Source organism: Oncorhynchus keta, chromosome 5, assembly GCF_023373465.1.
Source record: "Oncorhynchus keta strain PuntledgeMale-10-30-2019 chromosome 5, Oket_V2, whole genome shotgun sequence".
NCBI classification, from domain to species: domain Eukaryota; kingdom Metazoa; phylum Chordata; class Actinopteri; order Salmoniformes; family Salmonidae; genus Oncorhynchus; species Oncorhynchus keta.
Genome location: NC_068425.1, coordinates 10,906,701 through 11,045,887, shown reverse-complemented (window position 1 = coordinate 11,045,887; position 139,187 = coordinate 10,906,701). Strand labels below are relative to the sequence as shown.

At 45.0% G+C, this 139,187-nt stretch overlaps 13 protein-coding genes across 25 annotated transcripts in view; 9 read left to right on the top strand and 4 right to left on the bottom strand.

The window, feature by feature from the left end:
- Positions 1 to 6,698, top strand: part of LOC118370462 (zinc finger protein 385C-like) — a 254,826-nt gene extending 248,128 nt beyond the window's left edge. For all 4 annotated transcript variants that reach the window (XM_052518699.1, XM_052518702.1, XM_052518701.1 and 1 more), the window contains 3 exons: positions 1 to 90; positions 680 to 769; positions 1,203 to 6,698. The exon at positions 1 to 90 is cut by the window's left edge and continues 9 nt beyond it. In XM_052518699.1, coding sequence (XP_052374659.1) covers positions 1 to 90; positions 680 to 769; positions 1,203 to 1,430 — 408 coding nt within the window. In that variant the 3' untranslated portion in view covers positions 1,431 to 6,698. The remainder of the gene's footprint in view (positions 91 to 679; positions 770 to 1,202) is intronic.
- Positions 6,699 to 7,925: 1,227 nt separating this feature from the next.
- On the bottom strand, positions 7,926 to 13,108 carry LOC118370460 (NF-kappa-B inhibitor-interacting Ras-like protein 2). 2 transcript variants are annotated; one of them, XM_035755466.2, is made up of 4 exons: positions 13,084 to 13,108; positions 11,235 to 11,353; positions 10,888 to 11,129; positions 7,926 to 10,548 (listed from the first exon to the last, which is right to left on the bottom strand). In XM_035755466.2, exons 2-4 carry the CDS (start codon positions 11,326 to 11,328, stop codon positions 10,306 to 10,308), a joined length of 579 nt encoding a protein of 192 aa, XP_035611359.1. In that variant the 5' UTR covers positions 11,329 to 11,353; positions 13,084 to 13,108; the 3' UTR covers positions 7,926 to 10,305. The 2 variants fall into 2 exon arrangements, with proteins under 2 accessions (XP_035611359.1, XP_035611358.1); XM_035755465.2 differs by lacking the exon at positions 13,084 to 13,108 and adding an exon at positions 11,616 to 11,714.
- On the top strand, positions 11,837 to 29,047 carry LOC118370458 (dnaJ homolog subfamily C member 7-like). Of its 3 annotated transcripts, none has more exons than XM_035755462.2 (15): positions 11,837 to 12,028; positions 12,519 to 12,629; positions 18,343 to 18,431; positions 18,574 to 18,698; positions 18,922 to 19,035; positions 19,239 to 19,313; positions 19,432 to 19,550; positions 19,660 to 19,813; positions 24,490 to 24,654; positions 25,961 to 26,052; positions 26,185 to 26,258; positions 26,504 to 26,650; positions 26,804 to 26,956; positions 27,309 to 27,386; positions 27,515 to 29,047. In XM_035755462.2, the coding sequence occupies exons 2-15, from the start codon at positions 12,556 to 12,558 to the stop codon at positions 27,550 to 27,552; spliced, it is 1,497 nt and encodes a 498-aa protein (XP_035611355.1). In that variant the 5' UTR covers positions 11,837 to 12,028; positions 12,519 to 12,555; the 3' UTR covers positions 27,553 to 29,047. The 3 variants fall into 3 exon arrangements, with proteins under 3 accessions (XP_035611355.1, XP_035611353.1, XP_035611354.1); XM_035755460.2 differs by having other exon boundaries at positions 27,306 to 27,386; XM_035755461.2 differs by having other exon boundaries at positions 11,865 to 12,028; positions 12,546 to 12,629; positions 27,306 to 27,386.
- A 327-nt stretch (positions 29,048 to 29,374) lies between these two features.
- Positions 29,375 to 49,494, top strand: odad4 (outer dynein arm docking complex subunit 4). Of its 3 annotated transcripts, none has more exons than XM_035755463.2 (11): positions 29,378 to 29,545; positions 44,959 to 45,090; positions 45,374 to 45,527; positions 45,656 to 45,717; positions 45,831 to 45,987; positions 46,240 to 46,464; positions 46,557 to 46,764; positions 47,542 to 47,628; positions 47,790 to 47,986; positions 48,836 to 48,936; positions 49,030 to 49,494. In XM_035755463.2, the coding sequence occupies exons 1-11, from the start codon at positions 29,429 to 29,431 to the stop codon at positions 49,057 to 49,059; spliced, it is 1,470 nt and encodes a 489-aa protein (XP_035611356.1). In that variant the 5' UTR covers positions 29,378 to 29,428; the 3' UTR covers positions 49,060 to 49,494. The 3 variants fall into 3 exon arrangements, with proteins under 3 accessions (XP_035611357.1, XP_035611356.1, XP_052374664.1); XM_052518704.1 differs by lacking the exon at positions 29,378 to 29,545 and adding an exon at positions 41,403 to 41,421; XM_035755464.2 differs by lacking the exon at positions 48,836 to 48,936 and having other exon boundaries at positions 29,375 to 29,545.
- LOC118370457 (heat shock 70 kDa protein-like) lies at positions 36,234 to 39,932 on the top strand. Its single transcript, XM_035755459.2, has 2 exons — positions 36,234 to 36,430; positions 37,213 to 39,932. The coding sequence occupies exon 2, from the start codon at positions 37,236 to 37,238 to the stop codon at positions 39,168 to 39,170; it is 1,935 nt and encodes a 644-aa protein (XP_035611352.1). The 5' UTR covers positions 36,234 to 36,430; positions 37,213 to 37,235; the 3' UTR covers positions 39,171 to 39,932.
- A 900-nt stretch (positions 49,495 to 50,394) lies between the features above and the next one.
- On the top strand, positions 50,395 to 56,476 carry LOC118370456 (translation initiation factor IF-2-like). 2 transcript variants are annotated; one of them, XM_035755456.2, is made up of 4 exons: positions 50,395 to 50,583; positions 51,949 to 53,784; positions 53,892 to 54,019; positions 54,943 to 56,476. In XM_035755456.2, the coding sequence occupies exons 2-4, from the start codon at positions 51,969 to 51,971 to the stop codon at positions 55,405 to 55,407; spliced, it is 2,409 nt and encodes an 802-aa protein (XP_035611349.1). In that variant the 5' UTR covers positions 50,395 to 50,583; positions 51,949 to 51,968; the 3' UTR covers positions 55,408 to 56,476. The 2 variants fall into 2 exon arrangements, with proteins under 2 accessions (XP_035611349.1, XP_035611350.1); XM_035755457.2 differs by having other exon boundaries at positions 50,396 to 50,583; positions 51,936 to 53,784.
- A 4,192-nt stretch (positions 56,477 to 60,668) lies between these two features.
- LOC118370455 (ATP-citrate synthase-like) lies at positions 60,669 to 92,989 on the top strand. 2 transcript variants are annotated; one of them, XM_052518696.1, is made up of 28 exons: positions 60,669 to 60,944; positions 67,113 to 67,292; positions 69,037 to 69,159; positions 71,396 to 71,458; positions 71,844 to 72,034; positions 80,129 to 80,208; positions 81,050 to 81,180; positions 82,479 to 82,597; positions 83,214 to 83,412; positions 83,520 to 83,637; positions 83,803 to 83,957; positions 85,257 to 85,350; positions 85,822 to 85,851; positions 86,555 to 86,696; positions 86,899 to 87,067; positions 87,168 to 87,272; positions 87,384 to 87,580; positions 87,668 to 87,749; positions 87,978 to 88,088; positions 89,791 to 89,918; positions 90,053 to 90,146; positions 90,351 to 90,505; positions 90,661 to 90,811; positions 90,964 to 91,107; positions 91,182 to 91,295; positions 91,386 to 91,468; positions 91,618 to 91,694; positions 91,842 to 92,989. In XM_052518696.1, exons 2-28 carry the CDS (start codon positions 67,134 to 67,136, stop codon positions 91,934 to 91,936), a joined length of 3,309 nt encoding a protein of 1,102 aa, XP_052374656.1. In that variant the 5' UTR covers positions 60,669 to 60,944; positions 67,113 to 67,133; the 3' UTR covers positions 91,937 to 92,989. The 2 variants fall into 2 exon arrangements, with proteins under 2 accessions (XP_052374656.1, XP_052374657.1); XM_052518697.1 differs by lacking the exon at positions 85,822 to 85,851 and having other exon boundaries at positions 60,670 to 60,944.
- Positions 92,990 to 93,490: 501 nt separating this feature from the next.
- On the top strand, positions 93,491 to 98,083 carry LOC118370453 (kelch-like protein 11). The gene is made up of 2 exons (XM_035755455.2): positions 93,491 to 94,087; positions 94,392 to 98,083. The coding sequence occupies exons 1-2, from the start codon at positions 93,567 to 93,569 to the stop codon at positions 95,974 to 95,976; spliced, it is 2,106 nt and encodes a 701-aa protein (XP_035611348.1). The 5' UTR covers positions 93,491 to 93,566; the 3' UTR covers positions 95,977 to 98,083.
- A 1,444-nt stretch (positions 98,084 to 99,527) lies between these two features.
- On the bottom strand, positions 99,528 to 101,476 carry LOC118370461 (kelch-like protein 10). Its single transcript, XM_035755468.2, has 4 exons — positions 100,958 to 101,476; positions 100,226 to 100,843; positions 99,990 to 100,139; positions 99,528 to 99,890 (listed from the first exon to the last, which is right to left on the bottom strand). The coding sequence occupies exons 1-4, from the start codon at positions 101,372 to 101,374 to the stop codon at positions 99,558 to 99,560; spliced, it is 1,518 nt and encodes a 505-aa protein (XP_035611361.2). The 5' UTR covers positions 101,375 to 101,476; the 3' UTR covers positions 99,528 to 99,557.
- Positions 101,477 to 102,392: 916 nt separating this feature from the next.
- Positions 102,393 to 109,290, top strand: LOC118370452 (cytosolic 5'-nucleotidase 3-like). Its single transcript, XM_035755454.2, has 9 exons — positions 102,393 to 102,564; positions 103,368 to 103,466; positions 103,595 to 103,664; positions 103,799 to 103,845; positions 104,036 to 104,121; positions 105,063 to 105,152; positions 105,333 to 105,495; positions 105,703 to 105,903; positions 106,127 to 109,290. The coding sequence occupies exons 1-9, from the start codon at positions 102,562 to 102,564 to the stop codon at positions 106,235 to 106,237; spliced, it is 870 nt and encodes a 289-aa protein (XP_035611347.1). The 5' UTR covers positions 102,393 to 102,561; the 3' UTR covers positions 106,238 to 109,290.
- Positions 109,291 to 109,439: 149 nt separating this feature from the next.
- LOC118370451 (peptidyl-prolyl cis-trans isomerase FKBP10-like) lies at positions 109,440 to 114,311 on the bottom strand. Its single transcript, XM_035755453.2, has 10 exons — positions 114,000 to 114,311; positions 113,123 to 113,268; positions 112,765 to 112,954; positions 112,518 to 112,663; positions 111,993 to 112,182; positions 111,737 to 111,882; positions 111,387 to 111,576; positions 110,887 to 111,029; positions 110,579 to 110,742; positions 109,440 to 110,362 (listed from the first exon to the last, which is right to left on the bottom strand). Exons 1-10 carry the CDS (start codon positions 114,200 to 114,202, stop codon positions 110,174 to 110,176), a joined length of 1,707 nt encoding a protein of 568 aa, XP_035611346.2. The 5' UTR covers positions 114,203 to 114,311; the 3' UTR covers positions 109,440 to 110,173.
- A 929-nt stretch (positions 114,312 to 115,240) lies between these two features.
- On the top strand, positions 115,241 to 129,388 carry LOC118370450 (endoplasmic reticulum protein SC65). Its single transcript, XM_035755452.2, has 7 exons — positions 115,241 to 115,857; positions 125,311 to 125,460; positions 126,011 to 126,182; positions 126,331 to 126,459; positions 126,585 to 126,730; positions 127,688 to 127,771; positions 128,530 to 129,388. Exons 1-7 carry the CDS (start codon positions 115,390 to 115,392, stop codon positions 128,674 to 128,676), a joined length of 1,296 nt encoding a protein of 431 aa, XP_035611345.1. The 5' UTR covers positions 115,241 to 115,389; the 3' UTR covers positions 128,677 to 129,388.
- A 1,499-nt stretch (positions 129,389 to 130,887) lies between these two features.
- LOC118370449 (disintegrin and metalloproteinase domain-containing protein 11-like) overlaps positions 130,888 to 139,187 on the bottom strand; it is a 31,026-nt gene continuing 22,726 nt past the window's right edge. For 2 of the 3 annotated variants that reach the window (XM_052518693.1, XM_052518694.1), the window contains exons 21-25: positions 138,673 to 138,792; positions 138,217 to 138,385; positions 137,939 to 138,050; positions 134,004 to 134,021; positions 130,888 to 133,622 (exon numbers count right to left, since the gene is read on the bottom strand). In XM_052518693.1, coding sequence (XP_052374653.1) covers positions 133,270 to 133,622; positions 134,004 to 134,021; positions 137,939 to 138,050; positions 138,217 to 138,385; positions 138,673 to 138,792 — 772 coding nt within the window. In that variant the 3' untranslated portion in view covers positions 130,888 to 133,269. Of the gene's footprint in view, positions 133,623 to 134,003; positions 134,022 to 136,944; positions 137,036 to 137,938; positions 138,051 to 138,216; positions 138,386 to 138,672; positions 138,793 to 139,187 lie in introns of all 3 variants that reach the window. The other variant, XM_052518695.1, reaches the window with a different exon arrangement.

Genomic DNA, 139,187 nt, shown 5'->3' with positions numbered 1-139,187 from the left:
AGCAGGAGACACAAGGACCGTCTGGCAGGAAAGCCCCCCAAACCCAAGTTCAGTCCCCACAACAAGAGCCAGCCTACCTCCAGCTTATCGGTGAGAAACGGCACACACACACACACACACATCCATTACATGAATGTTCATGTAGACACACACGTGCAGTCGCACGCACGGTTTGAGGTTAATTCAAGTTTAAGACCCACACATTTGGAAAATCCTCTAAGAAAATAATGGCCAATCATGTTTGATCTCTGAATAAAATGTATATTTATCTCCTGAAATGACTGCATTTTAATGTAATTGTCTCCAACCCTGACACACACACACACACACACACACCTCATTGATACTCCCTAGGGGGTTGTCTCTCCTGTGAAGCAGCTTGCCTGCATGTATGCCTGTGCTGTCAGAGAGGTTAAGGACACTGCTTTGTGGTAGTGAATGGGTCCCCTGTACCTGAGACTGGAGGCTGAAATACCCCCAGCACTACCCCTACTGACAAAGCCTGCAGCCTGAATCAGCACTCTGTATTAATCACTTTTGTGCTCCTGTCATGTGCGCACCTCCCCTTGAACCTCTCCTTGTCACCATCTCCTCCGCTCCGCTCCACCCCACCTCCACATCCCTATTTCTCCCTCCTCTGCATCTCCATCTCCTCTACCTCTTCCCATCCTCCCTGCAGACTGTGAGATGGACTGGGTATGCAGGTGGGGCCGTGTCTGCCATGAAGAAAATGTTCAGCCAGTACAACCTCACCTCTTTCTCTACTCAGGTGAGTGGCAGGGCCCAGTGCAGGCAGGGACAGGGGAGAAGTGGGCTGTCAGGGCTACAGCTGGCTTAACCACTGGAACTGGCTAGGTGCAGGGAATTGAACAGCACCAGAAAAGATTGCTCTAATGTAAACTTTGTAAAGGGTTTGGAGTTTAAGCATGTCTGTGTGTCTGTGGTTCAGTCCTTTGTTCTTTTGTCTTGACTGTGTGAGAGTGTTCATAAGTCCCCTAGTTGTGGTGAGGGAACGGATATTAGTATGGAGAAATGTACGAGCATGTTTAGCCAAGGTAACGATGTGTGCTAAAAGAGCAATGTCCCCTGGGAAACGTGTTTGCTGAGCAAATGTGTGCTCTACTTTGAGTAAATGTGTGCGCTTCAAGAAATGACATGCACTCTGTCTCTGCTCTCCTCTGCTCTCTCCTATTCTCTTTCAGACCAAACTGGCATTCCAGAAGCAACTGACCAGGAGCCTGACCACTGGCTTCCTGCCCAGCCCCCTCACCCAGCCCACCTTGTGTACCATGGCAACCAATCCTCTGGCTCTGCGCCACCCGGCGGGCACCACCTTCTTTCAGACGCCCTTCCTGAGCCCCACCCTGTTCCGGCCCGCCCCGGGGCCCCTGAGGGCCACGCACCCCTCCATCATCTTCTCCCCTTATTAATGACACAGTACAGCCCCCCGTCCCTCTGTCCCCCTCTACCAACCCCCTTGCCCTGCCTCCATTACTGTGACCCACATGACGAGGGCCACGCCACGCACAAACTATGCAGACCACAGAAACCAGGATGGAGAGAACGAAGCTAACAACTGCTCATATCATGGAGGACACACCCCCAATGCCAAGGCCCTGCCTCCTCTCCACCACACCCTATCTGTCTGCTCCTTCTTCTGTGGTTGGTGGCCTGAGGAACGGGACACACCTCCACGGACAGACTGGTGCAGCCAGGAGGCCTCTCTCTTACACAGCCATTTCATGGGTCGATTTGGTTTGGATTCTTAATATTATTGTGTAATTTATTAGAGAACAAAAATAGATGTATCTGTTTAGTGTGGTTGCCACAAATAAGGTCCCTTTACGTCATACTACTCCTCAGAACATTGTTTCTATTATTGGTTGGCTTGCTTTTTGTTGTTATGGGTCGATATAGGGGATGCTAGCAGGTGAGCCCAATGCTCTCTGAGCTTGTGACTTTCTTCAGCCATATGTGGCGCTGCAGATCTGCAGTCCTACGGACCCAAGTCTATGAGTGGGATCTGTCAGAACTATATGAACTCATATTTTTCCACCAAGCCCCTATCTCCCAAACTGTTACTGGGCTCTTGTCATTGGAACCCAGAGCTCTCAATTGATGTGTAGAATAGATGATTAAGCCCTTTCTCTCCCTCTTTCTTTTTCTCGTTCTCTCTCTCTCTCTCTCTGAGTCACAGCCCAACATGGCCTTTCATAATTCATTTTTTACCTTGCATCCCCAGAATTAAGCACTCATTAAGGTCCTGAAAAGGTCAGCTTGTCAACTTGATTTTGTCTCAAGTTGCAGATCTGCCTCATTAAATATCTTTGCTCCGTAGCAGTGCTGGTGCATTGGTTCTGACTGTCTCTATTTCTCTCGTTGCGGAACAGGCGGCACAAAATCATTTTTAAAAGCCTAGCTGTCTTATATTATAATCTGCCATGGTTCCCTGTATCCCAGTGATTTTATAGTGCTTGGTCCCCCAATTGTATTCCCTGAGCCATAGTCCTTAATTTTCTCTTGAGCTATCTCAGCAGGAGCTGATGGATAGCAGTGAATGACAATTTCCCCTTGCTCAAAAAAACCACTAAGGGGTAGAAATTACTTGATGGGTTTACAATCCTCGATTAAAGGTTTCCACTGTGCAGAGAAATGTGTGGGTGTGAGAACACATTTCCCAGATCACAGATTGGATCATCAGGAATGGAGGGAAAGAAACAAAGCACAGTGCCATGGCAACCACATTAAAAGCACCTTAAACAGATTTACTTATGAAAGCAATGAAAATATGTTCTCGTTTTTTGTTGTTGTTCCTGGCGTGGTTTTTCATAAACTCACGACAGTTTGATTTAGCATTTTTCAATCACACAAACAATCAACTTATAACAATTCAATTTTATTGTTGTTATTATCCATGCGACAGGTCTGAATCTAAATCTCAGATCTAGTTACATTTTTAAAAGCAATACGTTCAATGTGTCTGTGTTTAGAACGGTTATACAGTAGGAGAATATAGGATGTGGGGAGATGGCTTTATCTGATTCGGAACAATGTAGCTGTACCTCTACAGAGATACTGTACAGCCTACCGTACTGTATTTGAAAGGCCAATTCCAAGAGTAATTTGAACTGATGGGTTGTTGTGATGTGTTTTTCCTTGATGGTCAATCTCATTCTCATGATGCTTCAGCCCTCTCTCTGTGTTGACATTGCTGGGCTTTCACCTTACAGAGGAGCAGGACACGGCGATTATATGGATTACACAGAACAGCCAGTGTTATTGATGTTGCAAGTGCAGTAGAACACATAATCATATTCCCATACCCCTCTCTCCTAAACAAGTAGACCCACCTTTTAAACAAACACTCAATAGCCCCACCAGACCGGCCCCAATACTTGGGTCTCCTGATTTATCCCAACACCAACTCTCTTTGCTGGTTTATTACCAAACCCAACACTTACACCCAACCAGTCTACTTTAGCAACAGCAAAATGGGGGAAATCCTATGCAGTTATGTTGTTCCCTTCAGTTCAGTCAGTGCAATATTATTTCCATGTGTGTGACGCAGCAGCGCCACCTGCAGTGAAGACCATGTTATTGCCCTTCTAGATCAAACCCAGCACTGTTTCTCCTCCATCTTTTTAAATCTCTTTGATTCTGTACATGTTTCTGAGGCCTTTGTCTATGGGAATATTAAACCAAGTCATCAGGTCTCTTTGCCATACCAATGTGATTCTCTCCAGTCACAGTAAGTTACTCAGTGAACCAGCCAGCCTATTGATCTCCAGTGTTCTGTCTGTCTGTCTATCTATCTATCATTACATGGGAACTCTATGGTATTCAGACATTTTAAGGACATTTTTATTAAATAAATACATCTAGAGAAGGCAAATGATCTATGTAGAAAATATAGAGTAAATATAGACATTTTATCAAAGTTGCTATTGTTATCTTTATCTTGATGAAACGCTATCTTAGCTGAGGGTAGACTGTTGATGTAGGCTACAGCAGACACACGCTGTACATGGAAAGGAGAAATACTTTGCTTGTTTTTTCTTGTTTTATTTACATGGTTTTACTGTACTTGTTTTTAACCTACAAAAGAGACAAATGTTGAATCGAAAAATGGTTGAGTGATTTTTTTTCCTTCTTGTTCAAAGTTGAACTGAATTATGGAATTGAATTATTAGCGCCACAACACAATAGATGTGGGGGGGGGGAAATGCCTTTCAGATGTAATTATCCAGTATATCCCAAGAGTGTCAACCACTGGTCAGTTTCTGTCCTTCTGGGCTTACAGTTTCAGCTACATTAATACCATACAATCATCCACACAATCAGAGCCTCTCAAACTTCATCACCGTAGAGATGGGTCGAGCACTGTACTTGTGGATGAAGTGAAATAATAGCCATACAGAACAGGATTGGAGAAGTTTGGATGTAAGATGTTCAGACACGGAATATGACAATCATATAGGAGGACATTGTGGTGTGTCCGTGTCTCTCTTTCACTCCTCCATCCCTGTGCACAGCCAAGGGAACCATGGATAGTAGACCAGCCCAGATACAGAGCTCAGTCCTGGGTATAATAAGGGATGTGTCCCATTTATTACAGAAAGAGACACCATGGATAAAACAAAGCACTATGATCACATTCTCTTCAATTGCAGTGTGATGAAATGTAAATTGTCTACCAGTGACCCATTTATTCCAGTAAAAGAACATGTGCTGTATGTAATGGCAGGCTATGAAACTATAAGGCAGCCATGTTGACTGAGCCTACTGCCTGTGAGGTGGGAGGAGCTGGAGTTTCTCAGAACTGAGTTTCCTGGTATAGGATCTGCATATCACTGATGTCAAAGCACAGCTCTCATTTCCCCCTATTTTATAAGCGAATGGAGAAAGGTGTCGGTCCCCATCTGAGTCCTGCCTCATTAGCCCTGTTTATACCTGGTTCCAACCTGTTTCCTTTGTCCTGATCTTGTTCACATTCTGATTGTGCCCACATTTTAGAGAAGTGTAGACAATTAAAATATGCATTGTGATCTGATTGTGATCAGTTCTTATACGTGTAAACAGACAAGATCAGGTCAAGATCAGGACAAGATCAGGATGATAACAGCAGGTATAAACAGGGCTATTGTCACAGAAAGGAGTGGCATGCTGAGGAACAACAGTCTGGATGATATTCTGGATTATCTGCACAGTATTCACACCCAGGTGGTTTCAGTGGGCAGAACATCATAACATCATACTCTGGAGCGGCTCCAGATAATGGAGAGAGATTAGGTTCTGAACAATATCATGGAACGGTACTGGATTCTGGACCACCACCACAGCTCAGCTCAGCGCTGTTCTTCACAGCTTTTCTCTGTCCTTTGTGTACAGAGCAGGTCCTGTGTCATGTGCTCTTGTTGTCTGAACTGAAGCCAGAGTCAGTCTCCTGCCATAATAGTGGCAATCACCAAAGCCACATCTGTCTGGAGACTCTTCTGGACTGTAATGAACTGTAACAAGCATACCATAATGATGTGAATTTAGTTCAATCAGCTATTCATTTGTTGGCTTCCCATCCATGTCCTTTTTTGGAAGGGGAGCCTGTTCTCTTAATGTAGTTGGACAGCAATGTTGTTCTCACTACCACTGTAGGTCCTTATGCCAGCTCTCCACATGTGTAAACGTTAGGTAAGCACAAACACACCTCTCCCATTGCCAAAACAAGGGAAGGTCAAGTGATCATACCCATGTCTGAAGCCAGTGGGGACAGAAGAAACGTGCCAGACCTCTCCCCAAACCCCTACGATGATATATTGATCTCTACCTGAATACTTTGGAGTGACACCCATTTCTTTTGCTGTGGTGGTCAGTCTGTCAGTCCTTGGGTCCTCCCTCTCTGTATCAACCCCATAGGGACACGGAGTCAGTTCAGTGTGTATGTCAAGATATACAGTACATGTCAATATTTATTTTTGACCTTTTATTTAACTAGGAAAGTCAGTTAAGAACAAATTATTATTTTCAATGGCAGACTAGGAATAGTGAATTAACTGCCTAGTTCAGGGGTAGAACGACATATTTTTACCTTGTCAGCTCGGGGATTCAATCTTGCAACCTTTTGGTTACAAATCCAGCACTCTAACCATTAGGCTACCTGCTGACCCAATATCTGTGGCTGCTTGGCGGGGTTTAGACAGGCAGCCCAGATCTGATATTCTTTTTCACTAATTGGTCTTTTGACCAATCAGATCAGCTCTGAAAAAGCTCTGATGTAAAAATCTGATGTGAATGACCAAAAGACCAATTAGTGGGAGAAAAAAGAAACAGAATTGGGCTGCCTGAGTAAATGCAGCCCTTGTGTTCCATTTAAAACCAGTGGTACATTACAAAACATGTACTACAATGTAGAAGATATTCTATGAGGGGACATGGCCAGTATTTATTGTAACACCTTTGTCACTATGTTCACAGTACATTTGACTACAGTGATCTTTATGATGTGCAATAGGAATTGTAAGGTGGAATAGAGAATAAGATGTTTTAATAAGCTATTGAGTCTTTGCTTAAAATGTTTGTTTTTTTCCCCATCTGTGTAGATAATGCCAGGTTGGATATGAATGACAGAGAAATAAATGGGAGAGAGAGAAATAGACCGAGGGAGAAGGTGGATAGGGAAATAAATCGATTAGATCTTTCACTTCCTCAGCATCACTTTGTATTTTATTGACCTTTAAGTGTCCGGCTATTGACTGGAACCAGACGACTTGTTAACATGTCCCGCTTTCTAATGTCAAAGCTGTTAGATCCACCACACGCACAGCACAGCACAGCGCTTTGCAGCATGATCAAATCATATTTAAAACATTGTTCAAAATGATATGTGTGTTTACATTCATTAGGTATTGTCCTACAGCAGATTATGTAAACTCGCCCTCTGTGTATTCAGGTGGAATGAGCTGCACCAACTGCTTTGGGGCCCGGTTAATGCTGATCTGTCACAGAGCATCAAAATCATTATGTCATAAGAAACATTTGACCTTTCTCTTGCCACCAAATCATGGCCATAAATTCATACCTCTTGTAAAGAGGAAGAAATAATCTCTTCTGTGACAGTTTTATCTTTGCAGCAGGCTACAGTAGCCATAGCATTCTGGAGGGATTTCATATCAAAAAGATCTGGCCTTATAACAGGGAACCTGTTTGGACATACTGACCTTGACTTTGGGTTGTATTGGTCCAGAGGCTGGGGACAAACAGTTAGAATGGCCACATGGGGCACATCATCATGCCAAATCACGAGTCCATTGTTCAACCTGTGTGCTGGCCTATCTCTATCCAACCCCTTAAATCACACACTACCTATTGAAGACATAGTGCTGGGAGGGAAATGCTGCGATTAGAAGGTCACTATAGCAACTGCCAGGGTTGAGATAAATAATCTCCATTGTAAAAAGAAAGGGGGAGAAATCCCATTGGTCCTGCATGTCCCTGGGGGAGCCTAGCTAGATGCTCAGCTGCAGCACTGAAGATGAATCTGGTGTTTTTTGCTATGACAGTAAAACATTATTGGAGTAGAGATAAAAGGACATTGCCTTGGTATTTTTTGTCTTAGTGTCATCCTTGGGGAAATGGTTTTGGCGGTAGTCTAGTTGAAGAGGTGCGTTTATAAATCACAACTGGGACAGGTCACAAGTCTACTGCTCCCCTCGCTCCCACCGCAGCATTCACAGTGTGTATTTCAAGCCGTGTGGTAAATGTCACATTTTAACAGGAGATCAATATAGAGAGTGAGATGTTTTATTGTTCATTGCCCTCTGTTAAACGTAGATAAGAAAATGTATGAGAGTGTGGCAGGTTATATAGGGTGCTGAGGCTGTTTTGTGTTAAAGTTATTGTACCTTATGTACTATGTAAGAAGACAATACATGTGGGTTGTAACACGATGATAGTTTATAATGATCCATACATGTGACTCAGTAGATGCACAATTTCTTAGTGAAGAACATCGTCAGCACACTGGCTCGTCATTAAAAACAACCTGTTTGAACTAAGAAACAACATTCTGCTTGTGCTCTGAAGGTGAGTATAGTATCAATTCAGAAACGTTCCACTTGAGGTTCTCATTAGCTTACATTAACCTTTCCAGTCAGCTGGTCCATGTGGAACTGTTGGCAGCTTCATTTGCTCTACATAAACATGTCTGACCTTGTCTCAGTGTATGTAGGGCAGAATTCTCATCACCACGGGGACCTATCTCTACTACAACACTGTTTCAACATAAAATGGCCACTTAAAATAGGTTTTCTTCTGTGCTTGAAATATTTAGATGTATAGTTCCAACGGTATAAAATAGATGTTTCAGCAATCTATTCCACAGAACCAATGCCATTCATTACTGGGGAGAGGAATCATACCTAACCTGACTGTTGTCAATGTCAGGTTAAATATAGATTACAAAGAAAATAAGTTGAATCGTTGGTAATCGAAGCTGCTTTAAAATGTTGCCCTTTGAAAATGCATGAGCTATTCTGTGACACTACTCTGACTCCACTCTCTCCTTCTCCACATTTCTGACATGTAGGCAGAGTTTGGATGGATTTGAGCAAAGTTTAGAGATCTCTGTAGATCTTTATCCTAGCTCATGGGAATGATCTGTGGCGATGGCACCGCAATCAGCAATGTAGGATTATTTTAATTAAGACATTAAAATGTTTGTATTATGTTTAATTACTTCATAAATTATGCAAATCAAAGATACACAACAGCATCAACTTAATTTTGCACGCCCAATTTTTCAGTTTTTGATATGTTAAAAAAGTTTGAAATATCCAATAAATGTCGTTCCACTTCATGATTGTGTCCCACTTGTTGTTGATTCTTCACAAAAAAATACAGTTTTATATCTTTATGTTTGAAGCCTGAAATGTGGCAAAAGGTCGCAAAGTTCAAGGGGGCCGAATACTTTCGCAAAGCACTGTAAATGCCCCAATATGTATCATGAAAATAATATGCACTTCAATAATACAGACATAAAGACAGAGATGAACAATGTCAAAACAAAACACAAATATAAAGATCTGTGAATAGTCACAAAGCAAAAAACTACTCCAAACTAGGCCAAGGCATCTTTCTTGTTCAGTGACACACACATGAAATGTTGCACAATAACTATGGACCCTGACATGGCATTAAATAGCTTCAGTCAGTTAAATAATTTGAAAATGAAATACATTTGCATTTCGTCTGACTAACATAGCTCAGTAGCAAAGATCAAGAATAACCCATGGTTTTCAAGGACAGTAAGGAGTTTCTGATAAGGTACAGATAATTCAGCGAGCTTAGGCTGTGGTCAAGAGCTCTTCAGGGCCTGTCCAGCAGGCAGGAAGCTCTTCAAACACCCTGTTCACCAAGAGACTAGTCTGTCAGCCACAATTCAAATCTTTAGACAATAATGTCATTCTAAAACTCAAAGCGATCTCAAAAGGCAGTAACATTTCTGACATCGCTAAAATAATTTTTTAATTCTTCAAAATATGGATTTGCGGCCTCCCAGGTGGCGCAGTGGTCTAGGGCACTGCATCGCAGAGCTCGCTGTGCCACCAGAGACGCTGGGTTCGCGCCCAGGCTCTGTCGCAGCCGGCCGTGACTGGGAGGTCCGTGGGGCGACGCACAATTGGCCTAGCGTCGTCCGGGTTAGGGAGGGTTTGGCTGGTAGGGATATCCTTGTCTGTGTTAAGAAGCAGTGCGACTTGGTTGGGTTTCGGAGGACGCATGACTTTCGACCTTCGTCTCTCCTGAGCCCGTACGGGAGTTGTAGCGATGAGACAAGATAGTAACTACTAATAATTGGATACTACGAAATTGTGGGGAAAAGGGGGAGGGATTCAAAAATAAATAAATATGGATTTGTTTCATGTACTCTAACTTAAAATAAAATTCAGATCATCCATGCTAAAATAGTTGCCATATTTCATCTGAGTAGATGGCATGCCAGTAGTGTAACAAATCTCCTGATTAACTAACAGTAATATAATCCCTTATGTATCCTCCATGATACAAACAACCCTCTTGATTATCCATTTGTGTTACTTTTGATGTCAACATTTACTTGTCGTCAAAGATCAGTCTAAATGGTCAAATATGAGTCTAAATATCAGTCAAAATGAAACCATTGGTGTACATTTGTGCAGACATAAAATTGTCTGTATTTGTGATAGGCTAACAATCAGTCTATTGCGTTTCCCCTACTACTCTTTCCCATTCTTCATCAATCCTCACTCCCTCCCCCCTTCCATTCCCCCTAATCCCTCAACTATCGACAGCGCCACTCCCCTTGTTCTTATTGCGGCTGAGGGGGAAGGATGATTTGCTCTGGGGCTGGGTCATCTTGCTGGCCAGGTGGACAAAAGGCTCGATGAGGGTCCTTCGGTCTGCCACAGACACCTCCCACAGACGCACCTTTTCTGTCTTGGCCCAGTACTGGGCCACTTCAGAGTCCACTCTCCTCTGCTCCTGCATGTCTAGCTTGTTGCCCAGCACCACTATGTTCACCTGTGGACAGATCATCTCATCCATTTAGCACAACCTCACATCACCTGTATATCAGCAAGTGGAGTGTGGTGTGTAGATAAGAACTTTAGGACACACCATAACGAATGTCGCCACGCGTAGTACATAACCTGCTGGCTGTTGATGTGCGGTGGTGATTCAACACGTTGGACCATCAGGAAATTAACAAACAATAAAGGTGGCTGACGGTCTGCAGTCAGAGGCGATAGGACGGCCGTTCATCAGCAGGGTCTGTTTTGTCCTGAAGTCTGCCCTGTTATTTAACTCGCCTACATGACACTGTGCTTTACAACTACCATTGAAATTGATGAAAGTCCTTACCTCTTTCTTATCACGGTAGCGGTCAATGTCTTTCTTGAGGGCCTCCATGCGTTTGAAGGACTCCTTACTGTCGATGCTGTAGACCAGGACAAAACCGTCCGCAATGGAGAAGTAGTGGCGAGGGAACTCCAGACCATCACGAAGACCCCGGGTGTCGTAGAAGCGCACTTGCTCTCGAGTGCCACGGTCCGTTTCTATGGAGCCAATATAGATATCCTCCAGGGTCTCCATGGGCTCTGAGCCTAGGAGGGGGGCACTTTGGGATATCAAATGGGACAGATGATCTGTGTAGTCAAAATATCAACATTGTCCTTGATCTAGCGAGGTCTTACGAATTAATTGCTTACCCGCAATATGATTGGCATACAGCAGTTGCTCCAGGACAGCAGTCTTGCCAACAGCAGCCGGACCACACACCACCACTTTACAACTCTTGCCCATGATGATGATCAGTCTCTTGGCAACTCTGTAATTGAATAACAAGTCAGATGACAGATGTCTCTGCCGCTAGCAAAACACACACACACACTTTTTTCTTACAAGTCATAGAGGTAGGACGTTTTCCCTCACGTAGCAGAACATGATATTATTAGGACCCGTAGCTAGCGACATGCTAACGTGTAGCATGCATTTAGTTAGCTAACTATTATATTTAAGTGATATTGTCCATTGTTATGTTCGTACAGATAACTCAATTCAACATTTAATTTCCTTACAATCTTTTTTACCTTTAAAATGTAAATACAGCGCTCCCGTAAATTCCAGACACCACTATCCACAAATACTTCCTGTTTACAATGCTTACGTAACGTCTTCCTCACTACTTTTAGTAACTGAGACCTCTAGCGTCCGATGGTCGTAAGACTTGTTTGAGCCACAGCTGCAGAGGATGGAAGACATTAACATTTTCTATTTTAATAGAGCGAGCTAGTTCAATGTTACTCTATTTTTACCGACAAAATAGCCTGTCCGATCATGCATTGGTTTACCCTGGCTGGGGGCCTGTTTCTGCTTTCTTGCCAATGCCAACTCCTGGTGGGACAAAAACTATTGGGGGAAAACCCATTTTAAAGTGAGACTTTACGGCCACTTTCTGTCTGTAGCTTCCGAAGTGTTTGGCCTATACACTGATATGATGAAGGTGAGTCTCTCACGAACTCATACGTGTCGGTTGTTTTGATTTAGGACGTAAGAGGCACAACACTCGCCTGAAGGTAGCCCGGTACCAGTTAAAACAATTAATGGCAGTATATATGGAAGTAGTTTAGTGTCTAAAAAAAAGGGTTAAATATGTGTGTAAAAAAAATTGAATAAAAAGTTGCCTGATCTTTCTTATATATTAAGGGTAGACAATTCAAAACGTAATTTTGGCCTATGTTTTTCCATGTATAAATCTGTTATCCAATGTGTTTCTATGGGCTAATAGCAGTAAGGCCAAATTCAATATGTTATTTTTGATACATAAATTGGTCCTAAAATTCCAAATCAAATATCTAAATGATCCTTGGTATGACCATCTTAAACAATTAAATATGTTAGCTTAGTAGATGCTGGTGGGACCTAAAAGTTTTTGGGACTGCCAGGTTTCAGTTAAAAATCCAGGACTAACTTTCAGTGATCGTCTTGTCTAGTTGTCAATCACCCCCTCCCCTTCTTAGTCCCAGCAAAATGGCGACGGTTGATGACTGCGATGTGACTATGGATCCTGAAATGGAAATAGTCAGCGACGAGGAATTGGAGAGGTACGTTGCGGGAAAATGTACAACAAATGTTACACTTTAGGTTTGAGTGTTCTCGTGCCATTGTCATGTTATTATAATCTTGGTCTGGCTAGTGTTGGTTTGCTTTGTGTCACACGGGAATTAGGCCTTGCTAACCGGTTAGCCATTTCTCTTTTTGAAAAATCCATACCAACAAATAAAGTTGACTATCTGTTGTGTTAATGTTACCTAACCAAGAAAGTTAGTCACAGTTTGTGACAGTTTGCACCGTCGTGTGTTGTTATGGCTAGCTGACGTTAGCCAACTAGCTAGTACAATATAGCAAGCTAACTAATGTTAGCTAAGTAGCCGTTAGCCATGATGGTCGCAAAGCCTATGGTTAATGTTTTTGTTCTATATGTTTTTTTTTTGACCAAATGTGTTAAGCTAATTATTTACTTAGCGAGCTAACATAACTGTTACTATTGCTATGTACCCACGCACGATCCAGAAAAGTCCCCAAAATCTTGCCCCACTCTGCCCACTCGTCCTCGCTGAGTGACGTTCTTCCAGAACATTCTCAGGTCTTGATGACCTGAACGAGACAGCTATAAGTTAGGCTTTGCATGAGGTAACATACTATTGACTGACATGGTCTTCTTGGTATGCCTGAAAGGTGATTAATTTTTTTAATTTGATTTTTACTGTGATTGTATCCGAGGTTGTCAGCCTAGCCAGATCCATATATTAATGACGCTGGGCCTAGCTAATATATTCCTACCACTAGTAATTCTCTCAACTTTCCTCTTGGAAACAGTGGGGGCCACAAGTTCAACAACCAACCAATCAATGTGTTATGATCAGGTGATATAGGGGTAACCGTCCTGTTTCCTCAAGAACATTTAACAAGGGAAAGGCATTGTCTTGGAAAATTGCATTTATTTTCAGTTTTGCTTCATTGTCAGCTTTCTTGCCCTGATTGTGATTTGAAGTGAAGCATGGTGAAGATGTTGGGGTGGCAGGTAGCCTAGTGGTTAGGTTACTGTCCCAACACTAAGGTTCACTGGTTCGAATCCCTGAGCTGACAAGGTAAAAATCTGCCACTCTTGTAAATAAGAATTTGTTCTTAACTTTTTTGTTCTTAGTTAAATACATAAAGATTCAAAGAAAATGGCAGTGCCCTCTTCCTGGCTTGTCTTGCCATGTGCTCCCTGGTGATCTACCCCTGTATTTCCCACTGAGCTCAGATAGCTGCTCTGTTTGTGAGCTGTGGCCACTACCTCTATTTCCATTAACTGAGACCCCTTACTGCCTGCTGGTATGGCTCTTTCTATGTTTAGATGATTTTCGCAGCTCCTTAACCTTGGTGTGCAGGTGGGAGAGGGGGTAACTCTTCCAGCATACATGTTTGGAAACAGTAGAATATCAGATTGCTTCCTGAACACTACTGGTCTATCATAGACCTAGATTAGCCCTGGTCTACAACCAGAGTGAATTATCATTTAAAGAAGACCTTTCATCCTAGTATTATGTATAATATGCAGTATCATGTAATATCCTACCTCCTTGCAGTCCGCGACACAGGCTGGGATGAAGTCGTTGATTACTCACAAATGCACCTAGAGGTTTTCCTCGAAGTCCTTTTTCACATTTACTTGGTCTATTTTGTCTCTGGATGATACAGTATGACCTGTTAGGGATGGGAATTTGACCTTTTTTTGACCGAGTACTTACATTATATCTGTTTGAGTACACTAATCCTAACTGCTAAATTTGATCATTTATTATTCAGTCAATAAAATAAAGTGGCATTTATGATTTATTTATTGAATAATACCAACTGGTTATATTATATCATGGAACCCAATCTTCAAAAAGGTAGTAACCTCAGCTGTGTGGCACTTGCATGTAGAAGCCTATGGCTGTGCAATGTCATAGCCTTGTTGTGTTTAATTTAGAAGACAAGCCGCTATTATTTCCCGAGCCCTTATCACAGTCGACACCTATTTTATAGTAAAAAAAACAAGATGTAATATAAAAATGGAACAGAATAATGCAAAGTGATTTGCATCTCACGTCTGGACCTGTTGTTCTCAGTGACAATTTGAAACAGGGCTCAATTTGGCTAGTTGAAAAAAAGTATTAATGGTTACAAAACAAAATATGTGTACTTTTAGTTTATTATGCCTGTTCCTTGGAATTTTCTAAATGGATGAACAATTCTACATTGAACATGTGGATGTATTTTGGCCAGGGCATCTGTTTGGTTGAGTAGGCGAAATGATTTAGATTTTTTTTTTTTTAAATGCTCTTTGTCTTACTCAAACTAATGTTTTGGCAGGTTCTACACTGAAAATGTCTATCGACTTCTAATTGCAAAGTAAGGTCAACACTAACGGTAGTTGCCACAAAGTTAAACCCTAACAGTTTCCACAATTTTGCTCTAGAAAATCAGATTTTAAACCTAACCCTTAACCACCGTATTTTTTTTTTAGGGAGTCGGTCAGCTTTAATATTGCATATAGATTGTAACTATCAATGTAATTGTCTGCATCATTTCCAATGCCCCATATATTTTTTCAACTATATTTTATTTTATTTTCTCCTAACCCTACCTCCCCTAATTGGAGTAAACTAATGGATAACAACACACCGACAGTGTTGTTGAATTTTGGTACACCAGAATTGCATTAATTTCCAAAGAAAAGCTGTGTTTGCCTTGCAGCATTGCATTGCAGAGGCTGTTGCAGTGCATTCGGTGTGGTGCATACGTTGGATTTATCTAACGTATGCGTCAAACTGTATGCGCCGACTGCTTGACAGAAATGGTAGCAGAAGGTGAATGTTGATCTTTTGTTCCAGAGGATGCTGCATACTATTTAGCACAATGGGGCTATCGGTGTGTTTGAGGCGTTAGGCTTCTACTTCCAGCTTACACATACTATATACACTGCTCAAAAAAATAAAGGTAACACTAAAATAACACATCCTAGATCTGAAGTAATGAAATATTGTTATTAAATACTTTTTTTCTTTACATAGTTGAATGTCCTGACAACAAATTCACACAAATTATCAATGGAGGTCTGGATTTGGAGTCACACTCAAAATGAAAGTGGAAAACCACGCTACAGGCTGATCCAACTTTGATGTAATGTCCTTAAAACAAGTCAAAATGAGGCTCAGTAGTGTGTGTGGCCTCCACGTGCCTGTATGACCTCCCTACAACGCCTGGGCATGCTCCTGATGAGATGGCGGATGGTCTCCTGAGGGATCTCCTCCCAGACCTGGACTAAAGCATCTGCCAACTCCTGGACAGTCTGTGGCGTTGGTGGATGGAGCGAGACATGATGTCCCAGGGCCAACCGCACCAGCATATGGTCTCACAAGGGGTCTGAGGATCTCATCTCGGTACCTAATGGCAGTCAGGCTACCTCTGGCGAGCACATGGAGGGCTGTGCGGCCCCAAGAAATGCCACCTCACACCATGACTGACCCACTGCCAAACCGGTCATGCTGGAGGATGTTGCAGGCAGCAGAACGTTCTCCACGGCGTCTCCAGACTCTGTCACGTCTTTCACAGTGTGAACCTGCTTTCATCTGTGAAGAGCACAGGGTGCCAGTGGTGAATTTGCCAATCTTTGTGTTCTCTGGCAAATGCCAAACGTCCTGCACGGTGTTGGGCTGTAAGCACAACCCCCACCTGTGGACGTCGGGCCCTCATAGCACCCTCATGGAGTCTATTTCTGGCCGTTTGAGCAGACATATGCACATTTGTGGCCTGCTGAAGGTAATTTTGCAGGGCTCTGGCAGTGCTCCTCCTTGCACAAAGGCGGAGGTAGCGGTCCTGCTGCTGGGTTGTTGCCCTCCTACGGCCTCCTCCACATCTCCTGGTGTACTGGCCTGTCTCCTGGTAGCGCCTCCATGCTCTGGACACTACGCTGACAGACACAGCAAACCTTCTTTCCACAGCTCGCATTGATGTGCCTTCCTGGATGAGCTGCACTACTTGAGCCACTTGTGTGAGTTGTAGACTCCGTCTCATGCTACCACTAGAGTAAAAGCACCGCCAGCATTCAAAAGTGACCAAAACATCAGCCAGGAAACATAGGAACTGAGAAGTGGTCTATGGTCACCACCTGCAGAACCACTCCTTTATTGGGGGTGTCTTGCTAATTGCCTATAATTTCCACCTGTTGTCTATTCCATTTGCACAACAGCATGTGAAATGTATTGTCACTCAGTGTTGCTTCCTAAGTGGACAGTTTGATTTCACAGAAGTGTGATTGATTTGGAGTTACATTGTGTTGTTTAAGTGTTCTCTTTACTTTTTTGAGCAGTGTACATTTTACGGACACATTCTATTTTAGTATTATCTTTTGTTTGTTTTTTAATCACATCCTTCAGCTACCCTCAACCATTCCCATCTATCTCTGAAGACCATCCCCCTTTTCTTGTATTTGCCATATATTTTTCAGCTGTAATGTTTCCCAGAAGTTCTGAACCTTTCTATTATGTTCTACAGAATATAATTCAAATTTAAAAGTTTGCTCAAAGTATTATTGATCGTTTGACTGACTTTTTAAATCACCCAGTAGTGCTATTTGCAGAGTTGGCTCTGGGTAAATGTTGCAATTCTTCAGCCATTCCTGGAATGTGACCAAAAACAATCTACATGTGGACAGTACCAAAACAAATGATCTAATGACTCTCTCTTCAAAGCTAAATTTGCACAGCTGGGATGGTTGTAACCCCTATATGTATGTGTGTGTATTGGTTGCAATACACTTTTATAATTTGAAGTTTTGAATCCAATGCTGTTTTGTGTATCAGTTTTTGCCATGGAATCGGTACATCAAATCTTTCCCTCTTGCAATCTTGGGCCAAAAGACACGTACCTTAATTTTCCCCCTTCTACTTCGCTCTTCTGTTTTTGCGGTAAGGCTGCAATTATTTGGTTGTAGTCTTGGGTTTAGCAGACATTCCATTATTTTTGCTAGCTGCACGTGTGACAACACCACTCCTATTTATGATAGAATTAACAAGAAATGATACATAAAAAAACTGGTTTTGAATTTTTTTTTAATTATCTATTAGTATATTTCAGTTTAACCATATTTGTTCTGTCTTTTCTGGTGGATTAAAAAGAAATTGCAACAACTTTCTAAGGATTGTTTTAAAAATAGCAATATTTTGGAGTTCATTTTCCATTAACCAAAAGTGAGAATAAATGGGAAAAGGCCACTCTGTTCATGGTATGCGTAACCTTAAATTAAGACCAAATATCTAATTTTATTTATGCATTTTTACAATCTAGACAATTTTGGCTGTGGTAACTTGTGACAACCACAAAGTAGCCTAAGTGGAAAGTTATGCAATTATTCCAAAACTCATGTGTAGAGGGAGAGGTCCGAATCCAATTGAGTGAGACACGGAGGGGATAGCGAATTTAGGGAGCAGAACTGTGATTCTTTTTCCTTTGTGCATGTGTGTGTCCCACAAATCGAACACTAGCGTCAAAGCAAATTAATGTTGTCTTCAAGATGAAATTGATAAAATAGTTTTACAGTATTTGGAAGAAAAAAAGTGATCTCTGGTTAAAGATGGAGTTTTGATGTCAGTTTGAGTACCCGATTAGTCATGCCCGTCCCTACATCCTGTCATTATGCAGTTTTACTCAGAACTCTCTCTTGGGTAATGTCAACAAATGGCCTCATTGTCAAGCTCTTTCTGTCTTTCATTTCCTGTCATCCAGGGAAGCAGAGAGCTTCAAGGAGCAAGGTAATGCCTACTACATCAAGAAGGATTACTCTGAAGCATTCAACTATTACACCAAGGCCATAGGTAAGAATTCCATCAGTGATATCAACTGCAAAGAATATCCTCTTTATAGAGGGGTAACATCCTTGTTTTCTGTGGGGGAGAGGATCATCTATTCTTGTTAACGACGGTGAGTGATTTTATTTTTCCAATGTGTTCTCAACAGACATGTGTCCTAAGAATGCCAGTTACTATGGAAACCGGGCGGCCACGCTGATGATGCTGAGCCGGCACAGAGAGGCGCTGGAGGACTCCCAGCAGGCAGTGCGGCTCGACGACACTTTCATGAAGGTAGGGTCCGCCACCAGGCGTAGCGGGCCTTGAATACCCAGCTAGCTCCTAGGCAGACAAGTTAGTCAGACTTTCCGGTTTGTCTCATCTCATAATACGTTTGGCAGTTGGATGAGTACAATGGTAAGGTAATGGAAAGATCTGAGTCATGGTTTGTGGGTGGGTCTCCTCCCTGCCTGTGTCAGTGTTCCTGCCTGTTAACTGTGAGTCAACTTTCCCACAGGGTCATCTACGGGAGGGGAAGTGCCACTTGTCCCTGGGCAACGCTATGGCAGCCAGCCGCTGTTTCTACAGGGTTCTAGAACTGGAGCCTGACAACAGCCAGGCACAGCAGGAGGTGGGTCGGACAGTCTGTCTGGCAGACTAGGTCCTTACAGCATTGCATTGTAAAGAGCTAATTGCTCTACAGTAGTTGAAATCCTTTAACTGTGACAGATATTCCATGAGTTTTGCTTAGATTGAGGAAAACATCATGCCGTGTAGTGGCTGCCTTATATAAAAGCATAAGTTTGATTTCTTCAAGTTTGGATCTATTTTCAGGTAAAGAATGCAGATTCCGTCCTGGAGTATGAAAAGATGGCTGAAATAGGATTTGAAAAGCATGACTTCCGGATGGTAGGCTCTTGGCTGCATGTTGTCTTTTATCAAGCAGATTGTTATCCTTATTTGGGGGAATGGGCAGATTGGTGCTAGATTTGATAGGACCATGTTTCTCTCTCTCTGGACTATGCAGGTTGTGTTCTGCATGGACCGTGCCTTGGAGTCGGCCTCAGCCTGCCATCGGTTCAAGGTGCTGAAAGCAGAGTGTCTGGCCATGCTTGGACGTTACCCAGAGGCCCAGTCGGTAGCCAGGTAAACAAGACATTGTTGAAAACCGTTAAATAAAGGCAATTTCCCTAGCTGATGCACACCATTGGAAATGTGTGTTGTCATGTAAGACTTGTTTCTTTGTCGTCCTCAGTGATATCCTGCGGATGGATGCTACTAATGGCGATGCCCTGTACGTCCGTGGTCTCTGTCTGTACTATGAGGACTGTATTGACAAGGCTGTCCAGTTCTTTGTCCAGGCCTTGCGCATGGCCCCTGACCATGAGAAGGCTCGCCTGGCCTGCAGAGTGAGTCCTCCATCCACCTGCCACCAGGACTCTAGCCCTGCAATTAGGCTCAACTAACCTGCCTAATAATTATGCTAATGTGGACTAATTGCCTCCATCCTTACCTTTTTGTAAGAGGTAGCCACAGAGCACTTTAACCAATTCTGTCTCCACTAGAGGTCGACCAATTTAATAGGAATGGCTGATTTTAATTAGGGCCGATTTTAAAGTTTTCAAAACAATCGGAAATCGGTATATTTGGGCGCCGATTTAAATTTAAAAAAATATTAAAAGTGTATACCTTTTATTTACCAAGGAAAGTCAGTTAAGAACACATTCTTATTTTCATTGACGGCCTAGGAAAGGTGGGTTAACTGTCTCGTTCAGGGGCAGAAAGGCAGATTTTTTTCACCTTGTCAGCTCGGGGGGGATCCAATCTTGCAATCTTACAGTTAACTAGTTGTTGCACTCCACAAGGAGACTGCCTGTTACGTGAATGCATTAAGCTAAGGTAAGTTGCTTGCTAGCATTAAACTTATCTTCTAAAAAACAATCCATCATAATCACTAGTTAACTACACATGGTTGATATTACTAGATATTGTCTTGCGTGTCCTGCGTTGCATATAATCTGACTGAGCATACAAGTATCTGACTGAGCGGTGGTAGGCAGAAGCAGCAGCGTAAACATTCATTCAAACAGCACTTTAGTGCGTTTTGCCAGCAGCTCTTCGTTGTGCGTCAAGCATTGCGCTGTTTATGATTTCAAGCCTATCAACTCCCGAGATGAGGCTGGTGTAACCAAAGTGAAATGGCTAGCTAGTTAGCGTGCGCTAATAGCGTTTCAAATGTCACTCGCTCTGAGCCTTCTAGTACATTTAAGTCATTTAGCAGACGCTCTTATCCAGAGCGACTTACAAATTGGTGCATACACCTTATGACATCCAGTGGAACAGCCATTTTACAATAGTGCATCTAAATCTTTTTAGGGGGGGGGGTGAGAAGGATTACTTACCCTATCCTAGGTATTCCTTGAAGAGGTGGGGTTTCAGGTGTCTCCGGAAGGTGGTGATTGACTCCGCTGTCCTGGCGTCGTGAGGGAGTTTGTTCCACCATTGGGGGTCCAGAGCAGCGAACAGTTTTGACTGGGCTGAGCGGGAACTGTACTTCCTCAGTGGTAGGGAGGCGAGCAGGCCAGAGGTGGATGAACGCAGTGCCCTTGTTTGGGTGTAGGGCCTGATCAGAGCCTGGAGGTACTGAGGTGCCGTTCCCCTCACAGCTCCGTAGGCAAGCACCATGGTCTTGTAGCGGATGCGAGCTTCAACTGGAAGCCAGTGGAGAGAGCGGAGGAGCGGGGTGACGTGAGAGAACTTGGGAAGGTTGAACACCAGACGGGCTGCGGCGTTCTGGATGAGTTGTAGGGGTTTAATGGCACAGGCAGGGAGCCCAGCCAACAGCGAGTTGCAGTAATCAAGACGGGAGATGACAAGTGCCTGGATTAGGACCTGCGCCGCTTCCTGTGTGAGGCAGGGTCGTCCTCTGCGGATGTTGTAGAGCATGAACCTACAGGAACGGGACACCGCCTTGATGTTAGTTGAGAACGACAGGGTGTTGTCCAGGATCACGCCAAGGTTCTTAGCGCTCTGGGAGGAGGACACAATGGAGTTGTCAACCGTGATGGCGAGATCATGGAACGGGCAGTCCTTCCCCGGGAGGAAGAGGAGCTCCGTCTTGCTGAGGTTCAGCTTGAGGTGGTGATCCGTCATCCACACTGATATGTCTGCCAGACATGCAGAGATGCGATTCGCCACCTGGTCATCAGAAGGGGGAAAGGAGAAGATTAATTGTGTGTCGTCTGCATAGCAATGATAGGAGAGACCATGTGAGGTTATGACAGAGCCAAGTGACTTGGTGTATAGCGAGAATAAGAGAGGGCCTAGAACAGAGCCCTGGGGGACACCAGTGGTGAGAGCGCGTGGTGAGGAGACAGATTCTCGCCACGCCACCTGGTAGGAGCGACCTGTCAGGTAGGACGCAATCCAAGCGTGGGCCGCGCCGGAGATGCCCAACTCGGAGAGGAGGATCTGATGGTTCACAGTATCGAAGGCAGCCGATAGGTCTAGAAGGATGAGAGCAGAGGAGAGAGAGTTAGCTTTAGCAGTGCGGAGCGCCTCCGTGATACAGAGAAGAGCAGTCTTAGTTGAATGACTAGTCTTGAAACCTGACTGATTTGGATCAAGAAGGTCATTCTGAGAGAGATAGCGGTAGAGCTGGCCAAGGACGGCACGCTCAAGAGTTTTGGAGAGAAAAGAGAGAAGGGATACTGGTCTGTAGTTGTTGACATCGGAGGGATCGAGTGTAGGTTTTTTCAGAAGGGGTGCAACTCTCGCTCTCTTGAAGACGGGAGGGACGTAGCCAGCGGTCAGGGATGAGTTGATGAGCGAGGTGAGGTAAGGGAGAAGGTCTCCGGAAATGGTCTGGAGAAGAGAGGAGGGGATAGGGTCAAGCGGGCAGGTTGTTGGGCGGCCGGCCGTCACAAGACGCGCGATTTCATCTGGAGAGAGAGGGGAGAAAGAGGTCAGAGCATAGGGTAGGGCAGTGTGAGCAGAACCAGCGGTGTCGTTTGACTTAGCAAACGAGGATCGGATGTCGTCGACCTTCTTTTCAAAATGGTTGACGAAGTCATCTGCAGAGAGGGAGGAGGGGGGGGGGTGGATTCAGGAGGGAGGAGAAGGTGGCAAAGAGCTTCCTAGGGTTAGAGGCAGATGCTTGGAATTTAGAATGGTAGAAAGTGGCTTTAGCAGCAGAGACAGAGGAGGAAAATGTAGAGAGGAGGGAGTGAAAGGATGCCAGGTCCGCAGGGAGGCGAGTTTTCCTCCAATTCCGCTCGGCTGCCCGGAGCCCTGTTCTGTGAGCTCGCAATGAGTCGTCGAGCCACGGAGCGGGAGGGGAGGACCGAGCCGGCCTGGAGGATAGGGGACATAGAGAGTCAAAGGATGCAGAAAGGGAGGAGAGGAGGGTTGAGGAGGCAGAATCAGGAGATAGGTTGGAGAAAGTTTGAGCAGAGGGAAGAGATGATAGGATGGAAGAGGAGAGAGTAGCGGGGGAGAGAGAGCGAAGGTTGGGACGGCGCGATACCATCCGAGTAGGGGCAGTGTGGGAAGTGTTGGATGAGAGCGAGAGGGAAAAGGATACAAGGTAGTGGTCGGAGACTTGGAGGGAGTTGCAATGGGGTTAGTGGAAGAACAGCATCTAGTAAAGATGAGGTCAAGCGTATTGCCTGCCTTGTGAGTAGGGGGGGAAGGTGAGAGGGTGAGGTCAAAAGAGGAGAGGAGTGGAAAGGAGGCAGAGAGGAATGAGTCAAAGGTAGACGTGGGGAGGTTAAAGTCGCCCAGAACTGTGAGAGGTGAGCCGTCCTCAGGAAAGGAGCTTATCAAGGCATCAAGCTCATTGATGAACTCTCCAAGGGAACCTGGAGGGCGATAAATGATAAGGATGTTAAGCTTGAAAGGGCTGGTAACTGTGACAGCATGGAATTCAAAGGAGGCGATAGACAGATGGGTAAGGGGAGAAAGAGAGAAAGACCACTTGGGAGAGATGAGGATCCCGGTGCCACCACCCCGCTGACCAGAAGCTCTCGGGGTGTGCGAGAACACGTGGGCGGACGAGGAGAGAGCAGTAGGAGTAGCAGTGTTATCTGTGGTGATCCATGTTTCCGTCAGTGCCAAGAAGTCGAGGGACTGGAGGGAGGCATAGGCTGAGATGAACTCTGCCTTGTTGGCCGCAGATCGGCAGTTCCAGAGGCTACCGGAGACCTGGAACTCCACGTGGGTCGTACGCGCTGGGACCACCAGATTAGGGTGGCCGCGGCCACGCGGTGTGGAGCGTTTGTATGGTCTGTGCAGAGAGGAGAGAACAGGGATAGACAGACACATAGTTGACAGGCTACAGAAGAGGCTACGCTAATGCAAGGAGATTGGAATGACAAGTGGACTACACGTCTCGAATGTTCAGAAAGTTAAGCTTACGTAGTAGTTGTTCCCCTTGCTCTGCATGGGTAGCGCTGCTTCGATGGTGGCTGTTGTCGTTGTGTTCCTGGTTCGAGCCCAAGGAGGAGCGAGGAGAGGGACGGAAGCTATACTGTTACACTGGCAATATTAAAGTGCCAATAAGAACATCCAATAGTCAAAGGTTAATGAAATACAAATGGTAATGAGGGAAATAATCCTATAATTCCTAGAATAACTACAACCTAAAACTTCTTACCTGGGAATATTGAAGACCCATGTTCTGACCAAGGAACTTAAACGTTAGCTTTCTTACATAGCACATATTGCACTTTTACTTTCTTCTCCAACACTTTGTTTTTGCATTATTTAAACCAAATTGAACATGTTTCATTATTTATTTGAGGCTAAATTGATTTTATTGATGTATTAAGTGTTCATTCAGTATTGTTGTAATTGTCATTATTACCAAAAAACGGCCGATTAATCGGCATCGGCTTTTTTTGTGGGGCATCTGCTTTTTTTTTTTGGTGGGGCATCCAATAATCGATATCGGCTTTTTTTGCTGGGGCATCCAATAATCGGTATCGGCGTTGAAAAATCATAATCGGTCGACCTCTAGTCTCCACTACTGGCTTGCTGACACATTAAGTTTGCAGAGGTTGCTAAGTGCTCTCTCTTTTCCACCCAGAATGCCAAAGCACTCAAAGCCAAGAAGGAAGATGGGAACCAGGCCTTCAAGGATGGGAACTATGATGTGGCCTACGAGCTGTACTCTGAGGCCCTGACTATAGACCCCAACAACATCAAAACCAATGCTAAGCTCTTCTGTAACAGGGGCACTGTGGGATCTAAGGTGAGGCTCAAAAACACAGCACCAGGAGGAGAACCCCTCTCATCTGCCATACCATATTGTTTGTCTTATGCAGCCATGGTGTTTCTGCCATTTTGGTCCCCAGTTCACTTCGGCCTATTATTGGTATTTTAGTCTTCATTGAAAGGCTCTCTGTTGGCTTGCAAAGGAGGTATTGCTGTTTTATATTACACCGTGGTTGTTTTGCCTTTTCAGCCAGGCAGCTGATATTTGATACATTTAGGTCCCTATAAAATGTGTGCATTTTTTTGTTGTTGCCTGATTCCGTTTAGTGTTTTCCCAAATTCAGTTTTGTTTTTCCAGGGTTTGTTTTTTTTCCTTCAGGTTTTCGCTCTCTAAATCACACTTGATATAACATCCAAATGTATTTATTATTGTCCACAACCATGCTTAAACCACATTTGGGTATACTTACCCTTTAATTCAAATGTGCAAAGCTAGTGACCTTTTTGGTCACAATGTTTCTGTAGCGCTCATGGGATTGCAGAGTTTGTAAAACAAATGGCCGCTGGATTGATAATCCATGATATTATTCTGCCAGGTAGGCAGGCGTAGGCTACTTTGTGTGTTTAATATTTTAAATTTATGTTTTTGGGAAAGCCTTTCCATATACCAGAAGATGGTTGTTGTGATATTAGCATAACTAACGACTACACAAAGTGGTAGACCCGCACGCACACAGGGGCATTCCTGAGCCGTTGCCTCTTCAGAGAGTTAAAGGAAAATATGAATCACTGATGCATGTCTTGGACAAATTAATGCATTTTCTAATAAGTTTAATATATTTAGTTGATTTCGTAATGAGTAAAATACATTTGAGTGTTGTTGAATTCTATTTTTAATGTCTGGATTCCGTGATTCCACACAAATTCTTTGCGAAGCAGATTTTTAAAAGGCCTTACACCTGTATAACTCTGCTCAAAATGTGTCCTGGCAGCATGTGTAGCTTGTTAGATTGTAAATCCTCCAGGAAGTCACTCATATGGACCAATGTAGTGCTACAGTACAGGCTGTGAAGGTGGCCTTCTGCATGGGCACCCGCATACTCACTCTCTCGCTCACACGTGCGCACATACTAACAATGCATGCCACAAACTCGCACACACCTCTCATACAGTGAGGCCTCTCTTACTGTGTGTATTTTTAGCAGTGCTCTGCACTTTGCTTCATTTTCTCTATCTAGAACTAGGCCAGCATCTCTTCTTTTTTTGTCTTGTGCTTTTTTGCACATTCCCCAGTCCTCTTACTCTCTTTTATTTCCTTTTTTCCCCACTTTTTTTCCCCAAAGCTGAAAAAAATAGACCAGGCCATTGAAGACTGCACAAAGGCAGTTAAGCTGGATGAGACTTACATCAAGGCCTATTTACGCAGAGCACAGTGGTACGTCAATCTACCTTAGTTTCCTAGCAATATGTCCGTAGTTCTTATTATTAGAGAGCAAGCAAGAATATGGATATTCATTGGATATGGTTATGATCCCTCAAGCTTGTTTCTATACATCTCTGTGTTCAGTTACATGGACAAGGAGGAGTACGATGAGGCTGTGAGGGATTATGAGAAGGTCTACCAGACAGAGAAAACAAAAGGTATGTCTGTCTCATTGGTGTGACTCAACCACCCCTCTCTCCATCCCAGCCACCACGCTACCTCTCTGTCTGGGTCCTGTTGCTTCACACTCCTGTCCCCCCCCACACACCCTGTTATGGCGCAGTGTCTCAGGTGTCGGTCTCTAAGGGGTGGAATTACTGTATAGCTCCTCCTGCTGTTACGGTGCTCTAACTGCTCTTGGTTATTAATACTATTTTTGTCGTCTCTTAACTCCTTTCCTTAGAACACAAGCACCTCCTGAAGAATGCACAGTTGGAGCTGAAGAAGAGCAAGCGAAAAGATTACTACAAGGTGCTAGGCGTGGACAAGAACGCCACAGAGGATGAGATCAAGAAGGCTTACCGTAAACGGGCCCTCATGCACCATCCAGGTAGCTAAGAGAGCCCATTTCTCAGTTCAACTATCCAGTCTATTTTACTAATAACAAAATACGTGTCAGGAGATGTATTTCTATGCAAAGGGGAAATAAAACATTGAACTTTTCCCCTGACTGACGGCCCTGGTTTGTCTGTCTCTCTCTTAGACCGTCACAGCTCGGCCAGTGCTGAGATTCAGAAGGAAGAGGAGAAGAAGTTTAAGGAGGTGGGCGAGGCGTTCACTGTGTTGTCTGACCCCAAGAAGAAATCTCGCTACGACAGTGGTCACGATCTGGAGGACGACACGGGCAACATGGGAGGTGAGGGCTGGAGATCAGCCGGGGGGAAGGGGCTGAAACTGCTAGAATGCAACAAAAAAAAGTTTCACTACAACGCTGGCTGCTCCTCTGCGCTGTTTTGTCAACAATAACAAAGGTGCTGGGGTGAAATGTGGTGCCCCCCCCCCCTCCTATTTCAGCTTTAACAGGGACTAAATTACTATTACTTGATTTAAACATCAACTGGGTTCAGCCATTTGTATTTCAGAGCTGTAAATGGGTGTTTATCATGTTAATTTTACATGGTTAGTTTTGTGAATTTGTGCTGAGATTGTACTGGCTGATTCCCTCAGCTGTGATGTTGATCCTCATAATGTGTTTCTGTCCCCAGCAGATTTTGACGCCAACAACATTTTCAAGGCATTCTTTGGTGGTGGAGGTGGCCAGGGCTATAGTTTTGAAGCTAATCAATGTATGTATACAAACATCTGTAGGAAACAACAGTACTTTTTAAAAACGATTTAACATATAATAAATTCACAATTCAGCCTATTTCAGATTCTGTTGAATAATATACAATTTTTTTGTTTTGTGTTGTAGCATCCGGACCAGGAAATTTTTTCTTCCAGTTTGGTTAATTGGAGGATCCTAGTACTTATACAGTAGCTCAATCATGGACTCTATTCAAATGGATTCACCCCCCCAACTCCACCCTCATTTTTAATTTGTCTGGCTGTTCCTCAGTTGGACTCTGTCATTACCTGAACGAATAATGCTGTCAAATCACATCATGCAACAAACGAATGACGCAAGGATCCATTGAAGACTAATACTATTTTGATATTTGGTTTAATTTTGTCAAACAATAAAAACATTGAAATTCAAATTTGTATAAAAAGAATGTTGGCCCAAACAAGTATGACTCATAATGGAACTATTAAACGGGACTGTGCAGGTATCTGGCCTTCTGAAGGCTCAGGCCAAGATGTGACTTCGAGATGGGGCAATCTGAGAAGAACCTGGGGACCTACAAACCTCCTACATTTGACCTACTGTCCAAGCTGTATTCAAAGCATGCATATATTGCCCAGTATTTAATGGTGCAAAATTCCATGGGAAACTGAACAACTTGCATGTTGTGTGGGCAGCCTACTTTATACCCAACAACCAAAAGATGACTTAGCAGCTGTGGATGATTGCTTAATGAAAGTTGTCTCCATTTCATGTTATATGAACAGTTAATTATTTTCCATAACAGCCTGGGGTAAATAGAGTTAAATCCATAAACTACTGCTTAAGTACAGTCAGAAGATGGCTGTGCTGGTGTACTATGCCAGGCCTGTTGCCATGTTGTGGTCAGCTTCCTCACCACAGGTTTTATGTTTGATGTTGCCATTCACCGGTTGCTACATTGTACATTTTACTGGAATGTAAAGTGTTTATTTGTGTTGATAGTTTTGACTTTTTTTTTTTTTAATGTATATTTATTGTAAATTGGCTGTCTGAGCCACTACCAGGAGATGAGGATGCTCCTCTATTATGGAAAAGACTGAAAAAGGGCACCAACGATCAACATCCTTTTGGCACAAACTCAGGAAATGAATTTGGTTGTGCTTGCCATTTTATAAGATACCTTGTGGACATCTATATATTTAACTGGCTGTGTACCCTAGTATGCTGAACTTGAGCAACCACTCAGTCAACTAATACAGTAAGTATCATCTCACTCACAGCACACACAATGCATACGGTCTGATTGGGGTTATCTAGAACGTGCCTAGGCAAGCTGTCAAATGAGTTAACATCTTATTTTCCCCATGCTGTTTAAAAGTATACCCTAGTATAATGTATAGTTTGTCTCTGGGCTATGACCCTAGCAGTATTAAACTATTCAGGCCTGAGTTCCAATGCCCTGTGTAAATTATGCCGCTAGTATAAAGAGCTCATCATACAATTGCTATGCCATTATGGATGGTAGAGGTTTTGATCTTATTTTTAAGATCTCTTGGTGCACTTTTAAGAGGAAGGCATCCCCATCCTGGACTTGCTCTCATGAAGCCCTCAACAGTCTTGACTATGGAGTCTTTATCAAACAGCCATGTAAATAAAGTAGGCCTCTTGTTCCCCCCTTCACCCTTCAAATGTCCCTTTTGTCAATGTTTGTATTGCGTTTTTATTTGATTTCCTTTGGCTTTATTTTCGAGGTGTACCCCAAGCTCAAAGAAATTGCTAAAAAATTAATATTTTGGGATGCAAGACAGACTTTGTGGCGTTTTGGAGAGATGGCAGGTGGTGAATGAGTAAAAAATCCTATGCATATGTTACTGTTCAAGGTTAGAGTTAGACAAAATATTAACAGTGTGGTTAGGTTTAAAATAAAGTTTTAAGAATATAAATTGTAGAAATAGGCTGGGTTTTACGCATTTGTGGATGTGGTAACTAGTGACGACAAAGAATGACCCATCGAGAGACTTATGTTGGTTGCTAGGATACCACTGGGACTTTGTTGCAAACATGTCTGACAATGAAGGAGACCAAGGACCCAAAAGCACATTTTCTACTTACATGGCCGAGGGGGACCAGTTGTACCAGAAAGGAGAGTATGTCAAAGCCATTGAAAGCTACTCAACGGTATGGCTTTAACTTTACTCTGTGTGTTGTTAACTAGCAGCTACAGTAGCTAGTAAAGTTAGCTAGCTAGCTAACTTTAGTGGGAGAGAGGATTGGCAGAAGTAGGAAGAGGGTGGAAGCAGGAATAGGTACAGTGATGACTATTGTATTGCTTCGTTCGTAACCAAGTGCTAAATGTGGATTTACCACATACGACTAGAAAAAAAATCGCTTGGAACACCCCTCCAACTGGAAGCTAACCATTTTACTAGTGGGAACCTCGTCAATCAGCCTGCGCTCCGGCTCTCACGTCACCTATTAAGGACATTTTCGGCAGTTGAATGCTACAACAAGTCAATTTATAAAAGAAATGTATTAATATGGTTGTTAAACCATATAATGTTTTTACAAGCATGATCGCTGTACTTTTAGTATATGGTTTATGCAGGTTGTTGGTCATTAGCCAATCAGCGTTTCTCAACGAGTTCAAAGCACGTGATCGCATCCGACTACTATTTACAACTTCGCCATAGAGGGCTGCACACATTAGCCTGTTCTCATAGACTAGACGTAACATAGTAAACGTAAATCCGTGACACTCAAAATTGATTTTAGGTTTGGTAAGGTTACTTAAGGGATGGTGGATAGGCTTATAACGGGAACGTCTAGGAACCCAATGGTTGCATGTTCAAACCTCATCATGGACAACTTGAGCATTTTAGCTAATTATGAAATTCAACTATTCACTACTTTTGAGCCACTTTGCAACTATTTAGCATGTTAACTAACCCTCCCCATAACCATTTAACCTAACCATAACCCTAACCTAGCTGACATTAGCCACAACAAAATGGAATTCATAAAAAAAAGGCCAGCTGTGCTTCTAGCCCCTTGGCAGTTTTGCAGTATATATATTTTTTTTACGTGTTATTTCTTGAATTATTAGCCCAGAATGTTTTTGTGTTATTACATACAGCTGGGAAGAGCTTTTGGAGATTAGAGCGGTGGTAACTCACCAGCATTACGACCAGCAATATGGCTTTCCCGAATCGGATCCTTTGTTCGTACCCTCCAGGGCAATTTAACTGATTCCAGAGGTTGATCCAAAACACCACCGGCGGAAAAGAGGCATAACGAGTGGACTTCTAGTCCAACTCAGGAGGTGTGCACACCACCCACTGCTTATGAGTATATTACTCGCTAATGTTCAGTCTCTGGATAATAAAGTTGATGAGCTCAGGGTGCGGATTTCCTTCCAAAGAGACATCAGGGATTGTAACGTACCCTGTTTCACGGAAACATGGCTCTCTCGGGATACACTGTGTGAGTCCATACAGCCAGTTGGGTTCTCAGTTCATCGCACAGACAGGAATACATATCTCTCCGGGGGGAAAAAAGGAGGGCTGGGGTGTATGTTTCATGATTAACTACTCATGGTGTGATTGTGATAACGTACAGGAACTCAAGTCCTTTAGTTCACCTGACCTAGAATACCTCACAATCAAATGCCGACCGTATTACCTCCCTAGCCACATCCTCGGAGCATGCGCAGACCAGCTGGCTGGAGTGTTTACAGACATATTCAATCTCTCCCCATCCCAGTCTGCTATCCCCACGTGCTTCGAGATGGCCACCATTGTTTCTGTACCCAAGCAAGAAAACTGAACTAAATGACTATCGCCCCGTAGCACTCCCTTCTGTCATCATGAAGTGCTTTGAGAGACTAGTCAAGGATCATATCACTTCTACCTTACCTGACACCCTAGGCCCACTTCAATTTGTTTACCGCCCCAATAGATCCACAGACGATGCACAGATGATGCAATCACTATCACACTGCCCTATCCCATCTGGACAAGAGGAATACTTATGTAAGAATGCTGTTCATTGACAATAGCTCAGTATTCAACACCATAGTACCCTTCAAGCTCATTATTAAGCTTGAGGCCCTGGGTCTGAACCCCGCCCTGTGCAACAGGGTCCTGGACTTCCTGACGGGCCGCCCCCAGTTGAAGGTAGGAAACAACACCTCCACTTCGCTGATCCTCAACACTGGGGCCCCACAAGGATGCGTGCTCAGCCCCCTCCTGTACCCCCTGTTCACCCATGACTGCGTGGCCACGCACGCCTCCAATCATCAAGTTTGCAGACGACATAACAGTAGTAGGCCTGATTACCAACAATGACGAGACAGCCTACAGGAAGGAGGTGAGGGCCCTGGGGGTGTGGTGCTGGAAAATAACCTCTCACTCAACATCTACAAAACAAAGGAGCTGATCGTGAACTTCAGGAAACTGCAGAAGGAGCACCCCCTATCCACATCGACGGGACCGCAGTGGAGAAGGTGGAGTTCCTCGGCGTACACATCACTGACAGACTGAAATGGTCCACCCACACAAAGACAGTGTGGTGAAGAAGGAGCAACAGCGCCTCTTCAACCACAGGAGGCTGAAGAAATGTAGCTTGGCACCGAAAACTCTCACAAACTTTTACAGATGCACAATTGAGAGCATCTTGTCAGGCTGTAACATCGCCTGGTATGGCAACTCCACCGCCCGCAACCGCAGGGCTCTCGAGAGGGTGGTGCATTCTACCCAACGCATCACCGGGGGCTAACTACATTCCCTCCGGGACACCTACAGCACCCGATGTCACAGTAAGGCCAAAAAGATCATCAAGGACAACAACAACCCGAGCCACTGCCTGTTCACCCTGCTATCATCCATAAAGCGAGGTCAGTACAAGTGCATCAAAGCTGGGACCAAGAGACTGATAAACAGCTTCTATCTCAAGGCCATCAGACTGCTAAACAGCAATCACTAGCACATTAGAGGCTGCTGCTCTATATACAGACTTCAGATCATTGGCCACTAATGTAACACAAGTCACTTTAATAATGTTTACATATTTTTCATTACTCATCTCGTGTATATATTCTATTCTACTGTATTTTAGTCTATGCCGCTCTGACATTTATATATTCTTAATTCCATTCCTTTACTTTAGATTTGTGTGTATTGTGTATATTGTTGTGAAATTGTTAGATGTTACTTGTTAGATATTACTGCACCGTTGGAGCTAGAAACACAAGCATTTCGCTACACCCGCAATAACAGCTGCAGCAGGCGGGACCAACATCATGTGGTAGTTAGCTAGCACACAGTGTCGCCCCTGTCTGCCGTGTACTGGAGAAAACCATTCCCGACAGGCGGGGGCAAAAGACACTGTCTACCTGTAGTCCCCGCCTCCCACTAGCACAGCTAGCTTGCTAGTTAAGTTCACCACATGCTAGTTAGCTAGCTAGATAGCACACGGTGTCACCCCCGCCTCCCACCTGCTATGTACCGGACTATCTTGCTCAAATAACAGTGTCCTTCGCTCCCAAACACCTGCCCTCACCGTTGTTAACAGAACTGCGAGAAAACAGTGCCCAACAGGCAGGGACGAAGGACACGGTCTACTGGTGTATGGCCAGCTAGCTACCATTGCCGCACCTTCTTCTGCGGGGTTTATCGGCAGCTGGCATCCAACCGTATTGTGCGTCCAACCTACTGTACTGGCCCACCTTCCGTCTCCTAGCTTAAAAGTTGACCAATATAATTATAAAGAGGGGTTTCTGCAGATATGGGAATGTCTACATGCAGGAACGCCACGAATTGGAGGCCGCAATTATCTTGGTCCCAACAGAGATCATTGTCTCCCGGTCAACATTTTTTTTTTAATGTAAAAAAAAATAGCTGCTTCAACTTCAGTGGCCTTCCTCTCCTAGTCGGGCATTGCGAGTTCAAGTGCGCCTAGTATATGTGTGGTCTCATTGAAATAGAGTAGGCTGCCTATTGCATGGGTTGAAAATCACGTGGCAGTTATCTTTCCAAGGAAATGTACTTAAATAGGATTAGACTATAATTTAATACAGTGTGTGTAAATAAATATTGATAGTGGAAAAAAGTGGAGGGCGCTCAACCAATGGCCACTTTAAAATGTGCAGTTTTGTCACACAATACAATGCCACAGATGTATTCAAGTTTTGAGGGAGCGTACAGTTGGCATGCTGACTGCAGGATTGTCCACCAAGCTGCCTCCAACGACGATGTAGAGAATTTGGCAGTACGTCCAACCGGCCTCACAACTGTAAACCACATGTAACCACACCAGCCCAGGACCTCCACATCCAGCTAATTCACCTGTAAGATCGTCTGAGGGGGTGTGGGGAGGGTGCCAATTAGTATTTCTGTCTGTAATAAAGCCCTTTTATGGGGAAAAACTCATTCTGATTGGCTGGACCTGGCTCCCCAGTGGGTGGGCCTATGCCCACCCATGGCTGCACCCCTTCCCAGTCATGTGAAATCCATAGATTAGGTTCTAATTTATTTATTTCAATTGACTGATTTCCTTATATGAACTGTAACTCAGTAAAATCTTTGAAATTGTTGCGATAGCGAGTCAGACAGAAAGCCAGCGGGTGCGGGCAGGTGCTGTATGACTCTACTTCATAATTGGTCAATTCCCATCTCCCACTTGGTTATGAACGGAGTATATATTTGTATCATGTTTCCATGATAGACGGAGGGCCACAAAATATTTTTGAAAGGTTGCAATCACCACCATCTGTGAATTTTGTGAGCAATAAATACCTCTCATATTGATGTATTTATAAATGCAACTAGCTACTGCTACATGGGAATTATGTTTACAATTCGGAAAGTATTCAGACCCCTTGACTTTTTACACATTTTGTTACGTTACAGCCTTATTCTAAAATGGATTCAATTGTTTTTTCCCCTCATCAATCTACACACAGTACCCCATAATGACAAAGCAAAAACTGTTTTTTTTTTATTTAAGCAAATTTATAAAGCTCTGTCAGGTTGGATGGGGAGCATCACTGCAAAGCTATTTTCAATTCTTTCCAGAAATGTTCGATCGGGTTAAAGTCCGGGCTCTGGCTGGGCCACTCAAGGACATTCAGATACTTGTCCCGAAGCCACTCCTGCGCTGTCTTGGCCTTGTACTTAGGGTCGTTGACCTGTTGGAAAGTGAACTGTCACCCCAGTCTGAGGTCCTGAGCGCTCTGGAGCAGGTTTTCATCTCTGTACTTTGCTCCGTTCGTCTTTCCCTCGATCCAGACGAGACGCTTGGCATTCAGGCAAAAAAGTACAATCTTGGTTTCATCAGACCAGACAATCTTGTTTCTCATGGTCTGAGAGTCCATTAGGTGCCTTTTGGCAAACTCCAAGCAGGCTGTAATGTGCCTTATACTGAGGAGTGGCTTCCATCTTGCCACTCTACCATAAAGGCCTGATTGGTGGAATGCTGCAGAGATTGTTGTCCTTCTGGAAGGTTCTCCCATTGCCACTCTGGAGCTCTGTCAGAGTGACCATCAGTTCTTGTCACCTCCTTGACAAAGGCTCTTCTCCCCCGATTGCTCAGTTTGGCCAGGCGGCCAGCTCTAGGAAGAGTCTTGGTGGTTCCAAACTTCTTCCATTTAAGAATGATGGAGGCCACTGTGTTCTAGGGAACCTTCAATGCTGCAGACATTTTTTGCTACCCTTCCCCAGATCTGTGCCTCGACACAATCCTGTCTCGGAGCTCTAAGGACAATTCCTTCGACCTCTTGGCTTGGTTTTTTTCTGACATGCACTGTCAACTGTGGGACCTTATAGAAAAAGGTGTGTGCCTTTCCAAACCATGTCTAATCAATTGAATTTACCACAGGTGGACTCCAACCAAGTTGTAGAAACATCTCAAGGATGATCAATGGAAACAGGATGAACCTGAGCTCAATTTCGAAGTCTGATAAGTATCTGGGTCTGAATTGTTATGTAAATAATGTATTTCTGTTTTTTATTTTTAATAAATATGTGTCAATTTCTAAAAACCTGTTTTCGCTTTGTCATTATGAGGTATTGTGTGTTGATTGATTAAAAAATATAATTTAATCAATTTTATAATAAGGCTGTAACGTGACAAAATGTGGAAAAAGTCAACGGGTCTGAATACTTTCCAAGTGTATTCGCAAATACTTTAGCTACCATTTGTGTTTTTTGTCATTAAAATTCACAGGAGAATGTCACAAGCAGTTCACATTTGCTTAGCATAAGCAAGATATCCCCATAATGGGGATATCTTGTTTGTGGTAAGCAAATGTGAACTAATGGGCCATCAGTAAGGAATAGGCTAGACTAGAATGGTATAGAACAGAATAGCATTGAATAGAATAGAGAAGGATTAGCCGGTGTGTTCATCATTTGTCTTTCATTTAAAAATGAATACTGGATATCTTAAATACTCTGGCTTTAATACAAAAAAAAGGATCTTCCCTGGAGGCACATTAACTTGTGGTGAGTTGCTTGTATGCCTATGGGCACTCAAGTGTCTTACAATACATATCTATTATTCATTAGTGAGACAAAAAAATATAGACTGACATCTCGTGAACTGTTGAGGAGCTGCAGTGTTACCGATAGACTGAAACGTCGACTGAATAAGGTTGAACCGCATGCTATTCCATTTGTGTTGAAATTTGAATCATTAACTGTTTTGATTATTTTAATCAAGACAAATAATGGTTTCATCATTTGTGTGCTGTGTGTGTGCGTTCTAGACAGGTCTCCGCGCCTCTCGAAAGCTCTGGAAAGACGAGAACTTTCTTTTCCTGCGCGTGCAATACATGCGCCTCGCAGGTGCGTCATTGCGCAGGAATGCTGCGCTCTCATTGGGCAATGTAGTCCGAGCGTTCGAGAAATGTCTAGAAATCGTAAGTTATTTCTTTTTAGGCAATGGGGATGGTATATATTCTGGTGAAGTACATTCAGATTCAATCATCGACCCGACGAGAATACTAAAGGGAAAAGAAAGCAAGAAAAGAGAAGAGCCACGTTCGAAAGACCTCTACATTCATAAACTGTAAGTAAAAAGATTAATTCAGTACCCTATTTTCATAATGACCATGACAGTTATAAACTTGATAGAAATAGAAAATGAAGCTATGTTGGTTGTGTCGACATAGCCGATTTAGCTGTAACATTATGCCAGAATATTTGGTTAACTAATAAAGAAATAATATAAAGATATAATAGTCATCCATTGATTATGTTATTTCATTGGACAGACTAGGACAATTTTTGTTTTTTTTGTAGCATATTATAATGAGTTATTTCTTCGTTTTTAAGAAATTCTGCTCTAATTCTGTGAAGATAATACAATATTATTCAGTAGTGTTCATAGAAAAAAATGTAGGCCTGTTGTGAAAATAGTTTTTCTGTAATAGATTAGCAGAAATGATTGTGTCTGCCATTGCCTTTGTTCAACTCCACTGAATATGTGCCTGGCCAGTATTAGTGTATAACACTAATATATAACACAAACATTGACAACAGTGTTGTTATCAGACCTGGGTTCAAATGTGTATTATTGTTTTTCAAGGACTTTCAAATACCAGTACATTTTGAAATGTAAATAGTTGAATATTGGAATGCGTTTGGAAATATATTTGGAAAGAATTGGCATGTATTTGAAAATACACAAATACACAGACAAGTGTATTTTAAAATTAATGTATTTGAACCCAGGTCTGGTTGTTATTCAAGTATATTTAGGATAACATCTCTGTACTTGACATTGACATTACTTGCACCTAGGTTTTCGTAGAATAATATCAATTTCTAAAATATTTCATTATTTTGTAGGCAACTAACTCCAAACCATCAAGATGTCATCAGCTAAAGGCCCGTCTATCGGCATTGACCTGGGCACCACCTACTCCTGTGTAGGGGTGTTCCAGCATGGCAAAGTGGAGATCATCGCCAACGACCAGGGCAACAGGACCACGCCCAGCTATGTGGCCTTCACAGACAATGAGAGACTCATCGGAGACGCAGCAAAGAACCAGGTGGCCATGAACCCCAACAACACCGTTTTCGACGCCAAACGCCTGATTGGCCGAAAGTTCAACGATCAGGTCGTGCAAGCTGACATGAAGCACTGGCCCTTCAAGGTGGTCAGCGACGGAGGAAAGCCTAAAGTTCAGGTCGATTACAAAGGTGAGAACAAATCCTTCAACCCAGAGGAGATCTCCTCCATGGTCCTGGTGAAGATGAGGGAGATCGCTGAGGCTTACCTGGGCCAGAAGGTGTCCAATGCAGTCATCACAGTCCCTGCCTACTTCAACGATTCACAGAGACAGGCCACTAAGGACGCTGGAGTGATCGCTGGGCTGAATGTGCTGAGGATCATCAACGAGCCCACGGCGGCAGCCATCGCTTACGGCATGGACAAAGGCAAGTCCAGGGAACGCAACGTCCTGATTTTTGATCTGGGTGGGGGCACCTTCGACGTGTCCATCCTGACCATCGAGGATGGGATTTTTGAGGTGAAGGCCACAGCTGGAGACACTCACCTGGGCGGGGAGGACTTTGATAACCGCCTGGTCAGTCACTTTGTGGAGGAGTTCAAGAGGAAACACAAGAAGGACATCAGCCAGAACAAGCGGGCTCTGAGGAGACTGAGGACAGCCTGCGAGAGGGCCAAGAGAACGCTGTCCTCCAGCTCCCAGGCCAGCATTGAGATTGACTCCCTCTTTGAGGGCATCGACTTCTACACCTCCATCACCAGGGCTCGTTTTGAGGAGATGTGTTCTGACCTCTTCAGGGGAACACTGGAGCCTGTGGAGAAAGCCCTCAGGGATGCCAAGATGGACAAGGCCCAAATCCACGACATCGTCCTGGTCGGAGGCTCCACCCGGATCCCCAAGGTCCAGAAGCTCCTACAGGACTTTTTCAACGGCCGAGAGCTAAACAAGAGCATCAACCCAGACGAGGCGGTGGCCTATGGCGCTGCCATCCAGGCGGCCATCTTATCTGGCGACAAGTCTGAGAACGTCCAGGACCTGCTGCTGCTGGATGTGGCTCCCCTGTCCCTGGGCATCGAAACCGCCGGAGGTGTCATGACCACCTTGATCAAACGCAACACCACCATCCCATCCAAACAGACCCAGACCTTCACCACTTACTCCGACAACCAGCCCGGGGTCATGATCCAGGTCTACGAGGGAGAGAGAGCCATGACCAAGGACAACAACCTCCTGGGGAAGTTTGAGCTCTCTGGGATCCCCCCTTCCCCACGAGGAGTCCCTCAGATCGAGGTGACCTTTGACATCGACGCCAACGGCATTCTGAACGTAGCAGCGGTGGACAAGAGCACGGGCAAAGAGAACAAGATCACCATCACCAACGACAAGGGCCGGCTCAGCAAAGAGGATATTGAGAGGATGGTGCAGGACGCTGACAAATACAAAGCTGAGGATGACGCACAGAGGGAGAAGATTGCAGCCAAGAACTCCCTGGAGTCATACGCCTTCAATATGAAGAGCAGCGTGGAGGACGACAACATGAAAGGCAAGATCAGCGAGGATGACAAAAAGAAAGTGATAGACAGGTGCGACCAGACCATTTCCTGGTTGGAGAACAACCAGCAAGGCGACAAAGAGGAGTATGAGCATCAGTTAAAGGAGCTGGAAAAAGTATGCCAGCCTATCATTACCAAGCTATACCAGCAGGGAGGGATGCCTACAGGTTGCTGTGGAGATCAGGCACGGACCAGCTCTGGTGTCAGCTCCCAAGGCCCAACCATTGAAGAGATTGACTAAAGTGAGGGACTTGTATAAAGGACTTTTCAAAATGTATAATTATCACTGAATACAATTTGCTATTCAGGAAATACTTTGTACTTGTACTTATTTCTACTGGTTAAAATGTTAATGCATAGCCTCCCGGGTTAATGCATAGCCTCCCGCGAACCAGAGACTGGGTTCGCGCCCAGGCTCTGTCGTAACCGGCCGTGACCGGGAGGTCCGTGGGGCGACGCACAATTGGCCTAGCGTCGTCCGGGTTAGGGAGGGTCTGGCCGGTAGGGAAATCCTTTTCTCATCGCGCACCAGCGACTCCTGTGGCGGGCCGGGCGCAGTGCGTGCTAACCAAGGTTGCCAGGTGCACGGTGTTTCCTCCGACACATTGGTGCGGTTGGCTTCCGGGTTGAATGGCGCTGTGTTAAGAAGCAGTGCGGCCTGGTTGGGTTGTGTATCGGAGGACGCATGACTTTCAACCTTCGTCTCTCCCGAGCCCGTACGGGAGTTGTAGCGATGAGACAAGATAGTAGCTACTAAAACAATTGGATACCATGAAATTGGGGAGAAAACGGGGTAAAATTATAAAAACAAAGAAAATAAAATGTTAATGCATTTTTATGGCTCAGTGCTATTTAGGAAGTGCTTTATATATTTATTGGTTGTACTGTAAAGATGACAATATATAAACATACTGAATGATAAAAGAAAACACACTGATGTAAATCTGTTGTTTCATACCATATTTCATTGCTGGACATTGCAAATAAAATGTATTGAAATAAATTTCTAGGTCTGTTGGCTGTTTCCTTGAATTCCTTCTCATCATAACACATTCAGTATTCACATTTCTATAATATTTCTTACACAAAATTGTAAACAAAACTTTGATAGATGGCTAAACCACCAGAGGTACCCAAATGGCCACAATGTTTAGGCTATCAACTCTTTATTCTCTGATAACATCTGATCCAATCACTACGCTTCTTCTTGGAAAAAGAGGCACAAATATATTTCTGGCACATATTTTAAAAAAATATTACAGGTCACAGTTGTCTTTATTTTGTGCTAAATGGTGTTAAGCTCAGAGAACCAAATACTGTATAATTAATTGATTTTGAAGTATTTAAAGTGGAACTGACAGCATTTTAACTACTTTGCAGATATGAAACAAATGGGCAATCATAATATCAGTAAAACATCAAATTCCCAGTTTATGCTTCAAAACCAACTTTATAAGAGGTTTTAAAATTGGTTCTATTTGACTCAAAATTCCATGAAGTAAAGTAAGGCATTTTTGGGAGAATAGATGGATGCAGTTCAATGCATGATTAATATAATTCACCAAAACATTTCTTGGTAGTCCAAAACATTTTGCTATCAGGTTGTAAATCACAGCTGGCCTGGTACATTGTTTTCTGCTGCCATTAATTCGGGATGCACTGTTTCAGTTTCAATAACTTAATATTTTGAACAAAAACAGACTTAACTAATGCTGGGAATGTCAATGCAATGAAACTATAATGTGTTCACCCATAAAATGTATGTTTCATTCAATGAAAAACATGTTTTAAGTTTACATTTTACAACCTATAGCTAAGGTATTGTTATTTGGAGTTGTTAAATACTTTTTGATTAGGGTCGCAGCATATTATGCACATCTGCAAGCGTAGCAGCAAAGGCTGGACAAATGATTTATCTATTTTGTTTTAAAATGTTAAGATGCTATATACAGCATATGTACATAAGTGGACATTATAAAGGGCCATATTCTTTTCAAATAAACAATGGCCCGTGTGAGTCGCAGTTGCACGTTTTCGTTGGGTAATTCAAAACTTCAATAATTCCAAACCTAGGAGGCTCGTGGTTCTCACCCCATTCCATAGACATTCGCAGTAGTTATGACTACACCTGGAGTACGTCCTCCAACCTATCAGAGCTATTGCAGTATGAACTAACAACTTTTACATCTAATCAAAGGATCCGATAATTGATTTAGTACTGAAAGCATAAGCTACAGTTAGCTAGCACTGCAGTGCATAAAGTGCAGTGAGTAGTTGACTCAGAAAGAAAGGCAATAGTTGAAGCAGCATAGATAGAGAGAGCGAGCTAGCTACATTTCGTTGTATTTTTTTTCTTCTTCTTAGTCTATCTTTCACTTAGCTAATGCAGCTAATTTAGCCTACCCAAATATCCTGACTCAAACAGAGAGGAATGTTTACTATGTTAGCTAGCTGGCTAAGGCTATCTAACACTGCAACTCTTCCAAGTCAATGTAAGCTTTTGGTTTTATAAATGTATTGACACCGGGACCCACCGGTTTAACTGCTAAACTACTTGCTGTACACTGTGATGCATGATTGTGCACTTGGGATTGGATTGTGGATTGTGCACATACAATATAAACTTTCATTTCTAGGCTATAGGTTGTAGCAATCTCTTGATTGGTATTTGGCAAATTTGAGTAACATGTAGTAGCCTACACCTATTGATGTTACATTGAGCTGGGTGAATGGGAATATGAATGAGAGTCATCGAATATGCTATAATAGAAATAAGGCCATGGTCATAAAACAAAATCCTCCATAATCTTCAACGGCACAAACCGGCACTGCTGCGTATATAATGTGAAGTGGGTCCTAATTTAGTAGTTGCATTGTGCTGCAGTGCGGTATGGTAAGGCACCTTTTAAAGTGTGTGAAACCATAGTATTTTACTGTCAGCCATTGTTGCCGTTAATGCTCATTCAGACCACCAGAGGGCATTTTTGAGCACATCTACTCCAGCCTGAAAGAAATACTGCGGACCAACAGTAAGACTTCAAAATAAGGCCACGTTGTCGACCGTTTTATGGGTTTAACTGAATTAACGATTATCTAGAATAAATTAGTCGCCTTCTTTTCTTTCTAATGGGCAGCAAACTGTATTTTTTATAAACTTCAGTTTCACACTGTGGTAAATAAAGATGTTAAGCCATATTTTCATATAAACTCATTTCTATTTGATAGGGTGCCATTGAGGCAGTTTACAATATAGATTATTTTGTTATAAGGTCACTGTTTGTTATGTGGCGTGTGTGTTTCTATACAATCATTCAAATTAGTTTCCAGCACCAATTAGCTGTTATGAGCGTTTCGGCTAGCTATTGTCCAATTTAATTTCTCATCGAGGTGTGAACTGTAACTCACATCCATTACTACTGTAAGCCCAGTATTCTAAAAAATGAAAAACAGCATCTACAGTACTTTTTCATCAACATCTTTGTGTTTTTGTTAATAAAATATATTATAATTCGATTTAAAAAAAGACTGTTTCAAAATGCAGATGTTTATTAGGTTACTGTACAGCAGCTGTTACCAAACTAGGGGTCGGGACCAAAGCTCCCACAGGATACCTGACACCTCCTAACTTGATATTGTCTGGTAAAGACTCTGCATCAAAACTCAGCAGGACAGACAGTATCTTCTCTGTTTCACCACGCTCTCCACCGGGTCTGCGTCACACCAAACGGCAGGTGTCACAGGCACTGGGAATCTTCAATTTCAGTTGTTTCTCAACATTTAACACCACCCCAGTTATCACTCATTTCAACAGCCCTCAGCTCTGGAGAGCATAGAAAATCAAAGTTCTTGTCCCAAGACGTGTGGTGCGCGGTATCTTAAATGTTCCGCCATGTAGCGTCGACTCAAGAAACTCTTAACAGTCGCCATTACACTTCTTCTTCTTCGATATAATATGATGATGGTCCGCAAACAAACGTTTAAAGTGCACCTACTGTGCTGGAATGTACGATCAATCATGATCTGTCCCTATTCTGCACTACCATGAACATAAAATTCAAAACCAAATAAATCCCTAACTTTTACCACACCCCAATCCCATTAAACTTGATCTATATCCTGTTGAAACACTCCACCTTTAGGATTGTTCAGCATGTCAACAACCATTTCAACAGTAACATCTGTTACCCCCAATATCTCTTTTCTGACCTCTCGTCCCTTCGTCCAACATTTTTGCCATGCTTCACTTGCCCCACCGCCATTACACCTCACGGCCATCCTCCCCCATTCACATTTTTTTTATTTGGATGATGGGCAAGGAGGTATGGTAGGGCGACCAGGCCCCCTAAGGCCCGCCCATAATGCTGACCCTGGTTTAAAGTTGAGAGATATCATTCACGCAAAGTAATGACACAGGGTGTGTAAGTATGCCTCCAGGATAATAGGCTAAAGGTGGCCTCATGTAAAAAAAGACCAAGGACATCCAAAATCCATCAGATTAACTGTTTTTAATGAAGCCAGCAATGCAAATTATTAATCTCAGTGAGAGACAGTATACAGGTATTATTGCATGTTGACCTACCAATCGTAGTGAAATTAAATCTACTCATGATCAGTTTCATATATTTCATAGTATATTGTCTTGATAGTGGCATTGACGTTGTTGTTTGGCTAGCAAGCAAAATGTGACGTTAATTTACACACTGTTCACACTGTTACACACTACCACTTGGAAGCTAGCAGTGGAGGCTGGTGGGAGGAGCTATATGAGGACAGTCTCTGAGTAATGGCTGGATTGGAATCAGTGGAACAGAGTCAAATGTGGTTTCCATATGTTTGATATGTTTGATACCGTTTAATTTATTCCATTCCAGCCATTACAATGAGCCCATTCTCCTATAGCTCCTCCCACCAGCCTCCACTGGTAGCTATCGTTAGTTCAAATACAGCGAAATGATGTACTGATATGAAAGTGCAATTGTAAACCCGAGGGTTGCACATTTTGTTTTTTGCCCTAGCACTACATAGCTGATTCAAATAATGAAAGCTTGATGATGAGTTGATTATTTGAATCAGCTGTGTTGTGCTAGGGCAAAAACCAATACGTGCACCCCTTGGGTCCCGAGGGTCGAGTCTGGCTGAAATGTACGAAAGAGGTCCCAGGTGGAGGGTTCCTGGTTGAACGTGGACGCTCATCGGATAGTCTTTGCACTTTGAAACCCACGCCCACCATGATGTATAGCACCGCCCACTGGGAGACATGGTGAAAAGAGTGGGCGTGTTTGAGTGGTAAAGGATAAAGCAACCGACTGGGGAGGTATATCACACAGCCAAAAGTCGGACACATGTGGTTTTCCAACAGCAAGGCTCAGATCAACATGGCAGTGTTGCCATTGTTTATAAAATGCTTTCATTATAATGTTAAAAAAAAAACATGTCTCCTAAACACAAACGGAAATCATACGTGTGTACATTGTACAATCAATTAGTGAGAGAGCGCCTCAAACATCACATTCACATCACGGCACAGTTGGTTCCTGTTTCAGTCATGTCTTTGGTCATGTAAAAAAAACTGAATGATTGGTTGGCAATAGAGCCTCCCACAATGCAAGAGATGGATGAAGTTATGAGAAGAAACTTGCAGTTGACTGCAGTCAAAACATCATGACCTTAGATCACATGATTTTTGTAATGCTAAATCTTGGGTGTCCAGGAAGGGACTAGTAGGAAAGATGATATCTGTGGGGTAGCTCTAATGATAGCTAAACAATAAACATTTAGCCACTTATAGCTAGCTATTTAGCTATGACCATATAATCAATTTGCTGTGGTTGAATGCAATCTCTGTGTATATGCATTTAGACAATTTCTTCTGTTACTCAGCTGTCAATCGAAAACGCATGTGCTGGTTGCCAAGTCGTTTGGGCTGTCTCCTCAGTCGGTGGCTGGTGGCTTTTTTGCTACTCAAGTCTACACTACATGTATGTCAAGTTTGTATGTGTAGCTAATGACAGTTCATACATTTCTTTCAGGCATTGATTCTTCAGCCAGATGACAAAAATTGTCTGGTTGCCAGATCCAAATGTTATGTAAAGATGGGAGATTCTGGTAATGCATTGAGGGATGCAGAGGCCTCTCTCAAGGAGGACAAAGAATTCTTCAAGGTGCAATTTAAACATTGGGCATCATTATTCAGCCCTGTTCTATTTTCAGCCTTTGGCATTATTGTGTAGCTCTCATTGTATTGTCTCTCTGCCAGTGTTATTCAGGGAAGCTTTTTATTGTCTGTTTTGTTTGGAACGGAACAGATCCCACTGTTGGCCAGCTACTGTACTGAATTTTAAAGCTTTTTTATTTTCAATGACCACTAGGGCACACTGTTGTTTCTGATTAGTCATCATTTCCCAAGCAAAATCCATTGATTTATTTGTATTCCTCATTTCCCAGGGTTTGTATCAGAAAGCGGAAGCTTTATACACCATGGGAGACTTTGAGTTTGCCCTGGTGTTTTACCACAGGGGGCACAAACTGAGGCCAGAGCTGCAGGAATTTAGACTGGGAATCCAGAAGGCCCAAGAGGCTATCGACAACTCTGTGGGCAGTAAGTACTGGGTCAAAAAATATTTTTGTAAGAGACCAACAGATTGAGTACCTCATTGTTCTTATTAATGCCGTTTTTGTAAGTTTTCCATCTGGTTTTCTAAATATCTTACCTTTCTACCACCTCAGGCCCCTCATCTGTGAAACTGGAAAACAAGGGCGACCTGTCCTTCTTCCACAAGGCCGATGAGGTGAGTCAATGGTAAAGCCTTGAGACGATAAGCTGCATCTTTTTCATAATTCCTCCCACCTCGACATGTATGTCATCCTCATGATGAATTCTGTGTGTGGGGTTGATTGGCAGGTGAAGAAGGGACGACCGAAGGGGCTGATTCACCCCCTGAGAAGGGAGATGAGGCAGCAGAACCAGAAGACGCCTAAGAGTGAGAAGACAGCCAAGCAGCTTCTGGGAGAGCTCTACAGCGATAAGGAGTACCTAGAGAAGCTACTGAAAGATGAAGGTGGCGCAGCCAAAAATCTTTTACTTAGCATGTTCTTGTATTTTCACTCTTTCCTTTGAGTTTCAGTACACAATCAATACACTGTCACACTTGGGAAGATGCTCATTTATCGCATACCCTATCGGGAGAATTTTCCTCTACGTGTCTTTTGATTTCCCTTACACAATCATTATTATCAGCATGAATTACAGAGCCCAGTGTGTGGTAAAGAGCAAATATTCCATTAAAGTCCAAGTCATAAATGGCCTCCAGACTTGGTGAAAGGTAAGATGCGGGATGGGGAGAGACTGCAGGACCTCATCCTCAACTGCATCACCTATCTGGACACACGCACTGAGTTCTGGCGCCAGCAGAAGCCCATCTACGCACGGGAGAGAGACCGCAAGCTCATGCAGCAGAAGTGGAACAAGACCCGGCAGAACCCTCCCTCTGATCCCACCCGTTTTGTACTCAAGAGCCTGGAAGAGATTGATGCAGGTAAGACAGAACAGACCCAGGGATGAATATGGTAGTTTGATGCTTATCAATACATCCTGGTAAATAGTAAACAGATGTTCCCCCCCTCTAAGCTTTGACTGCAGGCAATGCAGAGAGCAGCCTGAAGAAAGCTCGGGAGGTCCTGAAGTCAGTTCAATGCTGGTCAGAGGAGGTGGTTCCCAATAAGAAAGAGGTGCTGGGGAACCTTCACAGCTGCATTGGAAATGCCCTGATTGACCTGGGGAAAATGGACAGAGCCCTAGACAACCATCTGAAGGACTTGGACCTTGCCAGACAATGGTGAGTGCTGTGGAGTAGACACTTAATTTCAGTCTGAAAGGTACACTCAACTACGCATTTATTTTGATAGTGAGGCTAAAACGTTTAATTTGTCTCTCTACGGCAGGATTTTGGAGATCAAATGCTAACTTCCCCTCTTATGTTGAGAGGTTAGCATGTATTGGGGGCATGATCTTTGTACATCTTTCTCACTCATCATTATTCATGATTATCCTTAATCATGATAGCGTTCACATTAATGTAGAAGTGTTCAGAAACTTTGTTCTTATTTACAATCAAAGTGATTCCAAAATGACACAATACATTATTTACCATTAATTTCTTTTGGGCACAACATAATCCAAAACACAATCAAAACAAACAGCAAATGCATCCAGCAAGTTTGTAGAGTCACAAGCTTGATGTTGTCATTGCATGCTAGGAATATGGGACCAAATACTCAATTTTTGACTCCATTTAATACACTAAGTGAATTTGTCCAAATACTTGACACCATCAAATGAGGGGACTAGATACATAAAGTGCTTTCATTTCTAAACGCTAAAACAGATATGTATGAAAATAATCTCAAATAAAAGGTGACATTCTGTACTGTCTCCTCATATAAAACATTTGATCTCAAGTCCAAAATGCTGGCGTATAGAGTCAAAATACATAATAAATACGTAGGGGAGAGTATATGATTGTCTAACAACCCACATTTCAAATCAAGTGCTTTTCACACACTGCATCTTGTTTTTTGAACAGTGTTCTTTCACTTTCTTTGTTGTCCAACAGCAAACTCCCAGAGGCAAAGTCGAGGGCACTTGATAATGTTGGCCGAGTGTACGCCAGAATAGGAAAGTTCCCACAGGCTATCGATGCGTAAGTGGAAACTCAAAGTATATGGCATCACATCTGTGTTTTTATATGTTTTGATTGTGTGATGAAGCAAATAGTTTTCTTTAATACAAAGGACTCCTAATGTATGGATTCACTGTGTCATTCTATTCACGGTGTTCGTGTATTTGCTTCTCCATTCTCAGCTGGGAGGAAAAGATCCCCCTGGCCAGTGGCGGTTTGGAGAGGACCTGGCTGTTCCATGAGATAGGCCGCTGCTACCTGGAGCTGAAGCGTCACACCGAGGCCCGGGACTACGGCGTTCGCTCACTCGCTGTGGCCGATGAAATCGCTGATGAGAAGTGGCAACTGAACGCCTGTGTGTTGGTAGCACAGTCCGAGAGTAAGTGCAGGTAGAAGTGTGGAGGAACCCTTCCCTTGTATGAGTCGTTGATAAGTTGTAATGTGTATAGCAATGGCTCCCTGGCATGTATTTTATGTTAATCTTTACAGATTCTTAAAGAAAATAGCATTATCTCATGTAAGAGCTTGATCAAATGAATAAAATGTATTTTTGATGTACTGTGGTTCCATTGAGGGGCGGCAGGTAGCCTAGAGGTTAGAGTGTTGGTACAGTGTTGTTTGGAATCCCCGAACCAGCATGGTGGAAAAATCTGCCGTTCTGCCCTTGAGCAAGGCAGTAAAACCCCACAACTGCTCCCCTGGCGTCGATGCCGTGGATGTCGATTAAGGCAGCCCCCCGCACCTCTCTGATTCAGAAGGGTTGGGTTACATGTGGAAGACACATTTCGGTTGAATGCTTTCAGTTGTGCAACTGACTAGGTATCCCCTTTCCCTTGACCTTTTTGGGATTGAATGGGAAAATGTCCGTACAATTCTGATCAATGCTGATTCTTTTGAATTACAACCTGGGGACATGAACTTTGATTTCATAGAAACTTTGGACTCGAGTGTTGATTTCATAGAAACTTTGGACTCGAGTGTTGATTTCATAGAAACTTTGGACTCGAGTGCTGATTTCATAGAAACTTTGGACTCGAGTGTTGATTTCATAGAAACTTTGGACTCGAGTGTTGATTTCATAGAAACTTTGGACTCGAGTGCTGATTTCATAGAAACTTTGGACACGAGTGTTGATTTCATGGAGACTGTGATTCGTCTTGGTCTACTTGATCTTGGTCATAGCATTAAACTGGTCCTAACAGTCATTTCCTTATGTGTCCCCTCCTAGTGAAGCTTGGCAACTTTAAATCTGGTGTTGCCCACTTTGAAAGAGCTTTGGACAGGGCTAAGGTTCTCCAGGATGACCCTGCTAGGGATGCCATCCAGAAGGTTTACCTGATCATCCTTGTCAATTCAAGTCACTTCTTTACTATTGTCAAATCACAATGGCTCACTGATACAATATTTTATGCCCTTATTTAGGCTCTCCGTGAGGCAAGGCAACATTTATGAGCGCTCATTAGAAGATGACTGAAGAGGAGCCACAGACAGATTTTCAAAGACAATGTAATAAAAATGGTCTTTTAAACATGCTTCTCTGACCTCCACTTGAGTTTTTTTGCATACTTTTATTTTATTTTTTGATTTACGTATTTAGAAATAGAAACATTGCACACATACAAAATGTACATACCCTTTACAGAATAAACTTAGGAGATACAGCTGAGGAAAGGACTTCACTTGGGTGGGAACAAAATCAAATTATCCTATGATGTATTACTTTGAAAATCTATTATTCATCTACACAGGGATTCAATCATTACAGCTATGTAGTATAATTTGAAGTCTTCCTCTTCATTTATGTGTTTCCTGTAGTATTGCAATGAATGCACGTTTCCAATGTAAAGTTTTGTAGTGTCTCATTAATAAAGCGTGCCTTGCCCCGTGTTTTGGAGTCATTTTTGTTTGCAGTGTAACGTGCCACTGACTAATGATCCAGAAAGCAATTACTGTGTGTTGAGTCGTTGGCACTTGGCACACATGGTATTGTTAATCTAATTAAAACTATCTGAGAGAGCGAGAGAGAGAATGACCCAGAAGCTTTATACGAGGAAATATAGGTTAGGAAGATGGTTAAGATGTGTTTCGATTGCCTTATGAAACTCATGAACTTTTGCTGATCTGGCACATTTTTCCAGCTGAGCCTGTTAGCAGGTGTTGGGTAACTTGGGTTTAATTGCCTGTGCCAATGTGCATATAAGCAGGCCATTGGAGACAAAAACAACAGACATGTACTGACTGGCACAATTCTCCCAGTCAAAAGCCATCTTACAGTTCTTTAGAACTGTGTACACGTTTCGCTGTGGTGTTTTTCTATCTGATTACAAGACTCGTTCGCTTTACTTCTGCACTCTGATATCATTGTTTCAGACTGGCATGCTGACAATGCTGTTATTCACTAGGTAGCTGGTTCCCTTAATATGGGTATTAAGAAATCCTGCCATGTTATCGGATCAGAAATTGAGTAGACTCATCTAATCTCATGAAGTCCCCAAACTGTTGAGCAAATTTCCTGTACGGAACATGCGTTTCTGGAAACATTTTTATACAGAGCTTTATTTTTCAAGGAGTATGTGTTGTGGAAGTGGACCTAAAATCATTAACTGCCAAAATATAACATAACTAATTGTTGTCACTTATGCCATGAATTATCAGACTTTAGGCATTATTGCCATGGCTTGTGGAATTTCAATTCAACTAAACTCATATTTAATTTTCTTCTCAGCCAGGAGCCAGGTCTACATTGTCATTGCTGGGCCGTTCGCTTTGATAAGAGCGGGGGCGCGCAAACGATAGGAAGCACCCCACCCTCAAGAGCACGAAGCCTTGCGCGTGCTCAAGAGACAGTCGTTTCCGTTTTGTTTCCTGCGTGTTGTGGGCAGATTTCTGCGCGGAGCGCCTACTCTCCACTGCTTGCCAGCTTTGAAAACGCTTAAATTGCAGAGTCAGCGGCATACTCCTGACACAACAGGCACGGTAAGAAACCTCCGTCGGCAATCTCGTCCCATTCATAGCAATATGGTAGTTATCCTAAATCGCCCGATTAGAAACTGCTGTCATATAGTACGATCTTGGAACTTGACTGACGTGATCAACATTTTCGGAAATAGTCGCATTTCAGACATACCATTTATTTAGCTTTGAAATAGGCTACCGTTATTGTTCAAATGTGGGATCTAAATCTGGACATGACATTGCCACGCTGAATTTGTTTTATCTGTAGGGTGGTAATTGCATTGCAGCCACTCCCCGTTTCACCATTTCATTGTTAGATGATCGTAGCCGCGTTTACACCGTTGCACTTTAAACATTATTCTCATCTGACTTTTTTAAAACTAAATATTCACTTCCTATAAATATTGGCATTTGAGCTGATTCGAATGTCGCTTTGTTTCTTGGGCAACTTTTCTAGCCTGTAACGGGATGACCATGATTTTTTTTGTCTAATTTCATCAACCAATAGTCCATAGTGCTATTGAACGTCTGTTACTCAATGATATTTTCTGCGTACTTTTCTTGGCGTTACTTGCGATTTTTATTCAAGTGCGTTTTAAAGAGCCCTTGTCCGCACAAAAGGTTGGTTTAATCAGTCGCAGGTGTTCATTTCTCACCCCGGCCTAGTCGTCAGAGGCTGAGCACGCCTCTACTTTTTATTCGCCAATTTTGCGTAGACTATATCTGAATCTTTTTCATTAATCAATCTAATTCCGTACTGAATTGGTGATGCATATTTGATCGGTTTCATGGATTAATGTTCATGCATTCTAATTGACGTTTGTTTCTTCCCCACCTAACGTTACACGTATAATGCAGCCGGTTATGTGGGTCTTTTGAGAATTGAGCTATGAAGGCATACTTACACACATCCCCGTCTCACACACCACTCCAAATATGCCAGCTGTGCTTAAACCATTTATTAATCAGGTCGATAGAGCCAAGCCAACCACCCAATGCCTTTGTCAAACCTGGCAGAGGCCTTGCCCACGATGAGCTCTGAGTCGGCAGGACTCGAGGGGCGAAACCGCTGCAGTGCAGTAATTAAATAAGGAATCTGCTGCTCCCTATAACGCTTAATAGAAATACCAAAGTATATCAGTTGACTCCCTCACTAAGATAAGTGTGGTATCCCAAATATTTTCACAAGGGAAGAGTTGTCAAATTTCGTCCTTTTTTTTAACAGCTTGAAGTTTAAATGAATTCCAGCGCCATTGCATTGTTTGTATACTGTACAGTTTTATTTTGATAAAGTTACTGTTTTCCCTAAGTATTGAATTTGTTTGAGTTTCATTGCATGTATTTTCATGTTGAAAATCTTTTGCCTAAACCAGTGTTTATCATTAGGTCCATTGAGGAACCCAGATATGGATGCTGAGCAGAACCAGGTGTTGGACACTGCATCAGAGACTCGAGATAAACAGGAGACGGGAGCAGGAGGCTGTCCCCAGTCACAACTCGACTCTCCAATAGAGCCTGCAGAATCACCAGTGAATAGGCAAGAAATGGAGCATTTGCAAGATGTGGTTACAGAATCAGGACCGTCAGAAGAAATGCAAGAGACGGCGCCTAAAGCAGAAAAATCCCCAATGAAAATGGTTGTATCTCCTGAGAAGGTTCCAGAGACTTCTACGGAAGTTTTGACTAAAGCAGAGAAGTACCCAAAAAAACAACCAGAACTAGAGAGCTCAACAGAGGTTTCTGAGCCAGCTACAGCAATGTACGTAGAACGCAAAAACATCCAGACCGCAGAGCCTAAAAAGCAGCCAATGCCAGAGAGAACACCAGAGCCTCTAGCAGAGAATAACATTGAAACTGCGCCAGAGAAAATAGCAGAACCCGTCCCAGAGGCTGTTAAACTGTCTGAGCAGGCAGCGCCCGAGCCTGTCACACAGCCAAAATCTGAGGACGTCAAACTGCTCGAACCAGAAGAGAAAGGGCCTGAGGAATCTGAGAAGCAGGTAGAATCTGGTATTGTGTTGGAGGTGATGCCAGCAGAGCCTGAAACTGTAAAGGAAGTGGAGGCAGACAGACCGACCGAAGCTGACATTGTACCGGAACCAGAGCCAAAGAAATCAGTAGCGGCTGAGACTGTGAAGAAAGTGGAAGCAGAGAAACCGGTAGCGGCTGAGACTGTGAAGATGGTGGAAGCAGAGAAACCGGTAGCAGCTGAGACTGTGAAGATGGTGGCAGCAGAGAAACCGGTAGCAGCTGAGACTGTGAAGATGGTGGCAGCAGAGAAACCGGTAGCAGCTGAGACTGTGAAGATGGTGGAAGCAGAGAAACCGGTAGCAGCTGAGACTGTGAAGATGGTGGAAGCAGAGAAACTGGTAGCAGCTGAGACTGTGAAGATGGTGGAAGCAGAGAAACCGGTAGCAGCTGAGACTGTGAAGATGGTGGAAGCAGAGAAGCCAGTAGCAGCTGAGACTGTGAAGATGGTGGAAGCAGAGAAGCCAGTAGCAGCTGAGACTGTGATGGAAAAGAAACTGGTAGAAGCTGAAATTGTGAAAGAAGTCGAGTCGGAGAAACCGGCAGAAGGTGATGCAGCGGCGCAGCAGAAGGCAGAAGTTGTCGAGCAGGTCCCTGCTCCTGGCACTTTGTCTTTCGCTTTCCTGGAGCATGAGCAGACCAAAGCCACCCTTCGCACCTCTCGCACTCTAATCATCCTCAGAGGCCTCCCCGGCAGCGGCAAGAGCCTCTTGGCACGTGCCATTGCAGATAGCTACCAGGGTCTCTGCACTGTCTGCTGTGCTGATGACCATGGTGTGAAACCGGAGAGTCCAGAAGCATCGGCAGATGGGTACAAGGCTTTTGACGATGCTGTGGTAGCCTGCTGCAGTGTAGGAACATCTGCTCAAGTGATTGTGGTGGATGACACCAACCATACCCATGATCGGCTGGCCCGTCTGGGGGAGGTAGCAGAGCAGCACCGGTTGGTGGCCATGTTTCTGGAGCCCCGCACTGAGTGGAGCAGAGACTTGCCACAGTTGGCCAAGAGAACTCTGCGGGGGCTAGAGGAATCCCAGATCCAGGCCATGAAAGTTCCTCTTGAGGAGACGTCCCTACCCCTTTTCTTTGGCTGGTTCCTTCTCCCTGGCATCCAGGACAAGGTCAGGTGCACGTCCATGGATTTCCTGAAGACGCTGGACACACTTGAGGCCTTCAAGAAGCACTTGCCTGACTGTGAGTACAGCACAAGTGTCTTGTGATACAAACAATATAATTGTATATCTAAATCAGATTTTAGTCTCTTGAGCTTGACTGACAACTGAGCTTGTTTTTTTTTTCAGTCACTGTTGAGGCTGAGAAAGAGGTGGACCTGGAGCAGTATTTCCAAGCCAATGGAGCTCTTCATTGCACTACCAAATTCTGTGACTATGGCAAGGCTGAGGGAGCCAAGGAATATGCAGACAAACCAGTAAGTCTGTAAGAATATTGAACAAAAATAAAATGCAACAATTTCAACGATTTTTACCGAGTTATAGCTCATATAAAGAAATCACTCAATTTAAATATATTAATTTAAGCCCTAATCTATGGATTTCATATGACTGGGCAGGGGTGCAGCGGTGGGCCACCCACTTGGGAGCCGGGCCCAGCCGATCAGAATGTTTTCCTCCATAAAATGGGTTTGTTACAGACAAACACTAATCTGTTTCATCAGCAGTCCAGGTGGCTGGTCTCATACAATCTCACAGGTGAAAAACCTGGATGTGGAGGTCCTGGGCTGCCATAGTTACATGTGGTCAGCGGTTGTGAGGCCGGTTGGACGTACTGCCAAATTCTCTAAAATTGTTGGAGGCAGCTTATGCTAGAGAAATTAACATACAATTCTCTGGCAACCGCTCTGGTGGACATTCCTGCAGTCAACATGCCAATTGCATGCTCCCTCAACTTCTTTGGCATTGTTGTAACACAACTGCAAATTAGTGGCCTTTTGTCTCCAGCACAAGGTGCACCTGTGTAATGATCATGCTGTTTAATCAGCTTCTTGAAATCCATGGATTATCTTGGTAAAGGAGACATGCTCACAAACAGGGATATAATATAAACAGATGTGTGCGCAAAATAAGCCTTTTGTTTGTCTGGATATTTTCTTATTTCAACTCATGAAACATGAGGCAAACTTGACATGTTGCTTTTATATTCTTGTTTAGTGTATATTGGGAATGGAAAATATTTGTAAAATGCAACCTCATCCTATTAACCCATTTACTACACAGCTCAAATTGGCTTTTTTATGTTTTATGAATTTAAAATCTGACCTGTGCATTGTTTATATGCATTTTCACTTTTCAGGTGACCATTTTGAAATAACCTCTTTTTCTTTTCCCACTCTAGATTGTTAAAGAGTTGTATGGCTCTGCATTCGAGCTATCCCTTAGTGCCCTCTTCGTCACACCTCGCACTGTTGGTGCCCGGGTTTCTCTCTCTGAGGATCAGTTAACCCTGTGGCCTGCCGACGCTGAGAAGGAGGCAGTCCCTCTAGTCCCGGCTGCCGCCACCCTGCCCGCAGGCAGCCGTGCCCACATCACCCTGGGCTGTGCGGAGGGGGTTGAGCCACAGCAGACTGGCTTTGACCTGCTGGAGATCCTAGCGCTGCAGCAAGAGGGTCAGGAGGGAGAGCTGGTGGAGGAGATGGAGCTCGGCTCCCTGGCCTACTACGGCAAGGGGAGGTGGCTGCTCAGTCTGAGGGAGCCCGTCTCTGCCCAGGCCTGCTTCTCCAGCCTCTATGGGCCCAAGAAGGCCGACTCGACCAAGAAAGACGGGGACAAGAAGAAAAAGCAAAAGTGCACCATACTGTAAAGGAGAGGGGGAAGGTGGTGGTAATGGATGGCTCGGGATGAGTGGCGTACTAGTGTTCTGATTTGTCTGTGGGGAGGTTTGTGTTTGTGCTACTTTTGGGGTTTGGGAGGCGTCTTGGATATCCACCCCAAATCCACAAGCTGTGTGCCTTTCTCTGTTGCTTTGCTGCACAACCCAAGAGGCCTTTAAACCACAGTTTAGGTCAAGCTTAGCATCTTGTTCAGTGTCTTGTCATGCGTTTTAGTGCCATAGTTGCAATTGGATAGGATTTCTGTAGACAAGGCCTGATTTCATGGCTCAGATGTAGTACTGCTGTACCTAGTACCGCTTCTCCCCGTTTGTGACCACTATTTTTCCCTACTTAATTCACGTCTAACACTATATACAACCCCTTCCGCACATGTCAGTGTTAAGCATTTAGATGTGTTTTCATGTTTGGTGTGAGTGGCTCAAATAGTATTTTCATTGCATGCCAGGTTTTTCAGTTTAGCTGATGTAGTTCTAGTCATGATTAGCTTCTTTGCAAAAAGTTGCACATCTCTTTCAGAAATTTCTCGTGACACTGGTAATTTCCTGTGATTTAGTCAGTCGGCCCTGTCATTGTGTTTGCATTTGTATGTGTGTGTTTAGTACGAAGGAAAGAGCTGGGTAATTTCATAAGTAGCTCATGGGCCAAAAGGGTGTCTCTCTGCTTGATTTGCTGAACTGTGAATGTCATTCATCAAGGCCATTCCTAATTAACTCTTTTTGCACGATGCAACAGAAATCAAAGGGAGAATGCTGATGAATGTGCAGTTTGTTTGATTAGCTGGCACTTACTTGGTACTTATCAAATGCTGTGAAACCAAGGCCACAATTTGCAATATTCTGTAGTATAGGTGACTGCAGCCTGGGATCATCCCTCTTTCTGTCAACCATAGTCTTCGCATGTCAAGTTGTATGTATTCACTGTTTTTTCATGACTGTGTAGGTCTCTTAGGGCAAAGCCATGCTTGTGTGTTTCTTCCTATGAGTCACTATTTTTGCACATGTTTTGTACACTTAATAAAGGAATTTGTTTTGCGGCAAATATTGTCTAATGCAATTTATACTGTTACACACTGTTCAAGACTGTTTCTTCGTCTCTACACCAGTGGTGAATTAAGCATATAAATCTCAGTGAGACATAAGTGGGATGCCAGCAAAGCCACAACACTATAAATCAAATGTATTTATATAGCCCTTTGTACATCAGCTGATATCTCAGTGCTGTACAGAAACTCAGCCTAAAACCCCAAACAGCAAGCAATGCAGGTGTTGAATCATGTTTGCTAGGAAAGGCCAAAACCTAGGAAGAAACCGAGAGGAACCAGGCTGTGAGGGGTGGCCAGTCCTCTTCTGACTGTGCCTGGTGGAGATAATAACAACCTGGCCAAGATGTTCATAAATGACCAGCATGGTCAAATAATAGGTCTGGGACAGGTAGCACGTCCGGTGAACAGGTCAGGATTGCATAGCCGCAAGCAGAATGTATACAATACATTAATTGCGCCTATACCACTGCTACAACTGGCTATCAGCGGAGCCTTGTCTGGCAGTGACACAGTAAATTCGGCCTCATTTACTGCCTTTAAATTTAACAAAAAAAATGGCCCATGGCTGACTTGCTTAAAGAAATGTGGTTTCTACTGAAAATTGAGATGTACAAACAATGGCATAAGGATGACAAGCAGATTAGAGGCAGTCCGTAATTTCAATTAAGACAGCAAGCTAGGATGGACGTAAAAACTTTGCTCAGCACTTTTGAAATGTACAGCGACAGAATTCAGAACATGGGCTGTTCTTACTGTGCCCTCCCTGTACACCAAGTCAGAACTGTAGGATAAAGGGGGCATATAAGCAGACAATGAAAGCTCTTACAAAATTTAATTACATTTCTCAACCAGTTATGGACTACATGTGCACCACACATTACTTTCTTAGCTACAGTATACATATCTCCCTGGCATATTTAATTTATGCAGAAGAATACAAGACATTTTTGGACTCACCTTGTACTGTGCTCACTTGAATTTTTTTTGTCATCAAAGTCTGGCATTCTCTAGATTTATGGTGCATTCAAGACAACTGGGAACTCAGGGTGGGGGGGTGGGGGGGTTGTATCATGATGACGTCAGTGATCTTCAGGTCGTAGCTCTAGAAAGAGGGCCGAGTTCCCGATTTACAATTCCAAGTTGGATGAAATTTTAAACCGTATTTTCCCAGTCGTAGCTCGTTTTCCCAGAGTTCCCAGTTGTATTGAACTCACTAAAGTCAGATTTTGCAGTTTTGAGTGCGGCACAAATCATGCTTCATTGACAGCATGGCCAATATGGAATGTTTATCATTTTAAACTAGGAAAAGAGACCCATAATCTTAGACTTGGGACCACACAGCCACTCCACTGAATAGCAGGCTAATGATTGCTTTGCAATGCTAGCAGTTAGCCACTGATTCCTTCCAAACTACTCATTGTTGAATTTGCGATTTCCAACTTGTTGTGTAATGTTTATGTCCAATGGCCGATAAGCACCAATACGTTGTATCTATAATTTCTCTTCGTTATTTCTCTTTGTATGACAAGGATTAAAAAAGATTTGCCAGTAGATTTTTGACTTGATTCACGATGATGACGGCTAGCTAAGATTTTGAAAGTATGATGTTGAAATCATCAGTCCAATCAAAGGTACTGTAGATATAACATGATGTGACATAATTGTATCTGTGGCCAATGAGCTTGAGCCTTCTTGGATGGGCACTTCTAATGTAACTCTATGGCAGCACCCAAGGGGCTAGAATTTTAGAGCTCTACCCTTAGACTTGGTGGTGACGTAGTGTCCCCATGAGTGACAGAACACTGAGCCAATCATGGCGTATTTTCTGCTGGCTTGGCCCACCACCACAGAAAGCACTGAACTAGGCTGAAACGCCTGCATTTTGGAGCTGCCTTACTCAAGAAAACAAAAAAGAGACCATGTTTGTATGCAGCTTTTTTAACTCAATGATATATATATTTTTTTACATTGTTTGCAAACATATGTGACATGAATTAATGCCAAAATAGCATGCAAAACAGCCCCCCCCCCCCCACACACACACACACACACAAAAAAATCTATATATTTTGGTGCTAAAAATGTGGGGCTGCCCTGAATGACTGGGTCGCCACTGCTGCGTACCCATTTCAACAGTTAGGAAGCTATAGACTCTTGACAAGGTACAGTGAGACTCAGGCATTTTGTTTGTAGATGGAGAAGTTGACCAGCAGATGGCACTCAGCCTCTGGATATTATTATAAGTGCAATGTATGAAGAGAACATTATCTAAAGGATATTTCTCATCAGGCCAGTCAATGTTTGAATCTCCCAAAACTGAAGTGACATTGTTTCATCCACTTTTGTGGAAGTGTATCCTAGGCCACAGGCTCTCGCACACCCACAATCCTACCTTCATTACATTTTATTTTGGAGAGGCTCTGAGTTGAATGACCCAATTGTCAGACTGTCTAGTGGTGTGCCATCACCTCCCATTGCACCATATTTCACCACAACTATTGATATTAATCATTTACACACCGGTGTGTATGAGAGAAAGAATTGCAACTCTTACCAAGGTCTGTATTGCCAGCTGCACTAGACTGAGGATTACACACACTGACTGTACAGGGCACTTGGCTCATCTGACTAATATGATGCAAAAGAGTCTTGCTCCTACCAAATGAAATTTTTCCATCTTGAAATGGTCTGATTTTATTACACATTTTAATGTATTACCCTGGTCCTGTTCGTCATACCGTAATGAGCTATCTATACTAGAAAAAATATTGCATTGGTTAGACAGCTGGTGTTGACATAATTTTTGTTAGCGTTATTTTATTTGGAATTTGTTGATTTGTGCACAAGGCAATACAAAACAATGTGATGAAAGGCAAGGCAAGCGATAACTGCATGTGCAGGATAGGTCCTTCTGTAGCTCAGTTGGTAGAGCATGGCGCTTGTAACGCCAGGGTAGTGGGTTCGATCCCCGGGACCACCCATACGTAGAATGTATGCACACATGACTGTAAGTCGCTTTGGATAAAAGCGTCTGCTAAATGGCATATATTATATTATTATTAGGGAAACAATTATTACGATCTGGAATTTTTCAGACTTTCCTACCCTAAACCCTAACATTAACCCCCTACCCTAACCATAACCCTTACCTAACCTTAACCCTTAACCATTTTCAAATTCAACTAAAATCGAGATTATGTATACACTAGATGATTAATAGGGGCGTTGTGTTGAAGCCTCCTTGCCTCCATCTTGGCACTCCCCCACCTTTGTCAAATATATTTTGGAAGCTATAAAATGCATGTATTAATGTCTACACTCGTTTTGCCACAGTTATTCCATTAAAGACACTTTAATGCATACTTTTAAATAATATTATGTGAGCTAAACATAAAAATAAAAACATATATAAAAACACTTCCTTAAAGTATACATATTTTTTGATTGCTAATGTTACTGTCCCCACTACAACTAAAAAAGTACTTAAATACATGCTATTTTCTTCCTTGAAACATTTAATTGAAATAGAATTCAATGTATTCCTATGGAGTACTGCTCCTACTGGTGAGTGCCAAAATGGCCGACCGGCGGCTTCAAAGCCTTCTCAATGACCAAAGACAGAGCATCACAAACCATGGTGTGCATTTTTGGACGTCTCAAGAATCTCGGATTGCATGGAGCCCCAAAAACCCCTGAGGCGCATAAGGCACCCCCCTTTCAAATATTACTAGAACAAAAAAAACGGTATCCTGTTTAATCAAACAAAGAAACAAAGAGTTTGGGATTCACACAAACAAGAATAAAAATACCAGGGGTAAAAAAGCACAATACTGCAGTTTGTACAATTTACTTCAAGGCCACTGAATGAAAATGCCTTTGGTGAATCATTGGCTACATGTTTATGTATTTATCTACATATGGTCAAGGCCAAGAGCAACGGGAAAATATAAATAGCCTTAATGTAGATGGACTTCAGTTCACTGGTGCCAGAATGTACTCAGATTATTAACTATTAGTATAATTGAAAAAGGGAGACAATTTTACTATCTTTTATACATGATCATGTGATTCCATTCTGATTGGCTACAATACTAAACAGACAATGCCAGCCAATCGGTGTCCTACAGTTGAATAGCGAAGTCGGTTCTTTCAACGAGAGATGGGTGTGAGCGTTATGAAGCAACAGCCATGGGGTGGTGTGACCCAATCGGAGAGCAGGAATATATCAGCCAAGTCTATCATCAGATAGGAAGAGGGGAGAAAACTGAGGAGAACCCAGAAGTGTAGTCAGTGGTCCACCCCGACAGCTAAACCACAGATACAAGAAGGAGCAGTTAGCAGTATCTTTAGCCAAACTGTCCCTTTCCTAGAATTGCCGGCTGAAATCTTTTCACATCCGAAACGATCCAAATCTTCTCAACACTTAACCTGGGAGATCTTTTCCACAACTCTCAAGATATAAAGGTGAGACAAATCTATATCTAGATTTATTTCGATGTTTACAGATTGCAAAGAGTAATTGAAAGCTGACTTGGAAGTTACATAAAGTAGTGTAACATGCGCAGTAAAAAAAAAAAGCTAACACAAAGTGTGTGTGTTGAGTAAGGGAAAGAAAGAGACAGGACGAGTTGAACTGGTCAATCAACAGTACCAGTCTTGAATTCATAAAGAATGAAGACATTATGAAACAATTATTGTGGCCACGGCATAGCTTACTATAGTTTATTTTAAAATGTGTCTCTTCATGGGCTGTGGCTGGTCTAATGCCATAAAAGCATGTTTATTTGTTTAGAAATTGCCGTATTACCCTTAATGTAGTTATTTATTGCCATTTTTAATCATTTTCACCTATTTCATTCTGGTAAAATGTAAACCATAATGAATGAATCATTTATTTATGTCTATTTAATGTCTTTATGTCTATGGCATGTATTTGACTAAATCAAATCAAATTTTATTGGTCACATACACATGGTCAGCAGATGTTCTTGCGAGTGTAGTGAAATGCTTGTGCTTCTAGTTACGACAGTGCAGCAATATCTAACAAGTAATTAATCACTTCCACAACAACTACCTAATACACACATCTAAGTAAAGGAATGGAATAAGAATATATATACATATATGGATGAGCAATGACCGAGCGGCATAGGCAAGATGGTATAAAATACAGTATATACATATGAGATGAGTAATGCAAGATATGTAAACATGATTAAAGTCCCATTATTAAAGTGACTAGTGATCCATTTTATTAAAGTGGACAATGATTTCAAGTGTGTATGGAGGCAGCAGCCTCACTGTGTTCGTGATGGCTGTTTAACAGTCTGATGGTCTTGAGATATAGCTTCTGTCTCTCAGTCCCAGCTTTGATGCACCTGTACTGACCTCACCTTCTGGATGGTAGCGGGTTGAACAGGAAGTGGCTTGTGTGGTTGTTGTCCTTGATGATCTTTTTGGCCTTCCTGTGACAATTGGGTGCTGTAGGTGTCCTAGAGAGCAGGTAGTTTGCCCCCGGTGATGCGTTGTGCAGAACGTACCACCCTCTAGAGAGCTCTGCGGTTATGGGCGGTGCAGTTGTCTTACCAGGCGGTGATGCAGCCTGACAGGATTCTCTCAATTGCCCATCTGTAAAAGTTTGAGGGTTTTAGGTGACAAGCCATATTTCTTCAGCCTCCTGAGGCTGAAGAGGCGCTGTTGCGCCTTCTTCACCACGCCGCCCAAACAGATCCACAGATGATGCAATCTCTATTGCACTCCACACTGCCCTTTACCACCTGGACAAAAGGAACACTTATAGGAGAATGCTATTCATTGACTACAGCTCAGCATTCAACACCATAGTACCCTCCAAAGCTCATCACTAAGCTAAGGATCCTGGGACTCAACACCTCCCTCTGCAACTGGATCCTGGACTTCCTGACGGGCCGCCCCCAGGTGGTGAGGGTGGGTAGCAACACATCTGCCACGCTGATCCTCAACACCCATTGGTGCGTGCTCAGTCCCTTCCTGTACTCCCTGTTCACCCATGACTGCATGGCCAGGCACTACTCCAACACCATCATTAAGTTTGCAGACAACATTACAGTGGTAGGCCTGGTCACCGACAACGACGAGACAGCCTATAGGGAGGAGGTCAGAGACCTGGCCGGGTGTTGCCAGAATAACAACATATCACTCAATGTAACCAAGACTAAGGAGAGGATTGTGGATTACAGGAAAAGGTGGACTGAGTACGCCCCCATTCTCATCAACGGGGCTGTAGTGGAGCAGGTTGAGAGCTTCAAGTTCCTTGGTGTCCACATCCTACCAACAAACTAGACTGGTCTAAACACATCAAGACAGTTGTGAAGAGGGCACATCAAAGCCTCTTCCCCCTCAGGAAACTAAAGATTTGGCATGGGTCCTGAGATCCTCAAAAGGTTCTACAGCTACACCATTGAGAGCCTGACTGGTTGCATCACTGCCTGGTACTGCAATTGCTCGGCCTCCAACTACAAGGCACTACAGAGGGTAGTGCGTACAGTCCAGTACATCACTGGGACTAAGCTGCCTGCCATCCAGGACCTCTACACCAGGCGGTGTCAGAGGAAGGCCCTAAAAATGGTCAGACCCCAGTCATAGACTGTTCTCTCTACTACCGCACGGCAAGTGGTACTGGAGTGCCAAGTCTAGGACATAAAGGCGTCTCAACAGTTTTTACCCCCAAGCCATAAGACTCCTGAACAGGTAATCAAATGGCTACCTGGACTATTTGCATTGTGTGGCCCTCTTTTACGCTGCTGCTACTCTCTGTTTATCATATATGCACAGTCACTTTAACTATACATTTATGTACATACTACCTCAATTGGCCCGACCAACCAGTGTTCCCGCACATTGGCTAACCAGGTTATCTGCATTGTGTCCCGCAACACACCACCTGCCAACCCCTCTACGCTACTGCTGCTCTCTGTTCATCATATATGCATAGTCACTTTAACCATATCTACATGTACATACTACCTCAATCAGCCTGACTAACCGGTGTCTGTATGTAGCCCCGCTACTGTATATAGACCCGCTACTGTTTTTCACTGTCTTTTTACTGTTGTTTTATTTCTTTACTTACCTATTGTTCACCTAATACCTTTTTTGCACTATTGGTTAGAGCCTGTAAGTAAGCATTTCACTGTAAGGTCTACCTACACCTGTTGTATTCGGCACACGTGACAAACAAACTTTGATTTGTCATGTCTGTGGATAAGGGGGTGCTCTCTCTGTTTCCTGAAGTCTACAGTCATCTCCTTTTATTTTGTTGAGTGAGAGGTTGTTCTCCTGACACCACACTCTGAGTGCCCTCACCCCCTCCCTATAGGCTGTCTTGCCATTGTTGGAAATCAAGCCTACTACTGTTGTGTCGTCGGCAAACTTGATGATTGAGTTGGAGGCGTGCCTGGCTACGCAGTCATGTGTGAACAGGGAGTACAGGAGGGGGCTGAGCACGCACCCATGTGGGGCCCCAGTGTTGAGAATCAGTGAAGTGGAGGTGTTGTTTCCTACCTTCACCACCTGGGGGTGGCCCGTCAGGAAGTCCAGGACCCAATTGCACAGGGCAGGGTTCAGACCCAGGGCCTCAAGATTAATGATGAGCTTGGAGGGTGCTATGGTGTTGAATGCTGAGCTGTAGAATGAACAGCATTCTTACATAGGTATTCCTCTTGTCCGGATGGGAGAGGGCAGTGTGATGGTGATTGCATCGTCTATGGACCTATTGGGGCGGTAAGCAAATTGAAGTGGGTCTAGGGTGACGGGTAAGGTGGAGGTGATATGATCCTTGACTAGTCTCTTTAAGCACATCATGATGACAGAAGTGAGTGATACGGGGCAATCGTCATTTAGTTCAGTTACCTTTGCCTTAGGTTTTCTTTTTAAATCAGAATGTTCAAGTGATCATGCATTTTAATAAACATTGGAATACGATTATTTGAAAATCTTAATTGACACAAATCATGCATTTTTAGTCCACTCTCAAAACACAGCTCTTGCTTTTTTGAAACCACTTCCTTGCTTTTCCCAAGTACATTGTCCAGACAGATATCTTCTCTAGCAGGCAGACAGATGCTTCTTTAAATCTTTGAAGCACTGAGGTATTTTTGTAATTTCTACCTGTCAGAGCCAGGTGCAGATGTTTTGGTATTGTTGTTGTATAAGGGAAGATAATCCGGAGGTGTAGGGGACCAGGCCAGGTTAAGGTTAATTGCATTCTGACTTCAGTACTGTGAAAGACAAATTCTGTTTCTGTGAAAAGCGCGATCAGATTTTCTGATGAGAAGAAGCCTGTGTTTCTGCTGTAGGTGTCTGTGGTTTTGATAAGTGTGTGTGATATGCATATTTTCTGGTGTGTGTGCCTTCATTCATGTGCGTTTTGTGTGCCTCATATAGCAGTCTACAAGCGTTGCGCTTCAACCGCTCTTGACCAATGTTATCCGTGTTGGATATTTCATAGCGCTGACAAGCTGCTAGCAGAGGGGAAATAGACAGATATACTTTAGTGAGTCTGTCTCCTCCCCTCCTGTGTTCTATTGGCCTCGGACCAGAGCTATAGTGACTCAGGAAAAAGAGAAGAGGGATCAATGCTGAAGATGCTCCAACACCACCTCCATTCATTTATCTAATCAAGGGCTAGCAGGGCAGCAGCCCAGAGCAATGCCTTATCTGGTAGATACCAGGGCTCTTTATCTAAAAAAAAAAAAAAGAAATTTGACTCCCTTTTCCATGACATCCGAATGTTATCCAATTACGATCTTGTTTCATTGCTGCAACTCCCGAACGGGCTCTGGAGAGGCGAAGGTTGAGTCATGCATCCTCCCGAAAACAAGACCTGCCAAGCTGCGCTTCTTAACACCCGCCTGGGATCAAACCTCAGGCTGTAGTGACGCCGCAGCACTGTGATGCAGTGCATTAGACCACTGCACCACTCGGGAGGCCACAGGGCTCTTTATCTGATGAAGGACACCAAGAGCAAGTTGACTGGATGCTCCATCACTGCAAGAATACTTAAGACCAACTTGTTGTTTTACTGTCAATGCCTTAGTAGTGATATTACAGAGACTACTGACTGAGTGGGTTTGTGTCAGCACAGTAACGGGACACATCATTGATATCCATCTGGTCTCTGGTGAAAGAAATGATAACGCTCTGTCTAAGTGAGTGTAGCAGGAAACCAAGGCCAGATCAATAACAAAAGAATTGCAACATTCTGCTGTCGGAAGGAAAGGGAGGGGGGTTGGGGGATAAAGAGGGGGCAGGTGGTGTGGTGGAGGCTGGAGGTTGGTCACGTTTGGTACTGTGAGTCTGGACATCCAAGTACCAAATTCTTCTGTATCATATCCAGAATGATTTCTTCCTGATTAATGAACATTTACTTTTCAAATTCAAACATATTGAATGTTCTGTTGCAGAGGCAACATGGGGAGTGATTAAGGCCTTTCTAGGTTGACGGACTGACGTGGTCCCAGTAGACTAGTCATTCGAAACTGAGTTTGTCCCATTTAGCATATGGCCTCATTTAAGCTAGCAGGAGGATGCCATTAAGGGTCACGACCCTTGTCTTTGCCATGAAAGGAAAACAAAATTTGATTTACACATCCTGTTGGGTTTTGGTGTTTTTGTTTAATTCAATGTGCAAATGTCCCCCTCAAACTTTAGCGTTGTTAAATTAACATTTAATTATTGCAAAAATGATCAAATCCTTTGTCCTGACCCTCTCCAAATATCTCATTTATAATTTTTTTATACATGTGTGCTGACAGCCAGCTGCCTTTTGATTTAGTCCCTTGGGAATATCCCTAGTATGGACTTCCAGGTCACTACGTCATACCAGGACGACCCTTCACCCATTACAGGGTTTATACACGTGACCATGACATCATAGTAGTCTGACAATCGGGCCGTCAGGCTCATCTTGTTTGTGTATGAGACTGCACGTCTGACACTGGCACGTCTCATAATGTAGAGTCCTCTCCTTCTGGTGTGATGTCCTTTACCAACTGTTTATCCCTAGCTCTACAAACAGTGACTACACCCTTTTATTTAATAGCAGTAGGTTCAAGGTGTGTCTGTGTGGGTGATTATTTCTGTTTGTTTGAGACAGCAATGCATCAGCCTCTCTGAAGGTTGTTTAGTCGTGTGTGTGTGTGTGTGTCTGGGTATTGTCCTCTACACAAACTCCAGGCCCCCTCTATGTGCTGTCTGGTGATGTAAAGCTGTGCGTCTGTCTCAGGGTTCACCTGTTTTTATTTTTTGGGGAGGCAGCCAGATGAGGGTCCATTATTCCATTAGAGTGAAGATCCTAGACCTGGGCTAATCAACTTAGCCTCAGCATTACTGGCTGCCTGGACAAGGGAGATGACTGGGCAGATCCTACAACGTAGATAGAGACCTCTGATCTGCAGTTTGTGTAAATGAATAGCTCAGTATATACCATTATCATGTAAGAGGCTGGCTGTTGTTAAAGGTAGGCCTATCCTCTCTGATGTGTCATATTTGGGAACATAACTAGAATATCTTATACTTAAGCTAGTCACCCTGTACTGGTATGCACTTGTGGTTATAAACGGGTTTACCTAATCTCTCTCTCTCTCCTCTCAGACCACTGTTCTCTGATCTACCATGTCAGCCAAAGCCATCTCGGAGCAGACGGGGAAGGAGTTCCTCTATAAGTATATCTGTACATCTGCAGCTGTCCAGAACCGGTTCCGCTATGCCAACGTGACGACTGAGACAGACTTTGACCGGCTGGCACAGGACCACCCCTGGCTGCTCACTGAGGTAAGGAATAACTGACCCATCGAAGGCCCTTTTTTTTTTTTTTTTTTTTTTTTTTTTTTTTTTGGGGGGGGGGACCAAATATCAACCTAATACCTATATCTTAACAGCAGCTCTTATGTCATTCAAACACCAATGGTCAATGGCACGACTGTCTTTTCAGACATCAACTATTTCTTCATAATGATGACTGATCCACGCAAGGTTCAATGTTTGCTCAAAACAAGGATTACATTGCGGGCAGTAGATTCAGTTTGGCCACATCGACGTCATAAATTTGACTCCATAATTATCACAATTGCTACCTTCCCTGACTGCAGCCTGCGTGAAATGCTAAAAAAAATGTTTGCAGACACAATCCCTTAGCAGGCCCATGTTCACTCCAGCCACTCTTCTGTCTGTAAAATGTAAACAAAGCAAAGTCAATGTAGAGGAGAATGAACGTCGTCATCGGAATGAATCACAAGGAATAAAAGGGACATCCACAATGGGAAGAGACACTCTTTTAAGAGCAGTCATAATTACCTCAGAGATAGACCCCTCTTTCTCCCAGACTCCTAATATAATTACAGTATGACTCATCTCCGAGGGGAAAATCTCACTCTCTCTGTCTCACTCACCTGGAAGGCTGTTTTAGTGCTTTATCAAGTTGGATGCAGTGAGGTATGGAAGGGAGGAGAAGGATGGAGGAGGGCAGGATTAGGCCTAGATACACGTGACATGATTGATTAGGGAATGACATTAACTTTTGCCCTTGGCCCTCTGCCTGGTTTTACTGGCAGCACTCCAGATGATAATGGCTCGAATCTCACAAGTCCCTTCTCTCTCCATCTCTGATTGATCCGAGAGAGGTAGCAGCCAGGGGGGGGGGGGGACAGAGGAATGGAAGGAGGGACCGAGAGACTGATGAACAGCTTCTATTTCCAGGCCAACAGACTGTTGAACAGTCACCACTACCTTAGTCACTGTTACTAGCTGGCTACCACCCGGTACTCTACCCTGCACCTTAGTGGCTGCTGCCCTATATACATAGATTGATTGAACTCTTGTCAGTTTAATAATGTTTACATATTGTTTTACCCATTTCATATGTATACATTGTATTCTCGTCAAGGCTCAGCTTATATAACTACTGCTGTACACACCTTTTCGATTCATATACTGTCTATATAGTGGGCTCCCGTTTGGCCCAGCAGTCTAAGGCACTGCATCTCAATGCTAGAGGCGTCACTACAGACCCTGATTCGATTCCAGGCTGTGTCACAACGGGCCATGATTGGGAGTCCCATATTATATATAATATTCCAGACTCCTTCTGATATTTCTTTTTTACTTTTTTTGCATTATGTGTGTATTACTGCACTGCTGGAGCTAGAAACACAAGCATTTTCGCCGCACCTGCGACATTGCAAATCTGTGTACCCTACCAACAAACTTTGATTTGAGGGAGGACCCGGACACCTACCTCCTGATCTACAGATGTGGTTCTCTTCAAGATGGGCTTCAAATGCTGAAGTGTGTAATGGTACCTGAAGTGTACTCGCCCGTTTGTGCCACACCTAAACGTCATCGTCGGCATATAGCCTGTTATCATAAACAACAAATTAGCAAGTGTTAATGTGAGGCTAACTATGTTATCCTGTCATGGGTAGTCTAGTCTAAGTATGATCACTAAATCACAGTCACTTTATGTCCATTATCCTGGTGTTGTGATGCTAACAGTTTGACTGTGTTGTCTGGTCCCTAGCGGCTGGTAGTGAAGCCAGACCAGCTGATCAAGCGGCGGGGGAAGCTGGGACTGGTAGGTGTCAACCTGGATCTGAAAGGTGTCCAAGAGTGGCTGAAGACCCACCTCATGAGAGAGACTATGGTAAGTCATTACACACACACCAAGTCATCCTGAAGTGGATCCTCCTAAATACAGTACCTACAGCTAGGTTCTGACCCATTCCTGCTAGGCTCTTCAGTCTGCACTGTAGTGAACTCTCACTCTGCTCACTGTTTACACTGTCTCCTGCAGAGCATTTGGTTCTACTCAGCCCTCTCTTTTCTCTTATTTCTCTCTTCATCCCCTCTTTCCCATGCCCACTAGTACTACCCATCCAAGTTAAGTGTGTTTTGTTTTGATGTATGTTTAACTCTGCCTCCAGAGCTGTACAGATTGCTAATCAGCTCTCGGTCTGGTGCTTGTCAATCAGGCCAGTCAGCCGAAACGGAGAGTCCTGCCTGTGAGTAAACAGGTTTCGGTGTAAACCGAGCACGCTACAGTAGGTCCATCACTCTGTGTGCCACATAGATGTATGTGTGCTTCATAAACCATGGGCTAAGAGAGGGAGTGTGTGTGTGTTGGATAGATCACTGGCCAGACATTTTAGAAGAGAACATCAGTCGCTGCTGGAGACAATAAATAAGAGATGAATGAATTCACAGGTTTTAAAATGGTGTCTATCTGGACGGATTATTTTATTCTGACTGGCTTGGACAGCTGTTGTTAATTTAGAATCTGGCTGACTTGTTATAGAACATGTTTCACAATATGTTGTGTGTTTTCATTGCTTAGATGTGTTTATGGATAGCTGTATATGGGATAGTTAGTGTATTTGTATTTACTATGGTTCCCCCTTAGCAGGAGCTACTCTTCCTGGGGTCCAACGAAATGAAGGCGGTTAACGAAATGAAGGCAGTTTACCATTTAAAAAAACATTACAATACATTCACAACAGATTTCACAACACATTTAGGTGTGTTCCCCCTACTCTACTATCACATCTAAAACACAGAATCCATGTGTACGTGTGTTTTGTATAGTGCGTATATTATTGTGTGTGCATGTGTCTGGGAAGGGTGGTACTGGGTTTTACACTACAGTATGTGTTAGTTATTGTGTTAGTTATTTATGTGAATGACATCCTGTAATGTGTGTGTCTGAGAGAGACTGGTTGTGTCTGGACTAGAGAGAAGAGGTGGGGTAGATTTCAGTCACTGTGAACAATTTAGTCTGTCAGCTCGACTTTTTGTTCTCGCTCTCTTCTCACAACCCATCACTCTTTCTCCCCAGCTTACCAAATCACTATTCCGAGAGGTTGAGATGACTCCATCCCTGGCTATTTCCCCCAGTCTTTGACTCCATAGCTTCCCTCCAGTGATGGGGTGTGACCAGGATAGTTTGTGTTTCCAGGCAAATGGGTGTGAAAATGTCCGTGGTTATTATGCATCATATCAGTTGAATTTGACCCCTTTCTTTGATCACAACTTTTAAAGTTTGTGTAAAACTTCAATCATGTTTCACCTTCCTACTTTTAGTTGTTGTTGAGCTTCTTAATCAATATATTCCTCCAACCTTTTTGTCCCTCTCTTCCGCCGCCTCCTCCCTCTGTCTCCTCCCTCATTCTCTAGGGAGCAGCGAGAGAACAGTATGGAGATTATATCAGTCTAAATTGGCCTCAGCCCGTCTTTAATCAGATGGACGACGACGAGAGAAAAGAGGCCGTCCTTTTTATTCCGTCTCTCGGAAATGTCAACCTTCTCTTATTCTCCCTTTTTTTCCCTCTGTCGGCTGACTGCTCTCCCGGGCAGTCCCTGGTTGTTTTATGCCTGGGGACTTTTTAACACAGGCAGTGTGACAGCCAGCTAAATGAGCTCTCATTTCCATGTTGAATTCACCTAGGACTACACTAGACTGCTGCTCTGTGTGGACGTCATCCTCTGTCAGTTTGAGCTTCCTTTTTTCAGACTTTATTCAACGGCACTTTCTTGTCGCATGGCCTGATTATTTAGTTTGTGTCTGCTCTGTGGCCACTTTGTGTTCACTTTGGGGCCTTGAGGTGTGTTCATTCATATTGCTTTTTATAGCCCCTCGCTCTCTCTCCTGAGGGCGTACCTGTAAACAAGTGCATTGTTGCGTTATGATGGATCCTCCAGACTTGCTACAGCTGGCTCACTTCAACTGCTCAGAGAAATAGTCATTATAGCATTGCAGTCTCCTGTGGGAATTAATGATGGTTTTGACAAATTTAAATGTAGCCTTTTTGCTTCAGAAGTTCTATATTTCTCCTCAACACAATGTCTGTTTGAGCTACTAAATAAGTGCTGTATGTGTTTCTCAGGTGGGAAAAGCAAAGGGGATCCTGAAGAACTTCCTCATCGAGCCATTCGTAGCCCACAAGCAGGTAAAACTATCTACGTGATGCGATTTCTCTAGTCTAGCTTCTTCTCAGAGGACTGCAGCCAAACAGGTTTTCCAACTTACTTTAATTTTATTCATGAGCTGTGTGAGGTACTGCGCCTTCACTAAACAGCATGTCAAATCTCAAGGAATGGCTTTAAAGGGATAGTTCACCAAAAAAATGATACTGAAGTATTTTGTTCATTAGTCCATTGTTAATGTCATCCCAAACAGTGATGCATGTCAGCAAGTCAAGTTTTCATGATTGAGTACTTTTAAGTACTGAAAAACCTGAAGATAGCTTGAGTGAATTATCCCTTGAACAAAATGGCTTCTATGGCGTACACGTCTCTGGTTGTCTATAACTGACCTGTGTGTGTCTCCCTCAGGAAGAGGAGTTCTACGTGTGTATCTATGCCACGCGGGAGGGAGACTACGTGTTGTTCCACCATGAAGGAGGGGTAGACGTGGGGGATGTGGATGCTAAGGCCAGTAAGCTTCTGGTAGGAGTGGACGAGAAGCTGACTGAAGACGCAGTGAGGAAACAGCTCCTGACCCATGTCGCTGCAGACATAAAAGAGTGAGTGGTGCGAGACAGTGCGTTCATTTAGAAACAGAATTCTACTTTGCACACTAAAATAACAGGATACTAGATTAATGGAAGGTATATTTCTGGTACATTCATTCTGAGGTAGAGAAGTGGAGGGTTAGAGAAGTAACCTGTTGCGTTAAACTAAAGCTGGCTGGCAAGCAATGGCAGCACCACTCACTACAAAACAGAGAGGGGAAAGCGATGGCAGCACCACTCACTACAAAACAGAGAGGGCAAAGCGATGGCAGCACCACTCACTACAAAACAGAGAGGGGAAAGCGATGGCAGCACCACTCACTACAAAACAGAGAGGGGAAAGCAATGGCAGCACCACTCACTACAAAACAGAGAGGGGAAAGCGATGGCAGCACCACTCACTACAAAACAGAGAGGGGAAAGCGATGGCAGCACCACTCACTACAAAACAGAGAGGGGAAAGCGATGGCAGCACCACTCACTACAAAACAGAGAGGGGAAAGCGATGGCAGCACCACTCACTACAAAACAGAGAGGGGAAAGCGATGGCAGCACCACTCACTACAAAACAGAGAGGGGAAAGCGATGGCAGCACCACTCACTACAAAACAGAGAGGGGAAAGCGATGGCAGCACCACTCACTACAAAACAGAGAGGGGAAAGCGATGGCAGCACCACTCACTACAAAACAGAGAGGGAAAGCGATGGCAGCACCACTCACTACAAAACAGAGAGGGGAAAGCGATGGCAGCACCACTCACTACAAAACAGAGAGGGGAAAGCGATGGCAGCACCACTCACTACAAAACAGAGAGGGGAAAGCGATGGCAGCACCACTCACTACAAAACAGAGAGGGGAAAGCGATGGCAGCACCACTCACTACAAAACAGAGAGGGAAAGCGATGGCAGCACCACTCACTACAAAACAGAGAGGGGAAAGCGATGGCAGCACCACTCACTACAAAACAGAGAGGGGAAAGCGATGGCAGCACCACTCACTACAAAACAGAGAGGGGAAAGCGATGGCAGCACCACTCACTACAAAACAGAGAGGGGAAAGCGATGGCAGCACCACTCACTACAAAACAGAGAGGGGAAAGCGATGGCAGCACCACTCACTACAAAACAGAGAGGGGAAAGCGATGGCAGCACCACTCACTACAAAACAGAGAGGGGAAAGCGATGGCAGCACCACTCACTACAAAACAGAGAGGGGAAAGCGATGGCAGCACCACTCAACAAAACAGAGAGGGGAAAGCGATGGCAGCACCACTCACTACAAAACAGAGAGGGGAAAGCGATGGCAGCACCACTCACTACAAAACAGAGAGGGGAAAGCGATGGCAGCACCACTCACTACAAAACAGAGAGGGGAAAGCGATGGCAGCACCACTCACTACAAAACAGAGAGGGGAAAGCGATGGCAGCACCACTCACTACAAAACAGAGAGGGGAAAGCGATGGCAGCACCACTCACTACAAAACAGAGAGGGGAAAGCGATGGCAGCACCACTCACTACAAAACAGAGAGGGGAAAGCGATGGCAGCACCACTCACTACAAAACAGAGAGGGGAAAGCGATGGCAGCACCACTCACTACAAAACAGAGGGGAAAGCGATGGCAGCACCACTCACTACAAAACAGAGAGGGGAAAGCGATGGCAGCACCACTCACTACAAAACAGAGAGGGAAAGCGATGGCAGCACCACTCACTACAAAACAGAGAGAGGGGAAAGCGATGGCAGCACCACTCACTACAAAACAGAGAGGGGAAAGCGATGGCAGCACCACTCACTACAAAACAGAGAGGGGAAAGCGATGGCAGCACCACTCACTACAAAACAGAGAGGGGAAAGCGATGGCAGCACCACTCACTACAAAACAGAGAGGGCAAAGCGATGGCAGCACCACTCACTACAAAACAGAGAGGGGAAAGCGATGGCAGCACCACTCACTACAAAACAGAGAGGGGAAAGCGATGGCAGCACCACTCACTACAAAACAGAGAGGGCAAAGCGATGGCAGCACCACTCACTACAAAACAGAGAGGGGAAAGCGATGGCAGCACCACTCACTACAAAACAGAGAGGGGAAAGCGATGGCAGCACCACTCACTACAAAACAGAGAGGGCAAAGCGATGGCAGCACCACTCACTACAAAACAGAGAGGGCAAAGCGATGGCAGCACCACTCACTACAAAACAGAGAGGGCAAAGCGATGGCAGCACCACTCACTACAAAACAGAGAGGGCAAAGCGATGGCAGCACCACTCACTACAAAACAGAGAGGGCAAAGCGATGGCAGCACCACTCACTACAAAACAGAGAGGGCAAAGCGATGGCAGCACCACTCACTACAAAACAGAGAGGGGAAAGCGATGGCAGCACCACTCACTACAAAACAGAGAGGGGAAAGCGATGGCAGCACCACTCACTACAAAACAGAGAGGGGAAAGCGATGGCAGCACCACTCACTACAAAACAGAGAGGGGAAAGCGATGGCAGCACCACTCACTACAAAACAGAGAGGGGAAAGCGATGGCAGCACCACTCACTACAAAACAGAGAGGGGAAAGCGATGGCAGCACCACTCACTACAAAACAGAGAGGGGAAAGCGATGGCAGCACCACTCACTACAAAACAGAGAGGGGAAAGCGATGGCAGCACCACTCACTACAAAACAGAGAGGGGAAAGCGATGGCAGCACCACTCACTACAAAACAGAGAGGGGAAAGCGATGGCAGCACCACTCACTACAAAACAGAGAGGGGAAAGCGATGGCAGCACCACTCACTACAAAACAGAGAGGGGAAAGCGATGGCAGCACCACTCACTACAAAACAGAGAGGGGAAAGCGATGGCAGCACCACTCACTACAAAACAGAGAGGGGAAAGCGATGGCAGCACCACTCACTACAAAACAGAGAGGGAAAGCGATGGCAGCACCACTCACTACAAAACAGAGAGGGGAAAGCGATGGCAGCACCACTCACTACAAAACAGAGAGGGGAAAGCGATGGCAGCACCACTCACTACAAAACAGAGAGGGAAAGCGATGGCAGCACCACTCACTACAAAACAGAGAGGGGAAAGCGATGGCAGCACCACTCACTACAAAACAGAGAGGGGAAAGCGATGGCAGCACCACTCACTACAAAACAGAGAGGGGAAAGCGATGGCAGCACCACTCACTACAAAACAGAGAGGGGAAAGCGATGGCAGCACCACTCACTACAAAACAGAGAGGGGAAAGCGATGGCAGCACCACTCACTACAAAACAGAGAGGGGAAAGCGATGGCAGCACCACTCACTACAAAACAGAGAGGGAAAGCGATGGCAGCACCACTCACTACAAAACAGAGAGGGAAAGCGATGGCAGCACCACTCACTACAAAACAGAGAGGGGAAAGCGATGGCAGCACCACTCACTACAAAACAGAGAGGGGAAAGCGATGGCAGCACCACTCACTACAAAACAGAGAGGGGAAAGCGATGGCAGCACCACTCACTACAAAACAGAGAGGGGAAAGCGATGGCAGCACCACTCACTACAAAACAGAGAGGGGAAAGCGATGGCAGCACCACTCACTACAAAACAGAGAGGGGAAAGCGATGGCAGCACCACTCACTACAAAACAGAGAGGGGAAAGCGATGGCAGCACCACTCACTACAAAACAGAGAGGGGAAAGCGATGGCAGCACCACTCACTACAAAACAGAGAGGGGAAAGCGATGGCAGCACCACTCACTACAAAACAGAGAGGGGAAAGCGATGGCAGCACCACTCACTACAAAACAGAGAGGGGAAAGCGATGGCAGCACCACTCACTACAAAACAGAGAGGGGAAAGCGATGGCAGCACCACTCACTACAAAACAGAGAGGGAAAGCGATGGCAGCACCACTCACTACAAAACAGAGAGGGGAAAGCGATGGCAGCACCACTCACTACAAAACCGAGAGGGGAAAGCGATGGCAGCACCACTCACTACAAAACCGAGAGGGGAAAGCGATGGCAGCACCACTCACTACAAAACCGAGAGGGGAAAGCGATGGCAGCACCACTCACTACAAAACCGAGAGGGGAAAGCGATGGCAGCACCACTCACTACAAAACCGAGAGGGGAAAGCGATGGCAGCACCACTCACTACAAAACCGAGAGGGGAAAGCGATGGCAGCACCACTCACTACAAAACCGAGAGGGGAAAGCGATGGCAGCACCACTCACTACAAAACCGAGAGGGGAAAGCGATGGCAGCACCACTCACTACAAAACCGAGAGGGGAAAGCGATGGCAGCACCACTCACTACAAAACCGAGAGGGGAAAGCGATGGCAGCACCACTCACTACAAAACCGAGAGGGGAAAGCGATGGCAGCACCACTCACTACAAAACCGAGAGGGGAAAGCGATGGCAGCACCACTCACTACAAAACAGAGAGGGGAAAGCGATGGCAGCACCACTCACTACAAAACAGAGAGGGGAAAGCGATGGCAGCACCACTCACTACAAAACAGAGAGGGGAAAGCGATGGCAGCACCACTCACTACAAAACAGAGAGGGGAAAGCGATGGCAGCACCACTCACTACAAAACAGAGAGGGGAAAGCGATGGCAGCACCACTCACTACAAAACAGAGAGGGGAAAGCGATGGCAGCACCACTCACTACAAAACAGAGAGCGGGAAAGCGATGGCAGCACCACTCACTACAAAACAGAGAGGGGAAAGCGATGGCAGCACCACTCACTACAAAACAGAGAGGGGAAAGCGATGGCAGCACCACTCACTACAAAACAGAGAGGGGAAAGCGATGGCAGCACCACTCACTACAAAACAGAGAGGGGAAAGCGATGGCAGCACCACTCACTACAAAACAGAGAGGGGAAAGCGATGGCAGCACCACTCACTACAAAACAGAGAGGGAAAGCGATGGCAGCACCACTCACTACAAAACAGAGAGGGGAAAGCGATGGCAGCACCACTCACTACAAAACAGAGAGGGGAAAGCGATGGCAGCACCACTCACTACAAAACAGAGAGGGGAAAGCGATGGCAGCACCACTCACTACAAAACAGAGAGGGGAAAGCGATGGCAGCACCACTCACTACAAAACAGAGAGGGGAAAGCGATGGCAGCACCACTCACTACAAAACAGAGAGGGGAAAGCGATGGCAGCACCACTCACTACAAAACAGAGAGGGGAAAGCGATGGCAGCACCACTCACTACAAAACAGAGAGGGGAAAGCGATGGCAGCACCACTCACTACAAAACAGAGAGGGAAAGCGATGGCAGCACCACTCACTACAAAACAGAGAGGGGAAAGCGATGGCAGCACCACTCACTACAAAACAGAGAGGGGAAAGCGATGGCAGCACCACTCACTACAAAACAGAGAGGGAAAGCGATGGCAGCACCACTCACTACAAAACAGAGAGGGGAAAGCGATGGCAGCACCACTCACTACAAAACAGAGAGGGGAAAGCGATGGCAGCACCACTCACTACAAAACAGAGAGGGGAAAGCGATGGCAGCACCACTCACTACAAAACAGAGAGGGGAAAGCGATGGCAGCACCACTCACTACAAAACAGAGGGGGAAAGCGATGGCAGCACCACTCACTACAAAACAGAGGGGAAAGCGATTGCAGCACCACTCACTACAAAACAGAGAGGGGAAAGCGATGGCAGCACCACTCACTACAAAACAGAGAGGGGAAAGCGATGGCAGCACCACTCACTACAAAACAGAGAGGGGAAAGCGATGGCAGCACCACTCACTACAAAACAGAGAGGGGAAAGCGATGGCAGCACCACTCACTACAAAACAGAGAGGGGAAAGCGATGGCAGCACCACTCACTACAAAACAGAGAGGGGAAAGCGATGGCAGCACCACTCACTACAAAACAGAGAGGGAAAGCGATGGCAGCACCACTCACTACAAAACAGAGAGGGGAAAGCGATGGCAGCACCACTCACTACAAAACAGAGAGGGGAAAGCGATGGCAGCACCACTCACTACAAAACAGAGAGGGGAAAGCGATGGCAGCACCACTCACTACAAAACAGAGAGGGGAAAGCGATGGCAGCACCACTCACTACAAAACAGAGAGGGGAAAGCGATGGCAGCACCACTCACTACAAAACAGAGAGGGGAAAGCGATGGCAGCACCACTCACTACAAAACAGAGAGGGGAAAGCGATGGCAGCACCACTCACTACAAAACAGAGAGGGGAAAGCGATGGCAGCACCACTCACTACAAAACAGAGAGGGGAAAGCGATGGCAGCACCACTCACTACAAAACAGAGAGGGGAAAGCGATGGCAGCACCACTCACTACAAAACAGAGAGGGGAAAGCGATGGCAGCACCACTCACTACAAAACAGAGAGGGGAAAGCGATGGCAGCACCACACTACAAAACAGAGAGGGGAAAGCGATGGCAGCACCACTCACTACAAAACAGAGAGGGGAAAGCGATGGCAGCACCACACTACAAAACAGAGAGGGGAAAGCGATGGCAGCACCACACTACAAAACAGAGAGGGGAAAGCGATGGCAGCACCACACTACAAAACAGAGAGGGGAAAGCGATGGCAGCACCACTCACTACAAAACAGAGAGGGGAAAGCGATGGCAGCACCACTCACTACAAAACAGAGAGGGGAAAGCGATGGCAGCACCACTCACTACAAAACAGAGGGGAAAGCGATGGCAGCACCACTCACTACAAAACAGAGAGGGGAAAGCGATGGCAGCACCACTCACTACAAAACAGAGAGGGGAAAGCGATGGCAGCACCACACTACAAAACAGAGAGGGGAAAGCGATGGCAGCACCACTCACTACAAAACAGAGAGGGGAAAGCGATGGCAGCACCACTCACTACAAAACAGAGAGGGGAAAGCGATGGCAGCACCACTCACTACAAAACAGAGAGGGGAAAGCAATGGCAGCACCACTCACTACAAAACAGAGAGGGGAAAGCGATGGCAGCACCACTCACTACAAAACAGAGAGGGGAAAGCGATGGCAGCACCACTCACTACAAAACAGAGAGGGGAAAGCAATGGCAGCACCACACTACAAAACAGAGAGGGGAAAGCGATGGCGAGGTACTCTAATAATGCTGGAGGGAGGAGGAGGAGGAGGAGGAGGAGGGGGGAGTTCCATTAGAGAAATGACATACTCCCTCTATGAGCTCGCCTTTCTTCGATCACCCCCTCCTTTCCCCTTAGCCTTATTCTGAGCACGTTCCTGGAGCCTGACGTTTATTTTGATGGGTGTGATACAGTGACCCACCTCCCTTTGCTCGAAACAGCTCTCTGTGAAGGCAGGCAGGGCCTGGCTGGGCTCCCCACGGTCTTGGCTGACATTGAGGGAGGCGGATCTGCACTGTTCACCCCCCCCCTCCCTCACCCTCTTGTCTCCTTTTGGATCCAGGACAGGAGCGGTGGCCCTAGCCCCATCAGAACCTGTCAGTAGGAGAGGAGCTTCGTCACTGTGGGTGTGATGCGTCGTGCCTGACCCCCCTCCTTGAGGCCAATGTTCTCCTGGCAGCTAGAGTAGCCCCCCTGACAGACAGGAGACCGATGTGGTCACAAGGCCAGAGAGCTGCCTGCACAGCTGACAGACAGGCAGGCACAGAGAGAGGAAGAAATACTGCCCCCACCACAGCCCTTCACCCATCTGTTTTGACAGGAGGAGGAGGCGGGAGTAATGTAGATGTTTCCTTCGTTGTAGCGAGGCTCACCAGCTAATTTACAGGTGCAGTGGAAAAGAGCTGGCTCCTCCTCCACAACTGCCTCCATCCCTCCCTCTTTCCCTCACTTCTTCCTTATTAATGTTGGCTCATGTTTTTATGGATTTAGTGCTATATAAAGGGTGTGACTCACTGATTGAAAGGAAAGTGCTATCACTAAGGGAAATGAGTTAGATTGAACAGTCAGTTAGTTGACAGATCTTCCACTGAATCATATTTATTACTCTGCACATAATAAGGAAGAGAAAGGGGCTGTCTGTATTTTAGGGAAAGGTAAACGATTAAGGTGTGGCTATTAAACAGTTGAACTTGTTGGCTGGTTATTTCTTCCTGCAGGGTTCTGGCCAGCTTCATCGTTGGACTGTTCAACCTGTATCAAGACCTATACTTCACCTACCTTGAGATCAACCCACTGGGTAGGTCCTGTCATACAATCCTACCACATCCAACTCTCCTACCAACCTCCTACCACAGCCTAAACATGATGCTCTGAACGACTCCCTCATCCAGACATACACTCTCAGTCTTGTCATTTTGTCATAGAATTAAGAGGTTTGAGGGGGGGAATAATGATCTGACGGAATCTAAAAACATCTCCTTGTCGGAAAACGTATAGAGGAGCAGAAGTTCATTACAACATTCTAACTCTGAGGGGAGAAACTGGTTCAATAATTCATGTTCCTGCTGTTTGGTGACTGCAGTGTGTTTTATCAGGGTGTAGTTGGTCATCAGTACCAGGTTATGTGCCCTGTGGCAGCTGTTCCTGTGGAGGGGAGAGGACTCGGGATGCTGAGACCTCCCCTCCTGCTTTGATGTCTCCCCCACACCCCCTGCCTCTCCAATCTCCCCTTTCTGCAGAGTGAGTAGGGACTGGGGAGGTTAGGACTCCCCCTGGGGGTGGACATGGTCCTCTCTCATTTTCCCGGTGTTCTATTTTAGAGATCACCCCCACAGTGGCTCCGCTGGAGACCTGCAGGTCTCTGTGGAAACGACACAAACGAACACACCGTGTCAGTGTTTGTCTAAACAAAACCGTGCCATTTCCAACCATCCCTGACCCCAGAACAAATCCACTTAGGTAGGATGGAAGCAGTGAGGTACAGATGGAGAGCTGTACTCTGATTCAATCACAGTGGAAGAAGCCAAATCAATATCAAAAAGAGGATCTTTTGCCTTCTGCATTTAACCTGTTCAATACCCTGGGCTAACATGCTACTCTTTGCCTGTCGTGTCTCTCTCTCCGTTTCCTTCTCCCAGTGGTCACGAAGGATGGCGTGTTTGTGCTGGACATGGCGGCTAAGATCGATGCCACGGCGGACTACCTCTGTAAGGCCAAGTGGGGCGACGTAGAGTTCCCTCCACCCTTTGGCAGGGAGGCCTACCCTGAGGTGAGGACAATCACCTGACTGCTAGCCAGAGGCTGCTATGTCCATTTTGTTACTTCGAAGGAACTAGAAGGATAAGGGCAGTTCCAAGGAAGTCCTAAAATATTATACAATCGCTTTACAAGTAATTGTGTGTCATGTAGACCAGGGTTAAGGTCAATTCAGAAAGTAAATCCAATTAAACCTTTTCCCCATTGAAAAGAATTTGAATTTCAGTGTACTTCTGGAATTGACCCCAACCCTGATAAAGACTTGACATATATTTTCAAACAAGCCTCCACCTAAATTAATCTGCATAAAAATCCCAGATGTACATACTATATCTGGTTCCTCATTAGTTATTTTTTGCTGACTAGATGCACACCCGACCCGTAGTGATAAAGGTTTTAGTTCCTTCCCGTTTATTGACGACGACATGACTATTTTATGAGTCCTCTGGCTGGCCCAGCTATTGAGAGAGATGTTGATCAGGAAAGGGACTAGGGGAGTGACTCTGAGCCTTGACTCATACTGAGTTAGTACCATATCTCCGTGACGATACCATAACACACCCCAGTAGCGATGGTCGTCGGGGTGTAGGGCTACTTGGACAACAGGGATGTTGTGACCTCATTAGATGTTGTTATTATTCTACACATAGATATTCTGTCTTCCATTTTGATGGCTCAGTCTAGATTTAAAATGTTTGACCAGGGTTTTTGTCTTCTATTGTTGATTTAATTAGCTTGTGTTTTGATAGTTGTTTTTGGTATTATGGTTAATAGTTCTCTGTGTGTGTGTGACTCTGGCTGGTCTGAGCTGCTTTGAGACAGAGGGTCTGTCTGGGTGCTGTAGGCACCAGACAGGCCCGTTTAATTGGGCTGCTGTCAGTCTCTGGTGTAGCCGCGGGACCAGCGGGGGCCTTTGATTGGGTGTGTCTCCAGCTGTGTCCCTCGCTGTCACAAGCAACCAGCTCTGATTGGCAGCAGGCTGTTTTTTTACCGCCTGGACATTCCGTCTTCAATAGTGTCAGAAATGCGTGTTTCACCACACAGGAACATCCACATGAACAGGTGCACATACTAAAAAAAGAATCTGAGGAGAAACACTGATATTTGAAAGTGTGGACCTGGGCTACCAGAGATGTTTTATCCTCTGTCGTTGAAGCAGGATAAAAATGAGTTTGAAAAGGAAACAACATGAGTGGATTATTACAGCCTCATGAAGTGGTGCTCAAACTGATTTACTGCTGCCCTCAGAAAACCTTGCGTTCCCACTACCCCCACAGGACCTTCAGCTAACCTCCCCTTTGGCTCTTGCAGGAGGCCTATATTGCTGACCTGGATGCCAAGAGTGGTGCCAGTCTCAAACTCACCCTGCTCAACCCCCGTGGCAGAATCTGGACCATGGTGGCAGGAGGAGGGGCTTCCGTCGTCTACAGGTAGAGTCACCAATCACACGGTCTCAATCTGAGCCATGCGTCTTCACCTCAGCATGCCAAACAATGTTACTAATAACATGTTTGGAGTTTCTCTACACACTCCCATGTTCTTTCATTGTGGTGTTGCTGATGGCCCTGTTAGCTTAGTTTCTGGCTGCCTCCTAGGCTACCTCGGCTGTAATTGGGTTTAGCATTAGGAGTGTGCACCAGCTGGTGATGGAACAGCTGGTGATGGAACAATCAGATTGATGGCGCAGCCGAGGTCAGACGCTGCTGCTTGTTCAGCAGAGAGCTGAATGAGATCATCTAGCGACCCGATCTTAACGAGAGTCTGGAGGAATGAGGAGCCTTCCGTCTGTCAGGGGCATGAGGCGTAACGTACACAGACACGCCGACTGCGACTGAATGCTTCTGTGGATTGGAGTAGTGTCTGTATAGATTGTTTTAACACTGTTGACAGACTTTGAGAGAGAGACTTGGTTGATCTGGTTAAACTTTCACAATGCACTACTATACTGAATGTACAGTAGACTGTAGATGCTTTCTTCAGGTGATTGTGTATATTGTCCCTGCACCCCTGTGTTTGTTTTTATCCAATGGGATCCATCCCACACAGTGACACTATCTGTGACCTGGGTGGGGTTGACGAGCTGGCCAATTACGGGGAGTATTCAGGAGCGCCCAGCGAACAGCAGACCTATGATTATGCCAAGACCATCCTGTCCCTGATGACCCGGGAGAAACACCCCGACGGAAAAGTCCTGATCATCGGAGGAAGCATTGCAAACTTCACTAACGTTGCAGCCACATTTAAGGTAGATCTAAAAATGCATCCACAGAGTTGAACACTATCTGAAGCAGTTGTGATTTAGATTCCCATAGGGTTAGGCTACTCTGAGATCCTCGCTTGTCTCTGTTCCAGGGCATTGTCAGGGCCATCAGGGACTACCAGGGCCCCATAAAGGAGCATGAGATCACCATATTTGTCCGCCGTGGGGGCCCCAACTATCAGGAAGGCCTCAGGGTCATGGGCGAAGTGGGTGAGTAGCTCCACAATAGATAAAGGTTCCTTTTGCAAGAGATGTTCATGGTCTTGTATTTCTCCTAATTTCCTCTGTGTCGGGCCAATGCTATTTTTAGCTTTGATTGACATACTCGACCTTCTGAAGACATTCACTGTGTGTGTGTGCGTCATGTTTCCACAGGTAAGACTACTGGCATCCCCATCCATGTCTTCGGCACAGAGACTCACATGACTGCCATTGTCGGCATGGCGCTGGGCCACCGACCAATACCCAAAGAGCCTCCCGTCGCCGCCCACACCGCCAACTTCCTGCTCAACTCCAGTGCCAGTTCATCAGTAGGTTACACTGGGCCTATAATTGGTTACGGGGCAATTCTACCACTTTTCAATCCAGTCAAAAATGTGATGTTGATGATATTTCCACACTGAGCTCAAAATAGCACTTTGAAATTGTGAAAATTATGATAATGCCTTTTTTAATGTAAGAGATTTTGGAGAGAGAAAATGCCTGGAATTCCAGCCTGTTCAGGTAGAATAATCTGATTATTCTGATCAATGACCAATCACCACTTATTTCCATATGCATCCTCCTACTTTGAAGGGGTATGCGGGGTGGGCTCTTGAGTCTAGGTGATCCTATCTGCTGATCAGTGTAGGTAGTAAATATATTAGCATTTGTATCAGCCCACCCGCACCGTCAGACCGAGCATTTCAATGGCATAAGGAGGCTCAGGGAAATAAATAATTTCCAATGATAGCTATTTTCATGAAATATAAACACACGGTGGTTTTATTAGACCTACAGTGATGATATAGAAATAAGACTGCATGGGGGCTTTAATAAGATATACCCGATGACATCATCAAAAATATGAACATTTTAAAAAGTGATTAATTTTTTTCAAACACTGAGATTCACGGTGATGTGTCTCCAATGCAGGCACAGTGAGGTCATCTGAGGTGCGTCTTTTTGTGTGTAGGGCAATTCCTGGCTTTGTATGCTGCTCTGCTTTTAAATAGCAGCCAGGAGACAAAACACTAGGCCTGTGCTGTAGCCTGCAGGGCTCCATTAATGATGTGCTGCACCAGGGGCTTTCAGAGATGCGTCCGTGGTCATGAGTGTGATATGGGAATGGGGCCCACGTCCATTTGATGATGGGCAAAAATATGAAAGCAGCAAATGCACAGGTTTGCAAAGGTGCCGATTGGGCTTCCTGGGGAATGCACCCATCTCACTCTAAACACAGCTCAACAGAATGTCGTTTTAATGAATTTGAATGAATTTAAACTGTGTGGGCCCAGCATGTAGATTTGTTTGTTTCTAAAGCAGGTTCAACACATGAGTCTGCTGTGCCATAGACATAGTGTGTACATAGGGCCCTACTGTACAGCTGGCATCACTGCAGGTTTATCACACAAGGCTTCATTGTAAAGCTTGCACCGTGCTACTCTCCCCTCTATGCAGGTAATGTGGCACTGTCACAAATAAAACCATTACCGTTTTTTAGGCAAGTCATTCAAATCGAGCCTGTTCTAGGAAGGCATGTGTGCATCAGGGCTGGTGTTAACCTGATTAGCTCTTCAACAGAACGTAACCCTTCTTCTCCTGTCTCTTCTCTCCTCTGTCCTCTCCAGACCCCAGCCTCCAGCAGGACAGCCTCCTTTTCTGAGAACAAGGCTGGCCCCGGCGCCTCTGCTGCCAAGAAGTCCAAGTCAGGGGCCCCTCCAGGTGAGCTCCTCGATGAGACCACACACACACGGGAAACATAAGAATGATGCTTCTCAGGTATTTATGTAAAAGTAATGGAATGCAGTTTTACAAGCCGGGTTGGGGTCAATTCCATTTAAATTCCAGTCAATTTCAGATAATACATTGACATTTCAATTCTCTAAAAATGCTTTTTAATTAGGAAAATTCCAATTCCACATTTTTATTTTCTTAATGGACTAGAATTTAAATGGAATTGACCCCAACCCTGGTAGCAAGAGGCTTCCTTGAGAACCACTGCTCTCATAAAATGTGAGCTTGTGTCCCAGCTCCCCCTGGTGGCCATTAGGGTTTTCACAGCCCACATCAGCCCAGGATCTGTTGTGAAAAACCTTCCCTTTTAGAGGGCATGATCGACACATGTTCTGAATGTAATAACATTGAGTATATTGTTTCTGATTTTTGTTTTGTTTTATTGTTGTGGCACCACAGAGCGACAGGCGTCGTCAGACAGTCCAGGAGGTAGGACACTCCCCTGTCAGACAGACTGACTAGGGTGGGCCTGGGACATGGCTCTCCCCCTAGCCCCCCTGTGAAGCCCTCGAGCTGTGTCATGTTCTCCTGTCCTCTCCTCTCATGTGTCGGGCTTTTATTTCTATGTGGTTCTAATGGTTCATCCATGGGAACAACCCTGGACATTATTGATGTATAGGCGACTACATTTCTGATCACATTTGTAGTTCTTAAAGGGGAATTTCTGACATCCAGAAATATACAGTTATAACATGTTTTGTATGGTTGCGGGTTCAGCTTCTGTCTCACTAACCCCTGTAGTTTCCTGTCGGTTGTGATGTCTCAGTCAGCGGCTGGCTGTCAGTGTTTGGTTCCTTCACGGTCTAAAAATTGTTTGCCCTGCCATGTGTCTTCTGTTGATGTTGTGTGCCCTGGTCTATCACACCTCTTAGCAGAGCAGGATATGACTTATTTAAAGCTCGTACCTCTCTGTAGCGCGTTAAAAGCTATTTTCTCTCCTGGTGCGGTAATAAGGAGATCAAGCTATTTTTCTCCCTCTGATTAAGTGTGTGTGCACGCCAAACCTCTGTTCATTGTTTGAGTGACTTTGCATTTTGTAGTTAACCTTTCCCTCTTTTTCCTCCTCCATCTTTCCTCCTTTCCCTCCCTCCCTCTCCTTTCCTTGTCCCCTGTGTGTTCCTTGTCCCTGCAGTCAAGGCGTCAACCCTCTTCAGCAAGCAGACCAAGTCCATCGTGTGGGGCATGCAGACTCGGGCCGTGCAGGGCATGCTGGACTTTGACTACACCTGTTCCAGGGATGAGCCCTCTGTGTCTGCCATGGTCTACCCATTCACGTAGGTGTCTCTTTCTTTACATCCTGTCTCTCTACTTCCTGTATACCACTCTTAACTGTCGTGTCCCGAGACCACAGAGAGGTGTTGAAAATAACAAGCATTTTTATGGTCGATTTTGTGTGTGTGTGCGTTCACACGTGCATATCTTATTTGTCTGGTTCATCGTTCGATACTCAATGTTGTGACTGTCTGTGTGTTCCAGTGGGGACCACAAGCAGAAGTTCTACTGGGGCCATAAGGAGATCCTGTTGCCTGTCTATAAGAACATGGGCGACGCCATGAAGAAACACCCGGAGGTGGACGTGCTCATCAGCTTCGCCTCGCTCCGCTCTGCCTTCGACAGCACCATGGAGACCATGCAGTACCCGCAGGTTGGTAGCGCCTCCATGCCATCCAGAAGGTGTCATCTAATGGTGAGAGAGCCGTAGGTCTGACCGATTATAATTCTTCATATTCCCCCCCCCCCTTCAGATTCACACCATCGCCATCATAGCAGAGGGCATCCCTGAAGCCCAGACCAGGAAGATCATTAAGCGGGCGGACGAGAAGGGTATCACTATCATCGGCCCGGCAACGGTAGGCCCCTCCTACTTTATACCCCTCACTTACAGTGTGTGAGGCCTGCTTTTTAAGGGTGTAGAGAAGAGTATCATATCTAACTCTGTGTGTGTGCGTGCGCTTGGCCAGGTTGGAGGGATCAAGCCTGGCTGTTTTAAGATTGGGAACACAGGGGGCATGCTGGATAACATCCTGGCCTCTAAGCTGTACCGTCCAGGCAGTGTGGCCTACGTGTCCCGCTCTGGAGGCATGTCCAACGAGCTCAACAATATAATCTCCCGCACCACCGACGGAGTCTACGAGGGTGTGGCCATTGGAGGAGACCGGTAAGAGAATGGCTGTGTGTGAATGGGGTGGATAAGATTACTGATGTATGTCTCTGTGTGTATAATTAATGCTTATTTCTTCATTAGATACCCAGGCTCAATCTACACAGACCATGTGCTGAGGTACCAGGACACCCCAGGGGTAGAGATGATCGTAATGCTGGGAGAGGTGAGGTTTTGAAAGACACGTCCACATCATTGCTGCTAATGTGCCCCCTCCACTGAGTAAACTAACCATCGAAAAATAAACCTTATCCTTTTAACGCAATCAGTTTATTTTCATCAAGTGTAGCTAATTAACATCGACATTTATGACCAGACTAATTCCATGATTGGATGTCACCTCTGCAAGTGTGTGTGGACTTCCTTTTTAAAGCACTGTTGGTCTCCCTTCTAGATTGGCGGCACAGAGGAGTATACGATCTGCCAGGGCATCAAGTCAGGCAGGATCACCAAGCCTGTGGTGAGCTGGTGCATCGGGACCTGTGCCACCATGTTCTCCTCAGAGGTGAGTGTGATGGGAAGAGTTGGGGGGGAGGGGTTGAAGTCATTGGATTGATATCAGAGACTTGCAGGGCAGGCATACTGGAAGAAGGGGTCTGGTTTAGAGGTCGACCAATTATGATTTTTCAACGCCGATACCAATTATTGGATGACCAAAAAAAGCCGATCCCAATTAATTGGCTGTTTAAAAAATATATATGTGTGTGTGTGTGTATACATGTAATAATGACAATTACAACAATAATGAATGAACACTTATTTCAACTTTAATGTAATACATCAATAAAATCAATTTAGTCTCAATTTAAATAATGAAACATGTTCCATTTGGTTTAAATAATGCAAAGTGTTGGAGAAGAAAGTAAAAGTGCAATATTTGCCATGTAAAAAAGCTAATGTTTAAGTTCCTTGCTCAGAACATGAGAACATAGAAAGCTGGTGGTTCCTTTTAACATGAGACTTCAATATTCCCAGTTAAAAGGTTTTAGGTTGTAGGGCAGCATCTGGCCACAGTGTATTTCCTAATAGTTGTAAATGTTTATCTTCTGTTTGCTTGAACTACTGTATTTTAATAATGAATTGTTATGACTATTTCTCTCTATACCATTTGTATTTCATATACCTTTGACTATTGGATGTTCTAATAGGCACTATAGTATTGCCAGTCTAATCTCAGGAGTTGATAGGCTTGAAGTCATGAACAGTGCAATGCTTGAAGCAAAGCGAAGAGCTGCTGGCAAATGCAGGAAAGTGCTGTTTGAATGAATGCTTACGAGCCTGCTGCTGCCTACCATCGCTCAGTCAGACTGATATATTAAATCATAGACTTAATGATAATATAATAACACACAGAAATATGAGCCTTAGTTTCCGGATTTGACCATATTAATGACCTATCGTTTCGAAAAAACAAAATGTTTATTCTTTCAGTGAAATACGGAACTGTTCTGTATTTATCTAACGGGTGGCATCCCTAAGTCTAAATATTGCTGTTACATTGCACAACCTTCAATGCTATGTCATAATTATGTACAATTATGGCAAATGAATTGCTGTCTTTGTTAGAAAGAATTGGTTTTCACACAGTTCGCAACGAGCCAGGTGGCCCAAACTGCTGCATACACCCTGACTCTGTTTACACTGAACGCAAGGGAAGTGACACAATTTCCCTAGTAGAAAAGAAATTCATGTTTGCAGGCAATATTAACCAAATATGCAGGTTTAAAAATATATATTTGTGTATTGATATTAAAGAAAGGCATTAATGTTTATGGTACATTGGTGCAACGACTGCTTTTTTTTGCGAATACGCTTGTTAAATCATCACCCGTTTGTCGAAGTAGGCTGTGATTCGATAAATTAACAGGCACCGCATTGATTTATATGCAACGCAGGACAAGCTAGATAAACTAGTAATATCATCAACCATGTGTAGTTAACTAGTGATTATGTTAAAATTGATAAGTTCAATGCTAGCTAGCAACTTACCTTGGCCCCTTGCTACGCTCGCGTAACAGGTAGTCAGCCTGCCACGCAGTCTTCTCGTACAGTGCAATTTAATCGGCCATAATCGGTGTCCAAAAATGCTGATAACTTGAAATCGGTCCTAATTACTCGGCCATTCCCATTAATCGGTCGACCTCTAGTCTGGTTGTGGGGTTGGTGACTGTCTGCTATGATATGCTGACCCGGTCTGTCACCTGTAGGTCCAGTTTGGTCATGCTGGAGCGTGTGCCAACCAGGCCTCAGAGACAGCCGTGGCCAAGAACCTGGCTCTGAAGGAGGCCGGAGCCTTCGTACCCAAGAGCTTTGACGAGCTGGGAGATGTCATCAAGTCAGTGCAGAAAATCACACACTGATATGATTTAGAAAAACATACATCCAAGCCACAACATAAGATTGACAGTTTTTTAATAAATGTACAAAAGCACCGATGTGATTTTTGAAGTTTCCCATCCTCATGTACAGATCAGTGTATGACGACCTCGTTGGCACAGGAGTCATCGTTCCAGCTATGGAGGTGCCCCCTCCCACGGTGCCAATGGACTACTCCTGGGCCCGGGTGAGTAATGACGACCAGTCAGTGCCACGCTAGCTCATGTCCCCTGTGAGTTAAGAGGTGAATCAGGATCTCTTATTGGCTCTGGACAATGCTATTGACTCATATACGGCAAACTTCACTGAACCGCATCAGACTGTGTTAAACTGAAACAGATGGAGCGCAATGGGAGGGTGTGGTGACTCTCTCTATCCCTCTATGCTGTAGGAGCTGGGTCTGATCCGTAAGCCAGCCTCCTTTATGACCAGTATCTGTGATGAGCGGGGCCAGGAGCTCATCTACGCTGGAATGCCCATCACTGAGGTGTTCAAGTCGGAGATGGGCCTGGGAGGAACCTTGGGACTCCTCTGGTTCCAGAGGAGGTACACGTCTGTCCCCCAAAACATGAAACCGTGACACAGTCAATAATAATAATAATAATAATGCCATTGTTCACATAAAACATAACATACACTATTGTAATTTAATTTGAATACAATTCTATGTCTCTGTGTTCCTTCCTCCTCCTTGCCCCAAGGCTGCCCAGTTATGCTGCCAAGTTCATTGAGATGTGTCTGATGGTGACGGCTGACCATGGTCCTGCCGTCTCCGGTGCCCACAACACCATTGTGTGTGCCCGTGCTGGCAAAGACCTCATCTCTAGCCTCACCTCTGGCCTGCTCACCATCGTAAGAACATAGTCAAGTCAACCTCGACATTCTTAGGCCCACTCCAACCAGCAGAGTATTCTCTTCTGAAGATAATGCCTCTAATTAATTGAGCTTTGGTAGTTGACATGTGTCTCTATTTGAGTGTTTCTTTCTGTATGTGTGATTTCCAGGGGGACCGGTTCGGAGGGGCCCTGGATGCTGCAGCCAAGCAGTTCAGCAAGGCGTTTGACAGTGGCATGTTGCCCATGGAGTTTGTCAATAAGATGAAGAAGGAGGGCAACCTGATCATGGGCATCGGACACAGAGTCAAGTCGGTGAGCACCGTCCCTGTGTCTGTTTGGAGACCATGTCTTTCATATTTTTTACTGTGTGTGTGTGTGTGCTTCAGATCAACAACCCAGACATGCGAGTGCAGATCCTGAAGGACTTTGTGAAGAAGAACTTCCCCTCCACCCAGCTGTTGGACTACGCCATGGATGTAGAGAAGATCACCACCGCCAAGGTACTCTAACCCTGTCATCCTCTCCTGCACCACCCCACTGGGATCATCTGTTCTAAACCATGTCTTCTCCTCTCTCTGCTGCGGTTTCAGAAACCCAACCTGATCCTGAATGTGGACGGTTTCATCGGAGTAGCCTTTGTGGACCTGCTCAGGAACTGTGGTGGATTTACAAGGTAAATCCTATGCTATTTAACTCCAGTCAATGACATTCTATACAATGCAACTGTGTCTGGGTCATCCGGCTGTCCTTTTGTTGGCCTTTGCCTACATTCAGTGTTGCATCAACTCACCATTGTCCCCCGGTGTTTGTCTTCTCCCTCAGGGACGAGGCTGATGAGTTTGTGGAGATCGGAGCGCTGAATGGAATCTTTGTCCTGGGGCGAAGCATGGGCTTCATCGGTGAGTTTGGGGTCAGTGGTCATGACCCTGATGAGTTTGACCCCTAGAAATGGTAATGGGTAAGGGGCTGTGATGTAAGGAGCGGAGGATACGCAATATGATATTGCTCAAATTGGAAACTTACCTATGCTTCTACTTCTCCCTCAGGACACTACCTGGATCAGAAGAGGCTGAAACAGGGTCTGTACCGTCACCCTTGGGACGACATCTCCTACGTTCTCCCCGAACACATGTCCATGTAACCATGGAAACTAGGCCATGGACCCCCCCCCCCCGTTACCCCACCATCGCACCCTAACCTCCACCCTCACCTTTACTGTGTTCTGTCAGCCCCAAGTGGTGGGAGAACAACAATGAGGACTGATATTATTATAGATGTGTCTTTACAACAGTAATAAGGACAACCCTTTTTTTTTTTATTAATACAGTTTCAGTTTTTTTAATCTAATAGAAAGGCCTGCAAAACTGTGAAGGCGCACTCAGATGTGTATGAGTCTGCTAGAGAGAATGAGAAAAGAGGCACATTCATTAGTTGACCCTTAACCCTATAGTGTGTGTGAGTGCAGTTAATGCAATTCTCTTCCCAAGATTACCAGTAGGGATACAGATGATTGTCTTCCTATTTACTGCTATTACTACAACTACATATTCTATACTACACCTATGCCTACAGTGAAGTATGTTGATGAGACTATCTCCCACTATCATCTCTCTCCATAAACCAAGCATGTGTCTGTGTATCACAGACTTCCTGTGTGTCGCTGTGCAGTTCTCTTTCTTGTGTGTTGGTGCCATATTAAAATCATACGCTTTTTATCAGGGGTGAACCGTAGTGCAACAATACTAGCTACTGTTTTACAGTTATATAGCTTTATTTATGTATAGATGTTTTAACAGCCGAGTAAATAAATGTAATGGAAAGTATTAGCATTTTGATGTATTGTAAATGCCCATGAAACAGTTGTGTTTTAAACCATAAGATATGTCGCTGACCAATCGCATTGGGCTGTAAATACCGTGAAAAGCTCATCCTCTGTCCCAAACAGGACGGTGCCCAGGATGGCAAAGGTACCATAGAATGCAGCATTATTTAACTGAATGTTACTAGCTAAACCAGCTCCATTGTGACCGGCTATTTCTCGTAAGCTGTATCTGTCCGTACCACTTGTGTTGTCATGTCAACACAATTTGTTTGACCTAATGTAATGTGAACTGAGCGTGCCCCTGTAGAGATGTGTCGTAATATATTTTCAGAACGGTGTGACTGCGTATATTAAAGATGACCCATTGGAACAGCTCTGTCTGGTTCTTCCATAAAATACATGTGGTATATCATTTTAATAGTTTCACTGTATCGTACTCCATCCATCAGTTTATTAAACCATTGGTTCAAACCCGATACATTAATATCATATCCAATAACAACAGAGGACGTAGTGGCCTATCTTCGTTTACTCAAACAGTGCAGATGAGGGTCTACTAGACGACTATAGAGCTTATTCTTCAGACCTCTGTCCTGTTTTATGTGCTCTGGGGGTGTCATTTCTGTACATTCATGGCAAAGTGATTCTACTCCCTTATGTAACAGAGCGGGACTATGTATTGGCCTTGCCCTTTTATATGAAAGAACATCCATCACATTAAATGAATGGAAACATCCATGTGTAGCTTCCATTCTGGTCATTCAGACACCCACTCAGAGAAGGCGAATTGATGATACCCTAATTTGGCAGAGAAAGCTGAGGTTGAAGAAGCACAAAAGCTTCTCCTGTCAGCCACAAGTGAGTGGGAGGGGCTTTACGACACGCCGAGCAGTAACGCCTTGCATCCACTGCGCATGTCAGTAATTCTGTCTGTGTTTTGAGTTTATGTATGTGTGTCTGCGTGTGTGTCCTTTCCCACACGAGTTTACTGCAATTCCGAATTTTTACAACCACCGCCAGAATGGCAGCTGCACCCCCGAAACCAGACGACTCTAGCCGGGGTAGCAGCACGCCCAGCGTCCTTGTCGGGGACGGGGACACTGAAGAGGCCGAGGATTTCACCTCCTCTTCCCACTGCACAGAGCTGTCTCGGCGGCAGAACGAACAGAGGAAACAGGGATTGTTCTGCGACGTGACGCTGGCCTTCAGCAGTGGGGCGGCAACCGGGAATGTTCAGAGCTGTGAGCTTTCCGCTCACCGTTCTGTACTGGCCGCGGCTACGGACTATTTCACGCCGTTGCTGGGAGGACAGTTCTCCGAGTCGCTGTCGGGTCGTGTTGAGTTGAAGGAATGGAGCGCTGAATTGGGACCAGACCCGGAGACGGTGGAGAGTGTCATTCAGTACATGTACATCGGAGAAATACGTGTGAGCACCTGCAATGTGCATGAAGTGTTAGAGCTTGCTGACAGGTTTGTTTACAATTTACATTAGTGTTCATTTTAATGTGCATAATCCATTTAATTGCCACATGCTAGTACTTGATTATGTGTATGTAGTTCAGCGACATAATGATGTTGTTTTGGCTTCCTGGAGGTGTCACAAGCATATTGGTTAGGGTTTAGGGTCGGGACGTCCCATGCATCCCGGATAGCACTGACCATCCTGTAACCTGTCAACCCTGAATTTGAGTGTGCTGAGTTCATGGGTGTCATAAATGGCCTTGCCAATGTTTGTTTCTCATTTTCTGTTATTGATTGTGTGTTTTGGCTGCAGGTTCCTGCTGCTGCACCTGAAGGAGTTCTGTGGGGAGTTCTTGAAGAAGAAGCTGAGCCTGGCCAACTGTGTGGCGGTGCACAGTCTGGCCCACATGTACACCCTGGACCAGCTGGCTCTGCGGGCCGCAGACATGATCCGACGCAATTTCCACAAGGTCATCCAGGACGAGGAGTTCTACACCCTGCCCTTCCACCTGGTGAGGGACTGGCTGTCTGACGCAGAGATCACCGTGGACGAGGAAGAGGTGCTGTTTGAGGCTGTGGTGAAGTGGGTCCAGAGGAACACAGAACAGCGGGGGAGGTACTTTGAGGAGTTGTTCCGTCTCCTCCGGCTACCCCAGATTAAGCCCACATGTCTGACGCGTGTGGTGAAGAATGAGGCACTGGTGGCTGCCAACCAGGCCTGTCTCCGCCTGGTGTCCGATGCCGTGGAGGGCCACGCCATCCGCTGTGAGAACCTCAAGTCAGCTGACCTGGAGTTCTGGTCATCCTACATGGCCTCCTTCCAGCCGCGCTTCGGCCAGAACATGGACGTGATCATGGTGGTGGGCGGGGTGTCGGAGGGGGGTGACTACCTGAGTGAATGTGTGGGTTACTTCATCTACGAGGACCGCTGGGTTAACCTGCCCCACATCCACAACCACCTGGATGGCCACGCCATCGCCACCACAGAGTCCCACATCTACGTAGCGGGATCCATGGAACCGGGCTTCGCCAAGACCGTGGAGCGCTATAACCCCAACCGCAACACCTGGGAACAGGTGAGCAACCTGACCACACGTAAACACTCCTTTGGTCTCACCTGTATCAAAGATATCCTGTATAGCATCGGTGGCCACGGCAACTTCAGCCCCGGCTTCAAGGACGTGAGCGTGTACGAGCCTGAGCCGGACAAGTGGCACAACCTGGAGTCGGCGCCCAAGATCCTGCGGGACGTGAAGGCGGTGAGCGTGGAGGACCGCTACGTATATGTGACGGCGCGCACGCCGGTGGACACAGACAACGAGGACGGACTGAAGACGGTCACCACGCGTTACGACACAGAGAGCCGCCAGTGGCAGGACGTGGACTCCCTGCCGCTCATAGACAACTACTGTGTGTTCCAGATGGCCGTAGCCTCCACCAACTTCTACCACACAGCCTCCTGCTGCCCTAAGAGCTACACGGTGCGGAACGAGGCCGCCAAGCAGAAGATCAGCTCCCACATATCAGACGAGATCCTGGAGAGCTTGCCGCCCGAGGTCACCAGCGTCGAGGGCGCCGCCATCTGCCACTTCGACGAGGACGTGTTTGTGATCGGCGGCTGGAAGAACAGCGATGATGTGGACAAACAGTACCGCAAAGAGGCCTACCGCTACTCTGCCGAAAGGAAGCGCTGGATGCTGCTGCCGCCCATGCCCCAGCCACGCTGCCGCGCCACCGCCTGCCACGTGCGAATCCCCTACCGCTTCCTGTACGGCTGCCAGCGCTACCCCATGCCCCAGAACCTGGCCCGCCAGCGGGACCGTATGCAGCAGATGCAGCAGCTACACCGGCGCACCCTCACCCTGCGCAGGCAGCTGCAGTCTCAGATCGAGTGCTGAGCTATCGCAACCCCTGTCTGTCCATCACATCCACCCCAGTGGGGGAGCAGCCCAGTCCAGCTCCAAGCCCCAAACATCCCCTGGAAGCCATCGTCATCAACCCCCACCCATAACCTGCTGGAGCAGCGGCTCCTATGTTGCTCTCATGTTGGTTCTCTTTCAAGAGAACTCTGTGCCAGATCATCAGGTTGAGACTATGGTGTTCAAGGCTGGGAGATGTGGGAGGGATGTGACTCTGTGCTGGCCAGGTGTTTGTCTATGTGGGGAGGACAGGCTGAATGTTATAAATGTGAATAGAGTGTTGTACAGTGACCAACATCGGACTACACTACGTATGTACGTCAGGCACAGGTGATGTTTATCTTTTTATACATGCATATAGTATATAGTTGTATATGTATACATTTGTTATATATAAATATTTTCTGTCCCCCTTTTATGCTTATATGATGTAGGCAATGTGACCCTTCAATATGGCAGAATCTATATTCCTCCAATCCAATGTGTTTAGTGAAGTCAGTCGCTCTCTATGACATTCCATCAGGACACTGACAGTCTCTCCATGCAAATATCATTCATACATACATACATACATACATACATACATACATACATACATACATACACACACACACACACACACTGTCCAGCTGTCGGGACAGTACCAGTATTGCGATACTCGTTAGTGTCGTGGCAAGTGAACGTAACACGAAGCAGATTTAACTTCGTTAGTAAAACAAACATTTTATGTCATCCAGAGTCACATTTCTTTTTCCAAGCTATAGCACACAATATGTTACATACAGCAGGTTATTAAAGGACCTACGGGTTCGGTCTGTTTCGTTTGCCATGGAAAAATGATTGCCATACTGGTGTCTTCCTGGCCCTACCAGTCAGTCGGACCAAACCCTTACCAATGCCTGATGGCTTTTCTGTGCTTTATACCAGCCTCATCTGAATGGCTCCGCTTGTTATTATAGCTTTGATACAGTAGCTCAACATGAATGAAAGGAGAATTGTCTTATATTTATTATCAGATCTACGGTCCAATCAAGAGTGGACAACTTAATTAGTGATTTACCATCACTATCTATGTGGGCTGTGGTTTTCCCCTGTTTCCTTAATGGAGCGCAGTAAATTAGACTTCTCTCCTCCCCTGGTTGCTTATTACTGACGATCGATAGTGTATTTCTTTGAGAAGTCAGTGCAGAGAGGGGTAGTCGAGAGAGAAATCTCCCATGTGGCATCAGTTAGAAAGATAAGAAGTTGGAAAAGAGATGGTGGGAGTCTGAGACAGATGGAGAGAGTTTATTCATCCATCCCCATTCTGTTAATTAGACTCGTGTGCACCCATCCGTCTGCAAGAGTGATGGTCATCATTCTGTTTATGTCTGCGTCTTGTGGAAAATTCTCATTGTCAGTGTTTTCTGACAGGTATCTTAATTAAAATATTTGTAATTACTTTTTTTTTTTACCCAATTGGTAGTTCCAGTCTTGTCTCATCTCTGCAACTCCCATACAGACTCGGGAGAGGCGATAGTCGAGAGCCGTGCGTCCTCCGAAACACAACACAATGACCACTTAACCCGGATGCCAGCCGCACCAATGTGTTGGAGGAAACACCGTACACCTGGCGACTGTGTCAGCGTGCACTGCACCTGTCCCGCCACAGGAGTCGCTAGTGCGCGATGAGACAAGCCAAATCCTCTCCTAGCACTACGATGCAGTGTCTTAGACCGCTTTTGCCACTCGGACGGCCCCTTAATGAAACAATCTTAACTTGGTAACATTCCATTGATAATTTGAAATTCCAGCAACCATTCTGTTGAATTATTCTTCAGTCTTCTGCTCGTCACATTCCTGTTGGTAGGAAACATTGTGTAGAAGGACCTAGGTGGGAGTTTATGAATGTTTCTCTTCTTATTTTGTCTGCATTGGTTTTATTGAGTTTAATGGCTGGAGGGTGTAGTTCCGATGGGGGACTTGATTACGTGTGTGTCTGCGTATGGTAAAGAATGCTGGACTAAGCTGGTGAAAAGCATGCTTCGTAGTGCACTTGTCTACCCCTTAATCAGTTTGTAATATTTAAGTCAGAGTGGGTTTACCTGTCATATTTGTCTTCAGATATGGCCGATTTGCATTTTTTTAAATTTTAATTAATCATTGAATCCAACACCAGCCGATAATCTATTCTGTTCCCATGTGAGAAAATATGTACACTACAGTGATTTGCATAGTAATCCAAAATGAATGTGATGTGAAGTGTGAGGGAAACCTGTTGCTGTACCTCAGGCTTATTCAGGGGTTCATCTGAGAGATCCGGCCATATTGGTGTATGTTCTCCTCACCCTCCAAAGACGGTCAGATGAGCTGTATAGACCAGTGGTTCCCAACCAGGGGTACTTGGCCTATCCACAGGGGGTACTTGGAAAAGACTGAGGGGGGATTCCGGGCAGAGCAAAATTCAGTTGGTGGTAACCAAAAAAGATTGTGAACCACTGGTATAGACTAGAGGATATCCTTATGTTTCTGAGCGGAATGACCATATCAAGGTGAATGTGTTGCCATTGAGTTCAAGAGTTCAGTGATTGTTATAAGCACTATCCCTGAAGCTAATTTATAACGTAAAGCACTATAATTTTGAGAATGCAATGAAAGTGTATTTCCTCAGTTTTGTTCCTCTTGCATAGCATTTGAAAGAATATTATTGACATATGTAGGCAATCTATATTTTGCTTTGCATGTGGCAGTCTGGCATTGTGTCAATATATTGGATGTAAAAAAAAAAATGCTGATGTCATCACTTGCAATTAAAATGGCGATTTTTTTTTTATACAACCTTGGTTTCCCATCTATCTTGTGTAAGGGGTTATCTAAATTCTGAAAGTCATTTTGGTCAATATTATCGGGCAGTTTTCAAGACTAGGTTTATATACATCTGTCTTTTCCTTGGGTGGAATGTTCTCCTCCAATGTGACAACCTCCTTTTTTAAATCTTTTTATTTTTTTTTACAAAGCATAGAGAATGATAGAGAAAGCATCCCAATATAGCATCTGTGAGAGCATGGGCAGTGTCATTGAGGCCTTCTCCATGTTTAAGTAGTCAATTTTCTTCTTCACAATTGGCTGATCCCTCCTGATGACCATGAGGGATCAGCCAATAATGTTGGAAGTCCCACCAGGTTGACAACATTAAAATGTTGGAAGCCCTTGATGGTGCTGCCAATTCTAAAACAGCCTTTTGACCACTAGAGGCCTCTACATGGACATTAAACAGTGCTATGTACTATGCACAGAGTCATTGGGCATGAGCCAAGCACAGTTACAAATTCAGTACAGTCAATCTTCCCTTCTACTAACACAGTAGAAAAAGAATAGTACAATCACCCTTGCAGATGCAATAAGAAATATAGACATTTATATATGTATATGGGATTTCCTCTGGGACATGCAGTAGTGGATTTATTTGCGCATGATAAATGCCAGTGGTAAGTGGGATACGGTGGGCAGGAAGGGGTCAGGGTGGGGGAGAGGGGCGAGGGGGCGTCACACAGACAGGATGCTGTTGGAAGCGGAGAGCTTCAGCTCTTCCCAGGGGACTGGAGGGAGTCCCGGGGGGCTGCGTACTGGGCCACGTTGGGCAGCCCGTGCACCACGCAGCAGCTGAGGGCACTGCGGAAGATGCCCATGTCGTGGGCGTCGTACCACTCCTCTGTTTTCTCGTCATAGCACTCCACGTTGAAGGTAGTGGTGAAGCCATTGAAGCCCCCCACCACGAACAGGAGGTCGTCCACCACCTCAATGCCAAAGTTGCTGCGCGGGTTGAACATGGTGGGCACCGTGCGCCATGTGTTGGTCAGCGGGTTGTAGGCCTCAGCGTTACGCAGGCGGTTAGCCCCATCGAAGCCGCCCACCTGGGAGAGGACAGGAAACTTGAGTCAAATATTGCTTAACTTTCAGCTCTTACTGAATAAGGTGCTGAAATGCATTGTGCATGTGAATGTTCTGCTCACCGCATAGACCTGCTCCGCATAGGCGATGACCCCCACACCACTGCGCCTGCTTCTCATGGGGGCGGTCAGAGTCCACTGGTTGGTCTGGGGGCTGTAACTCTCTGCTGTGAACAAACACTCATTCCCATTGAAGCCACCGCAGATGTACACCTAGAGAAAAGATCATGCCAACATTTTATTAGCAAAAGTCATTATCCATCATGAAGTTCTCTCCCAGGTCCCTCTGTTCCGCTCACCTTGCCATGTAGTGTGGTAGCACTGGCATCACTCCTCTGCTCATGCATGGGTGCAATCAGGGTCCACTGATTAGTCTCAGGCTCATAGCACTCGGCGGTGTTCAGTCGTACGTAACCATCAAAGCCACCCATGGCATAGATACAGCCATCCAGCACCGCCACACTAACGTAGCAGCGCCGAGAGTGCATGGGGGCCACCTGGTGCCAGGTCCGTGTGACAGGGTTGAACTTACGTACACTGTTAAAGTAGTCAACACTGTCAAAGCCACCCACACAGTAGACAAAGCCATTGAGGTAAGCAGCTCCATGGTAGGCTCGAGGGCTCTCCTCCTCCCGGGTCACATTCACCCACCGGTCAGCCCGCGCATCATACGCCTCAATGCCATTGGTGGGGCTGCCACCGCTCCAGCCACCGATGGCCAATAGAATGGCATAAGGCAGACGTGGGCGGGTCAGAGGGTTGCGGAAGTCAGTGTTGGAGGGCCCGTTCATGTTCAGGTCGTACATGGCCTTCAGGGCACTGATGATGATAGGCTTGCAGTCATCATTGTCCTTCACCAGGGTATTGTTCTTCACGTTGTTCATGAAGTAGTCGGCTGTCATCAAGGACATGCGGACCTAAGCACACAGACACAGACAGACAGACGTGTGGTTAGCAGTTGACTAGCCCGACACCCAAACTTACAAAAGTTATCCAACAGTAAAACATTGACACGATTGTTCACCTCTCACCTTGGGAAGCAGCACAGAGACGTGGGCCTTGCGGTCCTGAGGCGAGTGGTTGATCCAGCGTAGGACCGCCTCAAACACAACATCCTCCTGCTTCACATTCAGGTCGTCCTTCTCGATGATGTCACAGAGCTGTGCCAGAGAGAGCTCCATGAACTCCTCCGAGAAACGCACCATCTCAAAGTGGTGCAGGATGAAGAGGTAGGCCCGGCGGCGCAGATCAGGGCAGGAGTAGAAGTCTGCAAACTTGCAGATGCCGATGCAGTTCTGCAGACAGAGCTGGGCCTCCAGATAGTCGCAGCAGGCCCTCACGATCCCCAGGATGCAGAACTGGTCTGCAGCCGCCAGGAGTGGTTCTACATTCTCTGCAGTCACAGGCACGGAACGTGTGTAGGCATACTCAATGATCAGGCGCATCATGTCTGGGTTCACACCAGGAATGCTGTAGACCCGCTTCTCGACGTTGTTCCAGCCGCTTGTGAAGAGCGCACTGTTGGTCAAGGGTCAGGGGTTATAATAATACAGGGAGATAGAAACATCATCAAGGACTCAATATTCTTCTCACTACAGCATTGCAATTGAACAAAGTTCCTCAGGACTCCCCAAAAGTAACTAATAATTACAGAGAGTTGGACCAAGGCAGAGATACCATAAATCAACAAAGTTCTCGCATTCTCATTCAAAGCCAGAATGGGAATGTCGTCTGGCCAGCACATCCCAACCCAACCTATCCCAACCAGGGTTAGCTACTCACCGGAAGTATGAGCTGCATCCACAAAGGATGTTCTTGTGGGCATTGAACTCCATGCCATTGACTTTGATGACCACATCACAGAGTTTTCCCTCGAGACGTAGCTCGTTAAAGATTGTACAGGTCATAGCACTCATTTTCCTCTCCATGTTGCATCTTTGAAATTTGATGGAGGTGGCCGTCTCTTCGAGTTCATTCATTCCTTTCGTAATAAATCTGTTATAAACTATATTTAATGGGGTTTTCTAGCTCTTCGGCTTAGACATTTAGCTGGTTTACTACGGCAGCTGTGTTCATCTAAGGATTGTGAATTGTGAACGTTCCGCTTATATTATGTTACAAAGTTGTTCATTATTACATCACAGCGATGAGCAAATGGAATCAGAGCATCAGCCTCACTTGTCATAAAAAGTTTGTGTTTCATTTGATCTATCGGATTTATATGCCTACTGATCATACAGTGAATGTGTAACAGTCATTTAACACTAATATTTGACACTACATAATACATGTTATTAAATACAGTCCATTTCAGATTTAGTGAGAGAGAAAACGTGAATTAAGAATACATAGAAGCACACAATTTGCCATAATATTTTCTTAATCTGCTCTATCAGAACATAAATTATATTAGGAACATGTAATACTGCTTTTGTGGTACTGGGGAAGATGTTCAACGCACACATTTACTTCCTCAATTTATGCCAGCAAATGCGAGCCCTCGGTGTAGACTGGTTATTGCAGCATAGCTAAATGCTCGCTAGCTAGTTATATAACTCATTGATTGCATTTCTAGCTAGATCCATCGTTTGGATCTTTGAACTTTTGTTGAATTAAACAACATCTCTCTAGAAAAATGGTATGTGTACTTTATTTTCCTGATTGCCACTGAGTGAATGAGTGAAATGGCTAGCTAGCTATTTAAACGTAGCTTTAGTTATTACAAACTACCTGCCTACTTTCTATTGCTAGTTATGTGACAGTGACATAACATTACAATCCCAAAACGTAAAATCACACAGAGTACTTGTTCATGCTTGTTAAGTATGTGATTGGGGTATTAGTTTACCCTAGTGTAAGAACCCATTCATTCAAGTCCTAGCTGTGACAACAGCTGCAAATGAGGGGATGTCATGCGATAGATATGTGAAGAGTTGTCTAGGCTACAGCTCCTCAGTACAGTATTCTAACAATGTATCAGCTGGATGCATACGATGTAATCCGCAGCAGGACTGCTGTTAGGTTTGGGACACAACATCAGGAGTCTGTGATGTGACGTTATTGATCCAACCAATACACGGGCTCCCGATGTTGTGTCCCAAAGCGAGGCTGCTGTGAAATCACTTTAATCTGTGCTCTGTATATGGTAAATGCTGTAAACAGCAGCAAGCACAGTGACCTTCAGTGAATATGAGGGTTTATCATCACATAAGTGTTTAGGGGCGGCAGGTAGCCTATTGGTTATGAGTGTTGGGTAAGTAATCGAAAGGTTGCTGGTTTGAATCTCTGAGCCAACTAGGTGGGAAATCTGTTAATGTGCCCTTGATTGCTCCTGCATGTCACTCTGGATAAGAGTGTCTGGTAAATGATAACAATGTAGTGGAGAAATATTTATCTCTTCTGTTTCTCTCTCTCCTCACTCCTTGTCTCCCTCCTCCATAGATCCCGGAGCTGTCCAGTCCCTCAGTGTGTATGAGGGACCCTCAGAGGGTGGAGGAGATCATCAAGGCCATGCAGAAGGCTGGCACCAGCACGATTCAGGTACCACCACAGAGATCCTATTCAATTAGGATTGTATATATAATGCTATGGGTACCACACCCACGTGTTCTGATTTATTCTGAGAGGTTTGCTTGATAATATGTTGACAATGTCTCTTGCTTTTTCAGGTGATTTCAGACTTCGACATGACCCTCACATGGTTTGCCTACAATGGGAAGCGGTGCCCTACCAGTCACAGTAAGTACAAATTCTGGGATAGATTGTACGGAGAAGATACTAATGTGTACGTAGAGTTATGGGGTCCATATCTTGTCACTGGTGTTTTTTTCGACAAGCCCATGAGAATGATTGCATCTGTATTATTTTTATAGATATCCTGGACAACAGCAAGCTCATCAGTGAGGAGTGCAAAGCACAGGTATATTTAATCAGAAGAACAACTAGAGCACATGACAGAACTTCCTGTGATTTGGCAGATAAAGTTGTGTAGATTAGAAAAACGACGACACAAGATTCACTGCTTAAATGAGTGGAAAATAACTGTATTTTCTAGATGCGTACTAGCCCGTTTATCCTTTCTGAGTGTTGTCCATTCTCCCACGGTTCAGCTGAAGGACCTGCTCAACACATATTACCCCATAGAGATCGATTCCAAACGGACAGCGGAGGAGAAGCTACCACTCATGGTGGAGTGGTGAGTCACAGCTCTCTGAGCCAATCACTGCCCTTCTAGACCAGTAACACATCACTTTGCTGTCAAACTGACCAATACCCTCTGTTCTACATCAAACATAGGCGCTTCCCTGCAGTCTCATTTAACCAATGAGTCCCACTGTTATACTGACACATTTTTTAAAACTTCTAACCCGTTTTAAACATTGTATGTTTAAGCTACAGACTTCTGGGTGGTACCATCGGATTCGTCTTATTCTTCTGCGTCCAAACATTCGTCTGTGTGAAAAGCTATCTATGAAAAGCTGAGACGCTCACGAACTGACACGCTTTGCTCTATGACGCTTACAAGCTACAGAAGAGTCATAAGAATGAAAGGGGTTCTTCTACATAGAATATCGTAGGAAATTCTTGGACAAAGTGTCTATAATACTGTAATAAGCTCACGTAGCTCACAATTCCAAACGGTTGACATTGACTAGTTGGATATTCATTTGCCACTGAGTAAACAATTTCTCTACTGCATTCATATCAATTCATTTTTATGATTGTTTTGCTTCAGCAGACTTCCTTTTCTTATTGACATTTGTCAATAAAACTCATGAATGCCACTGTTTATGTCAAATTGTTCTGTGTTCTACTTGTAGCCCTGGTCTGTAGCTCAGTTGGTAGAGCATGGCGCTTGTAACGCCAGGGAAGTGGGTTCAATCCCCGGGACCACCCATACGTAGAATGTATGCACACATGACTGTAAGTCGCTTTGGATAAAAGCGTCTGCTAAATGGCATATATTATTATTATATTATTGTCCTGAAAATAAAATGGTAAAACACTTCATTGTGATGCTAAATATAAGGGCTGGACATGCAGATAAATGAAAGTCAGATAAATGAAAAGGCGAGTTTTGCTGGGGTCTCGGGACTGATGGGGTTAACCAATCCCCTTGTTTCATGCATCCCATAGGTGGACTAAAGCCCATACTCTTCTGGTGCAGCAGCGCATCAGGAAAGACCTGCTGAAGGATATGGTGAAGGAGTCCGATGCTATGCTCAGGTGAGAAGACGCCGCTACTGTTGCCAAACCACAATTATGGCTGTTTAGTAGCGTAAAGTCATCGATAGGATAGATTGTACCAAATTATGAAGCCATATCAAGTCAATAATGTTAATGACGACCAGGATGATGACTATAATGGTAGTGATTACAGCGCTATCTATGCTGCTGTCTCCCCAGGGAGGGCTACCAGCTGTTCTTTGACCACCTGCAGGAGCACAGCATCCCTCTGCTCATCTTCTCTGCTGGGCTAGGAGACGTGCTGGAGGAGGTGATCCGCCAGGCCGGGGTCTTTCACCCCAACGTCAAGGTCTTCTCCAACTACATGGACTTTGATGAGACTGTGAGTAGGCTATCGCTGACACACAAACCACAGTATATACAATACAGGTAGCCTCTATGGAGTTGAGTAGGGAGAGGGGGTTGCCATGAAAACACTTAGTTTCATTGCATTAAATGCGCTCTTCCTATGCTGGTGACGACGCAAAAACTGGGTAAAAGGTTAGTGGTTTGAATGAGGATTCAACCCATTGGTGTCCCTCATTCTCAGGGAGTGCTGAAGGCCTTCAAAGGGGAGCTGATCCACATCTATAACAAGAGGGAGGGAGCTCTGCTGAACACGGGCCACTTCCAGGAGCTCAAGTCACGCCACAACGTCCTGCTGTTGGGAGACTCTCTGGGGGACCTGACCATGGCTGATGGGGTGCACAGCATGGAGAACATCCTCAAGATCGGCTTCCTCAACGACAAGGTAGTAGTACTGGCTACACATACACCAAAGATCTCTCTCTCACACCCTAATAAACCCTCAACCATGCAAGAAGTCATGTTTTTACCTACTGTTTTTACTCCGAAGTTGTATTTTAAGGCAATTGACTTGTTTTAATGCACAGTCAGCTTGTTCAAGCACTGTTTAAATGTCTTTGGACATTGACTCCTTGTTAACCGTTCCCTCTCTGCATGATCTTTCTCAGGTGGAGGAGAGGAAGACGTCCTACCTGAATGCTTATGACATCGTGCTGGTGAAGGATGAGACCATGGATGTGCCGAACGCCCTACTGCTCCACCTCACCGGCACCAAGTGACCTGACCATGAACTTCATCTCACTGGCCAATCAGTAACGAGCGTTCCGACGCTACAGGAAATATGTCGTGCTGGTTTAGAAAGCTCTTGCTCAGGAAGTGCCAGTAGTCAAATACCATGAGCCAAGTCAGAATGGTATTGTTTTTGGTCTTTTACTAAAGCTCCAATGGCTGTTTGTGTGGGTCACTGGGATGGATTCCAGACTGTGTCGCCCTTCCACGCTCCTCCAGTTGAATCCTTGTTGAACACTTACAACTTGAGAGCAACATCCTTTATAGTCCTACAATTTGATTTGATTTACTCTACTCAGCAACCCTACGGTCACATTCTCAATTGTTTATGAACCATCAATAGTCCAACTGAAATGGAACAGGGAAACTAGGTGACTTCCCCGTCTGGTAAATGTGTATTGGGTTTGTGGGGAGAGAAACTTTACTGGTGATATGTATGCTCTGTCTACATATGAGGAATGTACAGCACCAGTAAAACATTTGGACACACCTACACATTCAAGGGTTTTTCTTTATTTTTACAATTTTCTACATTTTAGAATAATAGTGAAGACATCAAAACTATGAAATAACACATTTGGAATCATGTAGTAACTAAAAAAAAGTGTTAAACAAATCAAAATATAGTTTATATTTCAGATTCTTTAAAGTAGCCACCCTTTGCCTTGATGACAGATTTGCACACTCTTGATATTCTCTCAACCAGCTTCACCTGGAATGCTTTTCCAACGGTCTTGAAGGAGTTCCCACATATGCTGAGCAGTTCTTGGCTGCTTTTCCTTTATTCTGTGGTCCAACTCATCCCAAACCATCTCAATTGGGTTGAGGTCGGGTGTTTGTGGAGGCCAGGTCATCTGATGCAGCCTGGAGGTGTGTTGGGTCATTGTCCTGTTGAAAGACAAGTGATAGCCCAGCAGAGTGTAAACCAGATGGGATGGCGTATCGCTGCAAAATCCTGTGGTAGCCATGCTGGTTAAGTGTGCCTTGAATTTTAAATAAATCACAGACAGTGTCACCAGCAAAACACCCCCACATCATCACACCTTCTCCGTACTTCACGGTGGGAACCACACATGCAGAGATCATCCCGTTCACCTAATCTCAACTTTTAACTCATCAAACCTAAGGACGGATTTCCTCCAGTCTAATGTCTATTGCTTGTGTTTTTTGGCCAAAGCAAATCTCTTCTTATTGGTGTCCTTTAGTAGTTTATCTTTGCAGCAATTCGACCATGAAGGACTGATTCATGCTGTCTCTTCTGAACAGTTGATGTTGAGATGTGTATGTTTCTTGAACTCTGTGAAGTATTTATTTGGGCTGCCATTTCTGAGGCTGGTAACTCTAAAGAACTTAGAGGGGGTTTTCCTTTGGTCCTCATGAGAGCCAGTTTAATCATAGCTCTTGATGTTTTTTTGCGACTCCACTTGAAGAAACGTTAACATTTCTTGAAATGTTCTGCATTGACTGACTTTCATGTTTGAAAGTAATAATGGATTGGAATTTCTCTTTGCTTATTTGAGCTGTTCTTGTCATAATATGGACTTATCTTTTGTATACCACCCCTACCTTGTCACAACACAACTGATTGGCTCAAATGCATTAAGAAGGAAATAAATTCCACAAATTAATTTTTAACAAGGCACACCTGTTAATTGAAATGCATTCCAGGTGACTACCTCATGAAGCTGGTTGAGAGAATGCCATGAGTGTGCAAAGCTGTCGTCAAGGCAAAGGGTGGCTACTTTGAAGAATCTCAAATATAAAATATATTTTGATTTGTTCAACACTTTTTTTTGTGTGTTATTTCATTGTTTTGATGCCTTCACTATTATTCTACAATGTAGAAAATAGTACAAATAAAGAAACACCCTGGAATGAGTAGGTGTGTCCAAACTTTTGACTGGTACTGTATGCATGTGGGTGCTGTTGTTTAGATCTAGATGTTGTTGTCTTCTCTGTACAGATGAAAGTTGAATGAGTTATGGTTTGTTTGTCATGTGGGACCTATATTTGTCATATAAAGGGAAAGAAGACAGGATAGAGGGCAATCTAACTTGACTTTTGCCGTATCAGTTTGAAACGCCAGTGTTTTATCTTAGTGTTCTATACGCCATCTTTTTTGTTTCGTGAGACTTTGTTCTCGCCCTTTTTTTTGAGAAGTGTCTATTCAATGAGAATGATTACAGTAAATGAGGTTCATGTTAGGCACTTATTTATTTTCATCTCTTAATAGACTACTGTTTTATGTGGATATCATCAGTATGGAATCTGATGATACTGTGTCACACGGCATTATGGCATAGGGTTGTGTGCGTGGCTTCGTTTTACAATGGACTTTTTTGGGCGCCACAGTGCCACCATGTGGTCAAATTAATAGTAATTCGAGCCATGTGTATATATTGACATTTACAGTATCACTCCATGCTAGTCTCAAAAATCCATCCACCTTTAGCCTTGATACATCGAAATTACATGACAAAGGTAATAGAATTTTGAATATTTGCCATGTTTATATTTTCTCTGAAATGCCATCACTTTCTGTAAAACAGCAGAGTTTTGATTATGTTGTATCTTTTAGAGTCCAATTGTTGCCTTTTAGAGTCCTGTAAAAGTAATGGTTGACCTATTCGGTTTATGGTGAAGAACATCTGAATATTTAGTACTTTTCATTTTTTGTATGACGGCAAAACATTTAATTGCCACATAATGGAGGTTTTTAGTTATTGGTACAGCCAAGGCATCGGATTCTATTGCTATTATTAGTATGTTTTGCCAAATTATAGTATAACATTACATGTTTAAAGATTTGAAGTGGAAATCCATTCATATTAAATGGCGATGTCACAGGTACAGTACGCAAGAATCCGGTCATACATTTCCCTTGAGACGTGTGTGGGGACAGTGTGTTCGCTGCATTGTATTTTGAGGGGACAGTGTGTTTGCTACATTGTATTTTTCACCTGTATGAGATACGTAGGCAGAACAGGATAATCTCTCCACAACTGTAAATAAAATGTGGCCACTGAACCCTTGTTTCACTTCATCTAGGTCTATTTCCTTTTTGTAAAATATGCCAAAATCCAATTTTGTAATCACCAATGATGCCATTCCCAGGGAACTATATATTAATGTTATTCCCAGCCTACACAATCCCTAGACAATGGACATGGATCCAAAACATGGGAAACAATGCATTTTTTATAGGTTTTTATTAGAAAAACAGATGTTGTTTATTATGTGATGTATATTCTACAATGCAAGGCACTTAAAAAAATCTTGTATTGTACAAAATAGCCACTCTTAAAATATACAACCTACAGTCTTAACATCATTTTCATGTCTGGGAAGAAGGGGAGGGGTGGGAGACAGCCATTTATTCCTATCAGCCATTTTGAAGCCAACTGCATTGCATCCTGGGAAGAAGGACCACCCCAAATGGCTGACAAGGTAGTTCAATGAAAGTGCTTTTAGCTAAATGTGTCTGAGTCAAACATTTTTTGAAAACATAATGATGCAAGACTGCAGAATAAGTTATTTATAAAAAGTATAGATGAACCACATTTTCATAAGGCAATTTACAACACATGGAAGCAGTCCTTCATTTAAATAAGTATGGACCATTTTGGGTTATTTTCAACCAGTGGAAGCTGCTCAGGGGAGAACGGCTCATAATAATGGCTGGAACAGAGCAAATGGAATGGCATCAAACCATGTGTTTGATACCATTCAACTTCGTCCGTTCCAGCCATTACCACGAGCCTGTCCTCCCCAATTAAGATGCCACCAACCTTCTGTGTTTTCTACATAATAAAATGTATTTAAGAGCTCCACTAGTTGGTAACCCCCTAATTGCATAGATTCTGTCTGTCAGTCTGTTGTGTCTCTCTCCGTCCCCGCACCCCTCTGCCCGGCTCGACTGTACCCCCTCACAGCTCCTCATGTCTGGCCTTGTCAGAATCCTCCTCCACCTTCAGTTTGAGCTCCTCAGCCACTATCTTGCCATCACTGTTGCGGTCCTGGTTGTTGAACATGTCCTTGATGATGCCGTCAGCATCCATCCCTGGCCTCAGGCGACCTGTGCCCTCTGCCACCTGGATGTTTATGAAGGCTGTGAACTAGAGAGAGGGAGAGCAGAGAGAAATATGAGAGTTGTCCTTTCAAGAGCTACATCGTTTAAAGAATAATTGCAGTTTTAGATGATCACCTGACTTGTTGTCCTGACCTACACAAGGATGTTACCAGTGCCTTACCAAGCAAAGGGCAGAATTTATTGGGTGAATCCTGACTTTGATTGATGGATCATGCTAAATGTCTGGCGTGTGTTATCTTACCTCCTCGAGAGGGACAGATAGATCTTTGTTGAGGTCCATGGCAGGGAACAGGGGATCTGGGCTGTCCCCCAGCCACACAAACATGTAGCCGTCAGGTACTCCCTTCTGCAGGTCCAACAGCTCCAGCTCAAAGTGCAGCACGGCACTGCTGGGAACGCCCTTGGCTGCAGGGACATAGAGGGGAGAGCATGATGAGAGACATAGAAACAGTGTCGGAATAATGGAATGTCCAAACCCAAGATATCGCCACGCAGGATTTGGTTCTGGATTTCAAGATGAAAGTGATCATGACTAGTTCATTCCCTCACCTCCATTTTCTCCATGTCCCAGGTGGGGTGGGACGATCACCACTCTCTTCTCTCCCACACACATGCCCCTCAGGCCCTCGTCTAGACCCTCAATCACTTTGTTGGCTCCCAGGGTGGTGATGGGGGCATTCTCATAGTGGTCCCTGGAAGAGGAGGGAGATATTGATCAAGGCCCCGCCAAAGCTCCAACGTGCTATCAGTCAGTAGGAATTAAGTATGTAGCCCTATACTTTCTACGTTGTAAGATGTATATAATATGTCAGATACATTATATAGTTATAGATATGGCTGGTTTCTATGTCTTGGTTATATTCTGTATCATATATTTTCCTTTCTACACAACATAAGTAGCTGACAAGTCTTCCAGTCTGTTGGCGTGGAGTCCTAGTGATATCAGTCAGACAAGTAGCCAGGGGTGATTAGATTACATGACTGGATCAGGCGTTGCGGTGTGGCGTTGCAGTATGGCGGTGCGATGGACAGGAGGCGCTCCTACTCACGAGGAGTAGAGCAGGGTGCCGTCCATCAGGGAGCAGTTGTAACGGTACTGGATCAGGTCGTCCACCTCACTGGTCAGGTTGCACTTCTCGGGCTTGCTGGTCACCTTGATCTCAACGAGGTCCTTAGGGTTGTGGAAGTCGATAACGTGGATGTCGAAGACCAGCACGGCCGAGCCAGGGATGAGGTCTCCTAGAGTGGGGGAGGAGGAGAGAAAAAAAGAGAAGAAGGGAATTTGAATAGGAGCAGGGACAAGACTCGGCGTGGCCATTGGACAGTAAGACATGTAAATGCTACTCTGACTCCTCCCACCCCAAAACCTTTGGCCAATGCCACAGAGCCACATACTCACCAGTTCCCTTCTCCCCATAGGCCATGTGAGGAGGAAGGATGACACGCCTCTTCTCTCCAATACACAACCCCTGGAGGGCCTTGTCCATGCCCTGGATCACATAGCCCATGCCAATGTAGGTGTTGTATGTGCTGTTGCGCTGGTAGCTGCAGAAAGAGGAAACATAGCAAATGCAAATTAGAGTCAGTCTTTACAATGCGCCCTTTCACTCACCCAAGTCTTGGTTTGACAGTAGATGTATTAAACCCGTTCCTACCTCGTGTCAAAGCCAGAGCCGTCCTGGAAGGTGCCGTTGTAGTGGTAACGAATGTAGTCTCCCACCACTGTTTTACGGGTGCAGCTCTTAGGCACCTCCTTGACCACCACGGCGATGTCATCCTTAGGGTTGAACAGGTCAATCATGAAGACCTCAAACACCAGGGTGGCCTGGGATGGAATCACAGTGCCTGGAAGAGAAGGATGGGTGCTTAGAGTCAATTATATTATCTGTACACAGCCCAATGCAAATCTTACTTCCTCTGAGGGGGTGGTCCACAACATTGTTTTTAATCTGTAATATATATTTCACCTGCATTTAACTAGGCAAGTCAGTTAAGAACAAATTCTTATTTTCATTGGCGGCCTAGGAACAGTGGGTTAACTGCCTTGTTCAGGGGCAGAACAAGAGATTTTTGCCTTGTCAGCTCGGGGATTCGATCTTGCAACCTTTCGGTTACTAGTAGTTACCATGTCCCTTCTCTTCATAGGCCAGGGATTATAAACAGTGGTTACTAGTACTTACCATATCCCTTCTCCTCATAGGCCAGGAAGGGTGGGATGATGATGGTACGTGTCTCTCCCACACACATGCCGATTAGACCCTCATCCATGCCCTTAATGAGGTAGCCCATGCCCACGTACGTGTCATAGGTGCCGTTCCTAGAGTGGCTGAAAGAGACATGGACGGAACGGGTTAACACACACACACACACACACACACACACACACACACACACACACACACGACTGAGAGTAGATATGGACCCCACCTGGAGTCGAAGGGCACGCCGTTCAGCAGTGTGCCGTTGTAGTGATAACGGATGAAGTCAGTAGCCTCCACGAGGCGCTTGCAGCTCTCAGGTTTGCTGAGGCTGCGTGTCTGGACCTTGTCTTCTGTGTTCCAGATGTCGAGCAGAACCACGTCAAACACCAACACAGTGTCAGCAGGGATCACATCACCTAGGAGAGAGAGAGACAGGTTGGGAAATCGTTGTGTGACACTGGAATATACGACTGGGGCCAGCATCAGAGGATAACTATTTGTGGAATTTGTACAGGGCACACCATCTGGCGCCAGGCCCTATGTAAACTGTAAAGGTCATATAAGAGAGTGAATTGAGTTGTTACCTGCTCCTATGCTTCCATAGGCAAGGTGTGGGGGGACGGTAACTTTTCTGCGCTCATTGACACACATGCCCTGAACTCCCCTGTCCAGACCAGTGATGAGACGCCCCAGTCCCACCTGCCCACTGAAGGGTGCACCACGTTCATGACTGAAAGGGGGGATGGGTAGAAGAGAGGTTAGATGGAGAGAATAGAAGAGACATTCCTCAAGATTACAAAGATTATATTTCTTTCAATGGTAGGCGGTGTCTAGTCAAGTTATTCTGTTCAATTCCTATTATTATATTAGACTATTTATATTCATTTTAACTGGTTGTAAACCATGTATCTAACCATATCTGAATGGGTTGTGTGCAAATAATAAAATAAGTAATTAACAAAACACAAAAGTAGGCCATCGTAAAATAACTAAACAGGCATTTTAAGAAAAAGCCTCACCCAGCCTATCAACCAACTGAATTCAGCTGTTCGTCTTTGCATTGAGTGTGCGTGGCATGTCGTAGTAGTAAACACCATTGAACGATATTGTGCTGAGCGCTACATAGGCCTCGTTCGAGGATGCGCATGACACGCACCAACGCACACGGCAGTTACAAAGTATCTGTGCAAAAATGCACAGCGCAGGGACAAAGTTACAATGTATCTATGAAGCGCAGGATCTTCGATACAAAGTTTCAAAATGGTTGCTTAGAGGGGCTGTAAATTTAGAGGTAGGACACGTCTGCAACAGGCCAACTGCGCGAGACCATAGTTAAACGAAAATGTCCTCCAGCCAGCACAGAATGTATTTGCACAGGAATCAGATAGGCTTGCCCTGCTTTGATGCTCTTCTGCACTATGTCAATAGACCTATACAAGCGAGTCGTGCGTAGTAGCTTACCTTGAATCGAACTTTTTGCCGTCGGTGAAGGTACCGTTGTAATGATAACGAACGAAATCTCCCGTTTGCACTTCTCTGGGACAAACTCTTGGAATGTCATACCGATCAATAACCACATCTTCTAACGGGCCCGGGCTACTGCTTACATGGGTTCCCGTTACACAGAGCAATATTAACGCAAATATTGACTCCATTATAAACATATTCCCTGGTGTTTTGTTAAAGTATGAAAAACAGACGGATGATTTCGCCGTGACTTCTCCGTTGGCTACCGTCTATAGATGCAGAAAGAGAGAAGTGCGGACGTAGCTTCTGCTCGTTCAGAAGGGGGAGGTGTGTGGCATCCAATTCACCCCCTCCTCTTTAGAGGAATTCTGTAAACGTGTAAAGTAGCCCTCGGCCACATATAATAGGCCTAGGTATCTGACTCGAGCGCAAACCAGAGGAAGCCGACCTAAAGCACAGTCTACTATGTAATAACGTCAGTGCTATACTATTTACAAAGCATTATTATTTGAATGCCCATCGAACATAGACAGTGATTGGAAGTTATTTGCACTGTGTGGGAATACCCTACCCGCTTCTATAGAGAAGCTCATTTAACGGTGAGGCGCCCATCCGGAAAGAAAGGCCCATAATTATGTTCTCGCAGGTCCTACATTCCAACCTTTGGTCTACTTCTCTATTTAAATATTAATTGTTATGTATCTAACATTTACAATGGCCTATGTTAATTTTCTGCTCATATTTTCACTGTTAATTCTTTTTTAAAGCACGTCCCTCTCATGACCATCTCATCTGGCATGCGATGTTCCAACATGCTTGCTGGAATGTTCGTAGATCCAACAAACCTACCCATGCAGAAAACAACAACGAAGAGGTGTCGAATCTGTGAAAATGTATTTGCTTTAGATGTTTAAATATGGAAATAATAGCATATTCCTTATTAGACCACCACGCAGTCATACATACATATGCTATATTTACATATTTTACAGTGTGTTCAATTCCTCCACATATGTATTTCCTCCATGTATATATATATATAATGTTTATTTTTTAAATAATGTAGGGGCTATCATCGGCCCATCAAAATGCAAAACAAAAGTTTTGTTGTATTTTCCAGTAACTTGGTCAATGTCATTTAACCAAAATCATGAGGGCGTTATGACCCAGGGGCTAATCTAAGCCCGAAATCACTGCCTCCGACTGACTCCCTGTGAAACTATTGCAGAGGAACCCTGACTTTTCTTTCCCCTCCTCTCCGTCTCTCCGAGCCCGGCCAAGGCTCTGTACGTGCAAACAGACATGACCATTCACTGGTGAAGAAAACCCTGGGGAAATTCGTGTTTGGTTGGAGAAACGGAGGGCATAATATAGAATAAACATAATGGCCCCTACAAACGTTAAAGAAACCCGGTTTTCATTTTGTTTCTGTGTAGTTTTGGTCGCTCCGCTTCTGGTCGAAGCCCAGTATGAGAAATATAGCTTCAAGAGTTTCCCACATAACGATCTAATGCCACTTGAATCTGCTTATGGACATGCTCTAGACCAGTATGGAGCGCAGAACTGGAGGGACAGCATCAAGTACATGGAATTGAGTTTGCGTCTTCACCGGCTCCTGAAAGACAGCGAAGCGTTTTGCAGCCAGAACTGTAGCACTGTCAGTCGGGACAATGATACCCTCTTCGCGGACTGCAGTCTCCGCATCATGCAGCATTTCTTACTCCGAGCTTCGTGCCTTAAAAAGTGCAAAACAACATTTCCAGTGTTTACAGTAGCCTACCCAAAGAGGGATGTTCTGGAAGCCTTTGAGAAGAGGGTACCCTACCGGTACATACAATATGCTTACTACCAGGTGAGATCAAAGAGTTATTCTGCTGAATGGGTGGACATGAAATACATTTAGGGTAAGATATCCAAATAACGGTTTACAAATAACGGTCGACATGGTCACAGTGGTTTTTCCCTTTAGTAGATAATAGGCCTATTTGTAAGAATCTTACCATATGTGGAATAAATTCTTAATTCTAATATTATCATATAATTGTAACAACCTGTCCTGGCACACCTATTACACGATATGAGTAACTCATGTTTAATAGGACGATATTTACATAGGCCACTGTCATAGCCTGATACTTCGAATGAAATATCAGATAGTAGCTTGTTTTCCATGAGCAAGACTGTGACACAAGCGTGAAACAATAAAGTTTTTCCCAGACTTTCCTCAGCCCACCTGTTGAGAATGCTACAAACTCAGTAGTTGAACACACATGCCACGTCTCTCTAACAGCGCCCCGTTAAACGGTCCCCCAATAAGAACAGTCGTCTTATTATTTTCTACCAAAGCGAACACCACACGTAGGCCTATGATGCAGAATACCAAGCAGGCAAATCAACAGTGTTCCCCGTGGAAAAATAAAGAGGATTTACTTTTGAAGTGAAAGTAAGCCAAACACTCGTGCCATTGGAATGTGCATAAAATATATGTGTGCAACAATTTCTGCGGCCTGTGCGCACACGTGAGTGTTATAATTGGAATCTTTCCTCAGGCAAGCCCACTCCTCCATTGGAAAGCATCTTTTCAGGTCATCACCTCTGGATGCTTGCAGCATCTGTCTCGATTTTTTATTTTATTTTTTATTTCACCTTTATTTAACCAGGTAGGCCAGTTGAGAACAAATTCTAATTTACAACTGCGACCTGGTCAAGATAAAGCAAAAGCAGTAGGACAGAAACAACAGCACAGAATTACACATGGGATAAACAAACATACAGTCAATAACACAGTAGAAAAATGTGCAGATCAAAAGAAAGATGTGCAAGTAGAAATACTGGTGTGCAAAAGAGCAGAAAAACAAAAACAAATATGGGATGAGGTAGGTAGTTGGTTGGATGGGCTATTTACAGATGGGCTGTGTACAGCTGCAGCCGGTAAGCTGCTCTGACAGCTGATGCTGTAATGCGTGTATATGGGAGGCAAAGTCAAGTGCAGGAGAGCAGAGTAAAATAAACAGGCGCACTTTAATACCGGTTACCAAATCACAGCACATAACACACACAAGAGCCAAAAACACGGTCTAAATCAAAAGTGCAACGCCTGACAAATAATCCACGTAACAAATAACAATCACTCACAAATACAACATGGGGAACAGAGGGTTAAATAATAAACACGTGATTGGTGAGTGAAGCCAGGTGTGATAAGACAAAGACTGAACAATTGGAAATTGAAAAGTGGATCGGCGGTGACTAGAAAGCCGGTGACGTTGACCGCCAAACGCCGCCCAAACAAGGAGAGCCTCGAGTCCAGGATGGCTCGAACAGCATACGCTGGGGCCCCCTAGATGTCCAGTGGAGGCGGAGGAACCTCCCGCACCTCAGCTTCCTGGAGCGGACCAGCCACCACCGGCCTGAGGAGAGACACATGGAACGAGGGATTAATACGGTAATCTGGGGGAAACTGTCATCTATAACATTCCTTGTTCAGTCTCCTCCGGAATTTAAATGGCCCCACAAACCGCGGACCCAGCTTCCGACAGGGTAGGCGGAGGGGCAGGTTTTGGGTCGAGAGTCAGACCCTGTCCCCTGGTGCGAACACCGGGGCCTCGCTGCGGTGATGGACGGCGCTTGCTTTTTGTTTTTGCCGACCCACGGCCCGTTGTAGGTGCACATGGGCGGCGTCCCAGGTCTTCTCCGAGCACTTTAACAATTCGTCCACCACAGGAGCCTCGATCTGGCTCTGATGCCACAGTGCCAGAACCGGCTGATAGCCCAGTACACACTGGAAAGGAGAGAGGTTAGTGGAGGAGTGGCGGAGTAAGTTTTGGGCCATCTCTGCCCAGGGGATGAACGTCACCCACTCACCCGGTCCTGGCAATATGCCCACAGAAACCTACCCACATCGTGATTTACTCTCTCCACCTGGCCGTTACTCTCAGGGTGAAAACCTGAGGTAAGGCTGACCAAGACCCCCAGACGTTCCTTGAATGCTCTCCAGGCCCTGGACGTGAACTGGGGACCCCGATCAGAGACTATGTCCTCAGGCATCCCGTAGTGCCGGATGACGTGTGTGAACAGGGCCTCCGCAGTCTATAGGGCCGTAGGGGAGACCGGGCAAAGGGAGGAGACGGCAGGACTTAGAAAACCGATCCACAATGACCAGGATCATGATGTTGCCCTGTGAGGGAGATAGTCCACCGACAAGTCCACCGACAACAGCCGTTGTGGGTAGGGGTTGTAATTTCCCTCTGGGCAGGTGCCTGGGAGCCTTGCACTGGGCGCACACCGAGCAGGAGGAAACATAAACCCTCATGTCCTTGGCCAAGGTGGGCCACCAGTACTTCCCACTAAGGCAACGCACCGTCCGACCGATGCCAGGATGACCAGAGGAGGGTGACGTGTGGGCCCAATAGATCAGACGGTCGCGGACAGCAGACGGAACGTACAGGCGCCCAGCTGGACACTGGGGGTGAGTGGGCTCTGTGCGTAACGACCGCTCGATGTCCGCGTCCAGCTCCCACACCACCGGTGCCACCAGGCAAGAGGCCGGAAGTATGGGAGTGTGATCCCATACTGTGTGTCATACATCCGGGACAGTGCGTCTGCCTTAGCGTTCTGGGAACCTGGTCTGTAGGATAGAGTGAAAACAAAACGGGTAAAGAACATAGCCCACCTTGCCTGGCGAGGGTTCAGTCTCCTCGCCACCCTGATGTACTCCAGAATGCGGTGGAGAGTCCAGATGAGAAAAGGGTTTTTATCCCCCTCAAGCCAATGTCTCCATGCCTTCAGAGCCTTGACAACAGCCAACAGCTCCCGGTCCCCCACATCATAGTTTCGCTCCGCCAGGCTGAGCTACTTCGAAAAGAAAGCACAGGGGCGGAGCTTTGGTGGCGTCCACCTCCACTATGAACGCCAAAGAGGGATCCGGATGAGCCAGCACGGGAGCCGAGGTAAACAGAGCCTTCAGGTGACCAAAAGCCCTGTTCGCCTCAGCCGACCACTGTAGCCACACCGGTCCCCCTTTCAGCAGTGAGGTAATGGGAGCTGCTACCTGACCAAAACCCCGGATAAACCTCCGGTAGTAGTTGGCAAACCCCAGAAACTGCTGCACTTCCTTTACCGTGGTGGGAGTCGACCAATTACGCACGGCTGAAATGCAGTCGCTCTCCATCTCCACCCCTGACATGGAAATGTGGTACCCTAAGAAGGAGTCGAACTGTTGGAAGAACAGACATTTCTCAGCCTTGACGTACAGGTCATGCTCCAATAGTCGACCAAGCACTCTGCGCACCAGGGACACATGCTCGGCGAGTGTAGCGGAGTATATCAGAATGTCGTCAATATACACCAATAGACCCTGCTCGTGCAGGTCACGGAAAATCTCTTCAACAAAGGCCTGGAAGACTGATGGAGCATTCATCAACCCGTACGGCATGACGAGGTACTCATAGTGCCCTGAGGTGGTACTAAATGCCGTCTTCCACTCATCCCCCTCCTGGATACACACCAGGTTGTAAGCGCTCCTGAGATCCAATTTTGTAAAGAAGTGCGCCCCGTGCATTGATCTGATTGATCTGATTGATCCCTCAAAAGTCAATAGATGGCCGCAGACCCCCATTCATCTTCACAAAAAAGAAACTCGAGGAAGCAGGTAAAGTGTAGGGCCGAATGTATCACTGCTCCAGGGATTCGGAGACATATGTTTCCATTTCCTCCTGTGACAGAGGATACATGTGACTCCTGGGAAGTGCTGCGTCTACCAGGAGATTTATCGCACAATCGCCCCGTCGATGAGGTGGTAATTTAGTCGCCCTCTTCTTACAGAAGGCGAGAGCCAAATCGGCATATTCTGAGGGAATGCACAGGGTGGAGACCTGGTCTGGACTTTTCACCGTTATCGCACCGATGGAAACCCTCACACACCTCCCTGAGCACTCTCGTGACCACCCCTTGAAAGCCGTCTGTTGCCACGAAATAGTGGGGTCATGACAGGTCAACCAGGGTAAGCCCAGCACCACAGGAGAATCAATAAGGAAGAGACTGATTCTCTCCTCATGACCCTCCTCTGTAACCATGTCAAGTGGAGCGGTGGCCTCCCTAATCAGCCCTCACCCTAATGGTCGACTATCTAGGGCGTGCACAGGGAATGGCATATCCACAGGAACAAGGGGAATCCCTAAACTATGAGCAAATAAACGGTCAAAAATAATTCCCAGCTGCGCCTGAATCTACTAGAGCCTTATGCTGGGAATGTGGGGAAAACTCAGGAAATGAAATAAACACATACATGGGAGCAACAGGGGGCTCTGGGTGAGCCGGGTGCCGACTCACCTGGGGTGACACTATAGTGCCCTGCCTGCTGCCTCGACTCCCTGAGGAACCCCCCCAGCACCGACCAGCATTATTCCCTCTGCGGCCACAGATGGTGCAGGGAATGGCTCCTCCTCCGGTCGCCCTAAGTGCAGCACCTCCCAGCTCCATGGGCGTCGGAGCGGAGGTGCTGGGGGATGGAACTGACAGGTCCCAATCCGGATGTCCGCGGGCAGTCAGCAGCTTGTCCAGCTGGATGGATAGGTCCACCAGCTCGTCCAATGTGAGGGTGGTGTCTCGGCAGGCCAACTCCCGACGCACGTCCTCGCACAGACCTGTAGTGATCGATCAGGGCCCTGTCGTTCCATCCCCGCGCTGGCGGCCAGAGTCCGTAAGTCCAAGGCGAAATCCTGCGCACTCCTCGTCCCCTGCCTTAGGTGGAACAGACGTTCACCCACCGCTTGACCCTCAGGCGTGTGGTCGAACACTGCCCGAAAGTGGTGGGTGAACTCTGCGTAACGGTCCATACAGCGTTGGCACACTCCAGGGCTTTGCCTGAGAGGCAGGAGACGAGGGCAGACACACTCTCATGCTCCGAAGGAGCCGGGTGGACGGTAGCCAGGTAGAGCTCCAGCTGTTGTAGAAATCTCTGTTATCCGGCAGCCGTCATTATACTCCCTCGGGAGCGCGAGTCGAATACCGCTGGGACCAGGTGAAAGAGGGGTGGACAATGGGACCTGTTGTAGTGGAGCAGGTGGAAGCACTGAAAAACCTCCTCCTCTCTCCCAACGATCCATAGTCTGCAGCATGCGATCCATGGCTGTGCCTAGACATTGCAACATGCTTGTGTGCTGCTGAACGCACTCCTCCACTGCAACTGGGATGGCGTCTGCTCCTGCTGACTCCATTCTTGAGGTGAGTGATTATGTAATATGGGAGGCGAAGTCAAGTGCAGGAGAGCGGAGTATAATAAACAGGCGCACTTTAATACCGGTTACCAAATCACAGCACATAACACATACAAGAGCCAAAAACACGGTCTAAATCAAAATTGCAACACCTGACAATAATCCACGTAACAAATAACAATCACTCACAAATAAAACATGGGGAACAGAGGGTTAAATAATAAACACGTGATTGGTGAGTGAAGCCAGGTGTGATAAGACAAAGACAGAACAAATGGAAAATGAAAAGTGGATTGGTGGTGGCTAGAAAGCCGGTGACGTCGACCGCCGAACGCCGCCCGAACAAGGAGAGGGACTGACTTCGGTGGACGTCGTGACAGATGCTTGAAGTAAGTTTCCAACTTCAGTGATTTTTGCAATTCATTGGCAGCAGAGAACTGGAAGGAAAGGCGGCCAAAGAAGATGTTGGCTTTGGTGATAACCAGTGAAATATACCTGCTGGAGCGTGTGCAAAGGGTGGGCATTGCTATGGTTACCAGTGAGCTGAGACAAGACAAAGCTTTACCAAGCAAAGACTTATGATCTGGAGCCAGTGGGTTTGGAGGTGAATATGTAGCGAGGACCAGCCAACGAGAGCATACAGGTCGCAGTGGTGGGTGGTATATGGGGCTTTGGTGACATAAAGGATGACACTGTGATAGACTGCATCCAATTTGCTGAGTAGAGTGTTGGAGGCTATTTTGTAATTGACATTGCAGAAGTCAAGGATGGGTAGGATAGTCAGTTTTACGAGGGTATGTTTGGCAGCATGAGTGAGGGAGGCTTTGTTGCGAAATAGGAAGCCAATTCTAGATTTAATTTTGGATTGGAGATGCTTAATATGAGTCTGGAAGGAGAGTTTACAGTCTCGCCAGACACCTAGGTATTTATAGTTGTCCACATATTCTAAGTCCGAACCGTCCAGAGTAGTGATGCTTGTCAGGCAGGCGGGTGCGGTCAGCGATCGGTTGAAGAGCATGCATTTTGTTTTACTAGCATTAAAGGGCAGTTGGAGGTCACGGAAGGAGTGTTGTATGGCATTGAAGCGTGTTTGGAGGTTTGTTATCACAGTGTTCAAAGAAGGGCCAGATGTATACAGAATGTTGTTGTCTGTGTAGAGGTGGATCAAAGAATCACCTGCAGCAAGAGCGACATTATTGATATATACAGAGAAAAGAGTCGGCCCGAGAATTGAACCCTGTGGCACCCCCATAGAGACTGCCAGAGGTCCGGACAACAGGCCCTCCCATTTGACACATTGAATTCTATCTGAGAATTAGTTAGTGAGGCATGCGAGGCTGTCATTAGAGAAACCAAGGCTGTTGAGTCTGCCGATAAGAATACAATGATTGGCAGAGTCGAAAGCCTTGGTCAGGTCGATGAAGACATCTGCACAGTAGTGTATTTTAATCGATGATGGTTATGATATCGTTGAAGACCTTGAGCGTGGCTGAGGTGCATCTGTGACCAGCTCGGAAACCGGATTGCATAGCGGAGAAGGTACGGTGGGATTCTAAATGGTCGGTGATCTGTTTGTTCACTTGGCTTTCAAAGAGTTTAGAAAGGCAGGGCAGGATGGATATACAGTTGAAGTCAGAAGTCTACATACACTTAGGTTGGAGTCATTCAAACTCGTTTTTCAACCACTCCACAAATTTCTTGTTAACAAACTATAGCTTTGGCAAGTCGGTTAGGACATCAACTTTGTGCATGACACAAGTAATTTTTCCAACAATTGTTTACAGACAGATTATTTCACTTATCATTCACTGTATCACAATTCCAGTGGGTCAGAAGTTTACATATTGACTGAGCCTTTAAACAGCTTGGAAAATTCCAGAAAATGATGTCATGGTTTTAGAAGCTTTTTATGGGCTAATTGACATCATTTGAGTCAAATGGAGGTGTAAAGGTACAACTCTCATCTATACAAACAATAGTATGCAAGTATAAACACCATAGGACCACCCAGCCATCATACCGCTCAAGAAGCGTTCTGTCTCTTAGAGATGAACGTACTTTGGTGCGAAAAGTGCTAATCAATCCCAGAACAACAGCAAAGGACCTTGTGAAGATGTTGGGGGAAACAGGTACAAAAGTATCCATATCCACAGTAAAATGAGTGCTATATCGACATAACCTGTAAGGCCGCTCAGCAAGGAAGAAGCCACTGCTCCAAAACCGCCATAAAAAAGCCAGATTACGGCTTGAAACTGCACATGGGGACAAAGATAGTACTTTTTGGAGAAATGTCCTCTGGCCCGATGAGATAAAAGTAGAACAGTTTGGCCATAATGACCATCGTTATGTTTGGAGGAAAAAGGGGGAGGCTTGCAAGACAAAGAACACCATCCCAAACGTGAAGCACGGGGGTGGCAGCATCATGTTGTGGGGGTGCTTTGCTGCAGCAGGGTCTGGTGCACTTCAGACGGCATCATGAGGAAGCAGAATTATGTGGATATATTGAAGCAATATCTCAAGACATCAGTCGGGAAGTTAAATCTGGGTCCCAAATGGGTCTTCCAAATGGACAATGTCCCCAAGCATACTTCCAAAGTTATTGCAAAATGGCTTAAGGACAACAAAGTCAAGGTATAGGAGTGGCCATCACAAAGCCCTGATCTCAATCCTATAGAAAATGTGTGGGGAGAACTGAAAAAGCGTGTGCAAGCAAGGAGGCCTACAAACCTGACTCAGTTACACCAGCTCTGTCAGGAGGAATGGGCCAAGATTCACCCAGCTTATTGTGGGAAGCTTGTGGAAGGCTACCCAAAACGTTTGTCCCAAGCTAAACTATTTAAAGGTAATGCTACCAACTACTAATTGAGTGTATGTAAACTTCTGACCCACTGGGAATGTGATGAAAGAAATCAAAGCTGAAAAAGCTGACATTTCACATTCTTAATGCGGTGATCCTGACTGACCTAAGACAGGGAATTTTTACTCGGCTTAAATGTCAGGAATTGTGAAAAACAGAGTTTAAATGTATTTGGCTAAGGTGTATGTAAACTTCCGACTTCAACTGTAGGTCCGTAACAGTTTGGGTCCCCCTTTGAAGAGGGGGATGACCGCGGCCGCTTTCCAATCTTTAGGAATCTCAGACGATACGATAGAGAGGTTGAACAGACTAGTAATAGGGGTTGCAACCATGGCGGCGGATAATTTTAGGGAGAGGGGGGGTGGGGGAAGCATGGCCAGCCATAGAGAAATGCTTATTAAAATTCTCGATTATCGTGGATTTATCGGTGATGACAGTGTTTCCCAGCCTCAGTGCAGTGGGAACCTGGGAGGAGGTGCTCTTTTTCTCCATGGACTTTACAGTGTCCCAAAACCTTTTGGAATTAGTGCTGCAAGATGCACATTTCTGTTTGAAAAAGCTAGCTAGCCTATTGCTTTCCTAACTGAGTGTGTATATTGGTTCCTGACTTTCCCGAAAAGTTGCATATTGCGGGGACTATTCGATGCTATTCACATCCAGACGTTCTCATAGGTGTTCCAGGCGTGTGTGTCAGCCAAACGGTGATCTCATGGCTCTGTTAAGAGCATTCTTCCATTTCTTCACTTGTTCAGATATACAGCAGTATTCCAAAAACCCTCCTCCATAAGACAGACCAAGGTCGCAGTTTGAATCTATACACCATGGGTTCTTGACAATTGCCAGGCTTAGCTACCACATAGTAATCTTTGAATATAAGCATACAGTATTCTTCTTACCGACAAAAGTGTTGATTGGCAGTTAATCCTTTCAGCACATGCCTTAGAGCCATATTGAGACAGTGGCTGAAGCACACCTCTTAGCAGTTGGTGAGGTCATTTGAGGTTAGAAGCCATGCTATTCTAAGGACTAACTAGTGTTAGCAAGACCTGCTGCATGTAGAGAACCCCTTGCTTCAGCTAGGCATTCGTTAGAACGGGAGAGAGTGTCTTTAGAAGTCATCCAACGATGACACTAAGCATCAGAGAGCCAAGAGCAACCAATCAAGACTACTGGACCCTATATGACCCATAACAATAATGATGATACATTCTGTATCTCCTCTCTCCCACAGTTAAACAACATAGAGAGGGCCGTGTCAGCGGCCCACACGTTCCTCCAGAAGAACCCAGAAGACCCCTTTATCTCCAAGAACATGAACTACTACAAGACCCTGTTTGAGCTGGACGAGTACCTCATCGACCACGAGGAGCGTCCCTACGAGGTCAGTGTGAGGTCAGCTCACAACCAGCCCCCATACACATCACAACTAGCTCTGATACCCGTCACCTGGCACAATACTAGAACTAATGAGAATGGCTGTCCAAGAAAAACCTCCAAAAGGACTAACTCGACATAAAAAGGATTGAGAGCACTGGAAGTTTTTCTTGGTAAGCCATTCTCATGATTTTTTTCAATGTTGTTGCACACCCCTCATTTCCTTTGTTTGCTGAAGAGCCCATCTGTCCCATCTGAACATAGTACTAGAACTATTCATTGAAAATATGTGTTGGTTAGTATGTTATCGATGGCTTTCTCAATCTAAACATGAATGTACTTTTTCACAACTCTGTTAGAAAAAAGTCTCAGAATAGAATGTAGGTTTGAATTCTATTCAAATGTTGGTTGGTGTTCTGCAACTGTGTGCTATGTCCTGTCCCTTCAGCACATATCTAGTGTCTCTAACTGTGCTGTCCTTTCTGACCCCTGGCTGTTGTTCTTTCAGCCCATGTCTAGTGTCTCTAACACCTTGATTGGTCCTTTCTGTACTCCAGCCTGTGTTCCTGAAGGCTGTGAAACTGTATAACTCTGGAGATTTCAGTGCCAGTGCTCGGGACATGGAGCAGGCCACTACGGAGTACCTCAAAATGTACGACCTCTGCCTGGCAGGCTGCGAAGGGTCATATGAGGTCACAGAGTACAAAGACTTCTACCCTACACTGGCAGGTGAGTGTCTGACAAACCCCCATCTATTCATGGTCCCTATTGAGAGGGCAGTGACTCTGGTCATAGCAGTATAATCTCTCTCTCTCTCTCTCTCTCTCTCTCTCTCTCCCTCTCCCTCTCTTTCTCTTTCTCTTTCTCTTTCTCTCAGATCTCTACACAGAAGTTCTGAAGTGTAAAGTGAAGTGTGAGGAGAACCTGATGCCCAACGTCGGTGGTTTCTTCGTGGAAAAGTTTGTGGCTACCATGTACCACTACCTCCAGTTTGCCTACTATAAACGTAAGGACATGAAAGTGTCACACCTCGATAGAGCTCCAAACTCTACTGCACTTGCATTTCATGACCAGAATTGTACAGCAACTATTCAGGTTGTTATGCAGTTGACCCACCCTCCCTCTGTGCAGTGAACGACGTGCGTAACGCAGCTCCGTGTGCGGCCAGCTACATGCTGTTTGACGCTAACGACCAGGTGATGCAGCAGAACATAGTGTACTACCGCTTCTACCGAGAACAGTGGGGCCTGGAGGAGACGCACTTCCTGCCTCGCCCGGTGAGTAAACCAGATTACTTTATATAACCTTGACGCACAACTCAGCATCCCGATGTGCCCTGTCAAGACTTGACATGTCATTTCTGATTAATATGAACCATCGTCTAGTACAGTGTATTCAAAGTCAGGGTCGCGACCCTGGGAACTGCAGTGGGATGGCCAATTTTTGTGGTTGTTGTATGGGACAATATACAAACGTTTTGGAAAAAGATAATGGAGAAAGGGGAAAAAAATATTGAGTAAATGTATTTATTGGTTTCTTTTCATTTTGCTAAGAGATGAAAATTAAATGAATTAATGGTTATTTGTTGATGTAAAAATCAAAATGGACAGATTTTGGGGTGGGATCCCCGTAAATGTTGGCTGAAAAAATGGGGCTCTGGCTGAAGAAGTTTGAATACCACTGATCTAGAATTATGGTAATAAACCTTACCCAGTTTAACCTCATTCCTGAACCTGATTCCAAACAAGATGTGTAATAGTTTCAGATTTTGGGTATGACCTAGCTGTTGTTTCCTTACTAATATATGCTATGGAGCACCACAGCTCTACACAAAAAAACAAGAAAAGGAAAGCTGTAACATATATAGCACCAATTCCCTACAAAGGTGGTTAATTAAAAAGGATTAATGAATTGAAAAGGATTAGGTCCTATAGGTTCTTGGTTATGCTCTACCAGTACAGCACTTACAGCAGCTGCAACGCCATCAATGAAATAAAACCAACAAAGCTCCCTGACACATATAGGCCTTTTTGAAACTGTGATAATTTCAAATGAAGTTAGTGGTGCTGTAGATACTCCATGATATGCTGACTGGAGGGGAAATGAGCATTAAAACAAAGGAAACAGCATCAAATATTTAGTTTTCTAGCGCTAAAAACAATTTTGAACTGTAGCTTTGTGTTCTTGCACCTTGAGTCAAACAATGATATTTACGCACCATGTTTGTTGCGCAGGAGGCACTGAGGTACTTTAACCAAACGACCAAGCAGAGGGAAATGCTGGAGTTTGCACTGAACTACCTACAGACAGATGATGAGGTAAGGCTTGCCTGCAAAGGGGTGGAGATGGAAGTAACAGAGGAAACCAGTTTTTATGTGCAGGACAAATTCTGGACAGAAGCACCAAACTCAGAAGTAACAAACTGTAATAAATTGGCTGGTTTGCTTCAAATCTGGCGAGAATTTGGTTCTGGGCTGCTGAGAATATTTCCAATGTGCAAAACAATTTTGGGGTACAGTAGCTGGTATGCTATTTTGTTTTGTGGGAGGTGACTGAAAAATGAGCGGGGGGAGGTGGGGGGAAGGGACCAGTCAATCACAGTGTTTACTTTGATTCTGATTCGGACTACAGGGGATGTACGAGGGAGACTACTGTAGAGAGAGTGGGATGGATAGAGGTTGAAAGAGGGTCAGTAGCTGGAAGAGAGAGAAATGGAGAAAGGGATTGAGATTGATAGGGAGGGGTGTTGTGTTTTCCGACAGTGGAGTGTGGTATGTAGCTGGGAAGTGTCGGCCTCTGAGGCCCTGCCACATGCGTTTTTTCTCTGGTCATCCCCTCCCAGCTAACCACACAGCCTCAGCTTAGACCTGAGAGGGGGGAGGAGGACAGAGAAGGAGAAAGGGAGGGAGAGAAACACAGGGAAAGAAAATAAGAACCAAGAGAAAGGCAAAGAAAGTGTGAGAACGATGACAACATTTGCTAGAAATATATCCCTGAGCCAAGTGAAATCAAGCCTCATCTTGAAGTGTAGATGTGTTGTTGTATGTCTGTAACTCAGCGTTGTGCTCCTTGGCAGGGTGTGGTGAGTCCAGAGGAGGTGGCTGCTCCCTCGGCCCCCCCTGACGCTGAGTTTGAGGGGATAGGAGATTACGAGGAGTCCTTCGTAGCAGACTGGTGGCAGGAACCCAAAACCAAGGGGGACGCTGGGGAACCTGCAGCCTGACCCCAAACACCAACTCCACCATGAACACCACCCCTCCCCCAAGCAGAACACTTCTCAAATCCCCTCTCAAAGAATATGGACAGCCCTGCAGAGCCAGACACCGTCCAGAAATGCCAGGATACGATATTTAGTACACCCCACACATTAAATTGTTCCATGGTGTATATATACAAACACACACAGACACATCATTTCAGAGCTTAAGGAACACAAAAGGGAGAATTTACATTGCCAGTTGCACACAGTTCCACCATTAGCAAGATCACACAAACACCCACACAGGACTTATTGAAGGTCAGAGCTTGTCCATGTCTGAACTGAAAGCTAAATTGTGCATCTGTTTTGGCATATGGAGAGGGAAAAGAAAGGGAAAGGGGGATACCTAGTCAGTTGTACAACTGAATGCCTTCAACTGAAATGTGTCTTCCGCATTTAACCCAACCCCTCGAAAGGTGTATTGTAATTGTTAATACTGTATGACTGTTATTGTTGTTGTTACATTTCTTATTTCATGAAATGATTTGCCTTTGTGCCATAGCCCTGGTAGTATGGCACTGATCTGTGTCTTCTGTCAATATCTAGGATGTTTGATGTTGAATTCTGACCTATTGGAGGTGTATTTTGTCTGTCCAGCGGTAAGATAAAAATCCACACAAAATGCTAAGTGAACAACAGCAGAAAGTGTGGAATAAAGTGACTTATTATTTTAGTACATCTCTGTTCTTGTCTCTTTCAGCACCTCCATTGCAGTACAGACATAAGGTATAATGGAAACGTACTTATAACATCCTTAGGATGTGTTTACACAGGCAGCCCAATGTTGATCTTATGCCCAATTATTGGTGGGATTATCTGAGATACTCTAAGGAGGTAGAGTTTGAGACGTTGTGTTCAGACCTCAACTCGGTTTGGGGTGTAGGGTTTGAGCGTAGCCTGACGGTAGGGAGGGGCAGTTCCTCTTGCTGCTCCGTAGGCAAGTACCATGGTCTTGCAGTGGATGCGACCTTTGACTGGAAGCCAGTGGAGTGTGCGGAGGAGCGGGTTACATGGGAGGATTTGGGAAGGTTGAACACCAGGTGAGGTGCAGCGTTCTGGATGAGTTGCAGGGGTTTGATGGCACAAGCTGTGAGCTGTCAACCGTGATGGTGTCACGTTCTGACCTTAGTTCTGTTTAGGTTGTTTCCCTGACAGAACTGTGCACTTTCGTTTTCTCCGTTTGACGTTTGTCTGGTCTCCCCAGCCTGGTGGGTCCTGTGGCAGCCCCACGCACCAGGCTGTCCCTCCGTCTCCTCCCTCCAGGACCGCCCGTCTGTTCCTGAGCTGCCAGAGTCGCCCGTCTATCCTGAGCTGCCAGAGCCGCCCGTCTGTCCTGAGCTGCCAGAGCCTCCCGTCAGTCAGGAGCTGCCAGAGCCACCCGTCAGTCAGGAGCTGCCAGAGCCGCCCGTCAGTCAGGAGCTGCCGGAGCCGCCCGTCAGTCAGGAGCTGCCAGAGCCGCCCGTCAGTCAGGAGCTGCCAGAGCCGCCCGTCAGTCAGGAGCCGCCCTTCACTCCGGCGCTGCCGGAATCGCCCTTCACTCCGGTGCTGCCGGAATCTCCCGTCCATTCAGGACCCGCGGCAGGGGTCCCCAGTCCTGAGGTCGGCGGCGAGGAGTTGGGTCCACGTCCCGCGCCAGACAATGGTGGAGTGGGGTCCACGTCCCGCGCCAGATCCGCCACCGCAGACAGACGCCCACCCAGACCCTCCCCTATAGGTTCAGGTTTTGCGGCCGGAGTCCGCACCTTCTGACCTTAGTTCCTTTATTTATGTCTTTGTGTTAGTTTGGTCAGGGCGTGAGTTGGGGTGGGTTGTCTATGTCTTTTTTCTATGTTGTGTTTATGTGTTTATGCCTGGTATGGTTCTCAATCAGAGGCAGGTGTCGTTCGTTGTCTCTGATTGAGAATCATACTTAGGCAGCCTTTTCCCACCTGTGTTTTGTGGGTGATTGTTTTCTGTTTAGTTGTTTCCCTGACAGAACTGTGCGCTTTCGTTTTCTCCGTTTGTCATTTTGTTTGAGTGTTTTTTTTGTGAACATTAAATATGAACAATTTCCACGCTGCGCTTTGGTCTCATTCCAATGACGATCGTTACAGATGGAGAGGTCTTGGGATTGTGCAGGCCTTCCCGGGAGGGGAAGCTTGCAGAGAGGAGTGTGGATCACAGTCATTCCACATCTTCACTCAAGAGAACATTTAATGAGGTGCAATGAAGTCTGAAACTAGAAATACATCTAATGGAAAAGAAAAATGTGTCAGTCAAAAATGTAAATGTATAATCATTGGCCAAGTTCAAGAACATAGAATGCAAGGCAATGCACACTTTTTCCTCGTCTCTTAAGAATCTTATATAGAGAATCACATTTAGGCAGTAGTTACTGAATTGAGTTATTCTAAACAACAATTAAACACACTGAGCAAAGTACATACATCTTGGCCTCAAGTAATGAAGCCATTGTCATAGCATCCCAGACATATTCACACAATGAAACCAGAGGAAAGAAATACTTTTTACTTTTAGATTTTATTTCCCCTTCATTTCAATTAATCTACATTGCTTATTTCAATTTGTCTACTTAATAAAAAGATAGTGTTTAAAAATATGGGATATAACGCATTTCTTTTTCTCTGCTTCCTAAATTCAAAACGCAAGCAAACTGGCCACCATCTAAAGATGGTACATATTCTGTACAAATGGTGAAGAACTATAGTGCATCAGCCATAGTGCTGAATCAAACAGACCTCTCCATACATCTAGTGTACCAGACCCCAGGTTGAGTCCTAAATGGTAACCAATTACCTATGTAGTGCACTACTTTTCACCAGCAGAGCACTAAGGGCCCTGGTCAATAGTAATGCACCTCATCTCATCATATTTCCACTGAGGAGCTGTCCTGGGGTCATTTCAAACTCACTGTGTTAAAGCATCATCAGCGTAAGGCTCAGAGCCTATCAACAGGTGTCCAATATTTAGATGGCATTTAGATTGACAGCTGCAATGATAGATAGATGGCCAGATTGCTAGTTTACTAGGCAGTGTGCCTGCTAGACAGATAGATGGACAGCTAGGAATGGCTTAAAGGAGATGGACAGTTGTATGGCAGGAGACAGATAGATACTTAGTTGAAACAGATCAAATGAATCAATATTAACATTGAATTTTAAAACAATTTCCTACAGTGTATTCAACATTCAGTATTAACTTCTTGTACATACTGTATATACAAATAGATGTGCATATGTGTTCTCCATTCTGTAGGCTAGTGCTTGTTTAAGTTTGTTGTTACATATTCAATACAAACCATTTGTTTGTTAGTGTGCTGTCATTGGCTCCCGAGCACAAAGCCAGGCAACAGAAAGATAACCTTTTCTAGAAGTAAAAATCTATAAACTATCTACCAGTGTTGTTGGCAGGAGTGTCACGGTGAACAAGGGCATAACTGTCCCAAACACGACAAGTACTTTTCTCATTCACCTGCTCTCTTCCTCACTCAATCTCTCTCTCACACACACACACATGCACACATGTGCACACGCACGCACGCACGCACACACTCATTTTAGTAACTTTCTCAACATTCCCTGGTTTTCCAGGAATCCTGGTTGGAGGATTCCATATTTCCTTGCTTATTCCTTCACAGTTCCAGGAATCTTCCAACCAGGATTTCAGGAAAACTTGGAAATATTGGGAAAGTTACCGGAATTTTGGTACCCTACACACACACGCGCACACACACACACACACACACACACACACACACACACACACACACACACACACACACACACACACACACACACACACACACACACACACACACACACACACACACACTGAGTTTCAACCTCCTTTACCATACACACTTTGGGCCTCTTAAGAAGGTGGCGAATAGAATACAGACACATACAGACAGTCTCTGTTAACTAACACTATGTGGAATGTTGTGTTGGTAGATCTACGGTTGAAAACACTGAGTTACGGTCTCTGCTGCATTTTAAATATGATCCCAAAACCATAGGGTCTCCCCCTTCCTTCATCTCAACAGACAGGAACAAAGAATTAACAATCAACATAAACCCTAAAACTACATCAGTCCATGATGTTTTGAACGGTCTACTGCTTTTGTCTCATAGTCATTCTCACAATAAGTTGCTCTTCTTTCTTTGGAAATGGCCTGTACACAACAAGTCCAATACATGATTCTTCTTGGATCACATCCGTGTTGTTGTAACTAGATAATGTCTGAATCTGGGTTGTCATCCAGTCACCAGACAAGGACTCTCTGAAAGGGGCAGTTCAACTGATCCAATGGCCACTTGAGTCTTTGATCAATGTTTGTTTTGATGTGTTTCTTTGACAACATCTTATGACTTAAATCGTTTTTCAGATGGCAGGTCTGGGCCAGTCCAGCATTCTCAAACAGCGGCCAGAAGTGTGTTTCCAGACAAGCATTGGAAAGACATGTCTCATACTGAATTTGTCCACTGTTGACATGTTCTTCATTGGACTGACGTAAGCGGAAGGAAAGGGAACTACAGTACGCAGACACCGAAGTGCATACTACTTAGTCGCTGGAAAGCAGGAAGACCCTGACGCCCCTCTAGGGACCAACAACAACCTTCTCATTCTGTCCGTGGCAAAGACTTTATCCGGATTGGATAATATAATTGGCTGGTATGCAATGTGGGAGGTGCTACACTGTCCAGGAGGGGCCGGAGATAGACAGGTGGACAGACAGGAAGTGGACAGGAGAGGAGATGTTAACAGAAGAGGTCTGGAGAGGTTCGGGACAGGAGTGGAAGACTTGTTCTTTTTCCCTCTTCTCCGATTTGGAAACATCACAGAGTGAGAGAAAGACAGGAACAGACAGACAAAGACAGACAGACGGACAGACATCTTATCCTCCACCAGATCTGGAAAGAAAGGAAACAGTGTAAGAGACTAAAAGTTGTAAGGTTGTAAACAAGTTGAGCAGTTGACAGAAGGTGATTGTTGGACTTGGTGGGAGGAGAGTAAACAAGACATGAAATGGTTCTGAAAGAAAACTGCATTCTGGGTGGAATAGGTCATGAGGTGGAGAAGACAAAGGCTGAGACTGATGCCAGAGTTTTGCTGTGCTATATGGAATTAGGTCAGAGGATGAGCTGTGAAATCAGCTGTGAAATTAGGTCAGTGGAGGAATGACGTTTAAGGTCAGAGGTGGGATGATGTCTGATGGGGTCTGAGGCCATGCTGTGAAGAGCTATGGGATGTAGGGGGGTTGAAGGATGTCACCCTGCAGTGTCAGGTCATACCTTCCTCTTCGGATATTCCTTCAACCAGGAAGGAGGAGGAGCAACACATTGGGAGAAGAGACAGGAGGAGAGGAGAAACATCAGTTGCAGTAAGAGACAATGAAAGCTCAACAACAGTAGATTCTGTATAGTGATGACAAAGGCATTTCAAAGTCGCGGTACAGTACCTTGCAAAGGTATTCATCAACCCGTAAAATGGATTTAACTGGCATTCTTTTGTCAACAATCTACACAAAATACTCTGTAATGTCAAAGTGGATGAAATAGTTAACATTTTAAAAAGGTTGATAGAAAATGAAACAACTCAAATATAGCCGATGCGTAAGTATTCAGCTCCCTGAGTCAAGCTGTGAGTCTTTACACACCTGGATTGTGAAATATTAGCTCTGTCAAGAGGTTGGGGATCATGGCTAGACAGCAATTGTCACGATTCCTGGCCACTCAGGAACATTCACTTTCTTCTTGGTAAGCAACCAGTGTACATTTGCCCTTGTGTTGTAGGTTATTGTCTCGCTGAAAGGTGAATTCCTCTCCCAGTGTCTGGTGTAAAGCAGACTGAAGCAGGTTTCCCTCTAGGATTTTGTCTGTGCTTAGCTCCATCTCGTTTCTTTTTATCCTGAAAAACTCACCAGTATCCATCATGATGCAGCCACCACGCTTGAAAATAAGGAGGCAGTTACTCAGTCATGTGTTGTGTTGGATTTGCCCCAAACATACGGCTTTGCATTTAGGCCAAAAAGTGCATTCCTTTGCAGTATTACTTTAGTGCCTTGTTGCATGTTTTGGAATAATTTTGATTGTGTATATTGGTATTCTTCTTTTCACCCTGTCATTTAGGTCAGTAATTGTGGAGTCACTACAATGTTGTTGACCCATCTTCAGTTTTCTCCCATCAATGCCATTGAATTCTGTAACTGTTTTAAAATCACCACCGGCCTCATGGTAACATCCCTGAGCAGTTTCATTCCTGTCCTGCAGCTCAGTTCAGAAGGACGACTGTATGTTTGATGTGTCTGGGTGGTTTCATACATCACCCACAGCATAATTATTAACTTGACCATGCTTAAAGAGAGATTCAATGTCTGATTTGTTATTGTTCCACATCCACCAATCGCTGCCCTTCTTTATGAGGCTTTATAAAAGCTCCCTGGTCTTTGTAGTTCAATCTGTGCTTGAAATTCAATACTTGACTGAGGGATAATACATACATATGTGGTATGTATGGGGGACAGAGGAAGGGTTGGTCACTCAATCATGTCAACCCCTATTATTTGTAGCTTATGTGATTTGTTAAGAGACATTTTACTCCTGAACTCCTTTAGGCTTGCTTAAAGAAAGGGGTTGAATACTTAGGCAAGAACTAGATTTGATCACATTTCTATAAATCATATTTTTATTATTTTTAATTCTTCCACTTTGACATTAGAGTATTTTGAGTAGATTGATGACCAAAAGTTACAATCACATCAATTTTAATCCCACTTTGTAACACAATAACATTTGAAGAAATTCAAGGGGTCTGAATAGTTTTTGCAAGGCACTGTATAAAGCCTATTCAAAGTGATGTTTAGTAGACGTTGTTGTCCCACTGCTCACTCCGACTACAAGATTTTTTACAACTTTTTTCATACTCAAATTAATGATGTTGTAATTAGGGCTGGCACAATTACCGTATAACTGACGATTATGGATGAAGGCCATCATGAAATGCAATAACTATCATAACAAACAAAAAAATGTGTGTGTGTGTGGAACGAACAGCTAACTGAAAGATAGCCGGGGATTCGTGCGGTAGAGTCCGTTTCCACGGTATCGTGGGCTCTTAACAACGTGATGAAACTTTGTTGCGCCTTGACGAAACAAGCAAGGTGTTGTAGCGAACAAGTCTTTGGTTGCCTAGGCAACTCCCGCTTCCCTGCAGCAGCACATGCAGTCAGGAGCGGAGGAGAAAATGTGCGTCTTAAAAAACGTTGCTATTCAAACGATTATGAAGGTGACTGCAGTCATTTGGCTGACTAATAACCGTCATCCAAAAATCCATGACCGTCACCGCCGTAGTTGTAATAAAAAAAATTATTGTTTGTTCAAATGAGTGTACAGCTTACCACCACAAGAAGATATTGTAGAAGATATTTAACCGACCACATTAATATTGACACAGATCATGCACACATGCACACACATTTACCCCTGTCCCCAAAAGGATTACTCATTATTCCCAGCAAAATATGAACTATTTGGAGAAATGGATCAAGCAAATTCATCTTGATGAACCAGACAAAGAAATGTAACACACATTTGATCATTCTTGATGCAAGTGATGACAGGGAAGTGATATAATCCTTTTGGATCAGAGACTAAGGAGTGAACAGGAATTAGCAGGCCAGGCATGCACACAGCTAGGGCTCTCCAGAGACAGCCACTGCAGCGAGGGCACTTTGGTTAGGGCACTACTGAGTGGGCATTACTGAGCGGACACTACTTTAAAGATACTCCCAAATGAAGCGCTGCACTAAGGAGAGGCATCAAAGAATGAACACTCCACGGGAGGCTTCAAAGAGAACCAAAACGGTTTGGGAACTTCATAGGAGACTACAGGGGAACTGTCCACTCCTGTCCCCGGTAGGAGAGCTGGGTTGGAGCCAGTCTGAAGGTGTGAAGGGGAGGCATCTCTTTCTCTCCCTGGAGAGATGTATGGAGGAGGTCAGGGTTCAATTCTACCAGATCTTACAAAGTGAAGTATCAGAGGTACCAGCCCGATACTCATACTAAATATCTCCATATGTTTCAAAGCAATTGGATGGTGAACTCAACCCATGTGTCCCCACCGTTGGTGGGGCAATGAGTTGCAAAGTGGGTGAATTCGTTTTTTTTGGAGGGGTGTGAGTGGGGGCCTTGGGGAGAAGCAGACAGGTACACAGAGGCATGCCAGAACTCTTACTTAAATCCCCATCCTGTCCCCCCTAGGACTATAGCTGCCAGAAGAATAGCACCTGCGATGGACCCTATTATGATATTGGTGCCACTGGGACCTGCGCAGAGGAAGGAGTAGGGAGGAGGGGTGCGGAGGGGAACACAACAACACCACCAAAAACACACGTCAGAGGACAGCATCAACACCACACATCAACAACATCAACATCCGGAGAGAGAGAGAGAGAGAGAGAGAGAGAGAGAGAGAGAGAGAGAGAGAGAGAGAGAGAGAGAGAGAGAGAGAGAAAAGACACCCAAAGAAAGAGAGTAGGAAAGAGAAAGAGAGAATAAGAAATGACATGGGGTGGAGGAAGGCGGAGCGCGTGGGAGAGCGAGGGGAGATCAGGGAGGCGACAGTTAAGAAAGGAGGGTGTTTTTATTCCTTCTTTCTCATCCCCCTCTCTTGCTCTTTCAGCTGGACACCCTCTTGCTTAGGATGCGTTTGGTTTTTGGGGGCCTATGAGCCCTGTCTCAATGGAAAGGGGAAGGGGATACCTAGTCAGTTGCACAACTGAATGTATTCAACCGAAATGTGCCTTCCGCATTTAACGCAACCCCTCTGAATCAGATACAGACTGGAAGATAGGAAGGAAGACACTTGAAGATAGAAGCCAGGTGTCTGTAACTTATAGAAACACCCACACAAACACACAGACACACACATACAGTATATGCACACATGTACACATTCAGCATACACATTCACACACTAACTCACTCACACATGTGGACACAGTGTCAGTCAGTTTCCCTGACTTTACTCCACTGCCCTTTCACCCAAAGCAGGACTAAGGCAATAGCTATTGGAAAAGCTAGACTATAGCCACCCAAAACTCCATATATGTACACAAAGAGATAAAGTGATGGTAGACAGACAATGAGAGGGATACGAGGAGAACAGGCAGACAAACAGACAGAGAGAGAGAAACACACACACACAGACAGACAGAGGAGCTTTGGACCTTTCTTCTCCGTGTTGGCAGGCGGCGTGGGGTCAGGGATGGGGTCAAAGACACTGCAGTCCTTCCCGGTGTAGTCCCTGTCACAGATACACTTCACCTCGTTACTGCATGTCTGAGAGAGAACGAGAAACAGACCGATTAAAACAAAGGAGAACATCAACCGGTCACTGTAGTCAAGTTGAGAATGTTCACTTTTGAAAACACAAACCCAACAAGCTAGCATCCCTCTATTTAAATGCAGGCCTGCGTGGTGGTGTGGTCCCTGTGTGTCTCCTCACCCCGTGGTCAGAGCAGGTGCGTCCCAGCGTGGAGCCGGAGCAGGTGCTGAGGTTGAAGGCTGCCACGGGGAGACAGCGGCGCTCCAGACACATCATGTTGGGGCCGCACGGCGTACCGTCCTCCACGTAGCCCAGGTCTGACCCATCCTCCAGCAGGACATGGCCCCCTCTGGACACACAGATGGGAGAGGAGGAAGAGTAGAGAGGAGATGACAAAAAAGAGAGGAGAAAAAAGGAGGAGAGGGAGGGAGAAGAGGAGGAGGAGGAGGAGGAGGAGGAGGAGGAGGAGGAGGAGGAGGAGGAGGAGGACGAGAAGGAGGAGGAGGGAGAGGAGGAGGAGGAGTTGAGAGGAGGGGGAGAGGCGACGAGGGATAAATTAATCAATTCATCTATTCTGTTCAATCTATGAAAGCCTCCCAAACACAAACAATAAAGGGGTAGAAAGGTACAACCCACCGGCAGTCCAGGTACTTGTTCTGGTGGTATATTGTAAGGCTGGTGACTTCCCCCTCCAGATCCCCAAACTTTGGCTTCACCGTCATATTGATACAGAACAGGAAACCACAAAGCACATCCCTGAGAGAACGAGACAGAGAGAGAGGGAGAAAGAGAGAAAGAGAGAGAGAGAGAGGAGAGAGAGAGGGGGGGGAGCAAGAGAGAGAGGGTGAGATGGTGAGAGAGAGTGAGAGAGAGAGAGAGAGAGAGAGAGAGAGAGAGAAAGAGAGAGAGAGAGAAAGAGAGAGAGAGAGAGTGAGAGAGCGAGGAGAGAGAGAGGGGGGGAGCAAGAGAGAGAGGGTGAGATGGTGAGAGAGAGAGAGAGAGAGAGAGAGAGAGAGAGAGAGAGAGAGAGAGAGAGAGAGAGAGAGAGAGAGAGAGAGAGAGAGAGAGAGAGAGAGAGAGAGAGAGAGAGAGAGAGAGAGAGAGAGAGAGAGAGAGAGAGAGAGAGAGAGAGAGAGAGAGAGAGAGAGAGA

Excerpts from the sequence above, each read along its gene's own strand:
- LOC118370453 (XM_035755455.2), top strand. The coding sequence starts at position 93,567 with ATGTGTGTCTGCGTGTGTGTCCTTTCCCACACGAGTTTACTGCAATTC. Across the intron at positions 94,088-94,391 it reads GTGTTAGAGCTTGCTGACAG|GTTCCTGCTGCTGCACCTGA; the intron begins GTTTGTTTACAA and ends TTTTGGCTGCAG.
- LOC118370456 (XM_035755456.2), top strand. The coding sequence starts at position 51,969 with ATGGATGCTGAGCAGAACCAGGTGTTGGACACTGCATCAGAGACTCGA. Across the intron at positions 53,785-53,891 it reads CAAGAAGCACTTGCCTGACT|TCACTGTTGAGGCTGAGAAA; the intron begins GTGAGTACAGCA and ends TTTTTTTTTCAG. Across the intron at positions 54,020-54,942 it reads AGGAATATGCAGACAAACCA|ATTGTTAAAGAGTTGTATGG; the intron begins GTAAGTCTGTAA and ends TTCCCACTCTAG.
- LOC118370455 (XM_052518696.1), top strand. The coding sequence starts at position 67,134 with ATGTCAGCCAAAGCCATCTCGGAGCAGACGGGGAAGGAGTTCCTCTAT. Across the intron at positions 88,089-89,790 it reads CCACCATGTTCTCCTCAGAG|GTCCAGTTTGGTCATGCTGG; the intron begins GTGAGTGTGATG and ends TGTCACCTGTAG. Across the intron at positions 91,469-91,617 it reads AACTGTGGTGGATTTACAAG|GGACGAGGCTGATGAGTTTG; the intron begins GTAAATCCTATG and ends CTTCTCCCTCAG.
- LOC118370461 (XM_035755468.2), bottom strand. The coding sequence starts at position 101,374 with ATGATGCGCCTGATCATTGAGTATGCCTACACACGTTCCGTGCCTGTG. Across the intron at positions 100,844-100,957 it reads TCTCTGTGCTGCTTCCCAAG|GTCCGCATGTCCTTGATGAC; the intron begins GTGAGAGGTGAA and ends CTGTGTGCTTAG. Across the intron at positions 100,140-100,225 it reads CTACCACACTACATGGCAAG|GTGTACATCTGCGGTGGCTT; the intron begins GTGAGCGGAACA and ends TCTTTTCTCTAG.
- LOC118370460 (XM_035755466.2), bottom strand. The coding sequence starts at position 11,328 with ATGGGCAAGAGTTGTAAAGTGGTGGTGTGTGGTCCGGCTGCTGTTGGC. Across the intron at positions 11,130-11,234 it reads GTATGCCAATCATATTGCGG|GCTCAGAGCCCATGGAGACC; the intron begins GTAAGCAATTAA and ends CCCCCCTCCTAG. Across the intron at positions 10,549-10,887 it reads GCTACCGTGATAAGAAAGAG|GTGAACATAGTGGTGCTGGG; the intron begins GTAAGGACTTTC and ends ATCTGTCCACAG.
- odad4 (XM_035755463.2), top strand. The coding sequence starts at position 29,429 with ATGTCTGACAATGAAGGAGACCAAGGACCCAAAAGCACATTTTCTACT. Across the intron at positions 45,988-46,239 it reads GAAGCTACTGAAAGATGAAG|ACTTGGTGAAAGGTAAGATG; the intron begins GTGGCGCAGCCA and ends AATGGCCTCCAG. Across the intron at positions 46,765-47,541 it reads TTGGACCTTGCCAGACAATG|CAAACTCCCAGAGGCAAAGT; the intron begins GTGAGTGCTGTG and ends GTTGTCCAACAG.
- LOC118370450 (XM_035755452.2), top strand. The coding sequence starts at position 115,390 with ATGGCCCCTACAAACGTTAAAGAAACCCGGTTTTCATTTTGTTTCTGT. Across the intron at positions 126,460-126,584 it reads CCAGTTTGCCTACTATAAAC|TGAACGACGTGCGTAACGCA; the intron begins GTAAGGACATGA and ends CCCTCTGTGCAG. Across the intron at positions 126,731-127,687 it reads CGCACTTCCTGCCTCGCCCG|GAGGCACTGAGGTACTTTAA; the intron begins GTGAGTAAACCA and ends TTTGTTGCGCAG.
- LOC118370458 (XM_035755460.2), top strand. The coding sequence starts at position 12,556 with ATGGCGACGGTTGATGACTGCGATGTGACTATGGATCCTGAAATGGAA. Across the intron at positions 18,432-18,573 it reads CTATTACACCAAGGCCATAG|ACATGTGTCCTAAGAATGCC; the intron begins GTAAGAATTCCA and ends TGTTCTCAACAG. Across the intron at positions 24,655-25,960 it reads GGGGCACTGTGGGATCTAAG|CTGAAAAAAATAGACCAGGC; the intron begins GTGAGGCTCAAA and ends TTTTCCCCAAAG.
- LOC118370452 (XM_035755454.2), top strand. Across the intron at positions 103,846-104,035 it reads GTGAGGAGTGCAAAGCACAG|CTGAAGGACCTGCTCAACAC; the intron begins GTATATTTAATC and ends CCCACGGTTCAG. Across the intron at positions 105,153-105,332 it reads GAGTCCGATGCTATGCTCAG|GGAGGGCTACCAGCTGTTCT; the intron begins GTGAGAAGACGC and ends CTGTCTCCCCAG.
- LOC118370457 (XM_035755459.2), top strand. The coding sequence starts at position 37,236 with ATGTCATCAGCTAAAGGCCCGTCTATCGGCATTGACCTGGGCACCACC.
- LOC118370451 (XM_035755453.2), bottom strand. The coding sequence starts at position 114,202 with ATGTTTATAATGGAGTCAATATTTGCGTTAATATTGCTCTGTGTAACG. Across the intron at positions 112,955-113,122 it reads CTATGGAAGCATAGGAGCAG|GTGATGTGATCCCTGCTGAC; the intron begins GTAACAACTCAA and ends TCTCTCTCCTAG. Across the intron at positions 112,183-112,517 it reads CTATGAGGAGAAGGGATATG|GCACTGTGATTCCATCCCAG; the intron begins GTAAGTACTAGT and ends CTTCTCTTCCAG.